This window comes from Nymphaea colorata, chromosome 11 (assembly GCF_008831285.2).
Source record: "Nymphaea colorata isolate Beijing-Zhang1983 chromosome 11, ASM883128v2, whole genome shotgun sequence".
Lineage (NCBI taxonomy): Eukaryota > Viridiplantae > Streptophyta > Magnoliopsida > Nymphaeales > Nymphaeaceae > Nymphaea > Nymphaea colorata.
In genome coordinates, this window is record NC_045148.1 from 19,285,843 (window position 1) to 19,424,270 (window position 138,428).

Below are 138,428 nucleotides of genomic sequence, written 5' to 3' on the forward strand. Positions count from 1 at the left end.
TAGCTTGATTTTGGGTCTAAGTATTTTAAACAGTAGCCTGGATTATAAACCGACTTTCTTCCCTAAATCTGGACATCGATCCTTTAGATCTCCTTTGAAAATTTGTTGAAAAAGCCAAACCAGATTATGCAATAAATCAGATGATATTGCTTTCTCCAAAGGGTAATCTAAACAACAAATTTCAACCCAAATCTCTTTCGTTCCTCTTGGCTATAGCGACCTCGATTGATTTTTCATAGCTTCTTAATAGAAGAGTATTTTATATTTCAAGGTCTGGTCGCTCATGGCTTTGATGAAGTCCCGGTAGTAGATTTGTTGAAGCATTCTCGCCAGCGACTAAACCAGCTACCATCAAAACTGAGTTAGCCATTAGTTTATAACTCGCAGATGCGTCAACTCAACCTATGGAATGTGGTCTCTTGTTTAGGGTCTTTACGCTAGCACTGTTGTGTCTTCCATTTCTTTTGGTGTCGGAATACATATGGTAGTTTCTTGCTACTCTTATCGATGACATTATGCTTACAAGTAGTAAATCCAAGTTTCAAATGAGTTAAATTCTTCGCTTTATTGAAGCCTTTGCTAGTAACGGCTCGGTTCATGAGCATTGAAGTGCGTTTAACTAGCTCATACAGGGTTCTTCCTCAACCGGCATTGTTGTGCATGCAAACTATTGAAAAGGCTCGAAATGCTTACTGCCAAGGCTGTCTCTACAACAATGGCTGCCAAATATTGCCTATAAGCTAAAGATGCAGACCTTTTAATTTATCGAAACTTGGACGGTGGCCTGCAATACCTCACAATGTCTAAGCCTGATTTGTCTTACAGTGTCAAATTTGTGAGCCAGTTCATTCAATCTCACACGCATTTTCAGATGCTCAAATGCATAGCTTGGTGTTCATGTCAGTTTACTTATCTGATCGATCATTCACCTGTCAATCGGATTGGGCCCTTCATGATTGGACAAGAAGTGTTCTTACATGCCCTTCAACTGCTGGATATGTACCTTCTTGTTCTTGGTGGCGCAATTATATCCTGTGGAGTGCAAAAAAGAAAAAAAAAGCCTCTTACCCATCACACGTGGTGGGCCGTATGCATTCCACATTGCCCTTTGGCAGCCACAGGGGCACGTGTTTTTATGGAGGGGCTCCACACATCGAGCTTCCTTCTTGGCCGAGCATTTTTCATGAATGATGGTGATGCTACATTTGCTTCTAGTGTTTTAGTTCTTGAAACTGAAACAAAATAAGCTAATGATCATTTTGGCAGAGTCCTGCTGTGTGCTTGGATCGACCTCGTATTTATTTATCAAATCATGTGGCCGTCCCTTCCTACATTCAGAGAAATGCAAGTAGTTTGTTTTCAGTTCTCGAAGGCGTTATGGTGGTAACGAATGGTCTCATACTCAGATGTCCAGGGTTCTAGAGCTGGTACATAGAGATAGAGCGGCTACCGGAGGCAAGAACATCTACCCTTATTTTTTTTTTGAGACGATAGGGTATTAACCTCCTCCACCTTTCTTACGGGCGAGGAGTTATTAACCTCCAACACAGGTAGGATATGATGCTTGCACATAAGAAGTACTCAAACCACCTATTGGTTTCGTACCTTACTATAACTGGTGGGTTCATCCATTTTACTACCCTTCTCGTAAGGAAAAAAAGAAGAAGAAAAGTTATAATCGTTTCATGCTTTAGGTAGCACATTTAACTCATCTCTCTTCTTTAATACAAGCAGGGCGGAAGGTGCTCGCTGCCCGGTAAAACCAGCTCCCCCTCTTCTCTAAGACCCAGCCTGCGTTCTTCTACCGGCCATGCATTGTCAAAACGCCTGGCATGGAAATGGGTGAAACGACGTAAAGTGCCCCCACCGAAGATGTACCCTCCCTCGATTTACAAGCCCGGGCGAGCTCAGAAATGGCATTTGAATTAGCTAAATACAGGTGGGGATGATCCCAGATCACATTCAGAATGAACAAAAACTCCGAACCCTCGTCTTCAATCTGATCCACTTGGGTTCAACTATGGACTCAGTAGACTTGAACTTCGAGTCTCGGCTTACTGCACCCTTTATTTTTCTCCGTAGTCCTGCATCCCGTGGGACTGAACCAAGGAGCCCTGAACATAGCCAGGTTGTCCTCAAGATACCATGTTGCTATTTGCCTGTGATTCATCCGTTGGCAACCGCAAAGCCTCTAGCCAAGCCAGGTACAACTGTAATTATACATGCTGAAAAGAAGCAGCATGCACATCTCAAGGTGGCAGGCAAAACATGTTAAGATAGTGGAATCCTCACACCTCAATCTTGAATACCTCAAAAAAATGAAATAGAGTGCTGGAACGTACGGACATTGGAATCTGAATAATTCTGAATTTTGAGCCCCGAAGGACAAACCAGCCACGAAAAGAGAGGAACGGACTTTCATTTCATATCAGTTGACAGTGCCAACAACGCAGACTCGAGAGAATTTGACAGCTTATCTCTTAACTTTGTATAGGAGTTCACAACAGAAGGCTTGTTCTCTTCAAACCTAAGCACTTCTTGGTTGCTTTCTAACTGACCTACCAAGAACTTTCTAAGACTTGCCTCTGCAACATTGATAAGACTTAAGGAAGAATGTGCAAGCATAAACTTCGAAACCAAAACTCCCGCAAGAAGATACTGATTTGCCTTTACAAGTTCTGCGATGAAATGCGGGAAGATAATCCTACTAAAAATATAGCATCTTTCTTTTATTTCTCCATTCCCACCTGCATGCTTAAGAATGTTCAGTTGATCCTCTAGATAACCACGTAAAAAATATCCAGCCAAGTAGCAGAGGTAAGAAGTCACGTTTCTGTACTGAGCATCAGACACCACAGCAGACATGATTCCTGCTGATAGAATGAGGGCCAAAAGTTCAGAATCCCCACTTGATGCTTCTCGGCTGCCTCCTTCCTTCAACTTAGCATCAACAATTGCTAAACACTCGAACCATAGTGTTTGGTAGGGAAGGAGGAGTACAAATTTCAGAGCCACAAAGCAATCAATACTGATTAGCAGTAGGCTCAAGCTTCTGGCTTCATCTTCATCCAGCAATGTGACTTTTGGATTGACCAGTGACTGATCGATACATTTCACCATCTCTGAAAATTGTGAAAGCCCTACCAGCTTTAGGAGCAGAATCCTCCAACAGGCATGGAGGGGGTGAACAGAGAAGGCATGGTCACACTTTTCTTCCTGCACCACTAAATCGTCTTGAAATGTTTCCCAACCATCATCCCACTCATCATTGTTCCAGTTGTGTCCTGTTCCATGCACATCATCATCTTTCCCGTCCTGTTCTTCAGTACGAAGCTGACCATCAAAAGAGAAAAGCCCTTCCCATTCTTTAAGAAGGCATTGAAGGGTATGCATGTGTGTCCCTGAGACGGCACTAGTAGCCAAGTAAGAAAAACAAGATACTGCAGACTGTATTGAATTGAGATCGTTTGGTGTAATTTCTATACCAGGCCAAGCAGCTGAAACCATCTCATTTGATTTGAGAGCAACCAAAGTATTTGTAAATTTCCTACACATCCCATGCTTATCTTCTCCATCATGCCCAACCGACTCACTAATCGCTGGAGATAAAGACTCTGCCCATCCTTCCCAAGGTAGAACAGTTGAGATCTCAGCAGTATGAGAGCCCTCCTTTTTCCCAGTGATGGATTGTAGAAGCTCCAACGCATACACCCGATACATGTTAGCCACTTGCACATTCTCAGAAAATGCATAAAGAACATCCCTTACCGCATATCTCACCTTCTTTATATTTCCCGAACAGTCCACCTGCTTGCTAAGTGAAGACATCAAAACTTGCAACTTTTGACTAACATCTGGAGAACTACTCATATTCGAAAGAAGAGACTCAGTCAGATTCACATAAAAGCAACATAGTTCACTGTCAGCATCATCTGCATTGCCTCCTGTATTGGTAGTCATCAGACTCTCGGTTGTAACTTCAATATATAAATCAGCAACAGCCCCAAAACCACAACCAGCAAAGACCATCGTTTTGCAGAAATCCAAAACATGAGTCTCATAAGCATCCAGCAGCCCATCTTCAACGTATAGAAAAATGGTTTCCCAGCCTTCCTTGGTTGATATTTTATTCTCAATCACCATGGCTAACAAAAATGTCAGGTATCTTGACAGACAGTCCCATTTAGAAAGAACAGGGCCCTTTTGAGGTTTCTCATGGAACATAATTTTGTGGATATCATTGGCCAATTTTATCCATAGATTTAAAAGCAAGACAAGACATTCTTGCCACGATGAATCATCTGTTGAAATAGGGGGACGCGAACAGGGCAGACTTAACATGTAGTACCTCCTAAACATGTCCAATGCATCCTTCTCCAGAATATCTTCAAAATATCTGCTACATCTTTCATAATTCTTCTCAAGTTCAAAAATTAGAACTCTAAAATCATCAGAGCTAACTCCATCCTTCACTTCCATTCCATTTTCTAGATCATTCAACAAACACAAAATAAGATGCTTATACACATCCTGCCTTGACAAGAATCCTGGTTCATCAAAATTGCAAACCAGCACATCAACCATCTGTGCCAAAGCTTCCACAGTAGATTCATCAATGTGACTACAAACTTCATTATGCAACTGCCCAACATTCAAACCATCCAATCCAGCAATATTTTTGAAGTTAAGGTCATTGATGAAGGACACTCTCTTGCATTGTTCCTTTAAAGCATTGTAGAATTCACAAAAGTTTGAAACATGTAAGTTTCCACCATGAATTCCAAGAGATGGTGAGTCCACTTCTCCTAACTGCGAGTAGCAATCAGATAGAATACCGTACAAGTAGGAAAGCCGTTGTTTCTTATGGCCATCAATCTCAGAATAAACATTTGAAGAAATCATGTGGACAACTTTTGATGGACATGCTAACAAATCTTTCTTGTAAGGTGAAATCTCAGCCTCAATGTCGTCCTCCGTCCATATTTCAGATACAAGGGAAGAGCTCAGATAATGGAGAAGCACCTGCAGCAAATGCACTTAAAAAAATGAAGCACAGTGGGACTCATGCTTTCCGTGTACATAAAGACACTCACATGGGTTCATGCATGTATGTGCAGATGCAGACAGATGCAGACAGAAGGACAAGTATACCTGATGCTTTGTAAAATGAAGTAATTTTTACTATTTTAGGGAATCTTTTACCATGGTGTTATAGGCGTCCCATTGCAACAGATCACATTCCATTAAGGTGGTTTCACTTCTGAAACACCTCATTAGTGCCAAGGAAGTTTAAAATTTCCTTCAAGCTCACCATGTTCCTATCATTTCACGCTGATTTCAGCAAGTCCCAGAAAGAATGAGGGAAGAAACTTTGAGCTGGCAAGTATTAACCAAGAATTTTTCATCTTCTGACCTTTTTCTTATGGAATTTTTGAATCATATCACGGGATATGTGAGTTTCTCCTCTTTCCTTCATGTCAACAATTTGTGATGAGGCCTAGAGCAGGGTGACTTCCTCCCCACTTGGATGAACAAACATGGCTATACTTTCTTATGATTACAGAATACTTAATTCATGGAAATAATTCCTTCATTAAAAAAATGACAGGAAACCACACACCTATCCACCAGATCTTGTCTGGACGCTTGCACTGTTTAATGATGGTTCAAAAAAATCCTAAAGATGCGAATCACAATTGTTCTTTTAGTGCATGGATAAACCATTGAGATCTGACCTCACTGTGGATGACCCTCCAATACATTCTCCCATTTAATCTGACTAACAAACACTTACTAACAAGCTTTGAAGTAAACACCGAAGTATAATTGGGTCACAGCAGTCAGAGTCAATTGTTAATTGTTAATTTCTGAACCCATGTTTTTTGCCACCTGCACAATAAATGGAGAGAGCAAGAGAGAGAGAGAGAGAGAGAGCGAGAGAGAGAGAGTACCTCAAACTGACTTATTCCATAAGCATCTGCAAGTTTTAAAGCATTTTGTAAGATGTGCCTCTTTTCATGCCTAACAGAATCGATGAAAGCAAATACAGTATCCCGCACATAGCCTTTGTCACCAGATAGAAAACGTGCAGTTTCAATTCCTGGTATTATTTCCTCAAGGGCTCTTGCTTGATCTGCCAAGTTTTTCTGCTCTTCCAATTTGGATTTCCATTCTCTCCAAAAGGCAGATTGAACACTATCAGCGTCTTCTATGACACCTAACAGCATACAGAAGAACTATTTTAGTTTATCAAGACATTCATGTGGACAAGAGCAAAATATTAGACTGCTCAGAGTTAAATGTTTAATCATAAAGGTCACTAACAAATTTCAGCAATCAAGTAGTGTCAATATATGCCTTCTGATAATAAAGATCTATTTTACTTTCAGCTTCCTATGACAGTCAACTTGATGAACCACATTAAAGAAGTATGAAAATACTATATTTATTCCAAATTTTCCATGTCCATCATGCATCAGAGAACCAGTGTTAGTCTGGACTATTGGCAGGATTTAATTCTGGGCTGCAAAGTAAGTAAAATATAATAAGAGATTACATGAGATGCAAAATCACTATATCTCTGACTACCTGAACCAGGTGATGCACGTGCACCTTGAAAAGTCTGCAAGAGAAGGTTCCTTCTTTCACTAGGGCTCCTGCATTGAGAATTGTGCAACAAGCCATAGCGCATTCCAAGGTCTGTGATACCAGATATTTCTTTATACTCTTTTCTATCACGCATTTGCTCCTCAATGATTTCCACACCGCGAAAAGCATCCCCAAGGTTCAACAAGTATAAGCATCCATTTCTGTCTGTCTCTTCATCAGAAGATGCTTTTATTATTGATTTTGCAAGAGAAGCAACCAGATCATCTCTAGGAGCAATATTATTGTTCACCAACCAGGAGATGATCACTTTTGCAGCTTGGAAAGTAACACTCTTATAGGGTTCTGCAGAAGAGTTTAGTAGAGGATGCTCCTTCTTAGCAAATGTTGTACTGCTGCTGATGAAGTCAAGTAACCATGGGAGCTGTAAAGCTGCAAAAGAACAAAATTTTCCATTTTCTTTAAGTAGATAATCCCAGCTAGCATTGCCATTTTCATGAACCTCTTTCCCAACATTACTAAGTAAACTTTTCAAGTCCCCATGAAGTTGTTCAAGACATTCTTTCTCAGAGAAAGAGCTGTTTAGTGCCATATTGATGGAGTAACCTTTAGCGTCCATTATATCTTGCATACTGCAGCTAGAAAGTGAGACTTGGGAGGAACCAGAAATGGATGCATTTGGAGGTCGGGTGCCAGTCTGCTGTACCAAGTTTTCACATTGACTCTGCAAATTCAAATCTTTCCAAGCTTGAAGTAACTCAAGGACTGATTCCTCATCACAATGGCTTAAAGCGAAACTTATTAACTCCTTTCGGGAACTTACATCCATCTTGTCAAGAGTGGGTCCTCTTCCAATTGCTGCACATAAATCCCAAATCGAACCATGTCCTTTTCTTGCCAAAACAAGACAAAGGTCGAAGGCCAGCTCAAGATCACCTGTAACAGCAGCTTCCCTTGCCACACTTTCCTCTACAGTAGCTATATCATCTGGAGAGTTAAGACCAAGAAGCTTTGCAACCTCCAGAATTTCATCTACATTAAGATATGCTGTAGATTGACTTCTGAGTACCATATTAATTATTTCCATAGGGCTTCTTATCTGCCTATACTGCACAGGCAGCACAGTCACGCCAAGATTTGGAAGTTTAACAGTAAGTGCATCAATCAGGTCTATTTCTGCTCTAACGGTTTTGCTGTTTGGAAAGAGATTTAAGCATTCCTTGGCCTTCCAGATCTGCAATGAAAGAATGTAATCTTTTGATGAGGTGGGGCATGACTCAAACAGCAACACTTCAAAAACCAGAAAAATAGAAAATTTGAAATAATATTCAAGTACATAAATTCTAGAAACTAGAAAGTGCAGCTTTTTGAGAGGATACAAGGAGCATAATATTTAAATTAAGAACTTTCATGTGATCTGCTGCGGATAGAACCTGCATATGAAATTAATGCAAAAAATACTGCCGTCCAAGTGTTGAGGGAATCTAGTGGATGCTACCATATATAACTAAGATCTATTTGGATCTCCTACCCAACTGCCTGTTCCATCCCCTTAATACTACTATTTTCTGACATACATCTCTGAATTTGTTAGAGATCTTTTCTAAAATCAATAACTTTTAGGTTTTTTGCTGTTGAAATTTACAGCCATGCACGGTCGTCATTACAGCTTAAATATTGAATGGGATGGCCAGGCGTTTGGTGCAGAGCCCTAAATTTAATTAAAAATCTTTAAGAATTACTCATTTCCAATTTCAATTTATCTTTGGCTTGGTTACCCACAAATATACATTTGTGGCTCTGAACAATTAAATGACATATTTAATTCCTCAAAAAAAAAAAAAGTAAAGATGACATGGCAGATTCATGCAGTCGCTGTTATCACCACGAAAACTCCAGTAACTTTAGGAGCTAACAAAACAGTTATAACCAGTTTTATAAACTAAATAACTACGATAGTGACAAATAATGCACAAAATGACGACAGTTTTTGCAATAAACTTGTTGGTACACCTACTTGAGGATAACTGTTAAGTTTGTACATATGGATCGGGTCACCCAGACCCGACCCATTTGATCCACATGCCCAACACATCATGGGCGGTGGCATACTTGTAAATCTTATTGTTATTTTGTGTATTTTATGATGTACCTAAATCGTGATTAATATATAATGATAACAAGAGGCAGACGTCATTTGTTTCTGCTCTCTTTCATCTCTCTCTTGCTTGGACGTGCAGCCCACTTCTCTCTTCCTCCTCTTGCATCTAAGTTCATTCGGTGGTTTCGTATTAGATATCAAAATTTTACATGGTATCAGAGCCAGGTTTTGCCATTGAGAATGTTCGGTAAGAATCTCTAATTTCTGCCCTAATCTTTGTTTCTTTCTGCCCTAATCCTCAAATCTCCATTTTCTGCCCTAATCCCCAAATTTCTGCCCTAACCCTAATCCCCAAATTTCTGCCCTAATCTTCCCTCATCCTATCGTTTACCTTAATCTGCCCTAACCCTACCATCTGCCCTAATCCTATTGTCTGCCCTACCGTCAGCCACCTAACCCTAATCTCAAAATTTCAAATTTTCTCCTATTTTCTGATTATTGCATTTATGGATCCCCACCGCAATTCCAGCATCTTGTCGTCCAATTTCCTCTCCCAACTTATCTCACAAAAGCTAAATCATACCAATTATTTGACATGGAAACGTCAAATAGTCTCGTTCATCAAGAGTCACCGTCTCTATGGACATCTTGATAGAAATCTAGCACCAATATCTGTAACCAGAAAACAGCACTCATGCAGGAAGATAGAGATAGAGAGAGAGAGAGAGAGGGAGAGAGAGAATGAAAACAAGAAGAAACTGAGGAGAAGAAGCCGTAGCCAAAATGGTTTGCACGGCCTCTATTTATAATCCCATTTCCAGAATTCTAAGAGTCTCCAATCGTAGAATCCTAGGAGATTTCACAAGCTCCAAGGACATTAATTACATCATAGAAACCTAAGAGACTTCACATATTACAAGGATATTAACTACAACATAGAATCCTAAGAGACTTCCCATATAACAAGGATATTAACTACAACATAGAATCCTAGGAGACTCTTCACATGTTACAAGGACATTAAATATCTTAACACATTCTACAAGGAGGTGGAATCCTAAGAGACTCCTCTTCAACGTGCTGGTGAAGGATTTATATTTTAACACATCTCAATGGCACCACACCTGCGCCACCTGAATGGATTATGTGAGAGGTGAAGAATGTTGCAGGGCAAGTTCAAGAGACTATTGCAGAAATCAATCCTAAATATGAGATGTGGATGGCTCATGATCAATCTCTCGTTGCTTATATCACCTCCACACTATCAGAGGAAGTTTTGGCGGGTGTTGATGATGATCTTTCAGCACTTGAGTTGTGGAATGTACTTGCTACCACATATTCTCAAATATCAGAAGCGAGATTTCTACAACTCAAGAGGCAATTTCAGGATATCAAGCGAGGTACACGTTCAGTCTTGGAATATATACATGAGATAAAAAATGTTAGCGATCGGCTTGCCATCATAGGGCATCCAGTCAGTGACAAGGACAAGGTACAACAGGCTTTGAGTGGATTGGGGCCAGATTTTGATGTTTTCTGCACTGCTTTAGAGGTATTGCCCGTTCTTCCCTCTTTTGAAGACTTGAAAGCAAAGTTGATTCAACATGAAGCAAGTCGTGTACAACGACATGAATTAGTTTATTCTGGCGGTCACAATGTATTGGTCACTGGGACCCATGCTATACAAGGAAGTCGTCCAAGGGTTTGGAACTCACAGACAGGGATGAGGAGAGGTATCCTTCCAACACCTAACACAAATGCACAGACAAATGTACCCCGAAGGATACCTACTTGTTTTTATTGCAATAAGAGAGGTCATGTGAAGTCAGAATGTTGCCATAACCCATAGAACAAGGGAAAACAGGTCCGGCGGGACAATAAGGCAGCAGAGTCATCTGTTTCGAACATGACTGCGGCATCGAACATTTCCCCTGATGTGCAACAGATTCTAATGACTGATAGAAATGTAACACCAATATCTGTAACCCGAAAACAGCACTCACGCAGGAAGAGAGAGAGAGAGAGAGAGAGAGAGAGAGAGAGAGAGAGAGAGAGAGAGAATGAAAACAAGAAGAAACTGAGGAGAAGAAGCCGTAGCCAAAATGGTTTGCACGGCCTCTATTTATAATCTCATTTTCAGAATTCTAAGAGTCTCCAATCGTAGAATCCTAGGAGATTTCACAAGCTCCAAGGACATTAATTACATCATAGAAACCTAAGAGACTTCACATATTACAAGGATATTAACTACAACATAGAATCCTAGGAGACTTCCCATATAACAAGGATATTAACTATAACATAGAATCCTAGGAGACTCTTCACATGTTACAAGGACATTAAATATTTTAACACATTCTACAAGGAGGTGGAATCCTAAGAGACTCCTCTTCAACGTGCTGGTGAAGGATTTATATTTTAACACCCTCCCTCAAGTTGTGCATGGTTTTGCACCATGTACAACTTGCCTTTTAGAAACCAGAATCGTTCCTTTGTTAATCCTTTTGTAAATAAGTCTGCAACTTGTTCATCTGTACGAACATAAATAGGCTGAATTTCCTTGTCTTCCACCTTTTGTCTAACAAAGTGTTGATCAATCTCAATGTGCTTTGTTCGACCATGTTGTACGGGATTAAAGGCAATGTTAATAGCGCTTTGATTATCGCACATTAACATTGATGTTTTAATCTTTTCTCCAATGTCTTCTAGCAAATGTCTAACCCATGTAACTTCAGCAGTACCTGCAGGTACTGCAGCCATGCATCTGTATTCAGCTTCAGTGCTGGATCTTGCTACTGCCTTTTGCTTTCGACAACTCCAAGACACAAGATTACGTCCAATGAAAATACAAAAACCAGAAATGGACTTTCTTTGATCGGGATCTCCAGCCCAATCTGCATCTGTGAATGTCATAAGTTGATGTCCAGTAGTTATATTTTCACTCTTACCATAAACTAAGCCATCTCCTGCTGTCCCTTTAAGATATCTTAATATTCTTTTGACAGCATCCATGTGAGTATCTCTAGGTGCATGCATAAATTGGGATACTTGATTCACAGCATATATAATATCTGGTCTAGTAAATGTAAGATATTGAAGTGCCCCAACAATACTTCGATATTGCGTAGGATCTTCATATAACTCCCCATCTTGAGCACTTAGTCTTTGATTTAGAACACTAGGAGTTCCAACAGGCTTACAATCAGACATACCTGACTTTTTCAACAAATCCAACGTGTATTTCTGTTGTGTCAATGTGAGGCGATTATTGTGCCTATCAATCTCCACTCCAAGAAAGAATCGTAAATCACCAAGCTCTTTCATTTTGAAGTTTTGCATCATCAAAACTTTAGCTTCTTCTATGTGTTTTTCTGAATTGCCTGTGATAACAATATCATCAACATATATAAGAAGTAAAGTAAATATGTTTTCCTTTCGATAAATGAAAAGAGAGTGATCTAGAGGACATCTCCGAAAACCACATTCTTGAATCTTGCAAGAGAAACTGTCAAACCACGAACGTGAGGCCTGTTTAAGTCCATAAATAGATTTTCTTAGTTTGCAAACCCATGCATGAGAGTCTCCTTTCGTGTATCCTGGAGGTTGTTCCATATATACTTCCTCCCTTAAATCACCATGAAGAAAAGCATTCTTCACGTCCATTTGATGTAGTCTCCATCCATATTCAACTGCCAATGATATAATCACGCGAATTGTTCCCATTTTGATCACAGGGCTGAATGTCTCATCATAATCTTCTCCATATTGTTGTGTAAACCCTTTTGCTACTAACCTTGCTTTGTGTCTTTCTATGCTACCGTCAGGTTTGTATTTAATTTTGTATACCCATTTGGAGCCCACTACGTTCTTTTCGTGTGGCCTCGGAACGATCTCCCATGTTCCACATTCATGCAAGGCATCCATTTCTTCTTTCATAGCTTTTCTCCAATGATGTGATTTTGATGCTTGATCAAATGAAGTAGGTTCTTCCTCCTTGCCAACTTTTGCCATGAATAACTGAAAATCAAGTGATAAAGAATCATAGCTAACCCACCTGTGAATGGGATGACGAATGCGTTGGGATCTTCTAAGGTGGGGCATGTTGTCTTCTTCACTGTGAGCATCTCTGTCCCTTAGTCGTCGACTGTAGATAAGACCCGAATATCGATGTGCATCGTTGCTCTGTTCACTATTGTTTTCGTGATGACTTGATGACTGTGTTGGATCTTCTTGATTTTCACTTTGAGCCATATCCGACGGTTGTATTGCTCTCTCTGAATCTTCACTTTGAGGCACATCATTTTCTATAACAGGATCTGCATTGAATAACTGTGTACTGGTCCAGGGATCATAAGATTCAATGGTCATAGGCATTTCATTTGTATTATCAAAACTATGTTCATCAAAAATGACATTTCTTGAAGTTTTGATACGTTTAGTTGTTGGATCATAGCATCGAAAACCTTTATATTCATCAGCATATCCAACGAATCTACATTGAATAGCTTTGTCTTGAAACTTGTTCCTCAAGGCAGCATCAACGTGAACATAGCATACACAACCAAAAACCTTCAAGTTCTTGTAATCAGGTTGTTTGCCTAAGAGTGTAAAATATGGCGATTTAGACATCAAGAGTGTCATAGGCAAACAATTTATTATGTATACAGCAGTATGGAAGGCTTCAGTCCACAAGGAAATGGGCACATTAGTATCATGCATCATGCTCATGGCGCTTTCAACTATATGTCGATGTTTCCGCTCAACTACACCATTTTGTTGTGGTGTGTAAGGGCAGGAAATTTGTCTAGTTATCCCTTTTTCACGTAGAAATTCAATAAAATCAAGCGAAGAATATTCTCCCCCTCCATCACATTGAAAATGCACCACATTGGATGAAAATTTAGTTTGAATCATGGCATAGAAGTTTCGAAATATGTGAGGTACTTCTGATTTGTGTTTCATGAAGTAAATCCAGGTGAAACGTGAGTAAGAGTCAATGAATAAGACATAATATCTTGACCCAGACATGGAATCAATAGGGGCTGGCCCCCATACATCAGAAAAAATAGTTTCAAAAGGTTTGGAAGCCCTTTGATTTATATTATGGAAAGGTAAAACATGACTCTTACAAAGTCCACAACTTGAACATTTTTTGACACTTGAAGTAAGAGGTAAACTTGATCTTGGAATGAGACTATCTGTGACAAGTTTTTCAATGAAATGTCGACCACAGTGTCCTAGCCGACTATGCCACAAATCAGACTCCAAAAATTGGTTAGGGCCCCTTACTTTTGATTGAAAATGGCAAGAACTTGGCACTGATGATGCATTATGAGAAAGAGAAAATGTCTTCAATCCTATATCAAAAGTGGATGAATCCTTGGGTAGACATTCCTTGAGGACGTACATATTCCCTTGACGCTCCCCTCTAGCGAACATTTTCTTCGTTTGGAGGTCCTTGACATAGACAGAAGAAGGTGTGAATTCAACAGAAGAGCTTGTATCATCAATGAGTTTAGAAATGGATATGATGTTCTTTTTGATATTGGGAGCAAGAACAACATTAGACAGTGATAGAGACGAGGATGACAATGGAATATGTGCATTTCCAATATGTGTAATAGGATGAGATTTTCCATCACCTGTTATAATGCAACTTCTACCGTAATGAGGGGATAAGTTAGTCAATTTACCTGCATTTCCTGTCACATGGGTAGCTGCACCTGAATCCAAGAACCATTCTCCCTGCTCATTTTGCTTTATAGTCATCTTTGAGAATGCGGCCATCAATAGCTGTTGCATATCTTCAGCGGTGGATTTAGAACTTTGTCCTCCTTGTTTATAATCATGTCTTACCCCTTTGTTTTTATTTTGAGGATTAAACCAACATTGTGCCTTCATGTGTCCTTTCTTGTTGCACTGAAAACAAATTGGTATTTTTCTTGAAGTATCCAAAGGAGACATACCTTGGTTATGTGGTGTTGGTAGAATGCCACGACCACCATGGTTGGAGTTCCCATGACTCTTACCAAACTTTACATTCATAGCCAACACATTTTGGGAGTTCCCTTGATCAGTCCTTTCAATGACTCTTTTCATATTCATTTCATGTTGGAGAAGTTTACCTTGTAGTTCGTTGAAGGAAGGCAGAACAGGAAGGACCTCAAGAGCTGTAATAAAAGCATGATAATCATGCCCAAGTCCATTCAAGGTTTGCTGCACCTTTTCCTTATCAGAAATGTTATTCCCTGAGGCAGCAAGTTGGTCTGCGACGGCCTTAATACGCCCCAAATAATCCATGATAGACGTTGAACCTTTGCTCAAATTCTGAAATTCTTTCTTTAAGTACATAATTCGAGCTTCTGATATTTGGGAAAAGGTATCAGCAAGGGTTTCCCATAATTCTTCTGCAGTACAATCATCAGAAACTGAAAGTAACACTTGTTGAGATAAAGTGGACAAAATATACGCAACCAGACTTTGATCACGTCTCATCCACATAGCATGTTCAGGATTGTTGTCTTCATGAACATCAATAACTTCTCCTGCCTCATTTTTTATTTCCTGTAAGACGGATATTGGTGGAGCCTTTGTTGAACCATCGAGATGTCCAAAGAGGCCTTGACTTCTTATGAAAGGCATGATTTGCCTTTTCCAGATCAGATAATTCTCATGGTTGAGTTTTTCGGTAATAAGGTGAGGAAGAAAACTTGAGGACATGCCAGAATGCGAAAGGTTTTCCATGACAGCAGAAAGGAATGGTATATAGGTAGAAGATGAGAGGGAAAGAAGACACGATATAACAAGATGTGTCCTTGGTAAGCAAGAAGAAAAAGGAACAAGAATTGCGCAAGAGAAAAGTAAATTCAGGATAGAGACAAGATGAGAAAAGAGTTCTAACCAGATCAGACCTGTTTGGGCATTTCGTTTGGTAGAGATAACGTAACCTGGCGCTCTGATACCATGATAGAAATGTAACACCAATATCTGTAACCCGAAAACAGCACTCACGCAGGAAGAGAGAGAGAGAGAGAGAGAGAGAGAGAGAGAGAATGAAAACAAGAAGAAACTGAGGAGAAGAAGCCGTAGCCAAAATGGTTTGCACGGCCTCTATTTATAATCTCATTTTCAGAATTCTAAGAGTCTCCAATCGTAGAATCCTAGGAGATTTCACAAGCTCCAAGGACATTAATTACATCATAGAAACCTAAGAGACTTCACATATTACAAGGATATTAACTACAACATAGAATCCTAGGAGACTTCCCATATAACAAGGATATTAACTATAACATAGAATCCTAGGAGACTCTTCACATGTTACAAGGACATTAAATATTTTAACACATTCTACAAGGAGGTGGAATCCTAAGAGACTCCTCTTCAACGTGCTGGTGAAGGATTTATATTTTAACAATGACAACGTTGTCTAAAATCAATCTCAAGAAAAATGAGGAAGGACAATGGTATGTGGATTCTGGTGTTGCAGCTCATGTAACTGGTGACGCAAGTAAGCTTTCTAGTGTTCTCCCTTATTTAGCTAAAGGCTCAGTTGTCACAGGAGATGGTTCCCATAAAAAAATATCACATATTGGAAATGCATACTTATCCATGGCTCATTCCTCAATACCTTTAAAGAATGTTCTTGTTGTTCCAAATGCCAAGAAAAATATCATTTCTGTGTCAAAGCTTATTGATGATACTCATTCCTCTGTTGAGTTTACTCCTTCTGTTTATGTTAAGGATGCTCGAACCAAGAAGACATTAGCTGAGGGTGTTCGCAAAGGAGACATGTACGTCATTGAAGAAGCTCCAAGAGTGCCTACGTCTTGTGTTTCAGATTCATCATTCCCCAGTCATAGTGAAGTCAATATCACAGAGTATGATATGCCATCTCTTTGTAACGGTCGTTTAGCACATTTTAGTCGTTCTTTCATTCAAAGTCTTGTTGCAGACGGACTATTACAAAAGTCCTGTTTAAGTCCTGTCAGTGAGTCTAGCATGTGCTCAAGTTGTCATATTTGTAAGAGCCATGCTCTTCCTTTTCAATCAATAAATAAGCGAGCTTCGAAATTATTTGACACCATTCATTCTAATGATTGGGGGCCTGCTCCTATTTCTTCCTCTTTCGAGAGTAAATATTATGTTGTTTTCATTGATTCTTATTCTCGTTACACTTGGATCCACTTCATGAAAAGCAAATCAGAAGTTTTTCGCTTGTTCACCCAATTCCACGCCTGGGTCCAAAACAAATACTCTAGTAATATCGTGCATTTCCAATGTGATGATGGTGGTGAGTTCATTTCAAATGAATTTACTGAGTACTTACTAAATCATGGGATCACTAGACAGATTTCTTGTCCTCACACACCACAACAGAATGGTATTGCTGAAAGAAAACATAGGCACATAGTTGAAAGTGCTCTTAGTATGATGCATAACACTGATGTGCCCATGACTTTATGGACTAAAGCCTTCCATACTGCTGTTCATGTTATTAATCGACTGCCACTATCCATGCTTGAAGGAAAATTTCCATTCTTTATTTTACATCAAGAACAACCACATTATGATGAGCTACGTGTTTTTGGATGCATCTGTTATGTTTGTTAGAAATATAATGTAAGTATACATACATGTTTTGATATCTACTATCATATATTTTAAACTCCTAGCATTGATGTATGATTTGTATATATAAATATATGTGTGTATACATAAGGCTTCTTGTATTTATTTTTTCATATTTTTTCTTTATTTTTTGTGTCTTTTTTCTAAACTTTTTCCTTTTGTATTTTGATAAGTAGCTGTTGGGAGTTCCCAACGGCTAGTTTTCTAGCCGTTGGGAGCTCCAACAGCCACTTCCTCTCCCTCATTTCTTCTTTGTTTCTTGTATAAATAGGGCACTTGGGACCCTTGTTATTTTATGGCTTTTTAGCCTCTTCTTGTATACTTTGTCAAGATTAATACATTCTTCTTGTCCTCAAGTTTGAGGTTCTTTTTGTGTGTTACTTATTGAAGTTATTGGAAGCTTCAAGAGTGTTTCTCTTGAAGCATTTGTCTTGACAAGTTTGGGCCTGATTCACATGGTATCAGAGCCACGTTTTTGGCTCTTCATCTTGGTGTCTTTCAAGTTTGAAGATTCAACTCTTACTCTTCCTTTGGAGCTGTGAAGCACACCATGTGTTCGATATTTTGCTGGCCTCTTTTGGTGATATTTGTGACGGAATCTAGCTCCCTTGGTGGTGAAGATTGTGGCTGTTTTTGGCACGTCAAAAGATTCTATTTGTGTGGCTGTTTTTCCTTCATCCTAGCGATACCTCAACGCCTCCTTTACAAGGTACACATTATGGATGAAAGAACTTCTACTCCTCTTCCTAAACTCACTTCATCAAATTATGTTTCTTGGGCAAAAACTATGGAACATTTCATTAGAAGTAAAAGCTTAAGGGGTCTTGTGATAGGACTAAAAGTGAACCCCAATTAATCCTAACCAAAACCATAGATGGTAAAGCCCAAGAACTAAATGGAGTTGAAAAAAATAAGGTTATGAATGAATAAGAGAGAAAATGGGAAGAGTGGAACATAGGACACCACAAGATTATTACTTGGATTATTGCTTGTGTCGATACTCCTACCATGGGTTAAATAGCAAAACATAATTTTGCTCATGAAGCTTGGGAATTCCTCAAGAAAACCCACACTATGAAGGATGTAGCTTTCATGTGCAATCTTCAAATAAAGATTGCAAGTCCCCAACAAGGGGACAAGTCCATTAAGGAATACGTTGGAGAAATGGAGCAACTATGGGACGAACTTGCTCTATTTAAACCCGAATGGTATGATCCAAGAGACATTGGAGTAAGGGAAAAACAAATCCAAAGGGAAAAATTTTATAAATTCATTCTTGGTCTTAGACCGGAATATGATGGAGTCAAAACTTCCTTGCTCCATAGACATAAAGTGCCACCTATGAATGAAGCCATAGCGGAGCTTCAAATGGAAGAAAATAGACTCAATTTTTCTAAAGAAAAGAGTGAAAGTGTTCTTGCTACCTCAAGACCCGGTGCTCATATGAGAACTTATAGGCCTCCTCACTTTAATCGAAATTACGAGGATAAAGACAACAAGAAAATTATATGTTTTCATTGTCAAGAAGAATGACATACTAAACCTAGATGTCCTAAATTGAGGAAATTTGATAGAAAAAGAAGTATGGTTGGGACAATGTATGAAGAAAGCAATCGATTTGACTTAGACAAGCTTGTAAGTGCTCTCCAACCAAAGCTTATTGATGCTCTTCAACCACTTTTCAAAGGAGGAGGGGCTTCTCCAACTTCCGGAGCAACGGTGGCATCTACATCATCAAGTAAGTACTCTTGGATACTTGATTCCGGAGCTTCATTTCATATGACCCCTTGTAGTTCACTACTTACCGAATGCACTAAGGAAGAATCGTGCCCTTTTGTCAAAACCGCCGATGGAACTCCTCTTGAAATCAAATGTGTTGGGAATATTGATCAAAATTTTAATTCAAAAGTTTTCAAAATACCAAAAGTTAGATTTATCCTCAAACTTAACTTAAATCTCTTGTCGGTTTCTCCAATAACCAATCATGGATGTGATATTGTCTTCTCACAAAATAAAATTTTGATACAGGACCATCTTTCCAAGAAGACGATTGAGGAAGGTTGTAGGAAAAATGATCTCTACTATGTGGATTATTTAGATCTTTCCACTACTTGCAATGTAGTCAAGAAAAGTGACATTCAAATTTGACATCAAAGACTTGGACATTCAAATGTAAGAAAAATGTCTTGTATCCCTTTTTTGGAGGAGAAATGTAAAGAAATGATCTCTTGTGATGATTGTATTAAAGTCAAAATTAAGACTTTACCTTTTGGAAATAGAAATTTTGTTGCAAAAGCACCCTTTGAATTAGTGCATTCCGATGTATGGGGACCCGCTCCTATTATGTCTAAAGGTGGTTCACTTTATTATGTCATTTTTGTGGATGATTACTCTCGATATGCTTGGGTTTACTTTCTTAAACACAAATCGGATGTATTTATGAATTTCAAAAACTTTTACAACATGATCAAAACACAATTTGATGCAAACTTAAAACTTTTAGAAGTGATTCCGGAGGAGAATTCATATCCAACGAATTTGAAGAATTCCTAAAGGAAAAGGGAATTATACACCAAAAATTTTGTCCCAAAAACCCCAACAAAATGGCATCGCCGAAAGAAAATATAGACATATTCTTGAAACAACAAGAGCTCTACTCATATCAAAAAATGTTCCAAAAAATTTTTGGGCTGAAGCAATTCTAACATCAATCTATTTGATTAATAGAATGCCCTCTAAAGTTTTAGAAAATATTTCCCCCTTTCAAAAACTTTTTAATTTGGAGCCAACTTATAAAAGATTTAAAGTTTTTGGTTGCAAATGTTACATTCTAAATAACAAAAATGACAAACTTTCATCTAAGGCTATTCAATGTGTCTTTATTGGTTATTCTGAAACTCAAAAAGGATATAGATGCTATGATATTGAAAAAGATAAGGTGTATGTTTCAAGAAATGTGATATTTTTAGAAGAAGAAAATGACTTTAATGAAAATAAACCCAAGCATGAAGATGATTATTCTTTCTTATGGATAAATGATGATGATGATAATGATAATGATGATGTTTTGCATCCTTCTTATGATAATACTTTAAATGAGGTTGATAGCACTTCTTTTGCTAGACCACTAAGAGAAGTTAGAGTCTATAGGAGAAGGTCTCAACAAAACACCCAAGAGCCTCAACATACACTTAGGAGATTTCATCCACCTCAAAAATTTGTCTCCTATGAGCCTTTTTCCCCAAAGCATAGGGCTTGCTTATTAGCTATTCACTCCTTTGATGAACTTTCATCCTATCTCGAAGCCAAAACTAACCCACATTGGATTGAAGCCATGAACAATGAACTTCAAGCCCTTGAAGACAATAAAACTTGGGACATTGTTTCTCTTCCCATCGGGAAAAAGACAATAGGATGTAGGTGAGTATATAAAGTCAAGACTAGAAGTGATGGGTCACTTGAAAGGTATAAAGCTAGACTTGTTGCAAAAGGATATGCTCAAGAATATGGCATAGACTACGATAAGACCTTTGCTCCTGTTGCTAGAATGACATCCATCAGAACCCTAATGGCGGTTGCTGCCATCAAGCAATGGATCATATATCAATTGGATGTCAAAAATGCTTTTTTAAATGGTTACTTAAATGAGGAGGTTTTCATGGACTCACCCCTGGGCTTGATTTATCTAGAGGCAAAGTCCTTTATCTTAGAAAGACATTGTATGGTTTGAAACAAGCTCCAAAAACTTGGTTTGATATGTTCAGCAATGTTATGTTTAAACAAGGTTTTAAATCATGTTTTTCTGACACTGCTATGTTTGTTAATCTCACAAATGAAGTTTGTCAATAACATTATAAAGATCAGGAATCACTGATGACAAGGTAGTGGACACTCCTGAAGCTTTAGGAGTAAAGATGAAGGTTGATGATGGGGAAATTCTAGAAAATCCCACCCCCTTTCGTCAATTGGTGGGAGCTCTCACTATTTATCCAACACAAGATCTGACATATCACATGTTGTACATGTCATAAGTCAGTTTTCAACAAAGACCCACTTCTGTACACATGGGAGCTGCATTGAGGATTGTTCGATATGTCAAAACACATTATCACTAAGGGACTTTTCCTATCCTCCTCATCAAACTTGAATATGATTGTCTATACTGATGCTGATTGGGGTGGAGATCCTAATAATAGGCATTCCACCACCGGTTTTTGTGTTTTTCTAAGTGACTCTCTCATTTCGTGGAGATGCAAAAAACAACATAAAGTCTCTCTATCTTCAACCGAAGCAGAGTATCGTGCCATGGCTGCCACCACTATGGAGATTGTATGGTTGAAAAGCTTATTGAAGGACATTGGAATTGATCTCAATGAAGCCACCAAGCTCTGGTGCGACAATAAAAGTGCCATCTACATTGCTAGCAATCATACTTTTCATGAAAGGACAAAACATATTGAAATGGATTGTCACCATGTGAGAGGAATTTCTTAGTCGAACAATTGATCTATCTTTTGTCCCTTCTGAATATCAACTTGGAGATTTCTTCACCAAAGCACTTGTTTCCACAAGATTCCAGTTTCTTCTTGGCAAACTTTCGGTGATTACACCGTAAGTTTGAGTGAGGGTGTTAGAAATATAATGCAAGTATACATACATGTTTTGATATCTACTATCATATATTTTAAACTCCTAGCAGTTTGATGTATGATTTGTATATATAAATATATGTGTGTATACATAAGACTTCTTGTATTTATTTTTGCTTATTTTTTGTGCCTTTTTTCTGAACTTTTTCCTTTTTTATTTTGATAAGGAAGTAGATGTTGGGAGTTCCCAACGGCTAGATTTCTAGCCGTTGGGAGCTCCAACAGCCACTTCCTCTCCCTCATTTCTTCTTTGTTTCTTGTATAAATAGGGCACTTGGGACCCTTGTTATTTTATGGCCTTTTAGCCTCTTCTTGTATACTTTGTCAAGATTAATACATTCTTCTTGTCCTCAAGTTTGAGGTTCTTTTTGTGTGTTACTTATTGAAGTTATTGGAAGCTTCAAGAGTGTTTCTCTTGAAGCATTTATCTTGACAAGTTTGGGCCTGATTCACAATGTTTATGTTGATGTTTCTTTGAGAAATAAGTTTCAAGATCGAGTTGTCATGTGTACATTTGTGGGTTATGCAGAAAATTATAAAGGCTATCGCTGTTACAATCCAAAAACTGGACGTGTGCATATTTCACGACATGTTGTTTTTGATGAGCTCAGGTTCGAGGATATAAAGGAGCCACATGCAACACTTAATGTTAGAAATGATGTATATGACTCGTGGTTGAATGCTGAAATATTAGACCAAAGAACTGATACACACCAGGCACAAAGTGACAGAACTATTGATGAGCCCGGGACAGCCACAAACACTCAGATGGACAACATACCTTCATCTACTCAGACCAACAACATGAGCATGACTTCACTTAATCGGGTTTCAAGAATGGTGTATAATCGACGATCAGTTCCAGTTGATCCAGAAACTGCCACTATTTGTCCACGTAGATCAGAACGTGTGCGGCACCCTATTGATAGATGGGTAAGTTATGATAATTTCTCTTTGGATTTTCAGCTCTTCATGACAGAATTGAACAAAAAGGTGGAGCCGAAATGCTATGAGCAAGCGTGCAAAAGCAAACATTGAATCGAGGCCATGAATGAAGAAATGACTACCTTAAATGAATGTCAAACATGGGAGATTGTTCCTCATCCATATGGTAAAAATGTAGTGGGCTCAAAATGAGTTTACAAACTCAAGTATAAACCTGATGGAAGCATTGATAGATATAAGGCTCGACTCGTGGCTAGAGGCTTCACTCAGCAGTACGGGGAAGATTATGATGAGACTTTCAGTCCAGTCATTAAGATGGGAACGATCCGGGTTATCATCTTTCTTGTTGTCTCATATGGTTGGAATTTATATCAGTTGGATGTTAAAAATGCTTTTCTTCATGGCTTTCTAAAGGAAGAAGTTTATATGGAGCAACCTCTAGGATATGTTTCCAATGATCCAACCAAATGGGTGTGCAAATTACAAAAATCACTGTATGAGCTTAAGCAAGCATCTCGTTCATGGTTCGATAGATTTTCCCTCCATATACAACAGGCTGGTTTCCTCAGGAGTTCACTTGATCATTCCTTATTCATCTATCATTCAGGTGAAGTTACCACTTGGCTACTTATATATGTAGATGACATAGTTCTTACTGGAAACTCTTCATGTCATGTATCTCATGTTAAGGAGGTATTGCAACAAGAATTCAAGATGAAGGATCTCGACGAACTACGGTATTTCTTGGGTGTTGAGCTTGATAGAAAAGGTGGCACATTAACCCTTACACAACATAAATACACTCTTGATATTTTTGGATAGGGCATGTATGACAAGTTGCAAGCCTATAAATACACATAGTGTTCTCAACACAAAATTAAATGCATCAGATGGAAGTGATGCATACCCAAATCCTATTTTCTATCGAAGTATAGTTGGCATGTTGCAATATCTCACTTTTACACGCCCAGACATAGTATATGTTGTGAATCAAGTCTCTTAGTTTATGCATGCACCCACAGAAGGGCATATGAATGCTACCAAACGTATTTTGCGTTATCTTAAGGCTACTCTTGGGGATGGACTCATCTACACAAGACAGTCAACTGTTTTGCATGGCCACAACATTTCCACTTATACTGATGCATATTGGGCAGGTGATCCAGACGATAGACGATCAGTTTCTAGTTATTGTCTCTTCCTTGATTCCAATCTTATTTGTTGGAGTAGCAGGAAACAGCGTGCAGTTGCCAGATCTAGCACTGAGGCAGAATATAGGGCAATGGCTGCAGGCACCGCTGAAGCTTCTTGGTTACGTCATCTGCTTGGGGAACTTTCTCTTCTCATTGCTCAGTCATCTCTATTTTGTGACAACCAAAGCGCGATCAAGATTGCCTTCAATCATGTTCTACATAATCGCACTAAGCATATAGAGATTGATCAACACTTCATTCGTCAAAAGGTTGCAGAAGATGAGATTGTTCCCACTTATATATCTACGTCTAAGCAAGTGGGTGATCTTTTTACGAAAGGACTCACAGGGCACCATTTCTGGGAATTGAAAAACAAGTTGCGCATGATCAAACCCCATGCACAACTTGAGGGGGGTTGTTAAGTTTGTACATATGGATCGGGTCACCCAAACCCGACCCATTTGATCCACACGCCCAACACATCATGGGCGGTGACATACTTGTAAATCTTATTGTTATTTTGTGTATTTTATGATGTACCCTAAATCGTGATTAGTATATAATGATAACAAGAGGCAGACGTCATTTGTTCCTGCTCTCTTTCATCTCTCTCTTGCTTGGACGTGCAGCCCACTTCTCTCTTCCTCCTCTTGCATCTAAGTTCATTCAGTGGTTTGGTATTAGATATCAAAAATTTACAATAACTCCATTGCTAAATACCTTTACACGTTTGATCTCTAGGAGCTAACATTACATTTTTTAGATTGTCTATCAGTTCCAACAAAAACACACTTTATAAGAACAATATGAACCATTAATGTACAATCAGGAAATGATCAAGATACAATATAATCTCCAGTTCACACGGCAGTATTTCTTAGGCAGTTGTAGAAATGATGATGCCAATAACAAGAATGAGAACATGAAAACTACGCGATAGATTCACACTTACTTCAGAGCAATCAAGAGTTGAAGCCGAGAAGAAGTACTCTCTAGCTGCTTGAATTACTAGATACTCTGCCTTCTCATAGGCCAAGGAAATGGTGCCTATACCTTTAAGGTAGTTTCTTGCAAGAGAAAATTTCCCAGCTTTAAGCAGACCTCTACAGAATTCCAGTAGCATGTATTCTGATTCTAGAAAAGGAAAAGCCTTTTCCTGAAGGCAAAGCATATCTCGCCACATATTTGCCCACTCATTATCTGACCTCATGGGCTGCCTACGTCCAAATTTTGATAGAATGAGACGAAGAAGCTGCTTTACACCCTTCTCGTCTGAATGGGCTCCATGGAAGAAGCACAATGGTTTGGGAACCTGCAAGAAACATTAGCTTCATGACCAATGTGAATTACGAAAATTTCAAGCAAAAGCAAGCAAAAATGTCTAAGCAAGGTGAAACCGCAGTTGCCAGAATTGAAAAGTGGATTCTGCTGGTTGAAATGTCCATTCTTGCTAGGTTTGATGGCAAAAAAGGTGAGTACAAACTCTTGACAATAATCGGTTGAATTAGGAATTTCATATTAAAAAGTAGTTCTATCAATTTAAGGCTTTAAGAGTTTTTACAGCCACACAAAAATTTTTCATCGGCTAAAAGATCAATGCGATTATGTCACTAAAGTTCAAAATTTAAACATTAATAAAATAGGTGCCTGCTCCATGATATAAAATAGGTTTCCGATGACAAAAGAACATGCGGATTACAAAATAATACTACATTGTTTTTTACTTCGATAAAGAAGTCTGGGACACACAATGGTTCCTACAGCATCTCGTTGGCATGCTCTTGGTTATACTGAATATGCAACGCAAGCTCCATATTCCATTTTTAGGGTTACCATATAATATAGGCAAATCAAAACCTTGTCAGCATTGATGTCCCTACAGTTTCGCCTTTGACCACCAGAGCAAAGATTTAAGACATTGCATGGGAGAACCAACATGGCACAGCTTCAAGGGGTAATAGGTACAAACACTGTCATGGATCAGTAGCCAACGCATGTGTACAAGCAAAATACCATAGCAATGGGACAAAAGACATAAAAGACAACTAGTCAAGCATTACAGTCAGCAATTATTAGTACTTCAACAAGTTCAACAAAATTTGCACCTCAAAACAAAGAGCCAGGCAGCCTAATAATCAATGACTATTCAAGATTTTTATTCTTAAGCTATTCATCTGCACAAAAAAGGGCACAACAACAACCTGGTAATAAGCCAACAGTCGCCCTGATTCAATATGTCCTTCAGCTTGTTTAACTCTTTCCTCCAAGTTTCCAATAGATGCACTGGCAATGCCCTCTTTCAAGTGAATGGGGATAGAACGCATGTCTAAAGGTTTATCATTCGTTCTTGTAGATCCAAAGCCTTGTACCCCCTGTCCCAAACCAAAATCCCTATCCACAGGAAGAGTTTTATATCTTAGGCTCATCAATGGGACTTTCGACAAGATAGAAGCCATTACATTCCACCTATCGGTCAATGTGCATAAATATAAGCACTCAAGGATTACTTCAGTAGCTTCTGTCTCATCTTTGAAGAAATCATTGCTCTGGAAATCTTTACAAGCCTCATCAATTACTACCAAAAATATCTCCAAGTTATTTTTTAATGCAATCTCTTTTAGCCAAGTGACTAGCAGTGACTCCTGCTTAGTGTCGACAGAAGTTTGAGTTGCGTCTGCTTGATTACTTGAAGCATTTTTCTTGATGTGCGCCTGTCTTTGCATGAATGGAATTGATTTAGTTCTCAAAGTTTCCATGACAGTATCCTCTTTAACTCCCTTCATCATCATCTTAAACTTTTCATAGTCAGATAACTGTTTCCAGGAAACAAGACTCATACTTGTGTTCTCCTCATTACTATGCTCACCAGAATAAACAAAATCATAGAAGCACAATGCATCCTCATAGAACTGCTGCAGCTCCACAAGACCTTTACGACGACCAGTGTCCACCAGAGAAAGGCAGTTCTCAAGCTGACCACTTAAGCTGTCCATCTCCATGGCTCTCTCCATGTACCAACGACAGATTTCACTAACTGATGGCCAAATAATCCCACTAAGTTGTTTCAAGATATATTCAGTTTTGACATGCATACCACTTTCATGGCTCTTTAGGTCACTCTTGCTTTGGATAAAACATACCATCTGATCTACTTCTACCCAATCTTTTTCCCTAAGGGCAATGTTGCTTGGAGGAGACCTGTCAGGGAGGAGTTGACTGAATGTTTGGACTGGAATAGTTTCAGGAATAGCTGCTAAAATTTCCAAAACAAAAGGAGATATGGAATATAAATGGCGCTTAAAAAGTAAATTCAGCGCTCCAATTTTTCCATTTTCAGCGAGCCCAACAGCAACTCTGTTGAGTGGTAAAACCCGAAATTTTCCATAGTCATGCATAGAAAACCTGCATTTAATTAAAAGAGGCAGATAAGATATAAAAGCTCTGGAAATAAAAAAAAAAGGATAGAACATGCCAAACAGCTACCGTCTTTTGATACCCAAAGTCTAAAGCTCAAATTAATATGTTTGTGGCTTTGTGCATGTCACGTGCATGTGCATGCAGGCGTACTCAAGTTATAATGACCATCATTTTTAAGATTGTCGATGACCAAGAGAGATTCTCTTCATATGAATTTGCTACTATGCTGGCACCCTTATGATTCGTGTATGCATTAAAATTATTTATATATTAAAAAATAAGCTATTGTTATTGGTTCAAATAATGTAAGAAGTCAGTTACAAACTTATAAGGCATCACTTAACCACACCACCTTTCCAGTTTCTCTTAAGGAGATAGGCACATGCAATACCAGCACAAGCACCTACTCGAGTGAATTTGGATCTGCAGACAAGCATGCGATATAGAAACTTTACTCTGTTCACCTATGCTACAAACAAGCCAAACGCAATATAGAGGAAACTTTCTAAGATCCTGTCCTAGCTCTCTCAAGAATAGACAAGGTCACCATAACTGGGCTAGAAAAAGGAAGCACTTCAGTTAGTAAACCCTACATGGCATCCTATTTTAAAGAGTACAACATTAGAAATACTAAAATATCTTTTTAAGAGAAAACACCATGATAGCAATTAAAAGATGCCACATCATTTGGCATAGCATTGCACCATGTGTGTGAGGATGAGTGTGAAGAGGCCTTACCTGCCCATGTTTATCCCAAGAAATGTGTCCAATCTGTCTCTAGATTGCAACAGTTGAAGCCTCATCATCCTATAGCTCCATGTTTCAGAATCTTTGCTATTCTCTGTGTCGATAAACCTATATTTATCAGTCATATGGAGCCCATATGAAATTAAAGCTCTAGTAGCTTCTTCAGTAGGTGCCAATGCATTTAGACACTCTGAGAGCACAAAGTTTGCATCCTTTACATTGTACAAATAGCTATTAATTTCATCCATTCCACGATTTGAACACAACCACTGTGATTTGAAAATCTCATCTTTATCCATTGCATGCCGTTCAGCAAATTGGAAGGCTGCTCCATATTGTTGGCCATTTATCAATATTCTGTACATCTCCAACACAGAACGCTCAGAGAATGATAGTAGTTTCCACATCATCCCATGAGTTTCTTCTTTATTGTGCAAGTCATAAGTCATCTGTCCACAATCCTTCATATCTAAATTGCATTCAAGCAGAAATATGAGCCCATTATAGCATGTAGGCCTTCCTAAGACAGATGAAGAAAAAGCCAGATCAGTCTTTAGAAGTCGTACTCCAAGGCTGACATCGACCATAGTGACACTACTGTTCCTCTTTGCAATAACAAGAGCACTGTCGGACCACCATGCAATATCTGCAATATCACTAATACATTTTTTTCCTCCAGGAGAAGTACTAAAGCCCATTTCTTTATAGAGTTCTTCACTGAATGCAGTAGCTGAAAGAGAATGTTTTTGACTATCCACACTAAAAGTTTCCAAATTTCCGATCAGATCAAGAACAGCAACATATGTGCCCTCTGGTGATATTACAACTTTTGGGGTTGTGAGAGGCCCTTCATGATCCCCCATAATTTGAAGGACCCCTTCATACTGAATGGAGAATAGCAGCTGCAGTTCTGAATCCTTGGATACATGCCAGAGAGAAAGGGAACATTCTACACAAGAAGAGGATTTGACCCATTAGCATGACTGCTCTAGCAAATAAGGTAAGTACGAACTATGAAGTGACTGATCAAAGAGTAACTATCTCTCCATGACAACAGATACCTTTCCTTGAAAGCAACAGGGAAATCAAAAGAATTAAGAACTAAGAAATAACTATATATTAGTAATACCTGCATTTCCTCTACGAAAACCAGTAATGCCAGTGGGACCAACTAGGATTAGGAAAGATAGGCTCTGATGAAAGTCCAGGCATGATGCGCCCCTTGGGTACTGCTTCTTCAATATAACTTCATTTTTGGATATGGATAAGCATGGTACACTTTCAAGAAGCTCCTGGTTGATCTCAACACGGTAAATCAAACCATCTGATGTGAGGATGTTAAGTGCACACCTGCAGGACAAAACTTATCTCAAACAAACCCTCTTATCTCAATGAGAACAAAGTTCTTAACAATCTGGAACTCATTTGCTTTGAACTAGAACTTAGAAAGGGTACTTACTTGAAGGAATTCTTAACATCTCCATTATCAAAAATAAAAACGCCAACAACGGATGCTGACTTTTTGGTCTGTATCTTTGTTATTTCCAACCCAGATGGTTTAACAATATAAATGGTATTCTTATCATCAACTAATCCAAGAAGGGCACATGAATCCGACCATGCCCCATGGCTGAAAATGCTTAGCTTGTCGAATCCTGTACCAGTAGATGACATGTAACATCGAAAATATTAAGCTGAATGTAATAATCCAAAATATTAATTGCATGCACTAAAGAAAAGAAAATTAATATGCATGCTATTCCTTCACTCAAGTCATCCACTATCAATGAGAAAACACGAACACGTTAATAACCAAAACCTGGAGACTGAACATGCAAAAACAAAAGTGAAACTATAAACTAGCATTCCACAGTACAACCGAAAATTAGTTGCATTAACAAATAAAAGCAACACCAATCTATTGGGAAGAAACTAACCAACACTCAGGATTCATTGCTCTCTCTTAAAAAATCTTGTGCAACTTCAATAATTCATTTAAACAAGAGCTTAGAAAGATTGCACACTTTAGAATATTCACTCGATTTATCCTCTTGAGTGAAATTATAACCAGATGAATTAGAAGCAGAATTGCAAATTCCTTTAGAAAGAAAAACATTAAATAACCAGCAAAAAATTTCATGCAACAGCTAAACAAAAGGGAAAACATAATCACTTAAAACTTAAAAGCATGTAACACATATATTGATTTTGGGAGGTACAATCCTTAGCATTAAATGGGACCAGAAAAGTGTAAAAGGATCTAAAAAGGTCAGATATGATTTTGAATTTTTTTTTTGTTTATCCATTGTACCATATCCAGTCCAAAACCTGATGTCCTGTGCACTTAATTTGACGGAACCCAATCTATGCGCACCCCTTACAAAATGGTATCAAGATTAACTAAGAAACCATGAAGGTTATGCATAGAATAAAGAGAAAGCAAATATAGTGTAACTTTTAAAAGCAAAATGAGAAGGAAATACCCTTCCCACTTTGCATGAGCTAAAGCAAGTAAAGAAGCTGCGTTTCTTCCAAATGGATAGCATATTTTATCTTCTCTTTACACATTCAACCAAATTGGGAAAACAATACGCCAGATATCATGATGGTTTTAAGATTTCCAATATCCAATGCATGACTTGTATGAGTTGCTAAGCATATTATAATGTCCGTATACAGATGGTAAGCAGAGTCATACCAGAATAAAACCCACATGGCACCATGTATTTGTCATCCCTATGAAATACCCTTATTTGGTGCCTGGCAGCCACAGCAACATATTCACTCTTTGGAGAGATAAAAAGTGACATTTCCTTCAATGATTTTGGGAGAGCGCGGTTGCCCCATTTCTCTTGAAGCTTCTTCAGACCTTCAAAATAGAAAACGTCAGTGGTGTACTGTGTTACTTAAATACTGATATAGCTGAGATGGACCGGTGCTTTTAAAAGAAAGGTGTAACGCCCGTTGTGTTCAAACTAGCCAATCATGCGATCTAGTTCCTGAACTCGTAAATAACTTGCCGTGTACAACATTTTTAAATCTTCTGAGCATCTGCCATTAAAGAAGTTGGACATCTTATTACAATTTGACAGATGCAACACTCCAGAAACTTACAAAAAAAAAAAAAATTGCACTTTTCGTTACTACAAGCTCCTCTTCTGCAATCCTATGATCAAATGGAAAGAACTGGAAAAAGAAAAATGTTTCGTATATAGGCTGCGAAACGCAGCCAACAAGGAAGCTCAAACATGTTAAGCAGGACAGAAGGAAAAAATAAAATAAACAATAAAACCCGCGCTTGATCATTCAGCTCACCATGAAACTGAAATGTAGCACGAAAACAATAACACAGAAGAATAACGCGATAAAAGTAAATAATTAAACATAGAGAATTGATCATAAACAGAAACAATGTATAGGTTCCTGAACGAGGAAAGACAATCAAACTACCACTAAAAGACCACATAGGAAATACAATAGAAGCAATATGAAAGTAGTATTTGAACAGGCAACATCGAACAAAAACTAAAATTTTTGAATCGGAAGTTGCGAATCATTACCTCGGGAGGAAAGAAATGACGAAATTCCCCACCCACCTCCTTCACTCTGCCAAATCCCAATAACAAAAGGAATGACGAAAGCATAAGTGAAATCCGGGAAACAACTCCGAAAGGAAGAACCGAAAAGTTCGAAACGAGAAGCTGCTAGAAGAAAGCGGAACTTACCGTTCCAGGAGAGGAATCCGCGGCGCAGATCCCCGTCGCATGGTAGCACGTCTCGTAAAGGATCTCCGGCACGCCTTCCATGGTGGAACTGGAGTCCCTGGAGACCTTAGTCGGCGAGTCCGGGAACAAGGAAATTGGATCGAAGAGGTCGGAATTTCATTTCCCAGACATCTGCCTTTCCTCTGTTTGGCGGAGCAATAATCGGAAATCGCAGGTGTTCGCCGACTACGTTATGAACCAGTTAAGCAAAAACGGAAGACGACACCTTAAACCACGGTGGTGACTTTGAGAATAAGCCTCCAGTAGTCTCTTGCAGGTTTCGTGATTGAGTCGGTTTTCCGAGTCGATAAAAATGGAACGGAGTTTCGTGATTGACTCGGTTGATCCAATTAATCCACAATATTTTCTTGGGGGTTATCGAATAACAAGAAAATGATCGCTTTTTATATAAATTGTTCAAAAAGTTTTTTTGTTTTCATATGAGCAAGCACCAACGCCGCCACACGGCGATTTGAACTCGTGATCTCATGACTAGATAAGGAATATGTATTAAGTTAGTCATTTATTGACTTTAATAATATTTTTCAATAAAACATCAAAATTTGATAGTAAAAACATTTTTTTTTTACAAAAGTAACTTGAATTAAAACATGATTTTAGTTGGAATTAGTGCTTATAAACACATTATGCTGTTCACATTTTGTTTGCAATAAACACAAAATTAAGAGGTCTGGTTTTTGTATCTTATGTAAGTAATATGGTATTTACCAATTACTCATGTATTATGCATATTTTTATTTCAGTGGCTTTCTTCAACTACAATTTTTCACATTTGTGCTCCCAACCAAAATTAATTTGTTGCTGCACCACTATGATGGGTGCACAAACAAACGGCTCTATTACATAATCCAAAGATTTTTTTTAATTAATCATATTTTTTTTAAAAAAAAAGACCCATTGGCCAGATGAACTCTTATGAAAAATTTTTAGCACCGGCCTCCAAGAAGGCATTTTACAACAAGAACCTTCAAAATTGGGTTAAATTCATGAAATACAACGATGCCATGTTTTATGATCACTCAGCCAGAATTTTGGAATTGATTTATAGAACATTGTATTAATATTGTTTGCATAGTTATTGCCAGGGGCGGACGGAAGGAGGCCATGCCTCCTCTCACATTTAAAAAAAAAATAAAATTTTACATACAAATTTTAGTTTAGCCTATATGAAATTTTTTTAAAAAATAATGTTTCGGCCCTATTAATTCGGCCCCTGGAGCAAAAAATTTCTATCTCCACCTCAAAAGAACAGTGGCTTTAAAGGGTGGGTCCGATTGGCACATGGTCATCTTATTAAGTGGGGGGACACTACTTCTCCTCTCATGCGCTGATAATAAAAATGTTACGTCACCAACAAGAATATAAGAATAGTGAAGCATCATGATGCAATACTACATATCTATCTTTATATTTCGTTGAGAGTCAATCTGCAATATTATTATTAAATTGCATGGCTATGGTTTGGGACCTGATGCTAGGAAAAAAAAATATATGAAATACTTTAGAAAATTATGTATACGCCTCCAGAATTTAGTTAAAATTACTAGCTTACATCAATATTCTTTTATGTTATGCATTTGAAGAAGGTACAACTAGAAATTTAAAATAGACTACATAAAGTGGTGAGTAGGTGGTCAGAGGGGAAGGTGAAGGTTGTTAAATTGAAAACTCTGGTTCAGGTCTTAGTTCCGCCACTCTCGCTTGTAGTTTCCTGTGGTCTTATAATTAGCTTGTTAGAGGGAATATTTGTTCCTACCACTGGTTGAGAGCCGAAGCCCCATCATTTCCCTCATATCTGTAGAGTACCAAACCTGCTTTGGTTGTTTGTTCCAACTTTCATATTGTTGCCTCCTTTTTTTGCAGCATATGGAGTTTACATTTTATTCCTGTCATAAATTTGTTCTTCTTTTATTTTTTTTTTCATTTTGATTTCTTGAGTTACATTTTTTTTATTTTTTAAACAGCTTGCCATAAAAATGTGACCTAGATGATCACATATTTAGTTAGATTATGAAAGTATTGGAGCACGACATGAAGTTGGCTAAGTTTCTTTGCTTACTTGAACTTCATGCATGCACCAAGTCTCATATTTTTTCAGCACAAAATGTTTAATTTTTTTTTTTTTCATTCATTGAGAAGGCAATTGCCGGCTCATGCAAAATTGTTGGTGTCTCCCATTCGAACATAATTAAGTCTGCAAATAGGTTGAATTTGGTAGTATGTTTTGTCATTTTCAGCTGCACCTAATTCATTTCATCTCCAACTACCGATATGCCTTTAGTCGAAAACATGAGTATCCTTAATAATTGTTCATTGTATAGTAAACCCAAGATACATACAATTCCATACCAACCATTCCTTTTTGCTATAACATGCATGTGAAGTGGTTCTCCCTTGCTTGTTCTTAGGGTAGAATCCAAAAGAAGGTCACAAAGCAACCAAACCCTCATAATCAACCCTAAACTCTAGTAGATTCCGTCGCTAAAAGAAACATTGGTTGGTTGGTTTATTCCGAATATGAGATCCTTTGAGATCATTTGGGATGTCAGATATGAGGATTTGAGAGATCTCAGTTCCTCTATTTCACATTGCAGTGAAATTTTTTGTTAATTTCCTTCGTGAATTGCAAGCTAAAGCATAGCGAGAGTATCACTCCAAAAAAGTTGGCCTGAACCCTAAGGAGATGAGAAGAAGAGAGAGAGAAGCTTCGGCCTTCACTTAGGAGGGGTGGTAAGATTTCCTCCGGTTCACCTGAGTTGTACAGAGAAGGAACTTCAGGCGAGCTTATGAGGCTATCAAATGCAGCGATAAAACCCTGAAATCAACAGTAAGGAGATGAGAAGAAGAGAGAGAAAAGCTTCGGCCTTCACTTAGGAGGGGTGGTAAGATTTCCTCCGGCTCACCTGAGTTGTACAGAGAAGGAACTTCAGGCGAGCTTATGAGGCTATCAAATGCAGCGATAAAACCCTGAAATCAACAGTAAGGAGATGAGAAGAAGAGAGAGAAAAGCTTCGGCCTTCACTTAGGAGGGGTGGTAAGATTTCCTCCGGCTCACCTGAGTTGTACAGAGAAGGAACTTCAGGCGAGCTTATGAGGCTATCAAATGCAGCGATAAAACCCTGAAATCAACAGTAAGGAGATGAGAAGAAGAGAGAGAAAAGCTTCGGCCTTCACTTAGGAGGGGTGGTAAGATTTCCTCCGGCTCACCTGAGTTGTACAGAGAAGGAACTTCAGGCGAGCTTATGAGGCTATCAAATGCAGCGATAAAACCCTGAAATCAACAGTAAGGAGATGAGAAGAAAAGAGAGAAAAGCTTCGGCCTTCACTTAGGAGGGGTAGTAAGATTTCCTCCGGCTCACCTGAGTTGTCCAGAGAAGGAACTTCAGGCGAGCTTATGAGACTACCAAATGCAGCGATAAAGCCCTGAAATCAACAGTAAAGGGCCACCATGTTTATGATATTTGCATTGAAAGCGAAACCCATGTTGCAGTATTTGTCCATTGGCGTAGTAAACTGTTTAGACACAAGGAGTAGGTCGAAAGAAAGGAATCCTTCTGTATGATGATGTAAGTCCATGATGAACTACTACCAAGTCTACCATTAAAGAAAAGCGTATACAGAAACCATCTCAAGGAATACATTGAAAGGCAACTAAACATGATGCCCAATTATTGTTCTAACTTGCCAAAATTCTAAGCATGTTGGTTGGAGAATTATGGTCGATACGACGCTTAAAGTGCAGCTTTTTCTAATATTGTTTTGTCCAATAATATTTCAGTTTTATGTTCATTAAGAGAGCAACTTTAGTGTACTGTTTCCCTTCTGAGTATGGAAATTGGAGGGCAGCCTAGACGGGATCGATGTTTTGGCATTAATTGTAAGTGCTTGCCAAATGTTTGCTTTTAATTTATAGGTTGCAGAATCAGATGACTTACACAAACTTGTAAGTTGTAACGTCAATCTCTCTAGTGTTGTGCATATTTGATTGAGCCCCACAAAGTGGAGAAACGTCAACAATTCGACCCTCTCTCTCTCTCTCTCTATATATATATATATATATATATATATATATATATATATAGATATATATATATATATAGATATAATTTTTGATAGAGCCCCACAAAGTGGAGAAACGTCAAGAATGAGGCCTCTCTCTCACGTGTATGCATGCATGTTTCCACTAAGAAGAAGATGCAATCCTGCGTCAGATTTTAAGGCATTGTTTTACTTTGGCCACCGGTTGATAAATCGTCACAAGTTTAGGAATCACAGCTGCGATTTGGTTCTGCTTCTTGTTCTTTATCACCTGGCTGCTGTTATTAAGGAAATATCTGTCTTTACTTGTGTATTCTAATGAAGATGCTGAAAGTTTATTACTGCCCTTAAGAGAAAAGTTGGTCCAATGCTCATCTATGGATTGCCAAATGAGATATGATTATGAATTCTAATATCTATAATTATCTTCATGGAGTGATTCACAGACAGCCCTTAACATGCCGTTGAAAATTTCGTTCCATAAAGTGACCGACCTACCATCTTTACAAAAAATAACATATAATAATAACAACAATATAAAATTCTTGCGCTTGGTAGGTCGATTATCGTTTAGTCTTTTTCTTTTGCATATTTCCTCAAATTTATTATCCATCTTAAATGCTAGTTTCCAACTCCTCCAACTCCACAATATAATACCAATCTCACTAACCGATTGCTTTGAGAATATTGTTCTTCTTCTCCTCTGCGATAAAGATATGTTATTGCCAGAACAGTCGGTGTGACGGGAAGTGTGGAGACATTTTTCTTTCCTCATGGAAGAGGAGGAGGAAGAGGGAAAAGAAGACTCCACTTCCTCTGAGGGAAGGGAAGGGTCTCAAGAATCTGGATGGACCGGCTATTTTGAGTATTTCTTAAAGCAAGGGAGAGGGGTAGAGGTCACCTCTTCCTCTGTTTATGAAGGCCAGCCGCTTTCGACTACCGTGTCGGATGCTGCATCTGCTGCAGCACAGAATCTGCTGTGCAATGTTCAGGTATCAGCACCATCGAAGGCATGCAAGAGGCTGGAATTCAAGAGGAGGAAGGCAAAGTATGTGTTGGATGAAGACATAGAGGACACTGCTAGTTCTCCCTTGAGCAGCCCAAAAGTCTGTTTTCTGTTCTAGTGTTTCTTCATTCCTAATTGGCTTTTCTTCTTCTTGTCTTTTTGGGTTGCTTTCATCCTTTGAATTCATGGGATGATCCATGGTTTAATGGTATAGGTTAGTGGGATGAACTTGGATGTTGGTTCCTGCAAGAAAGAAGAGAACTGTGCCGCTGCTGTGGTGATCTCTCTCTCACTCTCTCTGTCTTTTCTAGCAGATCCGATTGTCATAATCTTAGAACGTCTTCTTTGCGTTTCATCCAATTAATAATAATCCTACTTATGGTACAGGCAGAGAATTCTTCAATCAACCGTTCCCCATTGCAACCAGAGGGCAGAGACCAGATGTTGCAGATTCCTGCAGAAACTGAACATACAGAATTGAAGAAGAGAGGCCTGTGCCTTGTACCACTATCAATGCTAGCTGACTACAATGGCTAATTGCCATATATATACATATATATAAATAATTGACTGCATCAACTATGTTCTTCCTTCCCCCTCTCTCTATATATACTTGTATGCAACATGAACTCATTGTACAGATCAACTTTTACTGCTAGCCCCATGCTTCCATGTTTGAACATATTATGCCACAGAGGGCCTTCAGTCTTGTCATGAATGTAAACGTCGGATATCCAACATAACCTTTTTTGCTTTAAAGTACCAGAAAATGATTCTCAAGGCGGGAGAGAGTTCAGCCCATCGCCTTCCCAAAAATGTAAAATTAGGACTGTGGAAGTAATCGATAGTTAATTTCCTTATATTTTAGTTTGCACCATGGTGTTTCTTCTTCAGTAATCAAGTCTCTTCCTGCCATAGTTCTTGAAAGGAATTATACGGGAATGAATTTCACAAAGAAGTTTTCCCTTTACCTTTTCGCATCATGTGACTGCAATCTTTGTCATTAAGGGAAGCGTCTGCTTTGGGCAGCCGTGAGAATCATTGTCACATGTTTGGGAGAGAATGATTCTTATGGGCTCCACTTTCACACGTCATGGCAGGCGTGGGAAAGTGGGGCTGAATCAAGAAACATGTTTGCCATTACCTTGCAGAATTCGATCGCCATGGAAATTAATGATGTCAGTGGAAGCTCAATATCAGCAGAAAACAAGGTTTTAAGAAGATGCTATTTCCTACGTGACGTCCATTTCCTTAAAGGGGTTAGAGCGCCTTGAATGCTGGGGGGCCAAACACTGTTGAAGAAAGGTTAAAAAATCAGGGGAAATTTTCCTATGAAAATGAGAGAAGAACCAAACAGAACTACTGTAAACTAAAAATATATTGAAATCAGAAAAGAAGGGTTGAAATTGCAGAAACAATATCAACCGAACATACATTAAACAGGAGAGGGCAAATGGCAAAAGAAGATTGAACTTTTCCTCCTTTTTTGTGGGTGTGGCTAAGAAAAAGTGTGCAGTTATTTAGTGAACAGAGATTCCAATGGATGGAGATTCAAATCAGATGTACCTTTTACCCTATCCAATTTATTGGATGTTCATATGGTTTTCAATTCAGATTGGAATACAAATCAAGAAAAGTTTATACCACATCTCAATATGACTTTTAAATTCATCAATCTGAATCCAATCTAGATCCAACTTTAGATTCATTTTGTGACTTTTAAATTCATCAATCTGAATCCAACTTTAGATTAAAAAATGAATTCGATCTGCATTATGATATCCTAAAAACCAACTTCCAAATGTATGAGACATTGATATAGGAAAATTTAATTCTGGGTACCAAATGTTCACCATGTGGAATGACGGTGAATACAATTCCACAGCAAACAATCTGGGTGGAGACAGGTGAGAGTACTGTGTGGGCAATTGCCCACATATATGAAGCAACAAAAAAAAAATGCTTACTTTCATATTGATACTCGAAGATAATTTTTCTAATTTAAACATTGGTACCATTTAAAATTTTATAACTAATATGTCTCAACAAGAATTTTTCTAGCTCTACATTTAGAAATTCATGCTTCACTTTCACTAGGACAATCACCACAAGATGGATGTTATCGATTTAGTAGCTTTGTTTTTTATGCAGTTAAATTTAAATGTGAAAAAATATAATTCAAAGAGTTTTACTAGCCAAAACTGGCTCTTCATTGACTCCCAATAAAATGGTACTTGACTCGCATGACACATCCATCTTATAGACATAACTCAATTTAGTTTGCCTAATTTTTTAGTGTCACGTTGCACCCGACCTTGACTTTAGACACCCAAAAAAAATTAAAACTGAAAAGGCTCCGAACTCTGATGTTAGCATAAAGGAAATTTTTTCGAAGCCTAGTTATTTGTTATGAATTTAAAGAGGACACCATGGCTTTGACAATTTTCTTAATAGGCATCACATTTTTCACGAAAACTATTATCAAATAAAGGCTAAAAATGCATGCACTTTTGTATGATCTAAGGAACAAGAAGATTAAATCAAAATTAAGTAGTGAGAACGCAATTTAGTGATATAGGGTAATATTAAAAAAAATCATACGTAGATAATGTTTTACTTTTTTTTTTTAAGTTAATGAAAGTTTACTTTAACTCATTATTTGACAGTTTTTATGAAAAATGTTGCGGCCTTTATTAAGAAAATTGTAAAAGATGCATTTCTTTTTAATTATAGGAAAAGATAATCCTTATAAAAATAAACATTCTCCTAACATAAAACACTCATTCATTTTATTTTTCTAAAATTTATGAATATTAGTACAATGTAAATTACCTATATAACTTAGAAGTACCATTTTGGAACTTTTAACCGCACTGATTTGCCTCACTTGAAGGCGCGGTCTCTAATTGGTAATGCAGGAAGGACATTGAACCCAGGCCGCACCGCCAACCCACACATCTTGGCAGGTCAGGCTCAGTTAGAGACTCAGGCATGACCGGATTAGCTTGCTCAATCAATCTGTCCGACCATCTTGTATCATGAACCAAAAAACCTAAGTTCGGAGCCAGAAATTTTCATGAGGCGGACCAAATTAAGGTTTCTAAATTTTGACTAGGGTTGAAATATCATTTTTCAAAATTTTTATATAAAACAAATGTAATTTTTTAAATTTATACGTAAATTTTTTTTTAAAAACAAAATTTGAGATGGGGCCAGGGCCCATGCGAGCCCTACCTTGCCTCTACTGCTGCATAAACCCGATGGCCAACCCTGCTTATATAACTGACTCTAAGTTAGATGTCTTGATCGGAGCATAAATTTTCTATGCATTCATATTCATGAATTATAAAACAAAAATAATATCGCCACATGTTTTATATCAATATTTGGGGCTAATTTCTGACCCCTTTTTTCTTCTCTTTTTCTATTGGGTATTCAAGTCAAGGTTACACCAAATATTGTACTTTGACATATGGTAGACCACTGTCACATGCTCATCTCCAGATGTTTAGCCCGGTATTGAAGATTGTGAGGAATCTTTAAGAGTTTATAAAAGAGGTCATGAAAAAAATGATTGTCTAGGAGTCAGTCTGGTTGTTACAGATGATGCCTTTCATTTTCTCCATCATCTGAAATATATTCTTAAATCAAGAAGACAATTAAAAAGATAATCAAATATAGTTTGAAACCTCTATAATGAAAAATGTTAAGGTAAAGAAGGAGACATTTCTTTGGGGCAAGCGGGAGGGGGTCCCACTACTCAAGTGAGAGGCCAGAACCCAAGTTTAGAACTGCTTCAGGATCATGATGAATTTACGGTTACACCCTTAGAAGGGGACTTTTCTTAACAATAGGGGTGGGTATCGGGCCGGGCCGGCCCGAGTCTCGTTCTAGGCCCAGCCCATTTAAATTAAAAAAATATACTTTTTAATTATAAAATAACATTTTTTAATATAAAATGTATTTATTAAGAATAAAAAAATATTATTAAAACAAAAATTTAAAAATATATATATATTTTTTTAACTTACCGGGCCAACCCGGCCCGACGCCCAGCCTTACTTAACAATGGCTTTTGGTTATGCAATTAATACTTCCAAGTAGGCGTGAACACTAGCCTGAGTTCAGTCAGCTTGAACTCGGCTCGATTAATGAAACCTTGAACTCGACTCGGCTCGACTCGGTAGTTACGTATTGTGCTTGAGCTCGACTCAGTTAAGGCTTGACAAATTCGTTTGAATAGAATTGGCATTCTTGGTTGCATGTTGAGCTTGAGCTCAACTCGATTAAGGCTGTACAAACTCGTTTGAATAGAATTGACATTCATCGTTGCGTGTTGAGTTCGAGCTCGACTCGATTAGGCTCGACAAACTCGTAAATTTGTTTGAATATATTGACTTGATTAATGCTTAATAAACTCGATTAAGGTTCGAGATCAACTTGACCGTTACATGTTGAGCTCGAACTCAACTTGATTATTTGAACGAGTCGACTCATGAACTCGAGTTTGACTCGTTAAGCAAATGGCTCAGCTTGAACTCGTTCACGAGCCGAGCTTTAACAAGTCGAGTAGCTTCACTCGTGGTTCGCCCTTACTTAGAAGGACCAAATTAGTTAATCACTAATTAATTAAATGGGCCTGAAAGAAGGAGATGGGAAGGTCTTTGCCGCAATCGAAGGAGCAAATATCTGATGATCCAATTGTACGTACATGGCAGGATATGGTGAGAATCCTTAGAATCTGGCTAAATAAATAGATCAGAAAGAGCAATGGAGCCTAGGAGGAACTCTCGATATGCAATGAAATATTTAGGGGGAGTTTGATAATCCAGAATCATGGAATTTTAGAATCAAAATGTTAATTTTTTAAACAATTGGAATGATTAAACAAACATGGTATTTTGTTTCCCTGGATTTTTTATTCTATTCCCGTTTGAGGAAAAATTTGAGTTCCTTTTCCTTTTTTTTTTTCAGAAAATTCAATCCCTGGAGGAGGATTCTCCAAGGACTTCAAGCTGCTATATTTCAGTTTTATTTTCTTTTAGATTTTCTGTTTTTTCCCGAGCTATAGCACTCTTTTTAGATTTCTTTGTTAACTTGAGTCTCTTGTGATTCCGTGAATGAAGTTGTGATACTCCTAACTCTTGTCATCTTCTCCTAGATTGCCATTAAAATAGCAGTCCTTCCCTTCAATGTGTTTTAGAGTCTTCGCATTTGATCTCTTATTTTTTGGATTTCTAACGATCTTAAATAACCTTAATTTACTTGATATTATGGCGGTCCATAAAAGACCTGATTTTTTAAATTATCAACTTGTAAAGCGGTTCGCCTCTCATATTGATATCTTTGCTAAAAGTTTCAATGAATGCCTTAAAAAAACCTATACTGTGTATATATTTATTCTCTTTTAGTTTAAACCAATGCTATTTAAGATTTCATAAGCTGTGAGGAAAGATCCTCAAGTTTTTCCGCTAGTTTGGATCAATATTGCTCACAATAAGCTTACTTGTTGGTAACCTTGCTACAATCTTTTTCTTATCAAACACCTATGTAACATTATATAAGAAGCAATGTTGTGCTCGAGATCTCAATAATGTCACATCCTATTTTCTCATGAGTAAGAATCAAATATATTTTGAAAATATCATTTTCCTATTTTAAACTCCAAATTAATTTAAGAGAACGTCATTGTTCTCCTCTGTCTAAAGTTTGTATAGTCCTTTGCTTTGTTATGCATTTTGTTTACTTATGTTGAGTCTTTGGTTTAGAGTATTCAGATGCGACGGAGCTCCCTCCAATCCGATTCCAAGTGTATGTAATGAGATTTCTTGTTTTGAGTGGTCGGCAAGAATCTTATAAGTGGGTTCAGATAACCCTATATAAGCAAGTTGAGACCCGTGACAGTCATAAAAGTAGTCTTAAATCATCTCACTTAAATGAAGCCAATATCAAATCAATTGGGTTCATAATTAAACCCATGGTTCAATGGACTGGCTTATTGTCTGAAAACATATTTAAAATTTTCTAAATTCTTATCACCTTTTTATTTCTTTTTCTGTTTATCTTTTTCCTAAAACTAATTAATATACCAATGCTTTTTGTCAATTTATAGTTGATTGTTGCAATACTCGTTAAGACAAAGGAAAGAAGGTGAGATCTTAGACAGACATATATTTTTCAAAATTTAAGGAACGTTTGGTTAGTTTGTAGTATTATGATAAGATCTTGGGTAAGTTGTTAGGTTCTACCACGTTATATTCTTGATTTATGAAAAAAAAATAAAAATTTTATATTTGAATTATACCATAAATTTATAAAAGTTTAGATCTTGAAATTTAAGGATCTTAAGTCAAAAATTCTTATTTTTTTTATTTGAAATTTATGAACTTAAGACATAAGAAAAAATTTAATTTTATGATGACGTACATAATTTGTTGAAACAATATATTTAAAGTGGACCCTATCTTAAGCGACCCTCCAATCTAAAACTTTAGGGGTGTTTGATGCAATGAAAATCAAGAATTGGAGACATTTTGGTGGAAATAAGTTTTTTGGAAAAAAGAAATTGGAAAAAAGTTTATACTTCCCATTTGGATGTGTGTTTGATGACTGTTATTTCTCAGTTTGATTAAAAAGAAATATGTTTCTGGTTAAAATGAATAAGAAAGGAAGAATGGTGATCATGTTTCTGGTTAAGATGAAGAAGGACGGAAGAAGGGTGATCGGTGAATTGTCGCAAAACTTTCTTTCTCCCCTCACTGGCTAAGCTGTGAAGGGGTTGCTGCCTCTATCAAATTGCCCCGTCATAGGTGAGATCTCTCTCCCTCTTTCTCAAGATTGAGCGCCGCCGGCTCTTCTCTCTACCCATCCGGCAGCCCTCGCCCCTCTTTCTTTCTTATCGGCGGATACATTATTTATCGGTTTTTGTCGCGCGATAGGATACTGTACTGATATGGGTTTATATATTTGTAATGTTTTTAAATTTTAAAAATTTATGGGTTTATATATTTGTAATGTTTTTAAATTTTAAAAATTTATTTAAAAAATTCAAATTAATTTTTAATTCAGTAGATTTAAAAAAGAGGGAGGTCAGGACTGAGAATTATCTAATTTAAGGCTCATGAACTCGTTCGTGCATCTCGGTGATCTACGGCTATGACCGTCCATTCGTCATCCGGATCGGATCCCGATAGTTTTTTCGGGTCCCCAACTCTTGAAGCCCATTTTGCCACGGCCCCCAAACGGCATAAATAACCGAAAAGTGAGAAGGAGAACGTAAATTGGGAGAACAGGAGGTAAGAGAAAACGTAAATGCTGCTCTCCGTGCAACAGCCGGAGCAGCTTGAGCACCTCTCTCTGAACTAGATTCCGTGAAGCGTTCGCGGAAAAGAAAGAGGAGCAAGGAGACGAATAGCGAAGATCGCTGACAGTCCTTCACCATGATCTCCGCCGGCAAGCTCAAATCCGTCGACTTCTATAGGCACAGATCTCTCTCCCCCTCTTCTTCTCCAGTAGGATCGTTTCGCTCATTTCTTCATGTCGATTTTCCTTTCTAGAGAGACTGTAGAGACTATTGTGCCTCAGATCTGGCGGATCTTTCATCTGCTTCTTCCATTTGTAAAGTGTAGAGTCGGCGAGGTTTTCTGGTTTTGGAAAGGTGGCGACTTTTGTGTTCGTTATCCTTTTCCTGGTGCTGATGCGGGTATTCACATTGCTGCGCGGTTCGCGGATACTGAATTGGGCTTTAAAAGCCAAAATTTGATATCATTGTGAATGCTCATGACATAGAGAGCAAAGGAAATGATTCCGCGAGCAAGGTTGAGGTTTTAGTTTTACTGTAACTATGTTCGGCGGATTTACAGATTCTCCATGATTAGATGGATGAGTAGATTCTTAATGTCCATAGGTTAGATGGTATTTGAGGAATTGGTTGAGTCCGTGCTCAGTCCACTTCTTTATACAACTTCCTTTCTGCTAGTGGTAATTGTCAACGCAACTGCCGCGATTGGGTGATCAGCATGTCCATTCTGTGGAACCATGATATATTTTCCACAGACAACAAGGAATGGGCGAATCCTTGGGTGTTAAGAGTTGTTCCTGGAAGCTGGTTATGCTGACTGTATAGGAGAAGCTGCTGTCTGGAAAAAATTAAGACCGAAGAGGGGGAAACTGCAGCAATGAGCATTTCGCTTTCTGATTGTCCAGGTTCTTTCACAATAAAATTGAACAGTAATAGGATTCTAAAACTGGAGTTTTGACAGTAATAGCAAAACCATTTCGTTCTGTGTGCTATTTTCTGTTGATCCATATATTAATCCAAATAAACAATCAGGTTCAAAAAATGGAAGCACGGTAGGACGTGATGCCTTGAAAAGCACATTGGCTGAATGACCTCGAGGAGGGTGAAAATGAAACTGTTCGGTTTGTAGTTTTAAGAGTGGTTGGAGGGACTGGGTAAAGGCCAAAGCTATGGCACGTTTGGTGTATTTTGTGTGATAATAAAAAAAAAAATTCTCAAATCGATTATATATCTCCTGTTGGATACTATGTGCTTGTTAGGTATTCAAAATTCATATGTTTTGAGAAAGTTAGAAATCCATTATTATGTATGTGCATTTCATTGTTTCGCAATCCACTTGCCTGATGTATGTTCCATCAGCGTTTAGACTGATTTCTGCTGTTACCGCATGCCAGCATATTGTGCTTCTTTCCCCTTTGTTGTTGTTAAGTAGTTTCTTTAGAGATGCAATCAAATCATCTCTCTAAAAAATATTTATTATTTACAATTTGTTCCTTCTTGTATCTTGCTTGAATTGTAATATATTGAACCCAGTAACTAATTCTAATTATTTGGAGTTTCAATGTTGAACTACAGGAAAATTCCGAGAGACTTAACAGAGGCATCATTGTCAGGTGCAGGATTGTCCATCATTGCAGCACTTTCCATGGTTTTTTTGTTTGGAATGGTACGGGTAAACTCTAGCTGTTATTGTACTCTTAGGTTTACTGTTTGTCATGTACTTTTGTTTATTTTTGATAACTTGAATTTTTTGTCCTGATAAATTGTTTTTCACTTTCTTTATTCAAGAAGAGTGAAAAATCATGTCATGCTATGGGTGTTTCAGTTATTGAAGTTCACAAGCATTCTGTGTCTATGGGCTTCATTGGCACAATCATTGGTTCTTTTGTCTCCAAAATGTCTTGATCATCTATCTGGTTATTCATATCTTGATTTTTCAGGAACTAAGCAACTATATGGCAGTACGCACGACCACAACTGTTGTTGTTGATAGGAGCATGGACGGGGATTTCTTACGCATTGAGTTCAACATGAGGTATTGATGACTTCCATACCCTCTTTTGGAGTACCAAATTTGTGTTCCTTATTTTCTGTCTGATAAACGAAATGAAAACAAGAGCTAATTCTTGTTAGTTTAAATATTTTTCTTCTTCTGTTTGCAGCTTTCCTGCTTTATCTTGTGAATTTGCCTCTGTTGATGTAAGCGACGTGTTGGGCACAGTAAGTTCCTGGATCATTTGAACTATATACCAGTGCAAATTATACCTGGGAAATGTGTACGCCTATTTATGCTGCATAATCATATCTAGCATGGACGAGCCTGTGCAAATCTGAGTTTTGCAAAGAGGCTGTTATCTGCTGAATTCTTTGTAAAATGTGACAGGGTCTTTCCACTGGTTCTGTGCATGAAGTTAAGTTTGTGCTGGTTTTTCTGTGTTCCAGATTCATGTTTCAATTAGTCCCATGAGTTATTTTCTTATTTTCTTAAATGTTTTCCTAATGTTGAATGGTGAAATGAGAACATAATTTGTGGTATACTTTGATGATCAGCAGAAACCGTTATATCGTCTGAGAAGTTCCAAGTTGTCTGTGGATCTCTATTGGCATGATAGTGTTAAACTCCTTTAGTATTCACTGAACAACAAGGATGGCGTCCCAATTGGCTGTGGTCTTGTCACAGTAATTTAATACCTTTGTAAAATGGACAAAGATAAGGCGTACTGGAGAAGAGGAATGAGTTCCAGAAGTTCAACATAAAGTTGATTTGCCTATGAAATTCCTAACAGAGTAACTATATTTTGGTGCACTTATATGAAACTTCTTACTTGGATGCCATGAAGAGGCGAAGTTAAAGCAAGGAGTTTTAGGATAAGTAAAGGTTTGTGTTTGGATATCAGGTTGAAAATAGAGAAAAAAAATATCCTGTGTAGACCCGAAAATGGATGAAAATAGTTGTGTTGCAGCTGAACATCCCCACATCTTGAAATATTGGCACAGCCACTCCCTTACCTGCATCTAGGTCATGCCAACTCTAGTGTGACATTTGTTTCGGCGGGCTCCTGTGAAGCAGGTGTTGACCAGATAAATTCTATGTAGTTAAAAGTGCTCGGTGGGCCTAGGCAGCGGACATCACAAGAAAGCTGAGTTGGGTCCTAGGCGGTGGCTAGGTGAATAGAGGAGAGGAATACGAAAGGGAAAACGATGAAGAAACAGAGGGAAAGGGTCCAACTCCAAGTACTTGAAACTCCTCCACATCAATGAATATAAAATTTTATAGTTGAAATGAAAAAAAAAAAAAGGAATTCTGCTTGGGCCATCTTGGTGCCTTGGCCTAGGCGGGTGCCAGGTGCCTAGGTGTGCTTTTTGCCTTTGAATTTGAAAAATCAAATATTATGTGCTGATCTCATGTTTCACTGATTCAGTTGTTTTTGTAGAAAATTGTTTGGATCTTTGCTTATGAAGGTAGTGTCAGTGGTCTGTCTCACTTTGGAACAGTTGAACTATTTTGAGACAAGCAGTTTAAAACTTTAAAGATAGAGTATTAGGAGTCGTCATCAACTAGCTGAGAGCAGTCACCTTATTCAGGACTCCAAAGAGGTTGGAGAAAATAGCTTAGAAAATTTAGGTAATGAAAAAAGCAAATACTAGAGGCATTTGAAGCCCACCAAATATCCCAATATTTTGGAACTGTTACAAAAAGATATGTGTAAATGAGTATAAGAAAGCCCATCTATGTGGCTGGTTGAAACCTGAAAGCAAATTTTAACTACAGAGGTTTTGAGGTGTGTCAGATTTTGAGAATAGATGTTAGTAGGGAGTGTTCTTGTGATTCAATTTGTCTGTGAAATGTTTTTGTTTTATCCAGACTGAACAATTCTAACATCATTGCATCAGAAGAATGCATGACTTGTGCTGCACTTTACTTTCATTATAATACATGACCAGTTCTTGCTTTTTGTTTCTTCTGTTTTAAGGAACACAAAGTGTTTGTCATCAATTTTATGTATTTGACTTGTTAGTTATAGACAATCTCCAACAATGGTATCACTTTGCAGAACAGGTTAAACATCACAAAGACTGTCCGAAAATTTACAATTGACCGTAACCTAAAGGCAACAGGCTCTGAGTTTCATTCTGGTCCTATCCCTGATATCCTGAACCATGGTGATGATGTTGAGGAAGACTTTGGTGAAGGGGCACCTTCTGTGAACTCAGTTGCCTTTGACAAATTTGTGCACCAGTAAGTTGAAGCTGGATCTTGAACTTTCTTTCACTTTCGTAGATGAATATTATCCCTTGGTTATGACCGTAACAGTGGCATAGTGGGATTGGATGCATACATGTGCATCAGTAAGTTGAAGCTGGACCTTGAACTTTCTTTTGCTTTTGTACATGAATTTTATCCCTTGGTTGTGACTGTAATAGTGGCATAGTGGGATGGGATTGGATGCGTGCATGTGCATTCTAAATTTTAATTCCAAATTGCATATTTCGATTGGTCTTGATTTTTACAATTGATTAAGATATGATTTTGTCTCAGGTACCCAATTTTGGTCATTAACTTTTTCGCCCCATGGTGTTACTGGAGCAGCCGCTTGGTAAACATTCCATTTCTTTCATTATTGTTGTCACTTCATTCAATGGTTTGGCACCTTTTGCTTAGATAAAAGTTTAGTCATTCTTGTTCGGTTGAACAGCAAACAATGCCTGGCCTGGGGCCAGGTAACCTGCAGCAGCCAATGGCTGAACTCATAATTTCTGCCAAGCTTGACCCTAATTTGTAGACCCAAATGAGTCTGTCTCATTATCACAAACATATGATAATATGGGGCATGAGCAAAACATAGAAAACAAGAAAGTGTCAAAATTTCACTTATTTTGAAAATATCCTCAAAAGTATTTCTTATGATGTTAGCATGATATTGTCCTTAAAAAGATTTTTTTTTTAAATTCTGTAAACATTTGAAGAACTATATGGAATCTTTATAATTGTCTCTTGAAAGAAAACTAGTAGAAAATTCATATTATTTCATAAATTTTTATTATTTTCTGATATAATTTTCAATTTCTTAAATTTCTCTGAGAAAAACACATTTTCCAATGAATACCCAAGAAAAAATCTTGCTAAAAAAACTTGAAATTAATATTTGTGACAATGGTTTGGCTGAATGGAGCTTGGACCAGACCTGGTAAAAGAAAAAGAGGCACATTGGGTTGTCCCAGCCCAGTGTAGGTCTTCCTCTTGTAAAAGAATTGTTCTCAAGTTGACATATATTTGATATCTTTTTTAAGCCTCTTCTGTTATATAATCATGAGGCTTGATATTTCCTCTGTTTGATATGGTCTGATGCTGCTTGCTCATTTGCAGAAACCATCATGGGAGAAAGCAGCTAAAATAATGAGAGAGAAGTATGCTCCTCTCATGCTTCATCATGTGCCACCTTTCTTTTCTCTGTCCAATAAAAAGGAAAGGGAAAAATGGTGCTTTTTATTCCCTTCTTGGTAGCTTCTCTCCAAAATCTGATGAATACCTTTCTTCAGGTATGACCCTGAAGCAGATGGAAGGATACTCTTGGCCAAGGTTGATTGCACAATGGAGGTGGATTTGTGTAGAAGGTATTGCTTTCAGTAACTTTGTGCAGACCTTGATATGAACCAGTTAGTCCTTTCAGATACTGTAGATAAAGAAGTTTGATATGATTGAAATTTTTTATAGTCTCGAGTGCTTTTGCATGCTGCAAGTTTTGCTTGCTTTACACCATTAGAGATAACAATAGTGATAACCTCTATGTTTACTATCAAGGAACATATTTTTTCTGTTTCATTAGAAAGGACTAGGCAAATGTGCTCCACCATGACCTGATGGAGCATGCCAATCGAATTCCTTTGATACTTGCTGGTTGCTGATTGTATGATTCATCAATTGCTTTGCCAAGGCTACATTGAGAGCCAAGGATCTCAAGTCATTGGATGTGAGTTGCTCTAGGTCTATCCTTCTCTTTGATAAAGAAAAGATCTGGGGCACTTTTGAGGATCTTATGTCCTTGATTATGTGAAAATGTATGACAATCAGAGGTTTGGAACTTTGGATCTTGAAGCCAATTCTTGCTCCTAAAAGCTGAGATTAGTCTTTCTGAATTGCTAAATGTTTATCATTGCTTACCTATCTATCATAAATGTCTGATACTGAATGTCACTAAGAAGTACAATCAAGGTGGTGGGAACTTATCCTGTTCAGAAGAAGAAAAGGAAACCATGTGAGATTTTCATAAGAACTTAATTAGGCAGCCATGATTTCTGAAGATCTCTTGTAAAAAATATTAAGGCAGGTTCTACATCACCTAATTCCAGATAAGGATGTGTTATGAATGGTTAGTGTATGCCTGGTGTTTGTCATTAACATTTCTGTTAACAGGCATGCTTGAGATCGTGAATGAGCTTGCTGATATATTAATCTAAACTTGAAGCAGCTTTAGAGGAATTCTGAAATTCGACATGCTCATATCTAGGTTAGTTAGAAAACCTAACATGATTAAATTATACATTTGAAACTAATTTTTCTTCTTCATCAATGTTAATGAGGATGTTGGGGTTACTGATGCTTCCTGTATCATTGTCAAATAAGAACTTTTTTTCTTCAAAATGATCTTAATGCTTGTAAGGTTATCTATCTATCTATCTATATATATATATATATATATATATATATATATATATATATATATATATATATATATCAGTTGCTGGTCAATTTGATTTTTGTATGACTTGCAATATTCAACTGTCAACTGTCAAGCTTTGTTTTTACGCGGGTCATTGTTTTTTATTTCTGTTTTCATGCAGTGAAGATCTATTGATTACTAGAAAGACATAAAACGAATGACCTATTTAATCCCTTGATGTTCTTTATTTAGGAAATATAATGTTGTCTATTTTAGCCAATGTATGGGAATATATATGTTTATTGAAATAGATTAAGAAGATATAGGTGTTTAAGTGTGAATACTGAAAACTTCGGTGGTTTCTATGACTGGGTGATTTATTTGTATCTTGTTGGAATTTACTCCATGGAATCTGAAAAAAATGTTGTGTTGAATTATCGTTATCAGTGTTGTTGTCGGATTTGACAAATATTTTGGAATTGCTATTCTTTTTTTTTGGAAGCTGGCTTGATAGATTCAAAAGTCTTCTTTTTACTGTTTTATTTTCTTCAAACCAGGCATCATATACAGGGCTATCCATCCATCAGGATCTTCCGTAAAGGAACTGATGTCAAGTACGTAAGTTCTTCCATCGATGTGCTACCTTTAAATTTATAGTAGTGAACAAATAATTTTTTTCTTCTATACTGTAAGATTTGTCTTCAGTAAGTGATATGATATGCAGTTGCATTGCTGCTTTGTTAAGTGTTTTCCTTAGCAACAAAGGGAATAAGATTTCATCACCTAGTACAATAGTTCTGTAAGAGTTTTATCTGAGTTTTTTTGCTTTTCAGGTGTCATACATTTTCTGATCAAATTATGATTTTTTTTTCTAAATAGTGTTTTTTCCTTATTTTCATGGATTTTGACAATAATTTTCTAACAAAAGTTAAGATGACTTTTTACTGAAACTCTGGTTGGTTAGAGTAAGAATTGCATGTGTCCTTAAGAAAAGGTGATAATTTATAGGCCTCTAGAAATAAAAGTTTCAACTGTCTTTAGTTTTGGTAGTCTGAAAATTTAACTGTTTTAAATTGTGATGGTTTACTCAAGCCATAGCCAGTAAGTTGCCTTTTGATTTTCATGGAGGAAAGAGAGAAAGAGTGCATGTTTTCACATTTTTGTGATATCCTAAGGGCATGTTTGCATGAGGAAAAATTTTTACTTAGGGGTGAAGGTCAACCCTGCATGTCACAGCAATCAAACACTATGAAGTTGTCCAGGGGCAATTTCATGAACCCTACAATTTATCTTCAAAACTCTTTTTGTTTCCTTCTCTTTTTAAGCATACACCTTGGTAACATGGTTACCAGGGTGCACATGTCTGGTTCGCTGCCCTAAAAGGTAGCCAACAACAAATTCCCAAAAGGCAAGCCACTACATCAGAAAAGGGTTGCATGCTCATGAACTTACCAAATTTGCATTTACGGCCTCTTCATCTACTTTAACAAGGTCTAGACCATGTATTTGTATACGTGCATTTATGTCACGTAGATTTTACTCTAGATATCTTCATCTCTGATTTATCGAATGTCTGCAAGTGGATTTAGGATATCAATAATCGAAAGAGATAGCTTTTAATATTTGTCTAAATGGTAAAAAATAACGGCAACCAAAGGTGTAGTTTTTAATATTTCATAAATGATAGGTTTGTTTGAAGTTTTTAGTTGCAAGTATTTCAAATGTGGATAAGATTCATTTGAACTATGGCTTCTGACACAGGGAAGATCATGGACATCATGAACATGAGTCATACTATGGCGATCGTGACACAGATAGTCTTGTCCAGGTATAGATCCAATTTGGTGGTTCCTGTACAGTTATATGAGCAGAATGTTAACCTACTGTGTTATCTGAATACTCAATCTGTTTGAAGGTTCCATGAAGTTTTACTGGATTTAATGTGTACAGGCAATGGAAGCCTTGGTTGCCCCAATTCCAAAGGAATCTAACAAACTTGCATTGGAGGATAAGTCCAATGGGACCATAAATGCAGTAAAGCGCCCTGCACCTTCAGCTGCAGGCTGCAGAATTGAGGGTTTTGTGCGTGTTAAGAAGGTATAGTTTGTTTTCTCAATTGAGTAGTTAAATGTTTTCAAGATTTAGAAATTGTTTCTGTAAAGCATTTCTAAAGTTATGATGATATGGCCAAAAAGAAACAGAGTTTGTTTTCTGCAAAGCCTTTCTAAAGATATGATGATCGCTCTGAACTTTATATGTGTCTTCTGTTAACCTCAAGAAATGCAACTTGACATAATCGCCTGAAAACTGAATAGACAAAAATTACAAAATTGTCCAAGTATACCTGCTGCAAGATCATCAGAGTTGTACTGCATTCTTACATCCACTGTTATATGATTTATAATACCTTCTGTCCTATTTGCCAAATTTACAGATTGGTCTAGCTCATCATTGTTTTATTATGTCTATCCACAAGTTACAGAAATTTCCTTGCAGGACCATTATTTTCAAGGTTTATGAAATAAAACTGTGAAATTCCTTGATGGAAAAAAGAGAGTGAGTGAGTGGGAGACAGGGCTGTTGGATGTTTGTACCACCAGAAAGTGTTGAATGTAATACGTGCTACATTGATTCTCAGATGCATGCACTTGTGCATCATGTACCCTGTTCAGTTACTATCAGCGATTTCAACGTATGATTATGTGATTCTGTATTCATCCAGAATCGATCGATCTTTGATGGCTTAAAGTTAAAACTCTTAGAATATTTTTCTTTTCCTTTTTCTGGATGGTTACTCCGTGCAGGTTCCAGGCAACCTTGTCATATCAGCTCATTCAGGAGCACACTCATTTGACGCATCCCTTATGAATATGTCTCATGTTGTCAACCATTTCTCATTTGGAAAGAGACTTTCTGCAAGAATGCTGCATGAAGTGAAGCGCCTTACACCATATCTTGGTGGAAGTACTGACCGTTTAACAGGAACAGCTTATATAACCAGACAAGGAGATGAAAATGCTAATGTTACTGTGAGTATCTGAATCCTTTAATTGATCCCTGTGTCAGTTAGTATCAGAATGTAAACTCATCTTTAGTTTTTCATACATGGAAAGTTGGAAACAAATTGACAGTTCTTGGTACTTCTCGGCATATGTGTCCCCTCAGATTGTAAGGCGTTCTTTGTGGAAAGTCCTGGTAAAAGGATGATTTAGATGGTTACATGTTTGCTTTTACAGATTGAACACTACCTTCAGATAGTTAAGACTGAAGTTGTATCAAGAAAGGCTAGTCAGGAATTTAAATTGCTTGAGGAGTATGAATACACTGCACACAGCAGTTTGGTGCATAGTCACCACATTCCTGTTGCTAAGTTCCACTTTGAGCTCTCTCCGATGCAGGTGCTTCTCTCACTATTTGTTCTCTTGGTCCACTTTTAACATTTCCAATACTCCATAAACTGTTGGTTTGTTCAGGTATTGGTGACAGAAGTGACTAGATCTTTTTCTCACTTCATAACAAATGTCTGTGCCATCATTGGTGGTGTTTTCACGGTTAGTTCTGCATTACCTTTTATGATTCTTTTTGAGTTAATGCCTGTGGTTTTCAGGAGAGAAAATTACTTTACTTCGTTCACCAATAACTACACTGAAAGTCCATTGATTAGTTAAATTACCTCTTTTCTCTGTTTGTGGTCAAGCTTAATTTGCATCTACCCTTTTTTTTGTCTGATCTAGTTTTGCCAATGTCATTTCAGGTTGCTGGAATATTGGATTCCATCCTTCACAACACAATGCGATTGATGAAGAAAGTAGAACTAGGCAAACACATGTGATAGGAAACTGTGTTGCTCAAGGAGGTGCCAATTTTGCTCAATTACACCTTCCGCATAGGCCTCTGAAATTTTTAGGTGCTCTATATTGTTCATTCTTTCCCTTCTGTAACCTGAGAATGTAATAGTGATAGGTCACTTTGGCGCCGTCAGAAAGTTAATTTTGTTTCAGTTTCATTATTGATTTAGGATTGTAGAAAAGATGTCTAAACCACCATTGTTGTACTTTGCAAATAATAGCAAATGGTGAAACCGCGCTAGCTTGGTCCATGCAAATTAATCAATTTTTTTCTGAAGTACGTTTGATTGCTTCGCTAGCAGATTTGAAGTCGGGCTTGAAAGGTGGCCCCGTCGAATGTCACATGTTTTATGAAATCGAACCGAAGCATTGAGGAGATAGCATGAAGCAAATGCCGCATCTCCAATATAATCAACTACCGTATGGGCCCTTTTAAATTGTGTCAGATGAAAGGGCCTCTTTGGTCGATATAAGCCTGGCTGTCAGCTTGTTCTAGTAAAACTGAGTTTAAGCAAGTTGATGATAAGGACATGGTACCGCTTCCTGTGTTAAATTTGTCAGAGCTTACATAAAAATCTTGCCGTGAAAAAATAGATCTTTCTTTTGGAGCTTATTATCTCTGAACTCATCGGGATTCAATCGGGAGACCCGAAGCCTTTGCTCGCAGCCAGGGCCCGGCTTGATAAGCTAAAGAGTCGGGCCTGACCGTTAAAATTCACGGCCCAAGGCCTGCTTTGCCTTGTATGATGGTCGTCAGAAGGAAAAAAAAAATGCAGACGTTGGTGAAACCCATTGAGGATTTCCACTTTGCAAACATGCCAAGAAAAGAAATTTGTACATGTTGGCACGGTTCTTGAGAGAGGGTGTCTCGTTGAGGAAGATTCTGCATTCTGACTGACGGAGGAAAAAATGAACAAAACAAGAAAAAAATGGAGAGCAAGAGTTTAAAGGTGCGCTTTGAGCCAGTCAAATAGTTGGATAGCTGGCCCAGGCTCTGCTGATCACGGGCCTGGCATTTGACTGGTCTTGTTCAAAGATTCTATATGAATTTCTAGACTAAACCGAGATAGTTAACTTTCAGAAAACTCTAATGATAGAGGGAGATATCTATGCATCCTTTTTCTGAGAGTGGGAGAAGAGATAAAACTGATTATTGATCTAAATCAGAGTTTGAAACTCATGTAATTAACTTAACCTCTTCAGGTTATTTGATTTGGCTAATCCAAGAAGGGATAGATTTCCGATAGATCTCATTCAGCTAGATACGGTAAATTAAGAAAGATGTAACGCCAAAAAAGAGTTGTCTGTTGAGCCGTATGAGGCAGGAAACTCTCAAGTACGGTTTTAAGGGAAGGAATTGACCTACCTATTCCGACCGGGGAGAAGAGGCCATTCGATAGGGAGATTCAGAAATTGCGGAGAACAAGCTGCTGAGTATTGGAAACAAGCCATAGCGCTTACTCCAGGTAATTATATTGAAGCACAAAATTGGTTGAAGATCACAGGCGGTTCAAATAAGAACACTTTCTTTTTGAATTGAATTCACTTAAATTGTTTGTTGGATCCATCAAATAGATTGTTGCTCCCGGGGGAATCGATAGAGGAATTTTATTATATCCCTTCTAAGAACGTTCTGTCCATCGGGTACCTGGTTTGATGGACATCCATAATTTATATTACTCTCTAGCTTTCACATTACAAGCTTCAAAATTACTGCCCAGCTCATGATTGATCGGATATACTAGGGTTTTTGGGCTGTACTAGGGTTCAAAGTGGGGAGAGTGTACTTTCAACTCGGTAATGTGCTCCACCTTATTAACGCAGGAGCATAATGCTTACAAGAATTGAATTGATAGTTGAACTTTCACAAGCCCACCAGCTATGCTGTGTGCCCTTTGGAGCATGATAGACCATAGGTACCAGAAAATCCTTCTTCCCTTTTCAAAAGTAGCTTCTTACTTTGTTTTCCTTTCTCTGCTTCATGTTGCTTCTCTGAATCAAATCTTTTGCTATATAAAGATTTTCTGAACATTTGCTTCTCTACTTTGTTTCACGTATCATTTTCATTTACTATGAGTTGGGCTGACTCAGCTCAGTTCTTTATAACCTATAATAAATGGCATGGATTTGAGAAACTTGAATTTTGCTGTTTGAGGCACAAGAGGTACTACCTTATCAAGGCTCTCCGATTCTGGCCCGTGAAAGGGTGAAACTCCTATAGAACTCATAGCCAGATGAACCGAAGGATTGCTGTACCTAGAAAGGGGGTCCTGTCTGGTAGCTGGCTTGTCACTGCACTTGGCAGTAATCTGCTAAAGTGTCTGGCTCTAAATAGTTCACGGGGTTGAAGGTGCCTTCAGATTGAGTTTTACACTGTTCAGGATGAAATTATAGGTATTAGAGTGGATCTTCGTTTTCTGCAGAAGGAAAACATAAAGAAGAAAACTTGGATTGTTTGTGAGAAGTTTCCATGTTTCGGAAAAACTGTCCGCGAAAAGAAGTGGGCCAAATTAATAAAACAATAGACGTTCTTACATTTTATTGAACAATTTAAGTACAATCAATCAGTCAATCTGTATGGTATATTACATCAGCAATCCCGCTAGAAGGAGGATAGACATTCAAAAAGGAAAAAGATCAAACCAGATATAAATGGCACAAGATCAAAGAATAATACAGACACAAAGGCTCAACCATCATCCATCACAAACAAGCAAAAACTGACAATAAGAATGAAAGGATTCCAGGACTCCTATCACAGCCACTCCCACTCTCACATAACACTAAGAACAAGAGGGCCCAAAAAGACTGGGAGAATTGCCGCCAGTTTGCTGCTTTTTTTGATAGAAGAGACGCCATTGCCAGAAGGAGGCACTTCCACAGTTGGCGGCGAAGCTGGAGGGCTGCTAGCTTCAGGGGCAGGAGCAGCAACACCTGAAGGAGCAGGAGGTGACTCAACAGGAGGTGAAGTAGCAGGAGGCGATGCAGCAGGAGGCGAGACTGGTGGTTGAGTGGAGGGTTTCTTGGTTCTGTCAGCCATCACTATGACCACGAGCTTCTCATTGTTCTTGCAGTTGTCCTCGACTCCGCTGATGAAGTAGTAAGGGCCCGACTGGTTGAAGGTGAACGTGGTGCGACCATCAGTGAAGGAGGCGATTGCTGCTGCTGTGTTGCAGTTGCTGTAGTCATCCTTGCTTACTTGAAGCACAGAGTCGCTGCCTGCTTTGTAGACAAACACTGCACGCAGACCAAAAATATGAGTTTCTCAAGTAATCTCTAGCTTTGAGTTCCACAGCGACCAACAACAGTAGTCCTTCATCCATTGCTATCTTTTTAGATGGTTGAATCCAGTTGCTATGGTCACATTGAACCAGATGCCCAACAACGCTCTGATATATAACAAACTCAACTTCTAATTCAGATGTCAATTCTGATATTAACAGTTATATAAAGTTAAATAAAAGACCTAGTAGCTAATCATGCCATCTCTGTATCTGAAGAATATTCTACCTTCCTCACCCTGAGAAAGGGAGAAAATTATCTGATAACTCTGCTACATGGTACTGTTCCACTTTCATTTCTGTTTATCCTTATTTAACCAAGATGAATATAGGAAATCCAGAGATAAGCAGAGTTAAATGAAATAGTCAAATCTAAAGCAAATGGAAGCAGCGACTCACGCAGAGAATCGCCTATCTGGAATCTGTTCTTCTCCGCCCACTGGTTGTAGGGCTGCGTCGAGGGATCCTTGGGGACAGTCCATCCTTCTGAGCCCCCAACCTGGAATACCGTCGCAGTCGCTTCATTCAAGCGGACCAACAATAAACCGAGAAGGAAAGCTGCATGTCTTGCTCTCTTAAATGTCAGAGACATTATTCTGATCTATGAACAGAACGAGGAATTCGGTGACAAGGATGGGCAAAAGGGCCAAGAGTTGAGGGGAAAGTTGGAAGCTTGAGGAGGAGGACTGATGTCTAGAAGCTGAGTGAACGACTTTGCAGGTGAGCGTTCTTATAGCATTTTCAATTTGGTGAAGTGTGACACAACTATTCTATATTCCTTGTTCTATCCTTCAAGAAGGTGAGGATACCTTGCCAAAAATACGGGAACTTTTTTTGAGTGTGGCGTTGGTGCTTTAGCATCTGCTTTTTCAATACATCCTCCCGAATAACTTGCTTTTCAACTAAAAGCATATGCATACCTTCCTTCTTGGGTTTGTTGAATTCTTTATTTATATAACTTTTTCCTTTCAGTTGTATGTGTATAAGGAGACGAATTGAATTTTGAAAGTTGGGGATGCAAATAGTTGAAGGTATTTTCTGTTATTGACTTGAATTCAGTGTGCTGAGTGGAAGAACAAAAATATGAACACGATTGCAATCAGGTTGTGATTCGATTTACATTTTATTGAATTGATGAAATCTGATAAAAAAAAATCCAGTTTCAGTGGATCCTAATCCAAATTCATGTAAAACTAGAACTGGAGTTTGAGTTCCTGCATGTCCAAATATGAAACCAAATCCAAGTCTGATTAGGTAATACCAAATTATTTTGATATGTGGTAATTAGTTACATTCATAAGTTTTAAGTTCCCTAGAAGACCAAATTCATTTTGCATTTTGGGTTTATACTAGGGGTAGGGCTGCACAATTATAGTGGAGCAACTCAAGATCTGGCAGAGCTCGACTTGTTTGTTAAATGAGTTAGTTTTAGTCGATGCTTAAGATCGGTGATGTGCAAGTTGAAGTAGCGGTATCACTCCGAGACACCCAAAGCAGCCTTAGACCCTGAAAGACCCTGAAAGAGACTTCAACCTTCACTCGGAGGGTAGGATTAGCTTGCGCTCACCCGAAATTAGTCGGGCTGAAATTGTATGTGCTCAACCCATGAGAGCTCGATTTCCTTGTTAGGAGCATGCATCAAACATATATTACGTACTTATCACAGACAAATGCCCTTGCTCTAATCGACAAAAAACCAACATCTTAACTTGTTTTCGAGAAAATGGGATAACTCAAATCACTTACATTACAGAGAAAGATTAGACCATTTAAATTCTTGCTAAAAGTTATTAATTTTGAAAAAAAAGATCAACATGCCAACTTGTTTATGATCATTAATTTAGTGTAAAACTTACTTTAGTACAAGTGGTTTTCGTGAAGATTATCGAATATTTTACTGGCAAAATTTTAGTGTTACAAGGTCGCTGTTTAATTTGCAATAATTGAAAATGCCCGTCTTAGCTTAATTTCTTTTTGAACTTGGGCTTAGCTCCACTTGCCGCGGAAACAAGCCATGCTTGAAGCTAGAAGCTTTGTTTCAGTTGCAGAAAGTTTAGCTCACGTCAATCCCACTGTTCTTCCGTTTTTCTTCATTTTCCTTATTTCTATCTCAAGAACAAGATTTTCTTGGCAGTTAATCCTTAAAACTGAATGTCCAAAAACGGAAGCATGTTTACATCTTTTCTAGAGGATCAAAAGCCAAAGTAAATCTACGCCAATTTATTTGACTACAAAGGAAAAGTGAAAAAGAAAAAGCTAATGGATCCAAATGTTTCCTGACACAAAAACTTTGGACAGGTCGCTAAGATCCGATTAGCACTAAAGCTGGATACATGTAACGGGATCTCCCAGTGGGGCACGGACCCGGACTCAGTATGCGGGTTAGGTTGCTAAATCCGAATCCAAATCTAAAACTTGATGTGCTTTAGACTTGAATCCCTGATGAGTTCTTTCAGAAAAGGCGAACCAGGCATGAATTTTCCGTCGCCGGGCAAGAGTAAAAAATAAAATTTTGAAAATCTGACGGTGGGGAGGAAAGTTTGAAATTTAATTAATAGTAAGTTTTTTTTTTTTTTTTTTACTTTCCTTTTCGCTTATAATCTTTGGTTTATGTTTACTTGTAACATAGTATTCTCTCACTAGCCTCAGTGCATGTTGGAGAGGAGATTCTATGTTTGGAATAGTCGGCATTTGAATCATTGTAACATATCTTATGTGAGTAAAGTTGAGCTTTCTTCCAAACCTCTTTGCTTACATTGCTCTTGTCATGAATGAGATCTATGCCCATTGCAAAAGCATCACTCCATTTCCTTGTGCTCGTTGATTTCCACACGCATTCTTTATTTTTAAGTTATCTAGACACCCTTTTGCTCCTTTAGGCTTATGGCGGACAAGCAACCACCCGGCTGCATGGGCCGAAGAAAGTAAGATGGTGACGAGAGGAGTGTCACATTAAAAAGAAAACAAAGTAAGCAAAATGAACCTTTGGTTGGAATTGCAACGATGAAGGGTTGTGTATAACCTTAGGCGGTGAAGCATAACTGGTTGGACATGAAGGTACGTAGAAGGTGCATCATTTGTTTCATTGTTGTTGGTGCGACTTTCTTAGACCGTAAATAGTGGGATCACGACGCTCTTATATAATGAATGTTTCATTTCCTACCCAAGTCCGGACCCAACCTACGACCCTGGTGTTTAGAAGGCCTTCGAGTCTTACGAATGGTAGGTTGTTAAACTCCTGAAAGGATTGTGCATAAAGGGCCGTTCCTTTCTTAAAGCACGTTTGATATCATTTCATTATAACATTTTCATGTTGTATGACATTTGAAAAGTCATTGAAATAATCGAATCCTTCTAGTGCCGACCTTTTTTGTTTTAGCCTTCACTGATCAAAGTCCTGTCCAACATGAAGACCAATGAACTGTTTAGGAATAGACTCAGTCATACTGAAGAATTCCCACTATTCCCTACGCTTATAAAACTGCTCTGGCGCTCGCTAGAAACTCATCTGTGCGTTCTTTTATGCAAAATAACATGGTTAGATTCATCATAGTCAATTCCCTTAAAAGAAAATTTTGTGCCTAAAAGATTTGTGGATGTCCTTTTCTAATAGTTACAGGAAATCTTTAATGTGAAGTCCATTGTCACGGAAAACAGGTTTTATTTAAAAAAAAAAGCATGGAAAAAAGTCAGCCAAAAAAGAGAAACTTGTTTTTTAGAAAAAAAATGAAAATGAAAAAAAAAAGTGAAAAACGCGTATTATTCACGTTTTATTCGTTTTTTCATGTATTTTACATTTTTAATTACTGGTTTTTTATTTTCACATTTTGTTGTTAGTTAATAGCTTTTTTGAAAAAACTTACCGAGATTTTCAACTTTACCATATTATATTTTGGAGACCAACCTTGCCATTTTATACTAAAGACAAAATTTGTGACAATAATTTGAACCCAAGAATGTGGTGCGACAAACCTATTCAATTCAAATTGTGCAGTTTGATTAAAACAATATCAGAATGAGCTCTGAGGTGTGAGAAAGATGAGCATAAGGGATGAGGCGACCTTTGCGACAAGTCCAGCAAGAGCCTTTGGCACCTTCACAGGTTGGTTTAACTTTTAAAACCAAGTCAAGGCCCCAAGATACACACTTCAGAGTAATTTATTTGATCAGATTCCAATATACATAAATATATGATCAGATTTAATTTTAAATAAATATTCTATGTTCCACGTTTTTCTAATTTAAAAATCGACCATATTTGGTTCAAAATTCTGATTCCGATTTACATATTGATATAAATGTAAAAATCAAATTATGACTGGATTTAGATTATGAAAACGAATTTTAGATTCGGATTCAAATATAACTTTTTCCTTTTTGTTTATATTCGAATCCGAATGTATAAATATTATAAAAAATATCGATAAGAGTATATCCTATTCAAATCGAATGACTTACAAAAACAGCACCATGAGATAACTGGAACCAAGAAAATGATATATTTGAATTTGATTCAAGGCCTTAAGTTGGCAGTTTTTACATTTCATTTCTTACCAAACCTTACAAAAAGACATAATGACGAAACTCAGGGAGCACAGGTGATAGAATTTGAGATTGATTCAAGGTCTTAATTTGGCAGTTCTTGCATCTTGTGCTCTTAGTACCTGCTAATGGAGCAGTGACAGTGAGGATCGAGCAAAGTGATAGGAAGATCCAGGCAGATGAATGCCCAATTAAGGGCACAGCACAGCAAGAACGATGAGCAGGCCACCTCACCGTCAATGCAAAGGCTTAGTTTAGTCCTACAAACGAACCGCGTGGCCGTTACGTGCTGTTGGCTATAATTCAAATTCTGCTCGTTAAGAGACGCCTTCTCTCTCTCATGGCCTACCAAGAACACCCAGAACTTCGAACAAATTCTTCTTGTCAAGATCTCCAAATGGGAGTCTGTGTTTCTGTGTATCGGATGGTCCAGCGGAACTAACGGCTGGTAACTCTCTTCCTGTCACTAGCCAAACGCTCCCTTTCTTTCCTCTGAGTTGGGCTTTCCAACCCATTCTCTCCTGTCAACTTCTCTTCTGGATCTCTTCAAGCACTTGTTTGTCCCTTATTGTAGAATTGCTCTTTCTCTCTCTCTCTCTTTGTGTCTGTTTCTCATAGTTCCCGTCCTGTGTAATTTCTTCGTCCATTCTTCCCCAAAATCTATGTTGGGAAAATGCACACTCCCAACTGGACAGAACGAACAGTTTCTGGACTCGAGATGGTGACAAACCAAGTTTCGTTCTCTAAGTTTCTCTTTCATTTTGTAGAAAACCAGTTTTATTTTCTGTAGCACAGCCACCTTGATCTATGATGAATTGTTGCTGAGGAGATAGGCCTCGGTTGGTCTTCTAAACAAATAAGGAGGGATCGAGGTTTGGAGTTTGTGAAGCCATGAGAGGGGGAGAACGCATGAACTGCTTCCCATGTTTGAGCCTGAGACATGGCCATAGAAAATCATCGAAGAAAGGGCGACGAAATCAAGTGGTTTCAGTTGCCACGTTAGTGAAGAATACTCATACCAGATATGGTGAGTCAATTTGCTTCCGAATGCTACCTTCCTTATGCATTTACTTACTTTCGTGTGTATATAGACTTATTTCCTAATACCATACTAGACGGTCTGCTATAAACATTTAGAAAAAAATCCGAAACATGTAGATGCTTTTATGCTTGCTAACCCACTGTACTCCTGCCTTGTATGAAACCAAGTTGACAAAATTTCTTGAATTTTATGGTCTTTTGTGCAATATGAGCCGTTGGTTTTTCCGTTGCAGTCAGAACATCAAAAATATGGTAAACTCCAGCTCTCATGGCTTCACCAATCCCAAGCCACATAAAAGGCGCTTATATACTTTTCAGTAAATAGAGTGTAGAATGGCTTCCATGGTAAAAAACATGATGACCACATCTTTTAAAGTTATCTAGGGGCAACTCATTTGCAATGGTCGTGTATCTTTTGCCAAATGAGAGCGATGTGGATATGAAAATTGACAGTCACACTTTTACATATTCTTGCCCTCTTGTCAGCTGGTTCTGAACTTCATAGTTTCGGTCTGGGTCTCATGGATTCATTGTCTCTGTGTTCTAAAGCCAAATAAAGAGATAAGCCTGAGGAAAATTCGATGTAGACATAATTTTTCGTCTTATAGTTAAGTTACTCGACTCATGAGGTGAAGAAATAGTTATATGCAGCCTTGGATGGTGCATAATTTCAAAAGTTGTAAACAATCCAGGCGGTGCTGCAGAGAAGGGTCTCACAGACGAGGTACTCAGAATCGGAAATGAACAAGTTGCTGCAACTACGTTCACATTCCGTGAGTTAGCAGCAGCAACTAAAAACTTCAGGTCTGACTGTCTTCTTGGTGAAGGCGGATTTGGAAGAGTCTACAAGGGTTATCTTCAGACCACTGGTCAAGTAAGTTCTCTCTCTCTTTGTCTTTCACTTGCTCGCTAGCTAAGATGTGAACCTCCGTCTCATCACTGCGGTTAGTTCAGCCACATTTCAGTGTAATCAGTTAGGTTGCCTTTGGTAAATTTCCAGTCGAAAACTGCAGTCTCATAATGGATATTCTTTGTTTTACAGGATGTGGCTGTGAAGCAACTCGATAGGAATGGATTGCAAGGAAACAGAGAATTCCTCGTTGAAGTTCTGATGCTTAGCATGCTTCACCATCCAAATCTTGTCAAACTTATAGGATATTGTTCAGATGGAAATCAAAGGCTTCTGGTATATGAATACATGCCATTTCGATCTTTGGAGGATCATCTTTTCAGTAAGCACCAAGTCTTCTGTTCCTTTTGGGCCTTGCTTTGCTGAGAGGGCCTCTTAAAACTTCACTTAGCCAGATCATGTTGTCACCCAAGTCCGGAGATTATTTCTTAGGCTGCCTTCACATACTATCTTCCTTTTATATATTTCAAGTGGCCTTCAACACAAGATGAGTGGCACAATTTTATAACTGTATAATTAGGAAACTCAAATTCGTAATGCAGATGTTCCACCAGATAAGGAGCCTCTAGACTGGAACATACGGATGAGAATAGCAGAGGGCGCTGCCAAGGGTTTGGAGTATTTGCATGACCAGGCCAATCCTCCAGTAATCTATCGTGACTTTAAAGCAGCGAATATTTTACTGGATGAAAATTATCATCCAAAACTCTCTGACTTTGGATTAGCTAAACTTGGTCCAATTGGTGAGAATAGTCATGTCTCAACAAGGGTGATGGGAACATATGGCTACTGTGCGCCAGAGTATGCAAGGACTGGGCAGTTGACAAACAAATCTGATGTTTACAGCTTCGGTGTTGTGCTTCTTGAGATAATCACAGGACGGAGAGCCATTGACAATTCAAGACCACCAAAGGAGCAGAATCTTGTTACTTGGGTATGTTTCCCTCTTCCAATCACTGTGTTCCACGATGTTGCAGGTGGCAAGGATTTGGCTTTATTTTTCTTTCTTCTCCCCTTCTTCATATCATGACTTCAACTAATGAATGTGAAGGCCCAACCATATTTTAAAGAGAGGAAAATGTATGCTCAAATTGTTGATCCCCTGCTACAAGGAAGATTTCCAATCAAGGGTCTCCATCAAGCTGTTGCTGTTGCTGCCATGTGTCTCCAAGAGGAAGCCAGTGCTCGTCCTCTGATCAGTGATGTGGTTACTGCTCTCTATTACATAGCACAACAGGAGTATGTTCCTGAGGCAAGTGAAACTAGTGAGCACTATTCTTCTCGTTTTGAGAACCCCAGGATTGCTGATGCCAATGAAGAATCTTGATCAGGCTCAAGCACCACTGGGGATGAGCAATGCAGAAGCTATAAATGGAACAATGGAAGCTATCTTTTACCGCTCTAACTTAAAGAAGCTTGTATTTGATGACTGCCTAAGGCATCAATTTAATTTCAAAAGAAATGCAGCTTCTGCCTACGTGCAGAACTTGTATAGTATCCGTACAAATTTTAGTATGTTGGAATCGATATATGTTTTCCTATCAATATCTATAGCTTTATAGTACTGCAGCTTGCGTTTGTCATTTCTTTCCATATCTATGAGGTATGGGCTATGGAGTCATAGTATCTTGTAGCTCACATTTCGTAACCAAGTCACCTGGTTAAATTTCTGCAAGGCACAGAGCCACATAATATATTGAATAACAAAAAGTTGTTGGATTAGATGATTAAGCATTGTTGGATTAAATTGTGCTGCCTGAAAAATAAGTCTTGCAACTTAAGTATGCCTTGTTGTTGGATGTTCTTCATAACTAGGCAAGTCACAAAAGTTGCACGCTTTTAAATGCATGCTATAATGCTATAGTAAGCCTGAACCCATATAGAAAATAGAGAAAAGTGAAATAAGAACAATGGCTTGACAGGATAGGCTATTTATTTTTCTAAACATACACAAGTGAATTGAAGCATGGGTAAATTTCTGTTAGATTATAAGTTCTTAGCCTTGTGTTGTTAACCGAAGTTGATTTCCAGGCACAGGCCTGGGGTCAAGGTGCTGGCTAATAGCGACATGGTTTTACACCACCACGAATGCGATTTTCATATCCTGGACAGTCATGTTGTAAATGCAAAAATTGCGCTTCATCTCTCTCATTCTCTCTCTCACACATGCACATGCGTGCGACACGCGTGTAATCAGCGGCACAGTGAACCTTCATATTTCATATGTTACGGCAAGTTTTCCTAAACCTCTTGGCATAATGAATGCAAGTAAATATTTTCATTATTGGAAGTAGTGAAAATTACTTGTCCTCAGGTTACAACAAAGAAAAGGAAAGCTTATTTATTGCACACTGGAAAGAAACATGGATTCTTCAAGTTCCTACATCCTTGAATGGACAATAACACCAGCACTGCCTTCAGTCATCTCCAAATCTCTTTCCCTTGGTGCTTCCTTGAACTGTTCTTCAGTAACTCCTGCAGATGTACCAAGTGTAAGTACAGACCAATCAAAGATCGAACTGTCAGAACAAACATACTTGAGGGGAAAAAAACAGAAGCGGCAAAATGGTGACCGTACCTTTCGCCATGGCGGCGGTAGAAGAAATGCCACCCTGCACTGTCTTTAGCACAGAATCATAATAATTTGCACCTGACCATTTCTGATGCTGGAGCACGTCAACCCCATTTGCTCTCTCCTGCCTCTGTATCTTCTCCACATAGGCTAGCATCCCTCTCTTTGCAAAGTCACTTGCAAAGGTATGAGTCACCAATGCATCTGCATGAAATCCTGCCAATGTGATGAATTGCCAGCAGAAGCCCAGTCTAGCAATCTCTGGAATGAAGTCTTTCATTTCTTCATCACTCATTCCTGATGCATCCCAGTTAAAAGATGGTGACAAGTTATAGGCTAGCATGGTCTCGGGGTAACGAGATTTCACACCTTGTGCAAATTCAGTACACTCTTGGACATTAGGACTTGATGTCTCCATCCATATTAGGTCTGCATGGGAAGCAAAAGCCCATGCTCTTGTTGTGGCGGCAAATACAGAACCTTTAAATCTATAGAACCCTTCTCTAGTTCTAGGCAAATCCCAATCCCAAAATGTATTTGCCATACCAAGCCTCTCTGCTATTTCTCTAGCTTCATAATTGGACAAGCACCTAGAATAATCTGATAGCCTTATCCACTCATTTGTTTTCCTTATCTTTTCTGTCTCTGGTAAATTCAACTGACTGATTGCATCCTTGACACAGTCGGAGAAGGTTTTCAGTTCCGCCGTTGTTAACCACTCATCCTCTACGGCTTGCATCTCTTCCCCGGACTTACCTTCATCTGCAGCTCTTGCTAACACGTCTCTCAGGCTTTTCCTCCTAAAATTGGGATTTGTGGCTCCCAATATGAATTGATGGTCTCTAGTGTCTATATTGGTCTGGATTAAGTTAGCAGCCACTGCATCAGTTCTAGCTATCAGAACGGTCTCTACACCCATAATATCAAACTGTAGCCTCGCAGCTACAAGCCTATTAATGTGCTCGCTAGTTGGAACCAGAACTTTTCCGGCCATATGACCACATTTTTTGGTTGCAGAAGATTGATCCTCAATGTGGACGCCGGCAGCTCCACGTTCAACAAACAGCTTGCAGAGTTTCATAGTTGCAGTTATCCCTCCAAATCCTGTATCACCATCTGCAATTATGGGTTTCAAATAATCTATGAATGGTGTTTTCTGTCTCTCTTCCCTGCTCATGTTCAACCTAGCTTCCCTCTGTTTCCTGTCATGAAATTGCTGGGCAAAGAAGAGATGTTCTACTTTGTTAGGGACTGTATCGTATGGGTAGTCAGCCAAATCAGGCCCTGGTTCGTTGCTTGTAGTATGGGTGGAAGAGCATTGCCACCCTGAGACGTAAACCGTGTCTAAATACTTGGCCATCATGGTTACTTGGACTGGGTCCAGTGCACCGAAAGTTCTTGAAGCAGTTCTGTTTTCATGGTGGGTCTTGAGGATCCTCCACAGCTTCTTTGCTAGGTCGTTTGATGGGTAGCTCTGTTTCAGGCTGCCTCTAAGAGACACCACCTGCTTTGAGCTATATGGACGGCGAGTTAGCCGGAACCTTTCTGAGTTCCACCATTTCTCAACTTCCGCAACCTCCGTTTCAAATCTCCATTCCTCCTCTGCCATCTGTTGAATATATAATTTTGTCAGCAAATTGCATCCAAGTAACCACAATTAGTACAACTCTTCAAAAATGTATTATTTCCGTTGATATTACTTTCCTTTGAGCCCTATATCGTGCAGTCTTTGGTGGTCGAATGATCATAACTTTGTCACGGATTTGGTTGTCCAGTTTCAAATGGTGGGGTTTTTGGGTAAAATTGTTGTAAAATTAGATAGAAATAAAATAAATGATATACTCAAAGGACAATATAATCAATTAACTAGATAAATGATTAACATGATGTTTTAGTAATAATAGAAATGTCTTGTTGTCCGTGTGGTCATACATATATAAGACGGTACAACAGGCATTAGCGATTCGAGGATTGACATAAGAAGAAGCATTCAAGGTTCCAAATAAAGATAGAAATGAAGGTAAATTAACTTAAGACAAAAATGGTAAAAAAATATGCTAAATTCATTTTAACATTATTTTAAAAAATAAATACCTTTTCCAAGTGTTTTTCATTTTAATCATTTTTAACCTAAATGTAGGTTTTTTGTTCCAAAAAAAAAAAACTCAATATCAGTGACAACAAAACATTAAAACCTTCTTTATGAAAATACATATTCAGTTGAACTAATGCTTCCTTTGGATGCAAAGAAAGGAAGAGAATGGGAGAAAAAAAAGGCAGTCATTCATGTATTTGGTTGACTAATCAAGAGAAAGGAAAGAAAAAGAAACACAAAAAACTTGTTCAAATGCAAGGGAGAGAAAATGGAAGGAGGGGGAGGGAAAAGAAAGGAAAGATAAAATGTAAATTCAATCCCTCCAGAGGTTGTAATGGAAACAAAAGGCATGTGACATCTTTTCTTTCTATTGTTTTTTTTCCTCTCCCTTCTCCCTCCATTTTCTTTCCTATCATTTCTTTTCCATCCACTCATTTTCCCTACTTTCTCTCCATCCAGACAGGGCAGTAGCAATAAAGAGCTAGAAAGCGAGTGTGTGTATGTTGCATGCACTATTTGTGATGTACACATGCTTCTGCGTGCTTGGTTAAAAGGAAGGAAAGCACATAACGGACAAAATTCTCATAAGTTTTGTTCTTTTTCTTCCTAATAAGTAGCTTATAAATATACAAAACAAGAAGAGAAGATGACCAAAGAAGGAGCAGAGAACGCAGGCGCCATGGAATTGAGCAAATTGAAAGAGTACTCCTTTCCCGCTGAATCGGACCTGCGGGCTCTCTGTCGATAATATAAAAGGGACAAATCGAACACGTTCGTTTTCTTCTGAAAACTTCACCTTTAAATAGACAATCTCCGTGTGGTGTCCTAACAATCTTCTGACAAGGTCGCCTTTACCGTATCTGTAACCAACGTCTTGTCCTTTTCCAATGGCAAAAGAAGGTTTGAAGGGGCCTCCAGGGGCTTCCCATAAATGGTTGGCAGTTAGTCGGATGAAAGTCCTATCAGGAGTCAGATTCCTATGTGCATTATGATTCTGCAATGTAAATGGTAGCAAACCTCTAGTTAACGAGTGTACTGTATATCCATTGAGGTCTTGAAGCAGTCATACACAGAAGGAAATGATCCTGTTGTTTAAGGAAAACCCCGGTTTAAACACATCATTTTGGCTTGAAAGGACGGGTTATTGATACTGAAGGTCACTTGGAATTGAATGCCATTATTCAGGAACGAGAAAGCTCAATCTAGGAGATCTGATTCACGCTGAGGTCTTGACATCCTTTACTATCCACCATTCAACACGCTTGCCTTGTGGTTGCTTCAGGACAAAGATCTGCCCAGAAAAGTTTCTTTCTTTCTTGGAAAAAAAAGGGGAAGGTGCATGGCTACTTCTACTGGACCATACCTTCCCAATTTTTTTGGATCGCAATCCTAACTAGAAGATATGGTTTTCTATGCCGAGACCACACATAATATTGTAGAGATACGCACGCCACCTCCCAAGTATTGCATCAAGCTTTCTCTTCTCTTTCTTTCTTCTGAAAAACCATTAATATCAAAGTTAAATGATTGCCCCGAAGGATTTGATTGCGATAGTCGCTGGCCGAGTATATTACAGATAAACACAGAGAACGTGTAGAGTGGGTTTCATCAGGTTTAGAGCCCACCAATTACAGGGTCTTTCATGAAAAGGAAAAAAGTACTCAAAAACATACTGAGGAATTGCGGAACCAATGTGGTGCTCATATCATCATCAGGAACAATACTGTTTAAACCTTAAATGGACGTTTGATAGCATCAGATTTAAGATCTTCATGATTTGAGAACTGTAGATTTAAGATCAGATCCTCACTCCTCCTATCTTAAATCCTACCTTTTCTCAATGCAAAAAAATAAAGTAAAGATCTTAAGTGTAGATCTTAGGTTAACCTAGGATCCATAGTTTGATAAACCACATATTTTACCATAAATCATTTGCCACATCAACAGAAGCATGCCACGTGGTTATATGGATTTCATATCCAGAGTGATCAAACGCATAAAAAAGGGTAGGTAATTTCATGTCTGAGGTGGACCTTCTAACAAAAGTTCACGTCATTTGCTGCCAAAAGCTCATGTCTAACAGGTCCTATGCTTTGCGATATAAAAACTTCTGATGCAACCTAAAAAATTACTCTAATATTTTTGCCTTAGTCAGAGAAGACGGATACCCTTTTCAATTTGAAGGTTTTAAACTGCACCTAGCCAGCAGCAGTCTGCTGAATAGAAGATTGGGAAAATGGGGTAGCTGGTTTATTAATTCTATCTTGTTAGATCTTTTGAGCTTGGGGAGTATTTAGATCCATATTTTGAGGCAGCTCCTTTATATTGTTTGACATTGGCGCAATCAGTGAAGCCTTTGATCCACAAAGGGTGAAGAGGGGCTTACTGGCGAAAGTGTCTGGCTTTTCTGCAAGCTGGTCAGACTACGTGGATAAGTGCTCCATCAACCTAGCTGTTGGGATTGGTTCAAGTTGAAAGAGACAGAATTTGATACCCAAGTTGCATCTTGTGCTAATTTAGCTGAAAAATCAAACGAAAGAAAAATGCGTGCACGTAGTTCCCCAAACAGTGCGGAGCTGAGGAAGGCTACTTCGAGCACCACCAGGTTAGATTTTCTTTTGATTTAAAAGGAGACGAATCTCCAAAGTAAGTTGATTGTTCTGTCGTATGAATAGCATCAGAAAGAACAATTGGTGGCTCAAGTCCATGACTTTTAGTCCATTCTATTTCTTGTCAAGCTACTGCCGTTAATACACGAATACATGTAAAACATTGCAGAGTATACGTGAGGGCAGAAGAACCATAGTCATGTGCACCTGTAGCTCAGGGTGAATGGCATGGTCTGATTTCGATTATATGGAAGATGGAGAAAAAAATGAGATTCAAATGAGAAAAAAGCAGTTTCCAAGTTTGAAGTGAAACCGTTCTGTGCGATCCTCTCACTTCCCACATAGTTGGCTCCTTGACATGAAGGGTCGCACAGATGAACCATGACCCGAACATGAACTGGCTCCTCTTCAAAAGATTTATATGATTTTTTATTTCAAAAGCACTTCTGAAGTTTTTCTATTTTCATTATATAAAATGTAACATAGCATCTCTAAAACCATCATTTGAGAAGACCAGACGGCTCGTGATGATCCTCACATTTTTCCTTGCATGTAGAATACTCATAGAGCAGTATCCTGGCCTACAGTTAAATTCCTGGAGAAATTTTAAGCAAGAGAAAAGGAGAAAAGGATTGAGGTTTTATCAATTATCAACCACGCTGTAATAGTATTTTCGAGAAAAAAGGAAAATGATAATCACGGAGCAGACAATGATAATTAGATCTTCATCTTTCCCAGGCACATCCATTTGCTTTATCTCTGAAAAATTACTTTCCCTATTTTCATCAGTATATAAAGATGAAAACAAGAAAAGATGGTACCAATGTTTATGCCCCTAGAAATAGAAACGGTAGCTATTCCACTCGCACATGTAACTATAACGAAGTTCAAACTTCAAAAGCATCCGCAACAAAAGATGGCCGTGGAAACTTCTGGTTCTTCCTATTGGATATGCCAAAGAGAAACATCAGACCAATTGAAACACTACCTAAATGAGCTATGGCAGCATGAATAGCCACGAAGACCCATTTCGAAATTTTCCTTTTCAGTTCAATTGCAGCAGCAACCTGAATTAAGCAAAATCGATGGGCATATTCTCACATGGCTCATAGACATAAAATCTCATGGGAACACAAGTGAGTGTGTTTTCTGTCAACAGCAGCGTGGGCAACAGTATATACAAGAAAACCAGCTTGTTTGTTCGATAGGAATAGGCTGTTGGGGAGGATCTGGTTCCACCTTCACAGAGCCACTCTTTTCTTCCGCTGTTAATCTGCAAATTTAAAATAAAAGAGTGAGATCACTGCCATCAATATGATCAGGCCAGGGTCGGCTTGAGCTTTTATTACTTGAGATGAAGATGAACAATGAGCATTCAACAGATCGCAAATCCGAAGGCTCCATCCTGCTCATAGTCCATTTTTATTTTTAAGAAAGGGAAGACACATCCAACTCGCGACACTTCCCACAAAGAGCGAGAGAGAGAGAGAGAGAGAGAGAGAGAGAGAGAGAGAGAGAGAGAGAGAGAGAGAGCATACATGGGAAAGGTGAAAGATTTTGCGCTTGCACTGCTACAGTAAGAAGGTCTAGGACTTGGTGACTGGGGAGCAGCAGAAGACACAGGTAAATTTTCTTCTTCACCACCATGATCAGCAACATGCATTTCTCCTGCAATAGTCACTTGCTTCTGCGTTTTCCCTCCATCACGTGTAGTATCATTTGCATCAACATTAACTGGCTTTGGCTCCTCCAACCCCATCATCCCCGCATTATTTGAACCCGGCGTTGTCGGAATTGAACAGTTCTGCAGAGCATTCAAGGTGAACATGTCAAGCTCACCAGACTTCTCTAGCAGAAATACATGGTCCCTCGAGAAACTTGAACCCCCTATACTGAATAGCGACTCATTGGATGCCATGCTCCATTCCATGGGTGCATGAGATTTTGTCCTTGCGAAAACAGAGGATGGGATTCGATACATGTCACCATCGTCCGCCTGCGCCATCGCCTGGACCGGCGGCGGTTCCATTGGTAGACCATCAAGAACGCCATCTTTTATTGATTTCTTCTGCTCATCGCCCATGGGTTCCGGTGTTAATCCGGGCTGCGCTCCCAAGTCATCTCTTCTCCCCTCACTGGATTTTTCAAGTGGTGATGTCAAGGCTTTTTCTGATTGATCGTGCTCGGGAGGCGACGTATGTGAAGGCTTCTGGCTTACGGCATTTTCCGATTTACTTGCCTCCAATTGGAATTCATTTTCAGATCCACTACTCGAAGAAGAGGGGGACGAAGAAGAATCTGTGGCCTTTCCCATGGAGCCCTTAGACCGACTCCTCAGTTTCTTGTCTGAGCTCAAGACATCTTCCTCATTTGCGGTGGGTGCAATGGGCTTGTTCACGCTCCGACCAACATCACCATTAATGGTTTCCATCGTTGACAACACTCCGGTTAGAAAATTTCCTTCCTAAACAAGGTTTTAAGCTTCACGAAGGTGTCTTGTTTAAGCTTCACGAAGTTGAGAGTTTGATTCGTTAGTGATACCACAATTTGTCATATCCATTGGTAGATGGGAGGAACCCTAGATCGAAAAACAACCATCAGGAAAACTCGAAAGAAATGAACAAACCGGCTAACTCAGAATTCATAGTTTTCTAAAAAATATGTATCTACGTCAAGCATTTGCATGCAGAGGAAGAGACAGAGAGAGCAACAGGTATTCGTCAACGTTTCACAAGGAAGTGCTATGATTTCTAAAAGAAGCAGCTTAATTGCTAATCCATCTACTAAAAGCAATTGAGAAACGGAAGAATATTTTCTTTTCAGAAGCCATTCTCTGATATTGATTTTCTGGTTCCTTCGATCACAAGAAACAAAAAAAAAAAATTGCACACGAAATTTGCAGAAAACGCATTCTGAAAATTGGTCCATCAGACATTGGCATAAGTATTCGAACATCATACCCAAAAAAAGACAAACGAAATCAGCAAAATGGAAGCTCCCGTCTCCAGATCTTCATCTTGATCGGAAAGCAAGACCAACAAAATCATCTGTTTTTTTTTTCTTGTTTGGTTAAGAAACATAAACAAAAAGATCAGAAACATTCCACTTACCTCCCGTACAGCAACATCAACAAGCCGGAACTCATCTCAACGACCAAAAATCATGCACAGGAAAATTGAAACCACTCTCAGCAAGAAGCTCGTAGAAACGGATATGCCGCGAAGATTTACGAGCAGGAAAAGACCGGACGACATGAATGGGGGGAAGAATATAATTGAAGGCAACGGTTTTCACCCGAACATCGTAAAGCGAAGCTGCGGAAGACGACGTTTCGGGCAGGTGGAGCGGCCTAACGGTCATTTCGGATCCATCCTCGGCCGTTCGTCCACAAAAAAACATTTCCCGGGAAATTTGCGATTTCTTTTCTCCTCCGTCGGAGGGGAACGAGAACGATGTTACCACTTGCCACCGCCCCCGTTTTCGCGGGAGTCGGCAAATGGACGAAAATGCCCCTGAATTCGGTACGTCGTGTCTATCATGATAAAATCCGGACCCGGACTCAAACCCACCTGTTCGATCTATTTCTCTTCCTTCTTGCTCCAAATTCAGATCCAATTCCTCTATCAAAATTAATGACGTCCTTCTTATATAAAGGAACGCATCTGTACGCCCCAAATTATGAATAGCTCCATTAACTCAAACCTGTGACCTAGCAATAAAATCTAAACCATAGAGATCCGTGGGTCATGTAAAGATAGAATGTCGATCACAACATTTGGTTTTCAGATTCTAGGAATGAATTGTGCCGAGTTCATTCTTAAGAAAATTGGCACAACCGTTAAAAAGGTTGGTAGGTGGTTAGTTTTTGTTTTGAATTGTTATGTTGTCGATTCTTTGTATTAAAAAAAAAACATCGACATGCGAACTGAAACATAATATAATATGGGTGTTATTTGAAGACATCCAAAACAACCCTAAATCCTCAAATAAAAAAAAAATCAAATTAACGAGATTTCATCACGCTCACCCAAATTTGGCCGAGCTCTCAAGAAATTGGATCTGATACTTTCACCAGATCCGCGTTTGCATGAGCCTTGGGTTGGCATGCATGTTCTTTTATAAAGAAGGCGTTGACGTTGTTTGCATGGTGCTTCCCAACAAACCACGCCCCACACGTTAAGAACTCCCTTCTTTTGTTATCTATATTTGTTGGAAGATGACATCCAATTCACACGAAATCGGCGTACAATGACTCGATGTGGTAGTCGATTCAAGAGTTCTACAAGCTCGTTCTTGAATATTTTCAAAAAAATGTTACAGCGTTTTTATTGTTTAATTAATTCTCATACATTTTTTCATTATTTTTTTTATTCCAAAACTAGTTTTTGGCCCATTTGAACCAGCAGATTTTGGCAAATTGGTCGATTCGCCAAATCAGCAGCATGCCCAATGGATTTGGTTCTCTAAGTAATGTTAAAGACATTTTCAAAATAGGAGCTCGAGTTTGAGCTGGACAATGACAGATTTTGTTGGAGCTCGAGATTGATTTGTTTAAGCTCGTGAACAAAAACCTAGCCGTTGTTCGAGCTAAGCAGCTCGAGACTGACAATACTTTAGCTTGACCCGAGTTACATATTATAGGCTTGTGTGGGCAGTTGCCCACACCAGAATCAAAATTTCTCTTTATTTTTACATAATTGCCTTACATTTATATACTATTTACTTATTCTATGCCCTTTAAAGCAATGACATTTTTTTAAAATAGTGCCCTTAAAAGAACCAGTTCCACCCTTCTAAGACCCACCTCGAGCTTAGCTCAAACTCTGAACTTGAGATTGGCTTTACTCACCTGAAATTGAGCTCTAATGAGGGAGCTAAAAATTTTATTCGAGGGATACTAATTCAGAAATCTTGAATCCTTCAAACAGATGATGAAACGATTGAGTAGCACTAATCAAATGAACGTTGGGGCACCAATACAGCAATGAGCAAATGGTTGGAGAAAATGGACGCACAAATAACTATTTTTTTGTGTGGAGCTGTGTGGTCATATGCCCACACAAGCATCTTGGAAGCGGTTTGAGAAGATTTAAGCTGAATGAATACACATAAAGAGGTCAGGCTGGTGTTTGGTCTCTTAGAACTTAAAATGACTAGACTCTCATACTAATTAAGCTTCCATGGCCTGCTCTCCGCCTCATTAAAGAAAAAAAAAAAAAAAGGAAAAGGACTACAAAATCATCTATGGTTGTGAAAATAATCACAAAATTTGGATAAGTAACCTTGCAGAAATTAATTACTTCGTAGGTCACATTTGATTTGATTTTTATTTTGATAAACTTATCAGGGTTGTATAAAAAGATTTTTTTTTTTTCAGGGTTACCTTTTGCCTAGAATTTAAAGCATGAGACCGCCTTTTTTGTAAATTTTAAAAAGCGATATACTTTTCTTTAAAACTCTTAAATGAGGGTTTGAAGTAAGCTTATATTAACCTGGAAAATGAAACATGTTTTGAGTCAACATTGTCCTCAATTAGATTGCATTTTTCACTCTTGTTCACTTCTATCAATTTTTAATATGCTAATAATATAAGTCATTAAAGTGTGATAACGGAAAATTTATTGTAGCTGACAGATTCTGGTTTCAGATCAACGTACTGAAAAATCTGTGACTCGTTATCACTGAATTGAAAAGAAAAGAAAACTTGGAAAAGAAAGTCTGTAAGAATTTTTGCTTCCATTAACCTGTTGTATTGACAAGCAGGACGTGACAGTTCGTTTTCTCTATCTTCCTGCTTCAAACTTTTTGTTGAATTCAAAATGGCCCACTTACGAACAACTAGCAGCTGAAGTCAATGCACTTTCCATGTTGGTGCTTCTTCCTGTTTTTTTTTTCCATTCATTGCTCAGCACAATCTTGCAGTGAGAAAACGCGTTTGATATAGATTTCCATAATACGTCATCGACTCCGGAAGCAACGTGCTCTCAACAATCTCAAATATCTTTCTTCTAAACCAACTAATTAAACAAATCATCAAACTGAAAAATCTCCATATTCTTTCTGAGATTATGATTGGTCATTGGAATATAATCAAATTAAAGATTAGACGTGATTCACTTGACATTAGATGTGCTAGAAGAACGAGTTTATAAACAAAAGCAGGAGGAGTTTAAAAATGGAAATTAAAAAGTACTAACTCTTTCGGTTTAACAGAGAAACAAACCACTCTCAAATTGAGAGATGAAGCTGCAGTGGTTTGAATTTTGCTGTATTTATGGTCGCTTTTCTCGCCGTGTACAACTTTCGAGTGGAAGCGCATTTGAACCTTGAGAACTTTCTCTTTAGCAGCAGCGGTTCAACACTGTAAGAGGCTACAGTGAGATTTGAACTTAGGACCAGCTGCCTACGATGTCTAAACACCAACAGGAAAAAGTAAGAAATTGAATTGCAACTGAGCACCAAGGACGAAGGATGTTTTTTTTTTTTTTTTTCTCTCTCCGTCTCTCTTTGGTCTCTTGGGTAGTAGTTTGAAAGATTACATTGATTTTAAACACCCTTCACAGCATTACCTTCAACTTCTACATGAAGTGACACGTGAAAATTAATACTATATATATTAAAAAAAGTAAAAAGTAAATATATATATATATATATATATATATATATATATATATATGTTAATTCAATTAGGATAGACTGATGCCTAATAGAGTGCTGGCTATAGCAGACATTGTGTAATAAATGCACACTCCATATGCAATCAATGCCGACTGTCCGCTAGATTCACATTTCCATACAAAAGGGCAAGCAAATCCAAAGCTGCATAATTAATCAATGCTAGTCGGTTTACTAAATCAAATAGATCAAGTTCGGATTCCTTCAGAGCCAAAAGCCCAACGGTTGGCAAACACAATCTTCAATAGATTCCGGTTGGGAAATAGGCGATTGCCGAGCCACTCAGCCAAGTCCAATGGAAAAGTTTCAGGTTGTCTGAATTTAGGAAATGACTCGTTTTCGTAAGGAAAAAGAGAGATTTCCTGTGAAACAAACGGGGAGCAAGGAAATTTTGTTGGCCTTCGAGGACGCTACTGCCTTTGACAAAGAGAGAAAGTGAGAGGTATCGTGCATCGATGAAAACGTTGCCGGCATTGCTGCGTGAATAGATGACAGCACCGCACAACTCTCTCTCTCTCTCTCTCTCTCTCCCGCTCGCTCTCTCTCTCCCCCCGCGATGATCTGTCCTCTCTTGTCTTCTATAGGTGAAGTGGAAACTTCTCTGATATAGAAAAGGATCAATTCAAAAGCCCGAGCTCAGTTTCCCAATAACCCCTACCACCAATATCGAGAAAGCGAGAGAGGGAGGGGGAGGGACAGCACCGTCTTCCCTGATGTTTGGTCGTGGTGGTTCTTTCGAAGCTCAGTCAACACCTAATGTGAGCATCGATTTCCTCACGCTCTGATTTTCTTTCAGATTCTCTCCTCACCTGTTCCCTCCGCTGCTCCGTATCGCTTATCCTTTTTCTTTTTCCCCATTTTTTCTGTAAAATGCACAGCCATCTACGTCTCGATCCTCTAGGTGGTGTGCTTTTTCTTTTGTTTGCCTGTTTTTTTTCTCTTGCCTTCTTCTAATATCGCCTTCTATAATAATCTTTTCCTTTTTTATGCACAGCAGTAACGCCTCAATATGTTCAACCACATTCTCTGAAGATGATACGAATGGGAAGTCTTTAGATTGATTTCCGTCGTTGTGTGGATCTTACGGAAGGTATTCCTCACATTGTGTTTCATTTTACGTTACAAAACGCATTTTAGTTGACTTCTTTTTTCTTTCCCCTCTTTTCTTGATGATCAGCATTGTGGTGGTGGAAGAGACCGTTATCCATGGCGACCAAGATGAAAGGGTTCTTCAAGGGGATTAAATATATACAGCAAATTTTTGGTATGCTTGTTCACCGCCAAAGAGTGATAGATTTTTTATGTCATGCTCAATCATTTACTGTTAGCTTCATGGCTCATCTCCTTATTCGCTTTTCCCTTCTGCTCCTTTTCTTTTTTGGGTTTTGCAGTTTACAAAGATCATGAAATGGAAATAGGGTATCCTACAGACGTAAGACATGTGGCTCATGTAGGCTGGGATGGTTCATCCATGAGTACTCCGAGCTGGGTAAGTACAAGAGAAAGGCCATTTTCTTCTGCTGCCAAGTCTTGTCATTGTAGAAAAGCCGCAGTGCTGAGTTGATGCAAAACTTGATGAATGGGGTCCTAATACTTGTCATATTCTTTCATATACGAAAAGGAAATGAAAACCATCCGGGGGGAAAAAGATTCTTTTCTTCAAACTACAGGAGCAGAAGAGGTGAAGGATGATACAGTTATGCAAGTTAGTTAATATGCCATCAGCACTCCAGGATATGGTTTCTTTCTCATATTCTTTTGGCCAAGTGAAGCAAAAATTAGAACAAGTTGGCATGAGTTCTATGCCTAGTATAACTTGAAAAATTAGAAGTTCTGCAGCAAATTTCTGCAGTCAGTGAACTTGGTAGATAGAAACATGGATCAATATTCCTCCCGACGTGGAAGTTCTGATACGTTCAATCGTCTAGATTAAATCCATAATTTCTGCATTTGTGCGGATCCAATCAATCTTATACGTTTCAGAAGTCCGTTGACGGACTCGAAACCGCAGCGGCTGGGAATTACTCTGGCTAACACTGTAGCTAACAACTCTTGCCTGTGCCGGGACTAGTTTTTGTGCAGTCTAATTTCTACAAGCAAACCCGCTTCCCTTCTCTAAAAGTTGGCTTCCTCGCTCTCTCTGCACGTAACGCCTCTCGTCAAATTTAGAAGCGGGTGTGCTTCTATATCTAAAGTTCGTTTGATACATAGACATGTTTTCTATATTATGCAGATGAATGAATATAAGACAGCTCCTGAATTCTCATCAACATCACTGGCCAACTTTGGAAAATCGGGGGAGATGGCTTCCTGGACATCAGATGGCAAGTTCATTGTTTCTCTGTTTTCTCTTTTCATCCTTGTCTCGACCTTAGAGTTGATCATGGTTTCAGAATTAGCATAATAAGAGATATAAGAGCAGGATGTCTAAATCAGTTTGAATGTGCTAGTCATCTATGATTTATTATTTCCAATGTTCATCATTCTCATTCTTTCTTTGTTAATATTAAGCAACTGGGGACCTATTCTGAAGCATAAGTGATTAGCACTCGTTACTGAATCCAAATAGTTCAAACGTGTCTTCTTATTCAATCCTCTCTTTGAAAGTTGTTCTTGTGAAAGAACAGAATACAGAGAAATGGTCTTGATTATCTGTGCTTGTTGTACATATTGGTTTTTATGTATTATCCTTATAAGCTACTTGGACTTGGAGGATGTTTTACAACTACTAGGCTATTGTTGTACTGTAGTTGTTGTCTGGAGGATTGAGGGTACAAGGAGAACACAATTTATAAAGAGAGCCATCTATCATTGTAAACAGACAATAGTCTTTTTGGTTCTTCATGCTACTTTTTTTGGCATAACTTGAAAACTATGTGGTTTTATAGATCATAGTTTTATAATAAGCCACTGAAATGAAGAGCTTCCGCAGTTTCAATGTGAATCCAACAGATGTTAAAAATAGATGGAACACTGTGATTGGTGTTTCATTTACGAACCAATTTGTCTACATGATATATCTTTTAAATAGCAAAGCTAATTGGCAAATATATATAAATATATATATATATATGGACATTTCTATTGCTTTTCATAAATCTTAGTCGATACTTGGAGATAGCATCTTACATACTTTATGCGAAAGCAATTGTAGAAGTTTGATTCTCTTTAACGCGGATGAATGGTATCTTTTGGCTAACTAATTTTGCTTCTTTTCTTTATTGGGAACTTAGATTTTCAGCCTGCTGAGCCATTTCAACAGGGCCCTGATGTCTTTGTTGGTACACCCACAACTGAAAGCCCCCGAAAGCGCAAAAAATCAAAGAGTTGTTCTGCAGCAAAGTCATCGAGGCCTCCAAAACAGAAGGCATCAGCAGAGAAGCTGATGCAGAAACATGTTGAGCCTAAAGGGAGCTTGTGCTAGATCTACATTCTCTATTGCTTGTGGTGTACAAGTCTGTCGTATAGAAAAAGGAACACACATTAGTTTACAGAGGAAGTACATTGTTGGCCCTTTGACTGAGTTCCCTTTAGAAGCAGCATGCTTGTCTTCTAAGCAATGGTGGTGGTGGCTAAAGGAGAGAAAATTGAGGGATTTGGTTGAACTGCGTGTGTAATTCATACTTAGCTTCACTTGTGGAGTTGTTCTTGTCTTTCTCCGTGACCCATAAGAGAAGTTATAAATCTTTGGGTTTGCCTTGTGATTGTGTGTCTACTCTCCGATTCTTTTATTCCATTTATGAATAATTGTTCTAAAAGTTGTGAAGAATTTGTGTTTCCATCTGCTGACATTATCGAGATGCTAACAAGTTGTGTTGTCATTCACGTCCCATGGACTTCACTTGAAATCTCGTACTGTAAAAATTAGAGGTAGCCATTCAGGTTAGGATCGCAGTCTATGATCACAACTATATGTTTCATATATTTTGTGATCACAAAACATACAGTTTATGATCAGAAAGCAGGCTTTCAAATTTCTTTTTATTTTCCATTAATGGAACCCAAAACCCGCGGTGCCTTGTCATTGCCTCCCCAACATCGCAACAACAGCCCATTAAGCTCTACGAACTACGACAGCAGCTTGCTTTACAAGATATCAGTATCACAATCAAGTTTCAACTCGTTATCTGCCGGAGCAACTTAGCCTACCGAACCATCAGTAATTCTTAACCGTTATGTACAGAACAGTACTTGCGGTAACGAGGACAAGCCATTTTACCGGCTAAGCGGTGAGAGACTTTTGGTTCGTCAGAGATAGAAGGGAGATAGATTACGAATAGATGGTCCAGTCCGATCATTCGCGGTGACAATGGTGGCTTCGGCGAAACTTGGATCAAACCGGACATTGAATTCCTGGCACAACACCATGTTTAGCCGACGGATATAATTTTCGACAAAAGATTGCAAGAAGGCCTAATAAACGCTGGCCTCAGATAGGATGGCAGTTGATCTAACATGGTCGCGTTGATCTAACATGGTCGCATTTAAAGTTCGACAAAAAAAAGGACGCATTCTTAACAACCGCACCAAGCCATCTCAGCTCGGGTTTTTAAATACCAGAGTCGTTTCAATGTGCTTTCTTTCTTGAAATCATATTGTCTGCCGCATCAAGCTCATCTAACAGGCACGGTTGCTGTAAAATGTCAATGAACCTATGTTGAAGAATTCTTCACAACCGCATCGAGCTCGTCTACTAGGTTCAGGCTTTCAAGTACCAAACACACCATTAACATTATAAAATCATGAGAAATTTTCCCAAAAAAGCTCGTCTAGTGGAATAAGGTGTACCAAAGCACATCAGCTCAATCGAGGCAGGGACTGATAAGCCAGTTCCTTTTTTGAATCCCTCCGGCATCATCTTCCTTATGCTGCACATGAAAGACCACTAATGTGCAAGTTAAAGCAGGGAGAGTATAGTACCCAAAGCACCATAAACAGAGCTACGCCTTAAAATGACAAAAGATTGGATAAGAGCTTGGGCTCTTCTCTGAAAAGTAACGATGAAATATTACTCCTAATCACCCAAAGAGTACCAAAGCACATCATCAACAGACATCATATTTTTCCAAACAGGTGAAGTCCTCCCTCCCAAACTTCTACATTTTTTTTTTCAACTGAACCTTAATAATACGAACCGCTTTGGGAAACCATAGCTCTTGTTACAAGTAAAGACGAAAATTCCAATTCATATGCCCAACTGGGTGTTCAAGCTAAAAGATAACCCATTAAATTCTAAATATCATTTGTCTCCTCGCCAACAAAAAAAATGATAAATAGACTAGTTAGGCATGATTACCACGAAAACAGAAAACAAAACTCTGAGTCTGGGTCAAATGAAAGACAGAAGAACAAGTAGATGGGACACGAAAACAGAATGTTCACTTGGCCGATGCAGTGTTATGTCTGAGAAACAACAGACCACCCATGTCCTAACTAAGTACTTGAACAATGCTTTCCCCTGGAACATGGCCCTCCTTAAGATACCATAGCATTTGCAGTAGCTGCTTCACTGGAAAAGAAGAAAGAGGACGTTAATCTCTTTTCAATATGCCCAACAGCAAAAGAATCAAATCTTATGCCATAATAACTTAGTTTCACAAGATAAAGCCGACATAAACAACCACAAGGAAACCAATGTAATTCTGATAAAATAAAATAAGAATTGAATAGTGAATACTCTTTACAGCAAATATAGAAACACGGCTCATTGCCGGAAGTTTGCTAGGTATGGGACAGGAGTTCTGCTGTCTTGCTGTTTTTCAACTTTGGAAATAGGTAGAAAACTAGGAAAACATTTTTAAATGCCACAGTACCTTCAGGAAAGAAGACGGCAACAGACATCCATATACATTTCCAATTGTTTTCCAATTATATTATATTAAACTTACAACAACTAAGATGTAAACAGGAAGCACACATCCTTGTGGAAGCCCCATATGCAGGTTGTGCACATGTACAAATGACAAGACATAAAAAGCCATTCACATACACGTGCAGATCATAAGGGGTAAACCAAAACTTGCAACTGAAAATAAGATTGCCATCTCTGACACGTCAATTGCCAACAACTGAAAATAAGATTGCCATCTCTGACACGTCAATTGCCAAACTTCCAAGACATGCTTTCATCTTTTTCTCCCAAAACTAACAGGTATCCTCATTATTATTCATAGTACTAGAACTGACACTAATGCTGCCACAACGAGCAATTTCATCACCATCATCATCTCCTTCTTTTAGTGTGTCACTATGCTTGCCTTGCTACATCGATAAGCTCAAGACTGGTGTATCATACAAGTTCCCTTATTCCCATCACTAAATTTTGTGTAGTATTTGTGAAAAATAAGATCCAAAATGGCCTGTCTGTCTGGATAACATGTGAAAAGCAGGTTTTGAGCCTGTCTAAATAGTAAACCATATTTAGAAAAAACAAGTTTTCCATGTCAAAAGAAGGGCAATTGTAAAAACCAGTTTAATACCATGTCACTCAAATGGAGCCCAAGAAGGAACTCAGTCCGTGTAATCTTCACTATTAATCATCCACCCAAACTTTCATTTAACAAAGTGATTACATTAGTAGCCCACTCATTAAAAAAAACTAGATTGTTACTGCATACGTTTTACTCACATTATAATAACCTGTACTTTCTCCCTTTATGTGCATCCTACATCTAAATACGTTCGATTTTCTCCCCAACCACCACAAATCAGCAAGGTAAGTCAACATACAATTATCCGTCTTCCTACATATTTCAAAAACATTATCTAAGGGAATCATGGCATAAAATCATTGGCTTTGCTTGACATAAGACATTATCCAACTGGTAATTATGATAATTTATTTGAAAGTTATTGTTGGTGTAAGGTTTCACCAAAAGCAACAAAACAATTATCTGTCAAGTATCCACCAAACAAACAGCAGATACTACGTATAAGCACAGAAAATCTATACGTGCGTTAACTTGCAAGGTTATAGAAACCCGTAATTAAAATGGAACAGCCTAAAAACGAGGAAGAATCTACAACAGTTAACTAAAGAAGTAAAAGAAAGAGAACCACACCGTAGAAGTAAAAGAAGCAAAGGAATACATAATCTAACAGATCCCTAATGCCTTATACTTAACGTGAAGCACATAGCAAGCAGAGAATAATGCCTACATTTACATGAGAAAGCCAAAGACATGAATTAAAAAGTAGCACTTGCAAAAGAAGTAGCAACGTGATCAGAGAATTAGACTCACTATTTCCAGACAGGTGCAAGTTTCTTTGTTCTCTTGTAGTAGCGAGCCAACCGATGAATCCTGCTCTCAACCAAGATCAACCTGAACTTGGAATCCTTATCCTTACGGTTCCTCTCCAGGTGCTTTCTAATAGCAACAGCCTTCTTGATGAGATGGTACAAGTCCTCAGGGATTTCAGGTGCAAGGCCTGTATTGTTGTTACACAAGCATATGGGTGCTTTTGAAACCTCGAAAATACAAAGCGAATACAGTACAAACGCGAGAGAATAGGAATGCAAGCCATACCATGAGCCTTCAGAATCCTGAGGATCTTACTCCCAGTCACACTCTTGACCTGTGCAATACCATGGGAGTCACGAAGAATGACACCAATCTGAGATGGAGTCAAGCCCTTCTTAGCAAATTTGCAGATGTTCTCCTCAACCTGAACAAGAAAGAAATTAAACCCATATTTCAAACAAAACATTCACACACACAGAAAAACGCAAAGAGAGAGAGAGAGAGAGAGAGAGAGAGAGAGAGAGAGGAAATCTTACATCTTGAGACGAGATCTTGAGCCAGCTCGGCGGTGTCCTCTTGTATGGCAGGGCAGAAGAAGAGATACCCTTTCTATTGAGAGAAGAGGAGGAACAATATGAATCGCCACCAACAGACACAAAACTGGAGAGAGAAAAAGAGAGGTGGTGCTTACCCGCGGCTGTGCATACGACCCATGGTGGCGGAGAATTACAGAGCGACGGCGGCAGGGTCGACTTGCTCCGACGGGCGGCTCCTCGCTCCCTCTCTCTTCCTCTCTCGTCTCGCTCGGGCTCCGCCCCAAGCAGCAAAAACCCTAAGTAGGTTGTGAACGGGTCGGATGTCATCCCGAGTTCAGCACAAATCTGACCCGAATTAGGCAAAGGGAAGTGGAGATAAGAAACCAAATCATTTGGATTAGGTACGGCGCATGCCTCTGGTTTCCTCGGGTCGGATATTGAGCTTATAATAAAAAACACCTCGGCTAGATCCGGTTAGTTGTTTGACTGGACCCAGGATGGGACCATCGGAACTAAGATTGGAAACTGGTGCAGCTTGAACCAGTGAGCTCGCACCAATGCTAGTAACTGGATTCCAACAGGTTAAATTGAACATAAACAGGTAATAACATCATAAAAGTTAGCATCTTATTTAATATTATAAATAATTTTAGAGGACTTTCAAAGGGAGTTGTTAAGGTAATAACATCATAAAAGTTTAGTTTCATATTTAATATGAAACTAAACTTATTTTGGAGGACTTTTAAAGGAAGTTGTTAAGTAATTGGTTGTCTTGGTTCCTATGAAGATGTTAAAGATCAAGTTGAGATCTGCCAACCGAGTTATTATGATGGTATCAAAGTCGGTTCAACATTCAAAGGTATGATTTCACATGTATGAATGTGCGTGCTTTAAGAGAAGTAAATTATAACATTCCAAAAATATGGTTTTATGCCAACATTGTAAACAACCTTGGTAAATGATTGACTGTTCTGGTTCCTAAACTTTCTAAACTTTTTTAAACTAAAACTGAAATCACTGAAATCGTTAAAGAAGTGGGTTGTGTTTATCGTAACTTATGTATGTGGAATGCCAAAAAGAGGCCGCCCTATACCAACAAGTAGGTTTCATTTGATCTGGATGACTATTACTTCAAATTTTTCTGGCGAGCCGGCTGATACCTTATCTATAAAATAAGCACCTATTCATTTCTATTGCTTTCAGCACGTTACTGCATGTTCTTACATGAGGATGAAAACTGCCGTTGCTTCAGTTGTGTTCCTGCTTAGCTTGGCTTTCTCATGGATTGTTCCGTGATATTGTTAGCCAAGTGGAAACTGTTCTTATCATGAAAAGCACAAGGCAATACAGGTTCCGCGCAATGCCAAAGTCATAACCACTAATCAAGCTTACTTCAAGATCAGGAAACTTCAAACTTCCTCTTCCAAAGAGAAGTTGCATTTAAGACTCCTAGTGACCTGCCTGTTTGTGGATTTGGTATTATTGAATAAGAAACTTGATCATAGTTCAAATGAATTCTTATCTTTGAGTGACCCTTCTGTTTGACCTCCTGCTTTTGTATCTTACATACTTGTAAAAGACCAACAGCGTAGAGCTACGGGAAATCATTCTTTTCATATTATTCATCAAACCAAGTATGACTTCTTGATCCACCATGCAACATACCATGTATAAGAACCATAAGCTTTTCAAGACAAGAGAGACATCATGAAACAAAAACATGGCATAGATTAACATGGGTAACCTAACTGCTGGTGCCGGATCTTTCGATTTCAAGAAAAAAAAAAGGGCATAACTATTGCTCCTCCTCTCGTTTGCAAAATTTTGACATGTAAAGTCACTTCTTTTCTGTTCTAAACTATACCCAGTTGATTAAGGAATAAAGCAAAAGGAAGGGACAGTATATGGTTATTTTTCGTCCTTGTGCATTCCCAGACTTTTAGCTTAAAAGGAATTGCATCAAGAGATTGCAGAGCAGAACATAAACTTTAACTATTGAAAGATAGGGAACCAGAGCTTGGGTATATCCTTTCTTATTAACCCGTTGACTTATGGATGCAGTTCCAACGAGAACCTCTGCAAATTGAGCGAACAGCTTATTCAAAACAAGCTGGAAAAGACACATTAAGAGCGACACTGAGTCCTGAAATAAGCAAACATGATTACTAGAACTTTGATTTACAAACCACGGTAAATGCCAAGAAAAGAACGGAGCTTATTGAATATGCCAATTGCAAACATAGAAACTGTCCACCTTCTACAAATTCAACCTATGGAACACCCTTCAGGGTATTTTGTGTGTACTGTAATTGTCATCAACTGTCCAATTAAGACCGAAACTACTTCAACTAAACGAAACCAACCACACAAAAAAGGCCATTACAAACTGTGTGTACTGTCATCTTACTGTAAAAAAGATCAATCATTTCGTTCGTTACCTTCAACTAAAAATACACCAACTTAGCCACAAAGACGTGCTTTCTGTAACAGTTGGGAGCCTGACATGCACAATGACACTAACAGCCAGATAATTATACATATAGAAATCTAGCAGTAAATGCTGCAGACCAAACCAGCATTCTGCTTTGTGGGAACACCAGAGAATTGGGAATAAAACTCCAAGCTCTGATGATGGGAGGCCGGAAGAGTCAGCAGGGAAAGATGTCGAGGATGAACCCCGGAAGAGAACAACGTTACATCACAAAATAGTTGATCGGCCGGACAGAAACTAGATTCCCAGCACGTTACCCAATGGAAATCAAGGGTAAGACCGAAAAGGGAGAACGAAGGAAGATAAAACAATTTATCTCTCCTGTGAGTACGCGAATGAGTTCAACCAGTGCTCCTTGAGACTAATTGTTTCACCACATTTTTTTCCCTCTCTCTCATCTTTTCCTCCCTCTTTTCTCTTGTCCCTAGCTTGATTTAGTTTACCTCTGACTTTAGTCTATGCTTTCCCTTTTCCAAAACAAGAAAGACAGCTTCGACAGGCCGATATCTTTGTGAAACCAAGCTACATTGACAAATTCAGTCCCTTGACTCAACCATTTAAAATTATTCTTCGAGATTAACTTAATAGATAAGATAACTACAATTAAAAGGAGGAAGAAGATAGCGACTTAAAGGAGTTTCATAAGGAAAACATTTTAATACCATATTGTTGATTAAGTGACCTCAATCTGGTTTTTAGTTCGCATCTGAACCAACAATCGCATTGAAGTGTTGTGCGTTGTATAAGAGTTGGACAACCCCGCTCTGTTTTAAAGGCTTTCTTTGACCGTCGCTTGACAATATAATCGCTCAAGTCGACTAAGTCGGTGTCATTAGGTCCTCCTTTACCATGCGCCTGGAGCGTCCCGAGTCGGTTGCCGGTTGGCCGCAGATGGAGCTGGAGAGCAACGAAGGCGAGAAGATCAAAATAGAAAGTGGGCAGAAGGTCGAAGTAGGGAGGAAAGCCAATCCCACCTTGTTTTCCGATGATTTAACGATTTCGAGGACTCAAATCTCTCTTGAGCTGCGATCTCCTCCGTCCGGAAGCAAAAATGAGGGACGCATAGATGAAGAAACCGTGGTGTCTTTCCACGTTCTGGGCAGGAATCCAGTTTGCGTTATCAGAGGTGATGGCGGGAAAGGGGGCAGCCCCAGCCCAGCTCCAAGCCCCGCTTTCTTTAGGAAACCAGAAAGTGGGTACCTAAGAATCGGGGACAAGATATCTTTTTCAGTGAAGAATCCGAAGTTTTTCCTCTTAAAGGGAGGCGTCTACGAGGGGGAAGAAATGGGAATAGCAGAAGCCGTCGAGAGGAGGAAAAGGACGACAGAAGAGAGGAAGAAGAGGGAGGGAGATGATGATATACGAGATATGCTTAACGAAGACGAAAAGGAAGCGTCTGGGGAGAATAATGAAGATTTGAAGTTGGAATCGTTTGATGCGTCTTCCATCGATCCCGTAAAAGGTCGGTTTCCTCAATTAACTGTTTGTTTTATTATTGTTCGCAGTTTATGTACGAGACGGGCTTGATTCTTGTGTCGACTGAACTTCGTCAACACAAATCTTTTGTTGGGCAGAATTTGGTTTCCTTGTGATTGGCCATGAATTTGATGGTTACAAGAGTAAGTTAAAGGATATTAGAAAGTGGAATTGGTATGTGGACGACGCCGGCGACAGCAGCGAGGATGGTGAGGACTTCGAAGGAGAAGTGTCCAAGAGACGAACAGCTGGTATGAGGAAGAAGAAGCGAGGAGATGACAATGATGATGAAGATTGGGCCGGCGAGAGCAACGACAAAAAGGAGTTGATTTCAACGCTGCGAAATGGTAAGCGACCGAGAACGCGAAGTATAGGCTCCCAGGATCCTGCTAAAGGATCGACATCAAGTGGAAAAAAGAAGCATTTCGAATTTGAAAAGAGATCTGAACATGAAGATGAAGGCGATGAATCCCTTGGAGGCTTTATCGTTAACGATGACGAATTAGAGGAGGAAGAAGAAGAAAAGGAGGAAGAGGAAGAGGAGGAAGATTATGATGAGGACGAAGAAGAGGAAGACTGACGCGACGGCCGAGCAGTAAGAATGACGAACTTGAATTAACAAAAGGAGTTGTCAGGACAATCGAGTAACTTTGTATGAGATTATGATCAATTAACGGATAAGTATTAGGAAAGAAAATGTGCATGTAGTCTCTAATTTGTTTTTGCTGCGTTACCAACTCGTTCTTGCTCATGGTTCCTTGAGTTGAGTTGCACAACTGAGAGGAAAAGATCTATCCTAAGTGCCCATCTAAAGTTTATCCCACGGATATTAGCACTCGATATCATGAAACGTGTTACCTAACCAGTTTCTAAGTTCGTCCTGTAATTACCGAAGAGTTTTTTCAGGAGGATGATTGGTTTTGAATTTGGCAACATTTACCAAAGAGTATTTTCAGGACGATGATTGGTTTTGAATTTGGCAACATCTACCATGGCCTTCTAGCCTTCCAAGCAACGTATGACTTCAGAATTTTCAGGAAAGGGAGCTGTAACGCCCGGCAGGCTGATACGGCATTTATCAATCTGCATTGGCGACAAGTGCAAGGATCGGCAAGGGTCGCACCAGCAAAAGGATACATTATCTTCCACATCGTTTTTCATAACACTGTTTCTGAGGCGCAAATCCATTGCTTTTTAGGCCGTTCTCGAACTAACACGGAAGGGGCTTTGATCATGCAGTAGGCTAATCGAAATCTGGAAAACAAAATTACGGAAAAAAACGATCTCGTAGACAGGACCAGCACCTAGGCGTAGAGTGTACGTTTCTCCTTCTGGCTGGGAGATTATTAGACATCGAAACCCTTAGCGCCCGCAGCACAGACACACTGGTACATGGAATAAAATATCTTGAAGCTTCATCACCGATGGGTGAGGTTTCCACCATATCCCCGTTCGACTGAGCGCGAATGAGCAATCCGCTTTAACATAAATTCTATGGGACATGCCTCTAAAATCATTCGCTCCAAAGAAACCAAAAGCAGTGAAAACGCAAGGCAAATATGGCACAGTAAATTACACTAGAACAAAGACTTTATTTAGCAGTAGTTTCAGTGCATAAACAGAGACCATGAGAACAGACTATACTCGGAAACTAAACATGAAGACTGCTTGCCGCATGGCAATCATCAATCACACCATACGGAAGCAACAAAAGACACGACGCATAGTGGAAACTAAAAACACCGGGTTTCCAATGATAGCAGACCAGCTGCATCAGACAAAACAAGAGACAATTCACAGACCACCACGGAGGCGAAGGACAAGGTGAAGGGTGGACTCCTTTTGAATGTTGTAATCAGCCAGTGTGCGACCATCCTCAAGCTGCTTGCCAGCGAAGATGAGACGCTGCTGGTCTGGTGGAATCCCCTCTTTGTCCTGGATCTTTGCTTTAACGTTATCAATCGTGTCCGAGCTTTCTACCTCGAGGGTGATGGTCTTCCCAGTTAGGGTCTTGACAAAGATCTGCATCCCACCCCTGAGACGCAACACCAAGTGAAGAGTCGACTCCTTTTGGATGTTGTAGTCCGCGAGGGTGCGCCCATCCTCCAGCTGCTTCCCAGCAAAAATAAGACGCTGCTGGTCGGGTGGAATACCCTCCTTATCCTGAATCTTCGCTTTCACGTTGTCGATCGTGTCAGAGCTCTCCACCTCCAGGGTGATAGTTTTCCCGGTTAGGGTCTTGACAAATATCTGCATACCTCCCCTGAGACGAAGCACGAGGTGGAGGGTGGACTCCTTCTGGATGTTGTAATCGGCCAGGGTGCGGCCATCCTCAAGCTGCTTTCCAGCGAAGATGAGTCGCTGCTGGTCTGGGGGGATGCCCTCCTTGTCCTGAATCTTAGCTTTCACGTTATCGATGGTATCCGAGCTCTCGACCTCAAGGGTGATAGTCTTCCCCGTCAGGGTCTTGACGAAGATTTGCATGCCTCCCCTCAGGCGGAGCACGAGGTGAAGGGTGGACTCCTTCTGGATGTTGTAATCGGCCAGGGTGCGGCCATCCTCAAGCTGCTTTCCAGCGAAGATGAGTCGCTGCTGGTCTGGGGGGATGCCCTCCTTGTCCTGGATCTTGGCCTTTACGTTATCAATGGTGTCAGAACTCTCGACCTCAAGGGTAATAGTCTTCCCAGTGAGGGTTTTGACGAAGATCTGCATGCCCCCCCTCAGACGGAGGACGAGGTGGAGGGTGGACTCCTTTTGGATGTTGTAGTCGGCCAGAGTGCGGCCATCTTCCAGCTGCTTTCCGGCAAAAATAAGCCTCTGCTGGTCTGGGGGGATGCCTTCCTTGTCCTGGATCTTGGCCTTGACGTTATCAATAGTGTCGGAGCTCTCGACCTCAAGGGTAATAGTTTTCCCAGTGAGGGTCTTAACGAAGATCTGCATACCTCCCCTCAGACGGAGGACGAGGTGGAGGGTGGACTCCTTCTGGATGTTGTAGTCGGCCAGGGTGCGGCCATCCTCGAGTTGCTTTCCGGCAAAGATCAGCCTCTGCTGGTCTGGAGGGATGCCCTCCTTGTCCTGGATCTTGGCCTTGACGTTGTCGATGGTGTCGGAGCTCTCGACCTCAAGGGTGATGGTCTTCCCCGTGAGGGTCTTGACGAAGATCTGCATCCCACCCCTGAGACGGAGGACAAGGTGGAGGGTTGACTCCTTCTGGATATTGTAGTCGGCCAGGGTACGGCCATCCTCGAGCTGTTTTCCAGCGAAGATCAGCCTCTGCTGGTCTGGGGGGATGCCTTCCTTATCTTGGATCTTGGCCTTGACGTTGTCGATGGTATCGGAACTCTCGACCTCGAGAGTTATGGTCTTCCCAGTGAGTGTCTTGACGAAGATCTGCATCTGTTGTCAAAGAGTTAAAGAAAAAAATCAGGCCCTGAACAGGCGCAAGAGGGAGGAAAAGGGAGAGATGAAGCAAGAGCAGAAGCGAGAGCAAAATCGACCGTCAAACTCGAAAAGAAAACCATCTTAAAGCAAATACATGTAAAACAACCAATTCTATACCCAAGACGGTGATCTATAGAAAAAAAAAAAGAGAATCCACCAAAGAAACCCTAATCTACCAAAAACAGGGACAAGATCAATGATATTCAAGATCTAACATCAATATATGACAGAACTATCAAATATCCTACTAGATCGACATCTACAGAGAGAACACGGACGCAATAAAAAGCCGCATCCTAGATCTACTTTTGAAGATTACGAAAGGACGTACAAAGAAAACGAACAAATCGAGAAAACAATAATTTCGCAAATAAAAAAGAGGCAACCAAAAGATGTTTCAGGATCAGTTGCTCTCTACCCCAAAAAGATCAAAAGATATGCCCAATCTCACCCCAAAGCAAAGCAGCGAGAGAGACCACGATACGAACCTTGAAGAAGAGGAGGAGGAAATCACAGAGAGCCGAAGGAGAATCACGAAGAACCGCAAGAGAATAGAAAAGAACAGAATCGTTCAGACGATGGAGGAAAGGAGACGCCCCAAGGCCGCATTTTATGAGCGCGAGAAGGGCACGCCCTTACGTCTTCCACCCACCCACCGCGGGGCCACCTCTGCAAGCCATCCAATCATCGCGCGACACGTCATACAAATGAGCTGGCGGGCACCGCCTCACACGCAATTTCCATCGGCGTCGCTTTCGTTCACCGCCGTCGAAAATTCCACGCCAATTTCAGCCAACCAAACGCGAACGACACCTCCGCTCCTCTGCTACCGAACCGGTCCTTTGCCGGGTTCGAATCCTCAAAATTGAGACCCGGATATTCATTTTGGATTTCCCAATCTAAGCGGATAAACCATAAAGTTGTTTACCTTACCGCTTTATCGGAATGAATCCAGTACCACCAGATTCATTCATATCCAGATTCATAGGATTGAACAAGACGTGGACCGGCACCCCGATCTGATCCAGCTCATCGGATCCATCCAGAATCGGGTTCTAGAGTGACCACCAAGATGGGAATATCGAATTACTGAAAGATATCGTTTTTAAAGTCATCGCCTCATCGATTCTTTGTTTTTACTGAAATCTGAAACCTGACGTATTATGTCGCAATACGGGTCTAGGAGTCTGGAGATGAATCCAAGAGTCTCATTATTTCTCACCCGTCATTCCTCTCTCTATGCTTCCAGGAAGGCGGTTTTGGCTTCTGCCCATTCTTCGTTTTGCGTCACTCTCGGTCCTTCCAGAAAATCGAAGAAGGTGTCGGCAATTTTGAACAAGAAAAATGTGTCGACGTGTTTCTTATTAAGCCTCTCTGGACCTTTCCTTTAATTTTTATTCAAGAGAACTTTCGTGGACATACCTTCCATTTTCTTTTTTCTCTTTGGTGGCAGAGGAAATGGACGGATCAACGACGACGACGCGCATGGGGACCAGCTTTTGCGGGGAGGTTGAGCTGCTTCTCAAACTTCTTTCTTACGTAAATCCAATGAATAAAGTAATAACCTTCGAGACACCAAACTTCTTTCCTACGTAAATTCAATGAATAAAGAAATAAACTTCAAGACACCGAGTAAGTTCAATGAATAAAGAAATAAACTTCATGACACAGAAGCAGCCTGATATTTTGGAGGATGAGGAGAAGAGTAAGACAATAGGATGAATCTCAGGTTAAGAACACCTTCTTCTCCAACTTAAACTATAGATTTTGTGGGCTACATCGACAATTTCTCAACCTGTTTGGCAGATGGATTGAAGCCTGTGAAAATGGAGCATCGCTTTTACCTTGTAGTCATATGCAAAAGAGGGGCAGGTCTTAACCAGATTATAGTAAAATGGACGTAGAAAGCAAAAGACGTGAAAGGTGTCAAGTTGAAAACGTTACAGTCCCCACCCAGTAACTATATTGCTTCAGCTTTTCTAAAGGTACTTTTTTCAAAGACCCCGCATTCTTTTTCAAAGAAAGCTTCAACTAACCATACGTTCGAATAAATAAAATTATACCAGTTTCAATTTCATTTAGTTTTGCCGCAAACATAACACTGCCAGTTGATAATAATGCTTTTCAACTGATTCGCATTAGATACTAAACTCACCTAACTAAACAAATTAAATATCGGAAGACCACAACTCTAGACAAATTTTCCTGCATTTTCCTCACGTCAGCACTCATAATATCATTGATTAAAGAAATTCCCGACAAGTTTATTAACCATAAACCGCAATTTTGACAGATAAATTCCTAATTAGAATAGAGCTGCACGTGACGAGGCCAGCGTTGTCCGTAGACATCCTTCAGGTGATACTGCCTGTCCCATGACCAAGGAACATCTGAGGAACAACAATCACGAGTTCAGCCTGTAAAATTTGGTAAGCAGCGGAACAAAACCACGGATTATAGGTCAAAAGAAGCGCTAGCAAACCTTCATCATTGTATGGCACAGGTGGAAGTTGATACGGCACCGGCAAGCGTATAATTTCAGATGAAGAATTCACATTCTTGCTTTCTTCCCAGCAAAGAGTGACAAGTTCTGTTCGCAGTTTGCTTTGTGACACCCCTTCCCCCGTCTGCAGATTACATAAGGCAATTTGGTTTGCAATAGGAAATTGAGGAGTTTAAACAACTTTTCAGATACAGAAGATTTAAAAAAGAAAAAGAAATCAAACTGCAGCTTCAAATTTAAATACTCAAAGCCTAACCTGCATTACCCTGCCACTGTCCGTGCAAGAAAATGAAGAACGAGATTTGGAGATGAGAGATGGCAAGAACAACACTCCAAGCTGACCACATACACCAGGAAACATTACTAAACACTCTCAAACCGCTATTCTTAAGAGAAAGCTCACCACAAGTCCTCATCTTTTGTTCAATGCATCACGAAGGGCAACTTAAAGTCCACATTTTCTTAAACGCATCAGGAAAGGGCAAGTTATCACAAGGCTGCATGCGTATTTTACTTCATGTTGATATAACAGAATATTCCAAACTTCCTGGAAGAAGGAAACTAGTTGTTTATCTCCAATTAAATACTTATTTCCTACTCATGTATCTTTTTCTTTTAATCATGTAATCAACATACTTCTTAAGTGAACTTAGTTTTCTTATTGGATGATTCTAATTGTAAAGTCTTGGAGCTGTTCAAAAAGTTTCCTTGACAATATTCATGCTATATTGCTTTAAAATTGATATGTGTGTGTGCATGAGCGAGAGAGAGAGCACCTTGTGTGGCATGCTCCTGTGTCCTTATTTTTGTAATCTTATCATTACTATGTAGTACTAAGCAGAGAGGAAGCACGCCTGTAGCATGCCCCCATGTCCGTATTTTTGTGACCGTAGCATTACCTTGTGGTACTTGGCCCATCCACCTCATGGCCCATTTTTCGCATTGATGTTGATGTGAAATAAAATAAGATCCTTTTGGCTGACGCTTCCCTGTTGCTGGAAGGGAATGATATTGGACACAAGGGTCGGAAAATCATGCTCGCCTAAATAGTCATCTCTCAAGTGAGGAGAATCAATAGGTACCAAGCTCTGTAACAGCTGGAAAGACAACAAATGGCTCTAACATAAAGGTGTTGATGAAAGAATTAATAGATTTCCTGTTACTCTTACATGACTAAAAAATCGGTAATTAAGGCAACTAAGCATGAACAAAATTGTTGAAGGAAAAAAAGGCACTCAAATATGCTAAAGGTCAATAACTCAATGTCACTAAACGTTGAGACAACATGAAAATTATTTGGGCAGGCATCAGATAGTTTATAAAATTATAACAAACATGCAATAAACTTGGGCGCAAACGGGATGAGTAAATCACTCAATCTGCCTTCATCTATTCATAGTTATTATTTGTAATATTTGAAGAAGAAAGCATGAGAAGGAAGGATAAACGTTAATGCCAAAGAAGCAGATGTAAAACTTTTAGGTTAGTGTCTGTTTTGGAATCTGCCTCACAACAATGCATCATAAGTTGGGACATGCCTCTGCCTTTTGCAATTTACCTCATATGAGCGTATCATAAGTTGGGATCCATTCTTTTGCAGTGCACCCCATGCAGCTTTGCTGAGATTTGCCGAAGTAAGGAGAAACCAACTGCAGAAAAGTAGTGTAACTGCAAATCATTCTACATAATATTGGTTCACTATGCCTAGGAAAAGGAGGAAAAAGTATCTTAATTACAGCAATAAAGAAAGTAGGGATAAGTCCATACGCTAGCCTTTGTCCATTATATCGAGTGTATGACTTGATATGAGGCATTGCACGACTGAGCAGGAAATACAAAAATTAGATACTGGAAAATTTTACTTAGTTCAGTACAAAACAATAATCAACAGTAAACGAAAATATCTCTATCGTAAATAATTGATGTGATCATTTAAGCTGCTTAGTTTACCTCTTAAACAGCTGAAGGCTTCAGCAGCTTCCTAGAAGAGTGTGCACATGTGGGGTGTGTGTGTGTGTGTGCATGTGCTTGCGAGCGAGAGAGAGAGAGAGAGAGAGAGGCGCATACTGATCTCACATTTGTTAGATTAGTCAATTACTCAGAGTATCACTGTCTATTAACTGTTTGATTCCCAGAAAGCAAACACCATAAAATGGATGCAGATGAACCACCAACAAGCGGCTGTCATTAATCCAGGTCGAGAAGAAATTAATCTGGACTGGAACCAGTTCAGGCAAAGGAGGTCCAAATCCTACCATACCCATTTCAAGTGAACCAATTCAATCCACCTCGTACCTCAACCTAGATTACTGATCTACATAGAAAATGCGTCTCTGAAAATAGACATGAAATCAGAACCAAGCAGCAGATACTGCTGACATTGGACATTGTTCCCATAAAAGTAGTTCAAAATGTGAAACAATTCATTATGGTTGAAGAATCAAAAACTTAATTAAGCTCAATAACCTTTAAACTAAAAGTTAATGCATAGATTCTATACAGCTACAGAAAGTGCACTTCAAACTTAAAAGAGTTGCATACCAACGACCAGTATGAATGGCCTTCCATTTACACCAATACTTCTTCAAAAATGCTCTCTCTATATTCTTTTGAGGGCTTGGAAGAGCATTACCAGCAGCATAACCCTATTCAGTTGGGGAAACATGTAAGCACAAATCACAGTCCTGTACAGAGAGAGCAAAAGACAGCGAAACAAAAACAAAACTGAAAAATAAAAGCACAAATAACTAAATCTCATACGGAAAAAAAACCAGAGAGGATCCAATAAGAAAAATAGTGAACAATAGAACTACGACTATGAAATCACAGGCATGACAGACTATGTTTATAACAAACCACCATCTCAAGGGGCCCTAAAATTTCACCATACATTGGTCAAGAAACATATACTTTAAAATGAAAACATCTTAGGACTTCCATATGCGATGCTTCACTAGGACGTTGTCAGGTAGAATAACAACAGTACAAAATGAGTCACAAAGACCCATTAGCATGTTATGACAATCAACAGAAGTTTTCTGTTACATCACTGGATAACCAATTTTAAACTTAAATATACTATTATCTCAGACAAAAAATCAAAGGGACTGTTCATTTAATTTCTTTAGGAGAGGCATAGGAAGAGATCAATGAATGAACAGGAAGGCATGAACTTAAAAGGAAAATAACACATTTTATTAGAAAAAGGATGAATAGCATTACCATAAGAGAAAAACAACGCCTTAGGAGATAATAAACAATGACTGAAAAGCACCACATATTTCCAGTGCCTAGAAAATATATTATTATCTCAGACAAAAAATCAAAGGGACTGTTCATTTAATTTCTTTAGGAGAGGCATAGGAGGAGATCAATGAATGAACAGGAAGGCATGAACTTAAAAGGAAAATAACACATTTTATTAGAAAAAGGATGAATAGCATTACCATAAGAGAAAAACAACGCCTTAGGAGATAATAAACAATGACTGAAAAGAACCACATATTTCCAGTGCCTAGAACATTAGATATATATATATATAAAACTGCCTACACCATGCAGTCACTTGCTGGTTCCTAAGGAATTCTTGGAACTATGCTTGCGCATAAGAAGCTCAGGCAGCCTAGATAGCAAAAAGGAGAGTTTTTAACGACCTATATCATCAAAGGTGCACATAGGCCCCAACACTTGGCTGGTTTCGTAGGCCAGATGTTCCTAAACAGCCCATCACATTGGAAATACCTGGCTCACTTCTGGACCCAACAACTTAGACTTTTCCCCTCAACAATTTAGATCTTTTCCTCCTACTTCTGTTTTCATGCATTTTTTTCTCATTTTTTTTATGTTACATGTGATTTTGCACTATGACTACTATTTTTTTTCTCCTCCTTGAGTGCTGATCTTAAGCATTCAATAAGGATAGAGATAAATTCAGAAATCAGGAGTCGTTAGGATTAGTAAAAGTTAAGATCTACCTTTCCTACACACACACACACAAACACATATATATATGATCGCAGTTACAGTTTATACACTATTATACTTTGAATACTTCCATATAGTTTTAGGATCCTTAGTGTCGTGTTATACACGGACTCATCTTCCTAACATTTTTTCTTTATTGGAATCATAAATAAAGAAAGTCTATGATAAACAATGTTGACGTGGAATCAACGATGATGCCGAGGGATTTATGTTTTCCCTCCTTTGTTTGGATTAGCAATTTTAGGTATTACTTCAGGCTTTTAGGTTCTAGAAATTAGAAAATTTAATTAGATTTTCATGTTCAAAAATGTTTTGTGTGTTAACATTGCCACGCATATTAATTAGCTTATTGTTACAAATTGATAATCAAATGCTTTTCCTTGAGAAATATTTCACTTTTATCATTAATTTTAACAATCAATACTACATTTATTTATTTCTTTGGAGGAACCACTTAATGTGACTAGTTGCATTTTGGACAACATAGCTATTTACTGCATTGCTAGGACAAACCAAACAAAAGGCCTAGTCTTAGACTCGGAAAGGAAAGAACATGCTTCAACTCAGACTTTACCTCAAGAGAGCATCGAACATCTTCAACATTGGGCCAGATTATTTGCACATTTCCTAACCCTAAGGACGAACCATTTTCAGATAAACCTGAAGACATTGATGCCGATAACTCATCCATCCACTTCTGATCAAGGGAGCCAAGAGAAGAAAACTGCAAAAAATATATTACCTAAATTTAAATCAAAATTGTTAAACTTGGAATTTTCAAACTTTGCCCACTGCCAACCATAAAGCTGTGCATGTAGGCCAAATACTTGAACATCGCTCAAAGAGAGAGGAACAGGAATGCTATGAGAACATTTGCGATGGAAAACAACATGAGTAGCATTTTCAGGATAAAAGAAAATTCGGAAATTATGTCATTGACATACACCATTCTAGATCTAGTTCATTTTCTCTTAAGAATTATGTAGTGAACTTCATAAAAACAACCATGACCCAGTATCTTCAGCTGCATCTGTGCAATACAGCTTTAAAATAGTGTGGATTTGGATTGCCTTCATAATTTTTGCAATCATAAGCTTCGTTTTTTTATCGTCTACATTTAAAATTTCAATGTACTTTTCTTGTTTCCTGTCCCTTGCTGTTGTAAAACTTTGTCTTCAGTTCACAACATTTACCAAAAGAAAGAAAGAATCCAAACCATTTTTAGGTCATTTTATCTGCTTTTGTTCTTTGAGGAAGATTAATTTTACTAAGAAAGCCTTGTAATCTCAAGCATTTATTGTGGTGATAGATGACTACAGCCTGGTGTGTGATGTTCAAAGTTTCATGCTACAGCAAAGCGATCAAACTGATATTACTCTTAGTTGTTAAGGCATGGACTAGTCCACGCCTGGGAGTGAGTGCACACCCATCGCCTAAGTCATGGCCTAGGTGCACCTAGACTGGACTAGGTGCTAGCACGCCTAGTCCATGGGAAGGTGAAAAGTCACCTTCCCTTCAAATTAAGTCCTGCAATTTTATTATACACTGTTATACCGTATATAGTATATACTTATATTATATGCAGTTACATTATATAATTTCTGTTCTTTAAGTACAGTTTACTACTATACGTTAATTACATATTCTCGATCAACTCATCAAGTGGAAGTTCCAGCCATACGTTAAGTACATATTCTATAACACCATGAACTTCTGTATATATCTTATGTGCTTTAAAACATATTTTGTGGAACTTATGCCAGCCCTCTTACCCATGTTAAAACCTAGGTTTATGGTAAAAAGACCACCATTTTCTCTTGTTTAGTGCATGTCTAGTAATCAGAGAAATATGTGCAGACCTCACTTTAACATAGTCTAATGTTAGAGCTGCAAATAAACAATATGAACTATGTAGATGATAGTGCACATATGAAGCATAAAAGTTAAATGCAATTCTTGATTATGGCAACTAATTTTAGCTAGATATGACTTGATTACAGAAGAGCTCTCAAAGAATTGAAGTGGTAGTAACAGAATAAAAGTCTGCTAGATATTGGACGCCTTTTTAGGCCACTAGGCAGCGCCTAGATGCCTTGACAACTAGGATATTACTTCACTCACTGTCTACTGTGCAAGTATCTATGAGCCATAAACACCCAACTTTCAACAACAACAACAAAGAAAACAAACCCCACAATCTCGAACATAATTGTATGACTGCCTTGTCCTACTCCCTGCATGCCAGCATGCTACGCATGCAAAATATCAGCAATTTTAGCAACAACTATACTCCTAACCTCAAAAGTCAAAACTATTGACACCGGTCTAGCCAGGTGCCAGCAAAAGAGATCATCAGAGAATATTCAATTTTTTCTTCCTAAAAAACCCATTTGTGATGTCTTCTTTCCTTTTCCCTCTATCATGTTGGAAAGCAGAAAAACTAGATCAAAATGTGATTATGTGATGCACACATTCTTTGGACCTATAAAGTATGCTCAGACCATTCATTCCATATCAATATTATTCTAAAATGCACATGAATTTAGAAAAATAAGAAGAATTCTGACATGTTTTCAGGATTCATGCCCTAGGACAGCAAATTCTCAAGACTAGACCAACTAGGATGAGAAAAGGACCTAAAGGATTTTAACTGTACTTTACAAGTCATTAGGTTGATATCCTTATGCACAAGCCGTTTCCACCTTGAGTTAGTATGCACTATGCAGCTACAATTTAGTTAAAAAACAATTGGATGGTGCAAGGAAGACCAAGACACTTCAGAAATAAGTCATAGATACTAGAGAAGAGAACATGTTTGCCTGGTATACTATAGGGGACTTCTGGAATTCTTTGTCAAATAGGGACTCCTGCAAAACAGATCGAAGCTTCATATGGCCCCACTTTTTCAAGCTTCCACCAGAATGATATCCAGGAACGGATGCAATAAGTCTGACCTGAAATCAGAATACTGCTGGTAAGTGCAAAACTACAAAACTTGTAAGACATGACATGAGTAAGCACATTTCCTGTTCACCATACAAAAACAACAAATTCCGTTTTACTTTCTCTGTTGCATAGACTAATATAAAATTGAGCAAAATATCTAGAACAAGCACATTAGTTGCTAATAAATAAAAGTTGGTGTGCAGACTGCAGACTAACATTTTCATACTTTAGTAGGTTAATCATAAAACTTAAGAGCAGGTGCAATGATCTGCCAAACATGAAACTATTCAAGCCTAACAACGTTACTATAGGAAGTCAACCTTATGACCAACTTTAGAGTCCCAACGGACAAGCACTCCCACTTAGGCCTTGTGGCCCTTGAGGCTTGAAGTCACAATTTAAACTCTCTCAATTTTTCAACAACCACAGAAATTGGATGAACAGACTAGAATTGTCAGAAATTTGAGAAAATCCTTCTCAAGTGATTACAACAATGGCCAATGTGATGCAGAAAAAATGGATAGATTTAAGGTAATGCAGAAATAGCCACAAATCGTTCTTGGGTTTTTCTCGTGAGGTTTTTCTCAGTTATTTTTCGGCAAAACTATTTTCTTCCTAGAAAATCTCAGAGATTTAAAAAATAAAAAATTCAAAATATTAGGTAGAAATAAAAAACATGAAAAACTAGTCAGAAATAATAAAAGATAATTAGTTAAAATGATAAAGTAATAGGCATCATACTGCATCTAGGAGATCACATCAAATACCTAAAACAAGAGGAAATGAAACAATCTTTCTTCCAAGAAGTAGGTGAGTCACCTTCTTGTTTGTTCCAAGCTCGGCTAGCAGTAGCCCGGAAAGCGAAGCCTTCAATTCTTGCTTTTCCACTGGTGGCGGGATTGCACATTCCCCCCGACCTTGAGAGAACAGGGAAGTCTGTGTGGGTGGGAAGGCTTGCTATTGGCATATTAACTTATGTGAAATGAAGCTTGAGCCAACCAAATGACAGGCTTTTCCAAATCGGTCGAATTGAGAATTTCTGTAAAGGTGTAAAGAGCGAGCATTTGGAGGGTAGCTAGTGGAAGGTAGGTGAAACAACAGTAGAAAGAAAAATGAGAAAAAAAAATCAAAAAAATCACACAAAATCGTGATAAAATGTAATAAATTGATTTTTTTTTTTCAAAATATCGTGTATTTTTTTTTCATTTTCTCCTTAATATCCCAATATTTTCAAAAATATAGCAATATCTGTATCTATGTGCAGAACCAACAAAAAGGAATAATTCAACACCAGCTATTGATCCACGTAGAAATTACAGAAGGCCATAGAGAATGTGCTTGAGTATTCAAAGCTTGTAAACATTTTCATAGCCAAGGAGTTCTACCACAACCTCATATAGCATGGTCACTTCAACTCACAGGTCTATGCAACAACGATAATAAAGTACACTGGATGAAATTATTATACAAATGAAAAGAACATTCCATGACTCACGCTTCTTCGCATGCAATCACAGTTTCCAAACAAGGCTTAAAAAATTTCAAACTTGAAAATATATTCACCAGTATGAGTATGCTAGATGAATACCAAACCCTCAAGCCTGCACCCAATCTACACCTAATCAGTAGTTATGGACGTCAAAGACATCGCTCCTATGATCCATCAGAAAATTTTCTTTATGCTTTTGTCAATCAATGTTAGAAGGGCATGACTGACAAGAAGCTCTAAATGGAGCTTAACGTTGACTCAAGAAAAGATCAGCAAAAGTATTCCATGATGGATAATAAGAAAGCATGAACTGATAAAACTACATGTAAACATGAACGAATTTCCAAGTTTCCTGAGCATCGAAAATCTAATTACTATGAGTCATTGATACTTATTTCTTATTCACGTAATCTTGTCAATACACCATCATACAAATAAAGGCTTAATAGTTTCTCCCATCAAGGGCAACACTTACTCCTCTCTAACCATTGCGAGAAAACAGTAACAACAGATAAAGATATACCGATGCACTGCTAAAATCAAACTTTCTGAAGAAGGATGAATTGATCGTTGCACTGCCAGCAACTGGAATCGAGACATTTAGTCCAGGCCACTGCAGTTATTCCAAAGCAAATCAACTTGTATACCTTCCATCAATAAAATGCAAGTCAGACTTCAAGGAGGGCAACAAATAGTATTCCAAAGCTAAACTCCTAATAAAACTGAAGAGGGAGAAACTGAAAATCAAATCCATGTGAGTGACATTGGCCTTTCCCAGAAACTGAATCAAATATTAACAAATTCTGTTATGACATATTGATAAGGTCAACCATGTGCAATATGTATGTATCCACTACAACCAAATAACTGGCTGTAGTTTCACTAGATAGGGTAAGGAGAAAATGGATAGTACCTTCAATTTCTCAAGGTAATCAACTAAATCCTCTTCAAAAGGAGAGGTCTTTGAGTGATCTTGACGTTGTTTCCATGGGAAGTCTTGCATCCATAATCCTTGAGTCTTATTGTTCCAGTCAACATAGATTAGATTGGCTGTATGTATTACAACCCTCACCCCTTGAGGATAAACAAGAAGCATCGCCTTTGAGTGGTGTGTCCCATAAGCAATAGGAAGTAGGGGTTTGTGCAAAGTCCAATTTATGAGCTTATTTTTCTACAAATGTGAACAGTAAGAAATAAATTTAGATTTTTTTTATTGGACAATAACAAAAAGAAGATATTCAAAAAAAAATTATTAGATACCTTCATGTGATCCAGGATACCATCATTCTCTCCGTGAATCAAAAGCACATGAGGAATTTTTCTCAGTAGTGGGCAGGCTGCAAGAAATTAGGCAAAAAAAAAGAAAAAAGAAAACCTTTTAACAATTAAGAAAAAACAGAGATATGTCTGCAGAAATACAATTAGCTAAACTAACAAAATGGCTAGAATAAGATTTCCCGGCATAAAATCAATTGGATGGATGAATAAATGCTGATAGTTACGAGTCTTATGGCACATCATGGTTTCAGAATCTTTAACTAAACAGTAATAGATGAAACATGGTCACATCTGTCTAAGAGGACGTCACAGCTGGACGAAGATTGCTACAGCTCACAAGATAAGAAAAGAACAACAAAATGGAAAAATCTGTGTAGTACAGAATCATCCTGATCATTCACCCAATATATGGTGAACAACGAGGGAAAAGGTCCATTTTCGGGGAAGTGAAGGAACAAAGTGACCAGAGAGATAGATATTTAAATAATGACATGAAGGAAATATTTTCAACAGTTTGCATGTTATTTTCAAGCCAATCAATATCTTAAGACTTGCAGAACATGCAAGCGAACTTTTCTGATTCAATGCCTATAAAACCCGATTCAAACTGATCCAAGTGCTGGTCTAGCAGATCACAACCAGTTGTATAGTGGGCTTTAATTCGAAGCCTAAAAGGCTAAGAGCTAGTCCAACTCGTAATGAAATGGCAAACAGGTATACAAGCCTCTGAAAAATTTTGAAAATATTCAATATAGGAATTGTTCCTCACGTACTTGGCTTGTTATAATTGACCCCCCTTTAGACACATGCATCTGTGTGGGACCCCAGGATCAAGCGTCGAACTTGGCTTTGATACAACTGAAACAAATCAATCCAAACTAATCTAAGTGTTTTTGTCCTACTCCTTTAGCTGGCAGACAAGGCACAATGATACATAATCCCCTGAAAATTCCTAAAAGTCATTGATATAGGACTATTCTCAAGTCCAACATTATACATAAATCAGTTGGTTCCGGATGTTATTTTGAAAAATTTCTAATCATATTTTTCCTACCACCGTAATTATTTTTTCATAGACTTTTTTAAAGAAGTACATCATGAATCTGCAACAAGCAAAAGCAAGTAATAATGCAAACACAACTTCAAATCAGTTGACTTGGGTTTCGACTAAGGAAGCAACAACAAACTTACCAGAAAACAACCAATCAATATCCACCATATAATTTGAGAGGATTGCAACAAGAACTTCCCCCTAACATTAAGAAAACAAACACCTTTTGTTATGCAAATATAATAGACAACCTAAAGTAAGTATTGCCATTAGATCTCAGTTTGTCGAATTCAAAAAAAACACTTGCTTGCCAGAACCACTAATCATTGTCTGTCCTTCCCTGTATTGTTTAATATATGCCTGCCAGAATCTTCACTGTATCATCAAGGCATTCAGCACCCAAAAACTGAACCTATGTCACATAGGTACGGGTATGGGTACTGGTATGGCGTTTTCGCCAATCTTGGTACGGCGATAATTATATATTTTTAATTCTAAAAAACAAAATTGATATCATCACATCATTAAGAGAATGTTCCTTTCATAGTTCCTACATATAATCTCATAAAAAAAACATAAACAGACCAAGACAATGTTTTTTTTTTGTGGTTTGGATCGGTTCCGACACGGAACCGATCCAAACGTACCCAGTCCCGGTACGAGTACGCCGGTATCGGTATGTGGGCTCCCCCACGTACCACTGTGTCTTAAGACTGACCCCATCAATGGAAGTACTTTCTCTTTCATGCATACTTCTGTACACTTGAGAGATTATAAATATCCTATGCAGATAAACTATCTCAAGGAGGACCATTCTTCAAAGGAAAGAAAATCACAAAATGATCTTTTTTGTCCATCTCATGGTTTACCCCTATCAGCTTGAGACTCTGCATATTGGTGTACATGAGCACCAACTATGGCTCAACTATGCAACTTTACGAGTTAAGTAAACATCCCAAGAATTATCAAAATATGAATGGAGAACGTTTTTCAGAACCAGTAAATGCACTCAAGGCAAAACGTTAGCTTTTCTTTTTGAATTTACAAGAATTTGCAATAATTTCACCTAAAAGGATGTCTTTGAATTTGTGTTATTGGGTGAAACATATGTCCCATTATGGGAAGATTAGATCCATATTAAGGTTTCTTGGAAATATTTGAAGGTTTATAAGGGGATTCGCTAAATAATTAGTTGACACAGTTCCTAGCCTTTTTGAAGCAAGAGTCAAAGCTGCTATGGAGCACATTAGGATCCACCAAACTAGGAGCTTGAGCTCGGCGAGAAAATGAATTAGGTTGCTATAGTTGGTATGAGAGCAAGTTTTAACACTTGGACCTAGTTATCACATGTGCAGACGCTTGTGCCTTAAGAGGAATAAGTTGTAACTGTTAAAATCCAGCACATTCTCACGATGTTCAAAGTCCTTGTAATATGTGAAGTCTCTTAGGATTCTATGTTCTTGTAGAATGTGTTGAGGTAGTTAATGTCATTGTAATATGTGAAGAGTCTCTTAGGATTCTACGTTCTTGTAGAATGTGTTGAGGTATTTAATGTCATTGTACTATGTGAAGAGTCTCCTATGATTCTACGATTGGAGACTCTTCGAATTCTGAAATTGAAATTATAAATAGGGCCTGGGCAGACCATCCTGGTCATGGCTTCTTCTCCTCAGCTTCTTCTTGTTTTCATTCTCTCTCTCTCTATCTTCTTGCGTGAGTGCTGTTTTCTGGTTTCAGATATTGGTGCTAGATTTCTATCATGGTATCAGAGCGCCAGGTTACGTTATCTCTACCTAACAAAATGCCCAAACAGGTCTAATCTAGTTAGAACTCTTTTCTCATCTTGTCTTGATCCTGAATTTACTTTTCTCTTGCGCAATTCTTGTTCCTTTTTCTTCTTGCTTACCTAAGGACACATCTTATCATATCGTGTCTTCTTTCCCTCATATTCTACCTGTATACCCTTCTTTTCTGCTGTCATGGAAAACCTTTCGCATTCTGGTATGTCTCAAATTTTCTTCCTCACCTTATTACCGAAAAACTCAACCATGAGAATTATCTAACCTGGAAAAGGCAGATCATGCCTTTTATAAAGTCAAGGCCTCTTTGGACATCTCGATGATTCAACAAGGGCTCCACCAATATTTGTTCTGTAGGAAATAAAGAATGAGGCAGGAGAGGTCATTGCTGTTCAAGAAATTAGCAACCCTAAACATGTTGTGTGGATGGGACGTGACCAGAGTCTTGTTACATATATTTTATCTACGCTATCTCAACAAGTGTTACTTTCAGTTTCTGATGACTGTACTGCAGAAGAATTATGAGAAACCCTTGCTGATATCTTTTCCCAAATATCAGAAGCTCGGATTATGTACTTAAAGAAAGAATTTCAGAATTTGAACAAAGGTTCAACATCTATCATGGATTATTTGGGGCGCATTAAAGTTGTCGTAGACCAACTTGCTGCCTCAGGGAATAACATTTCTGATAAGGAGAAAGTGCAGCAAACTTTAAGTGGACTTGGGCATGATTATCATGCTTTTATTACAGCTCTTGAGGTGCTCCCTGTTCTGCCTTCCTTCAACGAATTACAAGGTAAACTTCTCCAACACGAAATGAATATAAAAGAGTCATTGAAAGGACTGATCAAGGGATCTCCCAAAATGTGTTGGCCATGAATGTAAAATTTGGTCAGAACCATGGGAACTCTAATCAAGGTGGTCACGACATTCTACTGACACCAAATAATCAAGGTATGCCTCAATTGAATACTTCAAGAAGCATACCAGTTTGTTTTCAATGTAACAAGAAAGGGCACATGAAGGCACAATGCTGGTTTAATCCTCAAAACAAAAACAAAGGGGTAAGACATGATTACAAACAAGGAGGACAAAATCCTAAATCCACCGGCGAAGATATGCAACAGCCATTGATGGCCGCATTCTCAAAGATGACTATAAAACAAAATGAGCAGGGAGAATGGTTCTTGGATTTAGGTGTAGCTACTCATGTGACAGGGAATGCAGGTAAATTGATTAACTTATCCCCTCATTATGGTAGAAACTACATTATAACAGGTGACGGAAAATCTCATCCCATTACACATATTGGAAATGCACATATTCTATTGTCATCTTCCTCTCTATCATTGTCTAATGTTGTTCTTACTCCCAATATAAAAAAGAACATCATATCCATTTCTAAACTCATTGATGATACAAACTCTCCTGTTGAATTCACACCTTCTTCTGTCTATGTCAAGGACCTCCAAACGAAGAAAATGTTCGCTAAAGGGGAGCGTCAAGGGAATATGTATGTCCTCAAGGAATGTCTACCTAAGGATTCGTCCACCTTTGGTATATGATTGAAGACATTTTCTAAGTTCTTGCCATTTCCAATCAAAAGTAAGGGGCTCTAACCAATTTTTGGAGCATGATCTATGGCATAATCGGTTGGGGCACTGTGGCCGACATTTTATTGAAAAACTTGTCACAAATAGTCTCATTCCAAGATTAAGTTTACCTCTTACTCTAAGTGTCAAAAAATGTTCAAGTTGTGAACTTTGTAAGAGTCATGTTTTACCTTTCCATAATATAAATCAAAGGGCTTCCAAACCTTTTGAAATTATTTTTTCTTATGTTTGGGGGCCAGCGCCTATTGATTCAATGTCTGGTTCACGATATTATGTCTTATTCATTGACTCTTACTCACGTTTCACGTGGATTTACTTCATGAAATATAAATCAGAAGTACTCCACATATTTTGAAACTTCTATGCCATGATTCAAACCAAATTTTCATACAATGTGGTGCATTTTCAATGTGATGGTGGGGAAGAATATTCCTCACTTGATTTTATTGAATTTCTATGTGAAAAAGGGATAACTAGACAAATCTCCTGCCCTTATACACCACAACAAAATGGTGTAGTTGAGCGAAAACATCGACATATAGTTGAAAGCACCATGAGCATGATGCATGATACTAATGTGCCCATTTCCTTATGGACTAAAGCCTTCCATACAACTGTATACATAATAAAAGAAATTGAAGGTTTTTTGCTGTGTATGCTATGTTCACATTGATGCTGCCTTGAGGAACAAGTTTCAAGACAAAGCTATTCAATGTATATTCGTTGGATATGCTGATGAATATAAAGGTTTTCGATGCTATAACCCAACAACTAAACGCATCAAGACTTCAAGAAATGTTATTTTGATGAACATAGTTTTGATGACACTAATGAAATGCCTATGACTCTTGAACCTTGTGATCCCTCGACCAGTACACAGTTATTCAATGCAGATCCTGTTTCAGAAAATGATGTGTCTCAAGGTGAAGATCAAGAGAGATTAATACAGTCGTCGAATGTGGCCCAAAGTGAAAATCAAGAGAGTCCAACACAATCATCAAGCCATCACGAAAGCAATAATGAAGAACAGAGCAACAATTCATATCGGTTTTTGGGTCTCACCTACAGTTGACGACTAAGGGACAAAGATGCTCACAATGAAGAAGACAACATGCCCCACCTTAGAAGATCCCAACGCATTCGCCATCCTATTCACAGGTGGGTTAGCTATAATTCTTTATCACTTGACTTTCAGTTATTCATGGCAAAAGTTCGCAAGGAAGAAGAACCTACTTCATTTGATCAAGCATCTAAATCACATTATTGGAGAAAGGCTATGAGAGAAGAAATGGATGCCTTGCAAGAATGTGGAACATGGGAGATCGTTCCAATACCACACGGAAAGAACATAGTGGGCTCCAAGTGGGTATGCAAAATCAAATACAAACCTGACGACAACATAGAAAGACACAAAGCAAGGTTAGTAGCAAAAGGGTTTACTCAACAGTTTGGGCATGATTATGATGAGACGTTCAGTCCCGTAATCAAAATGGAACCATTCGCATAATTATATCCCTTGCTGTTAAATATGGGTGAAAGCTAAATCAATTAGACGTTAAGAATGCCTTCCTTCATGGTGACTTGAAGGAAGAAGTTTTCATGGAGCAACCTCTTGGCTTTGTTGAAAAGGACTCTAGCGAATGGGTTTGCAAACTAAAAAAATCTCTGTATGGACTTAAGCAAACATCGCGGTCATGGTTTGATAGTTTTTCAAACAAAATTAGGGAATACGAATTTCGAAACAGTCCTCTCGACCATTCCCTTTTCATTTTCAAGAAAGAAAATGTTATTACCCTCCTCCTTATATATGTTGACGACATCATCATTACAGGGAGCTTAGAAAAACACTTTGATGAGATAAAGGGTTTGTTAATGAGAAACTTTAAGATGAAAGACCTTGGAAGCCTGCGATATTTTCTTGGGGTTGAAATTGATAGGCAAGGAGATCATCTTACCTTGACACAACAAAAATATACTCTTGACCTATTGGACAGAACATGCATGAAAGATTGTAAGCCTGCTGAAACACTGAGTGTTCTGAACCAAAGAATGAGTATAAATGATGGGGAAACATATGAAGACCCCACCAAATATCGCAGCATTGTTGGTGCCTTGCAATATTTAACATTTACCAGACCTGATATTACCTATACGGTAAATCAAGTGTCTCAATTTATGCATGCACCAAGGGACATACATATGAATGCAGTTAAAAGGATACTAAGGTATCTCAAGGGAACTGTTGGAGATGGATTAGTGTATTGTAAAAGTGGAAATGAAGCTGCTGATCATGAATTAATCACATATACTGATGCTGATTGGGCTGGAGATCCAGACGAAAGAAGATCTATCTCTGGTTTTTGCATCTTTAAAGGCAAAAATTTGGTATCTTGGAGTAGTAGAAAACAAAGAGCAGTTGCAAGATCAAGCACAGAAGCTGCAGGGACGGCAGAAGTGACTTGGATTCGACACTTGCTAGAAGATATAGGAGAAAAAATAAAAAGTTCAGTACTAATGTGTGACAATCAAAGCGCCATCAACATTGCTTTCAATCCTATACAACATGGCCAAACAAAACACATTGAGATGACCAGCATTTTATCAGGCAGAAGGTGGAGAATAAGGAGATAGAACCAGTCTTTGTTGGAACTAATGAACAAGCTGCTGACATATTTACTAAAGGATTAACAAAGTATTGTTTCTGGTTTTTGAAGAGCAAGCTGTTCATGGTTCAAAACCATGCACAGCTTGAGGGAGGGTGTTAAAATCCAGCACATTCTCACGATGTTCAAAGTCATTGTAATATGTGAAGTCTCTTAGGATTTTACGTTCTTGTAGAATGTGTTGAGGTAGTTAATGTCATTGTAATATGTGAAGAGTCTCTTAGGATTCTACGTTCTTGTAGAATGTGTTGAGGTATTTAATGTCATTGTACTATATGAAGAGTCTCCTAGGATTCTACGATTAGAGACTCTTCGAATTCTGAAATTGAAATTATAAATAGGGCCTAGGCAGACCATCCTGATCACGGCTTCTTCTTGTTTTCATTCTCTCTCTCTCTATCTTCCTGCGTGAGTGCTGTTTTCTGGTTTCAGATATTGGTGCTAGATTTCTATCAGTAACGTCTTGCCATAAGGAAGTTTAGTCCCATAATGAAGATTTATGGAAATCTTCAAGGGTTTATAAAAGCGTTGATTAAATGATTAACTATCTTAATCCCTAACCTTTTTGAAGCAAGAACCAAAGCTGCTAGGGGACACGTCATAATCTGCCGAGTTGTTACAAGTTACAACCAATGTCACATTTTTTCCTATCACATTAGTGATCAGTTCATATTTGATCATATACTGTTCAGTTCATCCTAATATGCAAAAGGCATATCTAACTTCCCTTATAAGAATGGTAAAGTTAATCTATTGGCGACAAACTCAGCTTCATTTGACTGCAAAGCTGAACCTCCTACATTAGTCAGGAAATGTCAGTATGCAGGTTGAAACTTAATCATCATACTAACTTTTGTTGTTGTTATCATGATTTCTTTCTATCAAGTACTTATGCCTGAATTCCAGTTTTACTACCTATTTAGATATATATGTGTACTGGCTAAGTACATATACTATGTGCAAGTGTATGCTGTCAGTGTAATCGGTACCTCCTAGACTGAAACACCTTAAAAATCATACTTTGATGTTTTTGACATAAGCTGAACACAAAAATGTGTTCAGCGTTGCTTCCTTGTTATGAGCAATACTTTTGTTTTGTCAGAATGAATTTGAAAAAAAAAAAATGATTCATAATGTCTTTGTGCTCTATGACCTTTTGCTTCTTCAATAGATAAAGAGCACATATAAGCATGAAAATTGGCTATGTAACATATGTTTTCTACTAAATCAATTATAAGAACATACCTATAAAACCATCTATATGGTTGCTATCTGGATCTGTTTTGGAGAAACACACACACAGATATATATACGTACGTATGGCACCCACCATGCCACTACTCACTCTTCTTTAAAGGGTCATGTGTTGAAGCTACTACCATGATGTAGCCATGCTCTCTTTGCTTGCAATCAAGATAGAACAGTAAAATGGCCATATGTTTTATCAGCAGATGGCTTTTATACATCTCTGGGTCATAAATGTACTAGATGCATTAGTGAACTTCATATATGCCCATCTAATTGTAATTACGCCACCACAGTGACAATCAGTTAACATGAATCTAGATATTTCATCCTTTCAACTAAACTTTATAGAGTGAGTTGCAACAAGATTTCTAATCTCCATAGCTAGCAAAAAAATTCAGAGACAACGGAACAAGGAAAAGAGTACCTTGATAATGTCATCTAAAGCAACCGTGGAGGTGTTAGCCCATGTGGGCAAACCTTGGACTCTCAAAAGCCGGAAAGTAGAAGGCAGCATATTGTCAGAAACACGAAAATGAGCAATTGCTTCAGCACTTTTAGATTTTCCACACCCAGGGTTCCTCTCAATAGAAGGGGATTTGTCAGATTTTACTTTAACATTTGCAAGGATCTTATTGTTGGAACTATAACTTGCTTCATTTACCTGAATGAGGTTCCAAAACATGTTAAAATAGAATTACCATTAAAACTACAAAGCAAACAGCATTATATAAAAGCCTAGGACTAAAATACTTAAGAATAGACCGTATGCATGCCTACAGTATCAAACTTCACCCATGTCATTATGACATAAAAAGTTTTAAATGAATAAACATGGAGTCCAAAATTCTTGGTAAAACACAAACCTTCCATAAATAATAAAACTATTATATATCACCTCACTACTCCTTGTGAATGTAATAGACAACTAACAAAATGTTTGACAAATATTAAGTTTTTAAGCCTCTAAACAGAAAAATTTTCAAGGAGCTTCTATGACCAAAATCATGTTCTAGATAGACTACTGAAAGAGAAACATCTTAGAGATTCACTTAGCTTTATGTGTGACTAATTCTAAAGTATAAAATTTCTTTTGTATATGTGTTTTGGCCCTTTAATCTAAGAAATTTCACACCTTGGTTGGCATACTCACTTAGAAAGCAGCAAGGGCAAATGCAGTTTAAGATTATTGGAAAGAAGATTCATGCAAATATGCTGATGTAGTATGACAGTAAGCTAAACAAGCAAGCATAAACATGAGAGACTTAGATCGACTACTGAAAGAGAAACATCTTAGAGATTCACTTATCTTTATGTGTGACTAATTCTAAAGTATCAAATTTTCTTGTGTATATGTGTTTTTTGCCCTTTAATCTAAGAAATTTCACACCTTGGTTGGCATACTCACTTAGAAAGCAGCAAGGACAAATGCAGTTTAAGATTATTGGAAAGAACATTCATGCAAATCTGCTAATGTAGTATGACAGCTAAGCTAAACAAGCAAGCATAAACATGAGAGACTTAGTTGAATTGAAAACCCAGAAAACATTACAAACTACAAAGTATGTCAGGCAATGTGCGAGATGGACAAACAGCGACCTGCAGTGCTCCAGCAAGACTTTCTTTTTCAAGAATTTGTCTCCTCCTTTTAACAGCTAATATATTCTCCACACTTTGTTTGTCTACCTCATTTGAAGAGTTCCTCAATGCGACAGATTGCATCTCAGAATTCATGGTGGTATATCTGAAAAAGTGATGACCAGGTATCAACTCTAGAATATCACCAGGAGCAATCATGGCCTTGTCATGTGAATGCAGCTTCTTTCTTTGTTCTCTAGATTTGATTACAACTGGGTTTGGTCCTTCCTAGACAAATTCAAGGAATAAATAAAATTTAAAGTTATTGAGCAGCACAAACAATTGGAGGAAATACATACTCAAATATAATCATGTGTATTTCAGGATGAAGATCTCTTACCACTACTACTTCGACTGAACCATCAACAAGAGCATTCAAACTGACATGGTTCCTGCTAACTCTTTTATCGGATACAGAGACTACGCTGCGGCCAACAACATTGTTTCCTTGAAAAACAGGAACTTTTGTAACATTACTATCTTCCTCCATGTTCTTTGTAAGAGGAAGAAGATATCCAACCATTACCTGAAAACATTTAGGCAAGAGATTATAAGGTCGACCATTTTTTCGGATAAATACAAAATGAACCGCATGAATACATACACAAACATGCACAAAATGAACATGCACTTGTGTGTGTTTGCGTGATCGGTGGGTCGGCGCGCTACCGTGCTTTGCTCGTATAAGCGTGGGTCCGTGGGTGGCGCGCAGGTTCCCGTGATTGGATAGGGGACGAGGTACACTTGAAATTGGAAGCACGTGCAAGTTCCATGCAAATGGAAGACGAAGATATGCAAGAATCATATATAGTTTGTGCATTATATACGACACACACATTGCTCATCAAGCAAAAAGTAGGGCAAATAGTCCACCCAGAAAGAACAATTCTACATCAAAATTATTGAAGAGTAGCAGCGATCCTGTGTGCAAAATGAAACGACTAAAATCGAAACAGGGATTGCACACATGTTTTGCTTTTCACCAGAGCGACATGTGACACAAAAACTTAAAAGCTCAACCCGAAATACTCTAACATGATAGGTTCAGAACTATCAGTAGAGGAGAAGGCCTACCCGAGATTCCGTCATGGTGTTCAAGCTCTGCTGTCACATCCAGCGACAATCACCGAACCAGGAGAACTAAGTGCACAACGCCAACACACGCCGACCGAGAAGCAGGATCAGGAGAAGCAACTGATCAAGAAATACAGAACGGAAGTGATTCACAGACACAGAAACCCTAAGTTAGGAGCTCGAAGCCCGGCAGACGGGTTGGGAAGGAGAAGAGCATCTCGAAGGGACAGAATGGCTAATATTGGAATCAGGGAGAGCAGTTCGAGGCTTTCGACTTCGTAGTTCGTACACAGCCGACGAGTGCGGCCCGGCCATGTAGACGTGTCGAGCGTGATAGGTATCGGATTTCAGTAGGCCAAGCTCCGGAAATCTGATATTCGAATACGTCCGGATCTCATCCGCTGATCCGTTTCCGGAAACAGTAATGCCGGTTCTGATCTCTGCCCAAGTAAGCCTCGGTATCGGGTGGACCTGGCTCGGCCCCGCTCTACACTCGAAACCTGGTCTCGGGTTTCGACCTGACAATTTAGACCCGAGCGAGTCTAGCTCAACTTCGACCTTCAACCTGATTAAATTAAAAATATATTTTAATATAAAATTATATATATTATATAATTCATCATAATAAAATATTAACATAATAAATTAAATATTTAAAAAATTATCAAGTCCACCCGAACTTATCAGCAGACCGAGCCCCTTTTTTTAGACCCGAAGCCGAGTTGAACCGAATACCAAGCAGCAACCCGGCCCAATGCCCAAGCTTAATGGTCAGGAATCCTGAAGAACAAGAATACTGAAGAACAAGTAACTTTTTACCTATGCATTCATATAAATCGGTTACCCGTTGCTTGAAGTGTATGAATTTTTGAATTGGGTTCGAATTTGAAGAATACAAATTGCAGATGTATCAAACCAGGAATCTAGATTGAAAATAAAGTTGTCCCCAAGGGGACGTTTTCTCTTTATGACAAACAATTTTTCAAGAACATGGTTGAGTTTCCTGCCTACTATCCAATGTACTCAACATCTCAGTTGTGAAAGAGTTGAAGCATTCCCAATTGCAAAATTCAAATTAAAAAGGCTATTTGAAAAAAAAAAATTAGAAAACAAAATAGTTGACTGAGACATGCCTTCACAAACTAATGCCTCCGTATATCATCTCTTTCCATTTCAATGCAAATCAAGCGAGAAAGGAACTTGTGCAGCTTCACGTGACATGATCTTCTTTTCATTTTGGATGGATTGGGTCATACCCATCATAGGCGGATCTCCATACCACAACTCACGAGAACTTATCGAAACCACAACATTTAGGGAGTGTTTGATAGCTTTGGATTTGATATCTAAGGTGATTTGAAACCATTGGGAATATCAGATCTCCAGATTTAAGGTCGGACACTTCCGACCTTAAATCTGGGGTTGTGTTTCACTGCGGATGAGATTCATGGTGATTTGAGATCTTAAATCCATAGATTTAAGATTGGACACTCCCCCACCCCTTCAATCCGACCTTCCCATGGTTTTTAACATGTAGGTGAATATCAAATCCATGCTATTGAAATCCTCACTTTAAGGATCCCCAAAACACACTTTTTTATGCAGCCTCATATCTAAAGGCTATCAAACACAACTTGAGGTTTTTTGCGATAAGTTGAGAATCTGAAATTCTATTTGTACATGATAGTAAAATCCAGTGTTTCTTTATATTGTGTGACTTACATAAAAGGGATCTTAGATCCGCCTCCGATTTGAGATATGAGGCAATCAAACACGAAGTTTCGTTGTAGTAAGTAGTAAATGTTCTCCATGAAAGGACCTCATGGTTGGCCTTAAATCTTCATCGTAACTAAGTTTAGGGTTCAACTATTGCCTCGAGACTCTATGGATCACTAATAGAATGAGTAAAAGACGCAAAAAGGTATTCTTTTATGTTTGCACTTTGTTGCATATGTACACACATATAGGGAAAGTGAGAGTGGATTGTAACTCGTCTATCATGCCTACTCTCTTTTGCTCAACTTCTAAATAAAAATAGGTAGGTATGAAATGTACACATTTCGAATGCATAATTAATGGTTTTCCTTATCTATAGGTGTACAAATAATGTAACATTATTTTCCGGTCTTAGTACTTGTATTATGAAAACTATAACATAAATTTTCGAGTCATATAAATTGACATACTATGGGCCATTATTTTTTTTCAAGAGACTGAGATACTTTTGCTAGAATTAATTCGTGATCTAAACCTTTCGTTCTAGTAACACGTGTATGTAACTCATACGCATATTTTAAGTTAGAGGAACATAAGAGATACATCATTTATGAAAGATAAACTATTTCTATAAATGCTCATAAGTGATCAAACAGGTCAGAAGATTAAGGTGCTCAAGAGAAACAAACAGCAAGACCTGATGAACCTCGATCTCAATGATTCTGCGGCAAATAGCAAGGAGATCTCAAAACGATGCTGCTGGAGAATATCATGATCATAAAAAATTTACTTCTTTCTGTAAATTAAGCTGTAACTAAGTTACCATTGTAAATTCCTAACCTCATGTATGTATACTGCACCAAAGCAGATGAATATAGATGTACAGAAAAGAAAGACTTTCATGGACGTACGTCTTAACAACTGAACCACGTTATATCTGAGTGCATGCATTGTGTCTGCTGTACTCAGCATTTCTGTTTCTTAAAACTTTCAGCAATGATACACATACATGCAGTTGATCAAATGATATTTTGTGGATATGTTTCTATACTACCATAGATGCCTGGTAATGAATTTACAAAAGCATTTGATCAAATAATTAAACCTTTGAAGGAAACAAGCTACTCTTGTCATGCTTGTTAGGCTCGAAACTCAGACTCGATCGGCTCTTAGTGGATCTTCACAAATTGCGATCTGAAGGTACATTCTCTGAATGATCTTGAACAAGCCTTTGCTAGCTGGGCTTGTTCATTTACTTACCTGCAGCCCTACACATTATGTTAAGAAGGCATTCAAAAACTTTTTAAAGAGTGTTTTTTTTGTCACCTATGCTTCACGCATTTTCAAAAGATTGCCTTTTAAGAATCTGCAACTTAAATCTCACTGATCGAAGATGCTTCTAACTCATTTTTCTTTTTGCAATGTCCCCATTCTTGAAGCCTCCTGAGGCATATTCTTTCTTCCTTTATGCTCCTCCCCTTATGTTTATGTTGCTGATTGGCTTTTATTTTAAGAGTTCATAGATTCCAAATCTGTCAGCATATACAGCGGGCCTAAGTATGAGTAGTCATTGAATGCTTGAGCTCCAAGGCCTTTCTCGGCCTTTTGGCTAAGATGAAGTTAAGTATAGTGTATGTTCTTACTGTCCTCATGATTAGGCTCAAGAATTTGAACTCATTCTTGTTAGCAATTATGGAAAGGAGATCATCACAGATAGAGAAGATCAGTTACATAACAGCCAACGTCCTAATCTTTTGGTTAGCAATAAAGATGGCAACGATGTTGTTGCAACTATCACAGCGATAAGGGAAGATTCTGAAAACAAGGAAACCAAATCTTGGCAGGACAAGGAAGAAATCTTTTGTAACAAAGGCAGTAGCAAACTGCCTTATAGCTTAGATCCTTAACGCTATATATACCCTTCACGCCATCTGTACTAATCAATAAGAAAAGGAACTCTCTTGGCGTGTTTTCTCACCGTGGACGTAGGCTTTCTTAAGCTGAACCACGTTATATTTTGTGTTTGCTCTGCTCCTACTCTGTTTTTCTATATGGTATCAGAGCCAACGATGGCATCTATTTCATCTTCCTCCACGCTGGTACAGATTTCTTATCCTTATCCTTATTCTATCAACGTCTCCAACTTTGTTTCTCTTAAGCTGCGACCAGAGAACTTTCTTTTATGGAAGACACAGATTCTCGCTCTTATTGAAAGCCAAGATCTTCAAGGCTTTCTCACTGGAGACGTTGTTGCTCCTGCTGAATTCGTCATTGATGCAGCTGATCCTTTAGGCCAGAAAAGGACTGTTAATCCCCAGTTCACAGCTTGGAAGAAATCAGATCGCCTCGTCAAGGGATGGATAATCAGTACCTTGACTGAAAGTGCTCTTGGTCGAGTTGTTGGTCAAGAGACATCAAGGGACATTTGGAGCTCTCTTATGGATGCCTACTCTCGCAAGTCGAGAGAGAGAGAGTTTCACCTAACTCATTTGCTTACGTCTCTCAAAAAGGGTGATGATTCTGTTGATGAATACATCAACAAATCCAAAGCAATCTGTGATGATCTTGCTGCCATTGGGAAACCTGTTGATGATGGGGCGCGAGTTTATTGGCTGCTCCAAGGACTTGGTGATGGATATGAAGCCTTTGTCGCTGCCATGATTCGACCTCCTGCTCCATCCTATGAAGAAGTTGTTCCACTCCTTCAAAGTTTTGACACTCGCCTCAAAAGTCCCACGCCTCCTCTTATGGCTATGGTGAATCAACGTCAACCTAACCATAGTCATGGTCGCGGGCGCGGTCGCGGTCGCAACTACAATCATAATAGAGGACGCAATTACAATCAGTTTCAAATCAACGATTCCCACTTTCCCAAATCTGATGATAAGAAAAACAAAAGTGCTGTTGTTTGTCAAATATGCGGAAAAAAATATCATTCCGCTATTAAGTGCTTTGAACGTTTCAATCATGGTTATCAAGCAGAAGATGCTCAACAAGCCATGACTGCTCTATCTCTTGATGATGGAAACAACGCTGAATGGTTAGCTGACTCGGGAGCCTCCAGCCACATGACTGGCGATGCGGGTAAGATTTCTAACAAATCTATTTATCATGGTTCTGATCGTGTGATTATTGGAAATGGTAAATCTCTGCCCATAACTCATACTGGTCAAGGAAATTTGGTCGTTCATGGTTCTTATATTCCTCTCTCTAAAGTGTTATACGTTCCTCAATTGAAGAAAAATTTGTTGTCCGTAAGTCAAATAACTACAGATTTACCTTATACCTTTGAGTTTTCCTCTTCATCTTGCTGCTTAAAGGACAGGAGAACGGGCAAGACAGTGGCGCAAGGCAGTAAGAAAGATGGAGTTTACGTCATTGGAGATTCTAATGGCACCGTTAAAGATTCTAGTCATTTCCATGAAGCTTTCTTTTCATCCAGATTTAGGCGTGTTTCTGCTGATTTTTGGCACTCCAGGCTTGGTCATCCGCATTTTGGCGTCATCAAGTACCTTCATCAAAATAATTTAATTGACGTCAGTTCTTCAGTTCCTCAATCTACCATCTGTCACAGTTGTCAGTTAGGAAAAGCATGTAAACTTCCTTTTCTTGAAAGAGATAATAGTGCTATGGAAGTTTTTGGAAAAATTCATTCTGACTTATGGGGACCGGCACCTATTGCGTCGCATCTTGGGTATCGCTATTATGTTATTTTCATTGACGAGTGGTCACGATTTACATGGTTGTATCCATTAAAATGCAAGTCTGAATTTTTTTATTGTTTTGATCACTTTCGTACATTTGTCGAAACTCAGTTCAATACAAGAATAAAAATTTTTCAATCAGACATGGGAGGAGAATACACTAGTTCAAAATTTACTCAACTTTTGGGCAGTCTTGGCATCAAACAACAATTTTCCTGTGCTCATACGAAACAGCAAAACGGCATGGCCGAAAGAAAACATCGAAATATTACTGAGTTAGGCTTGACTATGCTTTTTCATTCTGGAGTTCCTAAACGTTTTTGGTTCGAAGCATTCAGCAGTGCAGTTTTTCTCATAAATCGTCTGCCTTCATCCTCCTTGAATATGGATTCGCCATACCTGAAATTTTTTGGTCGGCAACCTAAATATGATTTCCTGCGCATTTTTGGTTGTCGTTGCTTTCCATACTTAAGGGATTATGCAAAGGATAAACTTGAGCCCAGATCCCTTCCGTGTATCTTTCTTGGCTATAGTATACATCATAAAGGATACCGCTGCATGTATCCAGGGACAGGGAAGATTTTTGTTTCTCGTCATGTTTGCTTTGATGAACAGTATTTTCCATATAAGAATCCTGCAAAATTATATGATGGACATGGACTAACTCCGGATTTAATTTCTTTTGATGAATGGACTGAGTTGCATGATTCACACAGTCAAAAATCAGTGGCACATTCCCCATCCACCGTAGTTGATGATCAGCCTACTATTTATGAACAAAATGCTGGCCACTCTCAAGACATTCTCATACAGTCTTGTGCTGGAACGCCTCTTGACACTGCCCAAGAACAGCCAGCAGTCAATCATATAAGTTCAGATAGGTCTACTCATATGGATCAACATGAGGACGTCAATAATGTGCCACTGGAGACAGACCACCTTGCATGCCCTGAAGCAAATGTTCCAACTCAGACTTCTATGGATTCTATCGCTAGTCCTGTGAGAACCATGACCACCAGATCTATGGTGGGGACATATAAACCTAATCCAAGGTATGCTAATCTTCATATCTTATATGAGAACATTCCCAAAGAACCCACTAATGTCAATCAAGCTTTGCATCACGCTGGATGGAAGAAAGCTATGGACGATGAGATGAAGGCTCTCATTGAAAATAGAACTTGGGTTTTAGTTCCTTATGACCACACGATGAACTTGGTTGGATCCAAATGGGTGTTTAAAACCAAGTTAAAATCCGACGGGACCCTAGACAAACTGAAGGCCAGACTTGTTGCTCGGGGATTCTCTCAAAAAGAGGGTATAGATTTTCATGAGACTTTTTCTCCGGTTGTGCGACAAACCACGGTTCGAATGGTTATCACTGTTGCTCTTGTTAAAGGATGGGCTCTTAGACAGCTGGATATTAAAAATGCTTTCTTGCATGGGATGATTCGTGAAGACGTGTACATGCGGCAACCCCCTGGATACATAGATGAATCCAAACCTGATCATGTCTGCAAATTACAGCGAGCCTTATATGGTTTGAAGCAGGCGTCACGAGCATGGTATGCCAGGTTAAGTACTTTTCTCCTTGATTATGGGTTTTCTATCAGTTTTGCCGATCCCTCCATGTTCACCTTGCATCAAGGACCTGTTACTCTCATACTTTTAATATATGTTGATGATATGATTCTAACGGGAAGCTGCTCTTTAGCCTTGCAAAAATTCGTTGATACTTTCTGCAGTGAGTTTCCTGTTAAGGATCTTGGTCGCCTAACTTATTTTTTAGGCGTTGAAGTTGCTTGGACAAATCAGGGCCTCATACTTTGTCAAACAAAGTATGCAAAGGATATTTTGGAAAAGGCTAAGATGGAAGACTCTAAGCCTTGTAATACTCCTATGAGTACAAAAATACATAAACTATAAGCAGAAGATAAGACTTTTGATGATGTTACCTTCTACAGGCAAGTTGTTGGTTCACTTCAGTATCTTTGTCTTACTCGTCCGGACATCTCGTTTGCCGTCAATTACATCAGCCAATTTATGCATGCCCCGTTACACTCTCACTTTCAAATGGTTAAACGTATTTTGCGTTATGTGAAAGGAACTCTACATTTTGGGCTTCAAATTTTGAAGCAAAGTACCTTGGATATATATGCCTTTTCAGATTCAGATTGGGCAGGTTGCTCCCATACCAGACGCTCAACCACCGGTTTCTGTATATACCTTGGTGCTAATTGCATTACTTGGAGTGCCAAGAAACAAAATACTGTTTCTCGATCCAGTGCTGAGGCTGAGTACCGAGCCATGGCGTCGACAGCAGCAGAGCTTACATGGGTTCAGTTCCTAATGAAAGACATAGGGATTCGAATAGATAAGGTTCCCTTGCTATATTGTGATAATAAAAGTTCCCTCTTTATGGCAGCAAACCCTGTAGCTCATGGAAGAAGCAAGCACATTCAAATTGATTTTCACTATGTTCGAGAACGTGTTGCTCAAAAACAGCTTGCAACAAAATTTATCTGTTCCAAAAATCAGATTGCGGACGTCTTTACCAAAAGTCTAGCCAAGCAAGTCTTCAACAACTTACGAAACAAACTCGGCCTTGTTCCACGGCCTAGTTTGAAGGGGAGTGTTAGCAATTATGGAAAGGAGATCATCACAGATAGAGAAGATCAGTTACATAACAGCCAACGTCCTAATCTTTTGGTTAGCAATAAAGATGGCAACGATGTTGTTGCAACTATCACAGCGATAAGGGAAGATTCTGAAAACAAGGAAACCAAATCTTGGCAGGACAAGGAAGAAATCTTTTGTAACAAAGGCAGTAGCAAACTGCCTTATAGCTTAGATCCTTAACGCTATATATACCCTTCACGCCATCTGTACTAATCAATAAGAAAAGGAACTCTCTTGGCGTGTTTTCTCACCGTGGACGTAGGCTTTCTTAAGCTGAACCACGTTATATTTTGTGTTTGCTCTGCTCCTACTCTGTTTTTCTATAATTCTTCCCACAAGGGTTTGGTACATTTCGCTAGGTGAGGGAAAGCAAGCATGTTAAAGGAGGTCTATAGTTCGACCAACTCTTAAGGTGCAATTCTTGCTGGGAAGTAGCTAAACAATTAAAGAATGAGTTTTCCAATGGGAGAGGAAAAATATCCAATAGTTTTACGAAATGAGGACAATCAATATATAGTTAATGGCATCATACACTTCATGAGTTGGAGTTTGACTTGTCTAGATTCTTAATTTGCGTCAAAAGAAAAGAAAACGCATGAACTCATACTTTCTATTCAAGTACGACTAGTGACATAAGGAGGTGATTATGAGACCAATCCTCGCATATGAAATCTTTGTTTATATTCCAGACAAACATGAAAGAATGTACAGCAAAAGATCGAGGTGGCCTTTAATTTCCATTCAGGAGGCCACCTTTTTAGTATAATTCCAAGAACTGGCCTCACATTCTTTATTCTCCACATATCAGCCTGCCTCAAAATTGTTCGCAAGTACCAACAATGAGCCTTGAAATTAAATACTGTCATGTTAGAATGAGTGAAAATTTTCGACATTCATGTCTTTCTAAGTTGAGAAGTACTGTTCACTTTTATACGAAAAAAAAAAACTTTATTATCTTTTTTTAAAAAAAACTTGGTATTTTCTATAAGTGAGTCAGAATTTTTAATTGAATCCTTAAAAGTCATTTGACTAAAAGTCATTTGACAGCAGAAACACTGAATGTTCCACGAATCTGTTTCAAAGATTCATGGAGCATTAGAATTACATGTGTTCCAATGAAGCTACTCAAAGCTTTAGGTTAGATTCATGAAACACTTAGAGTGTTCATAATGCCAATCAAACAATACCCTAACAAAAGAAAGAAGAAGAAAAATCTTACATGTCCATATAAATCCAGAGAGGTACCTAAGCAGGCATGTCTCCAACCATCCTAATAACCAGGTATGTTCTATCCTACTGGGAAATAATATCTATTTTCAATACTCATAATAACATTGACAATGGAAATTAAGTCGTAGCACTTAATCAAATTCATGGAATAAATAAATGAACGATGAGGATGATGATGCTAACAACATTAGGAGTCAGCCTGTGAAAAGTGTCAAGCTGAATGTTATATATGAGCTAGTCAGGTTCAAGCCTTGCTTGTACTTTGAACTTAAACTCCTGTAGTGTTGTCTTCAATAAGACTTGGTGGCGGTAGCTCAACCTCAGCTCAACATTTTGCAACTAAAAACAAGTGAAAAAAACAAAATAGTGAGCAATGAAAATTCATGGGCTTGAATATGTTATTTAAAAGTCTTCTCATGGTCCAATGTTGACAACAAGACAGAAACAAATTAAGAGATGCTTCAAATATTCAAATGGAAGTATGGGCGCTTTATTTTGTGGGTCCAAGAAGGAAATCTATTAACAGCTCTACCAAGTGGACTCTGTCAATATCTATTTAGTGGGGACATATAAGACAAACCGATCGATCTCCTGACCATATCCATATATACCTTCATACAGATAAGCCCAAACAATGGCAGGTTGATCGATCAACACACTTTTTTGAACTAGCCCATTGTTCAATATTTTGAAGAGCCAGAAGGCTTCCGGATCTGAGCCAGTACTGGAGACTCCTCCATAGACATGATCTAGGGAGATTTAGAGATAAGCTAAAACGTATCAAAGAACATAGTGACATAGAAATGCTGCCCGTCCTTGGCATCTACATGACCCACTTCTTAGAGGGGAAAGCATTCATGTGATGAACACTTTATAATTGACCAATTCTTGTTCGGCATTTCTCTCTCATGGAATGGGGAGGTTTCGGCCTTCACTCAAGCGGTAGGATTAGCCTCCTGCTCACTGCTCACCTGAATTCAGAAAAAAAAAAAAAACTTTTATTAGTACAGGGTTGGTAATATTATTGGATGACCTCTCTCTCTCTCTCTTGCTAATTGATGGTGAGAAATTTAATCCTCCAAGGAGCAGTGATCTTAGAATCTCAATTAGCTACTTTTATATACATGGACACACTCATGTTAACTTCTTCTTTGTCGTGGAAGATAATGAGGCTTCGGCTTTCATTTGAACAGTGGGATTATAGGGAGTTGGTAGCGTTAATGGATGATCTCTCTCTGACACACATACTCTCTTGCTAATTAATGGTGAAAAATTAATCTTTCAAGGAGCAGAGATCTTAGAATCTCAATTAGCTACTCTTTTGAGAGGCAAAACTCATCTGAATCTCACTGCTAATCCAGAGAAAAGCATGCATGACTACGTGAAAATTGAGGATACAGAGTGATAGTGTTGAGGTAACTTCATCCGGTTTTCTTCTCGACTCCATCTTATTAACTGCCCACCTGCTCTCCAACTTACTTGGCACAGGCAACGAGGTGTGAGTTAATATATAATTGATTCGGATCAGAAAGCCACCTCATCGATTTGGCCCTTTCTCTTTAGTTTGTAAGTTTGCCCTGCAACTGTAGCACTTGAGACTCGTGAGAATGATTCCAACATGCTCCTCATCGATCCTTTGCCATGCACATGGGCTTGTTGACAAAGGCAGATTCTCTGTTCCCCTAATTTGGCGATTGAAAGGGATGTTGCAACTCAATATAAGATGGAGCTAAGGGCGCTGCATGGGATTGGATATGGCTTCCTGACATCAAGGCAGGCAACTTGGCAACTAAATGAAGTGCACAGAATCATCCAAAAATTGAACCTGACGCGTTGGATAGATGCTACTGGACAACCTGCAGCAGATGGCCTTTTTAATCATACCAGGGGAAGGTCGGGCTGATTTCATTACCAAATTGGCCACTTGCCATGTTGGCTGCCCCCGCTCCTTCGTGAAAGCCGGCTGCAACACCATACAGCATTGGCGCCGGCTAACACCGAGGCCATGGATCCCCCTTAGCTCTCGCCAGTCGGCCTGCCGGCGACGAATCACCCGCCGCTGCGATATTTCCCGTCGGCAAAAAAGCGTCATCCCTTTGCCATTTCATGCACCGGAAAAATGACACTTTGAGATATTCGAATACATGAACAGTTTCTATCGCTACTCCAACGAGGGTTTAGGACTTTGTTTTCCTTAAAATTCCTTCTCTATGTTTGTCTGACTTTTTAGAAAATGATATTTAGAGCTGCACCATATGTGAATGGCCATATATAGGAGGAAAAAATTGATCATATATATATATATATATATCACAGGCTGACATGATCCATGCTCTTGAGCAGTTCGTCGGCACCTTATATATGGCGTTCCCTATCAAAATAACATGCAGTGGTTAGTTAATTCATGAACTCACGCGCACTAATTAAGTTGGCCACGGGGAAGAAAGCACTAACAAGCTGCAAGCGAAAGTTTTGATCTCATGGGCTCGATCAAGTTTTCTATCTCGAGAACCTATTCCGGAGAAATTATGTTCGGGAAATTAATTCGGAACTTAAGCATTCATGAATGTGTGTGCTTGCGGGTGTGTATTAGACATTTGCATGCGCATGCAATCCAGTGCATGAAATTTTAAAATAAGTGATGTTTTGGCCAAATTTGGTGGATATATAGACTTATGCATACTAAATAAGATTCTTGAGCAAAAATGATGTACACAAAACCAGAAAAGCGTTCTCACACACATTGGATTCCTGTCTTATTTCAAAAGCTGAACTCCATTGATGCCTATATCTAGATCAAGTATATACGGTTTAGATTTAATATAAAATATGGAAAAAGATAATATAAACAAATTAAAGCGGCTCCTCCAAGGTACATGAACAATGTGTTTGCAACGGTAGGGCATGAAGACAACTTGTATATGACGACAGTGTGTGCTATCCTTGCGGCTAACCCATTAGAACCGGTTGGGGCAGCTTGGCTTCAACTTGCTATACTCTATCTAAACCTTAAGGCTTCCCTTCCATGATAATGGCAAGCGTGCAGACCCACATGATTTATTTTATTTGAATTAAATTTATTATATGTTGGTGCCCCTCAAATATAAGACTTTTTTTAATGTTAGTGCCCTTCTACCACAAATTTCTGGCGATGGAAGCACATGGATAGCAACATAAATCCATCATACACCATCATCAAGATTAATATTTGGCAGAACCACCACATTTTGCATATCAAGACACATATATGTGTACAAATACTTGGCCTTGATATGGATAAAGTGTGCATGTGAGCCACAATTATTTTTTCATGCATGAACATAATGAAGAAACCGTGAGTGGTGTTGGATGGACGAGTCATATCAAGTATATCATTGGTAGATCTCTTTGGGACCCGAAAAATATCGGCTGCAATGTGACAAAAAGGAGATAATTAAGAATCTGACCATATGGTTCGTTTCCAAGAGGGAAATAAAAGTTTCCCAACTTGCCGAATGTTGGAAAACAAAATTTGATTGCATCTTATTTTTCTGAATGTGACAACACTCTCTTATATATATATATATATATATATATATATATATTTTAAATTTTTTCAAATAAAGTATTTAAACGAAGTAAAAACCTCATAATATGTTTGTAAAAACTATTTTGATATAGAACTTGCTCTAGTTTAAGTTGTTTTTTAAAAAAAATGAGGACTTTTTCGTGATCAAAATTTGGTATATATGAGCTGTTCCGTTTTAGTTATTTTACAAACACTATCAAATTCAAAAAATGACTAACTTAATATATATTTCCCATCATGATTATATCTATAAGGTTAGATGATTAAAAAAAAAAAACACCTTAATCGCCACTTATAAGTAGTCTGGTTTTTGTCCCTGATGGACATACCAATTACTCAAGTATATATACACACACACACGAAACAAAAAATGTTATGCAATTATTCATTACAACCATGCTCAAAAAATGAGGTGAATGAAAATCTAGTTAGCGCATTTTTATTAATCTGTTACCTATGTAGGATGGCATTTTTATTTGGGCTCAAAGATTGAAACGAAAAACTGCGGGCAATGATTTCCGAAACCAGATTGCTTGCAGTATTTTGGTTATCCAGTTATTCGCATTGCATTATGAAAATAAAAGATGCTCCCTATCTAATGCTTACAGTATAAATCGGCATGACTTTAAAGGAGCCTCCCCGGCCCTAGCTTGCCTATCGTCAAAAAAAAAAGGTGAAGAAAAAGAAAGGTTGATGGCATCGCTGTTTCACATCTCTTTCTCGCACCTTTTCATTTTCTTTATTAGCAAACTAGGGTTGGGCAGATCTCCACTAGGAATGCCCTAGGTCCACGGACCTCAACTACGTAAGTGTTGAACTCTTGACCTTCTTTTAACGTAGTCTATCTCCCATCCAACTAGGTGCACAAAGGCAGATTCCCTCCTTCTTCTTCTTTCTTTTTTTTGACTGAACGCACATTGTACCATGGCTACTTCTTTGACACTAAAGTTTTCACATCAGACATGGACGTTTGAATACATCCAAAATTTCCAGGCATGAGGCTGCAGGATCCAAGACTTTTGTGCCCCAATGGTCCTTTTCCACATCCAATTATTTGGTGTGCAGTAGGCAGATATGAGTCATGTTCTCCATACCCACTTTATTTGATTGAAAAAGGATGATTCAGGAAGTCTTCATGCTTCGAGTTGGTTATGTGCAAACCGCCGGTACACAAAAAAAATTGTGCACGGAAGTATGTAATCATCTGAATACCTGGCTAATAAAAAAGGAAGCTTTTTTATAAAAACAAAAAAAAAAGTAAAAAAAATGAAAAGTCCAAGAAAACATTTCTTTTTGAAAAACTCTAAAATCCCCAACTTCTCTTTTTTTTTTTTTTGGGTGCATATATGTTGAATATACACCATTCTGCTGCATGCAACTGGCCTTCATGCTATATTTATGTATAATTTGAACCCAATGACTGCCATTGATAAAGGAGCCATGATTCTTAGCACCAGCATAATTTTGCTTTGCTTGGACCTTGTAGTAAAGGCCAATGGTTTGAGCAAGGGAGAGAAAGTTGGGTGCGCTGTGCACATGATAAGCAGTAAAGAGGGAAGAACATTTTAGTAATTTGTTAAAAAGAAATGTCCGCTATAATTTTTTTACTTTCCTTTCATTTCCATTTTTGTCTTTACAAAAAGTTTTTATTTTCAATGTTAACTAAAGGTATTTTAGTTATTATCCATGCTGACACACCAAAAATTCGTTCACCAGTATGGCGCATAAAATTAGGTTCCAAAACAAGAACACAGAAGAAACACTGTAGCTGATTGGAATGCATTAACAGTCATATAATGGCTTGGAGTAGTGACTTTTTTGGTGTCTGGGCAATGGATCGCATCGATAGAGTCAATAATAAAAGGTCTGCTCATTTTTGAAAGATCAATCTGTTCTCTATAGACCTGGAATATCCGAGGCCCCTATGTAGTCCTTTTCTGTATATGGTCAGGGTCCACGAATCATTATAATTTAGTACGACAGTAAAGCGTATATGGCCATCTATTTCATACTCTAATAGTGTCCTCCACAACATGAAATGATAGTAACCATCCATGTAGGGATGATGGCTAAGGCACCAGGAAGTAGGACATGAATGAAAGGAGAAGGACGTACTACAATGTATCGGCTAAACATTGACCGATCGCTTTCCCTGCTTCTTGAATAATCGGGATCTTTCTTTTTCTACATAGTGAAAATTAGTTCTAGACTGTTCAGACATCGATGCGCTCACACGGGCTTTCTTCCACTGCTCAATTCAATCTTTGCTGCTTCTTTGCAGCCTCTAGTTTCTATGGAAAGGTCCAAGATAAGGACCAAGACTCATGATGAGCTCCAACCAAAACTAAAGATAGAACAGTAAATTAAATAACTATATATTTTCTGTCACAACTTTTTCCTTGGTGAAGTTCTAGTGAAAGTACTTCAGGAGCTCCCAACTGTAGTGTCCTTATATTCTCAGCATGCACACTAGTTTTCTTCTCTTATTTCAAAGATCGATGCATATCAATGATCAGCCAACCTACCCACCAGTGCATCAAGGGCAAAATCACATGCAGGAATAGTTCAGAGAATCGAACACATTTTACATCATTTGTTAAACACAATTAAGCTGGAGATCACACAAAATAAAACCAGAGTATTAGATATCAGGTAACAGCCAGACTTTCATATTCCATGGTAACTATTAAATGAGTGTTTTGATAGTTTTATGTGTATGTTTGAAAAACCAAATCTGTTCACCTTGATAAGAAATCTAACCAGACAAATTAATTAAGAAAAGGAAATGTCCCACGTCAAGAATATTCATGATCAGCTCTCATCCTCTTTATCTAGCAATGAAAAGGCCCACTTTGTCCCCTTAAGCAGTTAAGTAACATGCATTTTCATGAGCACCCAAATCACATGATCGATGTAGTAATCCTCATATATATATATACATGTTGGACGGCTTAAGGTAAAGTCAGATGTAACATAGAGTTTCTGTGATGCATTTATAAATGAATGTTAGACTCAACAAAATGGTCTGCCTAAGTTAGGGATGTCAATATGTCCAATTTGAATCGGATATCTGACCAAACTGTTTAGAAAAAAATGAATATGAAAAAAATTTAATATCTAATTGAGAAATTAGATCAGATTCAGATCTAAGAAATGACATCTAATTGGATTTGGAATTAGATTCAGATATACATAAATATCCGATCAGATTCAAATTCAATTCAGATGTAATATTAAATAAATATCCTATATTCAATGCTCTTACATTTTGAAAACCAGTCAGATTCGGTTTAAAATTCTGATTCAGATTCTGACTTGAGTGCAAAAATTGGATTTGAATCAGATTTGGATTGTGAAATCAGATTTCTGATTTGGATTTGGATATGACTTTCCTTTATATTCAAATCCAAATTTGAATCTGATTATATGAATATGCAAAAAACAGATACAGTTAAGAGTATATCCAATTTGAATGCAATCCATTGACACCCCTAACCTACGCACAAAAGCTTGAACAAGAAAAATCTAGAGTTTGATTCTTAACAATCAGACGGAAAGGTTTTTTCATGCAATGATTTAAACTTCGTAAATGATTTTGGAGCTTAATTAATATGCCCAATAGGTGCTTACAGGAATAGGTATTTGTTATTTTAACCCGTCGAGAAGATATTTCTAGATTTAGAACCACAAACTTAGGAGAAACTTATGTGTCTAGCTACCAATTACATGACGGAGAATTCGATATTGAAGAGAGCAAGCAGAAGGGGAAGCAAGTTTCTAATTGAAACGCTCTAAGCTTTAGTAATTCTTTGATAAAATTTCCTTTCCATTCTTTCTTCCCTTTTTATCTTTGAATTGTATTTTTGCTGTATCGTATATGTGCTTTGGATTTTTGAAAGTAGAACCATTCTGCGACAGTCTTCTCAGAGTTAGATGCACTTGCTCTTCTTGTCGCACAACTTGACCCAGCAATAATTGATTCACCAGAACAAGTTGAGTTAAACTTGCAAGTCAGAAGACTCAGAGCACGTGCCTTACAGAAGGCTTTTTCTTTCCCTTGAAGCTTCTAAATCAAAGGTAAGTGATTGTAAAAGCATCCATCTCTCTCTATAGATTACTTCTTTCTAATGCCATCTTCAAAAGGTGCCTTCTGATGACTATCTAACTAATAAACTCGATACATGAAAATCCAACATGTACTTCACGAAGCTTTAAATGACTCTTCTCTTTTTGACGAGCTTGAATCAAGGCAACTCAAGTTGCAAGGGAGACCACATTTAGTACCTTCCATATTTACCCTTTTTCTTTCATTGAAACACTTGAAAAATGAAAAAAGAAAAAGGAAAACTCAATACATAAATATAAATAAATAAATGCCTACACACACACGCGTACATATATATGTACACAAACACACACACACACAAAGTTATTTGAAAATGGTAGTAAACTTTTTGAGTTGGCTGCTTCATTTGAGTTGGGGATGTATGGCATAAGTTCACCAGGCATTAAGTGACTATGTTTGGTGGTATTCATATATATTTTGGACACCGTGATAAATACATACATATATGCATGTGCAAATTAACTGGGCTTGTGTAAAATCTGCTAGATCACATGAAACGATTGAAGCCCGAACTAATTTAGAACTCCTCCTCTCATTCAAATTGAATGTCTTAAGACCAAGCGCCAACCAAGCAAATCATTAATTTGATTTTGAAGATGAGTTATGTCATTAAAAGACTTGGGCTCGATCTGTTCTGCAGACAGTGGCTGTTATTATAATCGCTGATGGTGAAAAAAAAAATCTAAGGATGAGGATATAATATACTAGCTAGTGATATATGCGCTGATTGCAAGAATATCATAGGAAAATGAAACACACGCAAAGAAAATGTGGTTGGACCATTTTGCATCCATGTTTGTACATAGGTTCCCTTTTCTCTATGCAATAAGAGACAAGACGTTCCTTTAAATGTTAGTTTTCCTAATTTTTCTCACTTGATGCTACCTTTGGAAGATAAATCTAAATTAAGTTATTAATTTCCCTTTAATGTAACAGGTATAATCTTGAGAATATCCACTTTCGAGTTTTCCTTATTCCTTATTTTTAGTAGAAAGACCTAATTTTCATGACTTGTTCTGTTTCCAAGGATGAACTGGATATGTGCAGCTATAATAATAGTTTATTCTTGAAGAACTTATTTTGTGATTATCAGGATAAGGAATTACCACCATATCTTTATCCCTAGTAGCTGCCCTCAACCTAAATGCTGTGAAGATATGGAGATTGTTATGAATAAGCTCTAAACAGGTAATAGATAGAGGCATATCAAGATATGGTAGTTGATATATATGTAGTAGAGATGTAGAACACTTGCGTCTGTATTTTGACTGACAATATGATCACATGCAAGATGTACGCCAGTGGTCTCAACATGCTGGCCTACTAATCAGGGGCGGAGCGAGGATTGTTTTAGGGGTGGGCTAAACGGTCCAACAAACTTATCGGGTAGGGCCAAACTAAATTTGAAACCAAAAAATACATTATGTAACTAAAAATTTTCAATTTTGTTAATATATATATATATTTTTCACTTAGCTTGGGTGGGGCCACGGCATAGGCGGCCCCCACTCCCTCTGCCCCTGCTACTAATGGAACATGTATGGGATTGATATTTTCCAAAATATGAGGGGCGCCATGGCCCCTGCAAACGTGGGCTCCGCCACTGTCACTAGGATATGAGAGAGTTGCAAGGAAAATAGAAAGGCCCCCAATAAACTTTTAGTTATCTAAGATATTGATTCAATCAACATCAGCATACGTACTATTAATGGTGAAGTCTAGGATGATAAAGAAGATCGTGCTGCAGTACTCAGAGCAGCACGATCTTCTTCATCATCCCTAGACTTCACCATTAATAGTACGTTGTGTATGTGTGTGTATGTCACCACATAGTAACCAATGGCTAGTGGTGGGTGACTGCATACCTGACAATTTTTGCCAACTAAAAGAGATAAGTCGTCTGGGTGTATGAATATTAGTTGGAGTATCCTAACAACTTGAAGAATACTGTTAGATCATAAAGATGGCTATCTTTTGATCAGTTAACTTCATCATGACTATGCCGTAAATCACATACATTCACATTTGGCGTAGTAATAAATACTAAATATATATGCAAAGATCAAATAAGGAAGCATAATATAGAGGTCCATGCGTAGATGACACTGGAGCATTATTTTTCCTTTGTTGATCACACCTAACAAAAGCTGGATGACTTAGGAAATGCCAGATGACCACATTCATTGATGGGTATTTCTTGTTTCTTCAAATCAACTTGGTAAAACCCATTTCTATTTGTGCCCAACAAAATTGCTTTCTTTTTCTCCAGTCCTTCACATACCATTGATCAAGATAAAATTCAAAATATGCACCGTCACAGCTTGCTGAATGGAAAGGATATGTCTAGATATAAAGGGAACATGAACAATATAATTTATAACTTAGTCAAAGTTTTGCAAGTATTATGATCACCTTGAAATTTTGAAAACTGATCGATTGCTTACTCTCTTGATTTGGGCCTTTGATTGTAAGGTTATCCCCAGACTTTTCCAAGTTAGGACAATCATTATCTTACATTTAAGATGAGTGGTTGATATAGCTATTATTCAATCTCTCTGGAATATGGCATTGATTGTGTAGGGTTGTTTTTCCCTTCTTTGTACATATTTCTCCATTAATCCTTTTATTTTTTAGTAATAATGGCCAGGGAGACCACTCTCCCAGCAGTGATTGCTTCGAAAGCACAAACTAAGTAAATCCAGAAGATTAATACACTCATCTTTCTACTTGTTAAGATGTCCTAAGTGCAACATGGTCATTCGTGAAAAATTCAAATAATTAGTATACATGATCACCAGATCATCATCGTCTAATGGCTTTGAAGCCATTGTTAATTGGTGGGCAAGCCCCTTCAATTTACTAAAATATTCTGATATACTGTCAAATATTTTCTTCAAAATTTAAAATTGCCATCTCAGTTGTTGCATGTAGATCGAGAGCTTGTTGCACATGCGCCCTCTTAAGAGAAGCCTAAACAACATGAAATGTGTAAATCTCTATTTTGAAAACAAAAGTTGGACAGATGCAGTGACATTCCTTTTAAACTATTGGAGGCAGAACGCCTTTTAACCGTGGAATTAGACACCATTTGACATGTTTGGACACATCGAAAATGAGAGTGTGGGTTTTCGAAAACGGCAACCTGGTCTTATCTTGCCCACACAAACATATAAATGTCTTTTTTTTCAATAATTCATTAAGGTACTACTTTTTACAAAACCAAATTATAACAAAGTTTTTTTTTTTTTTTGGTACCATTGTTCAAACGCTACCTTGGATTTCTTTTAAGATGATTGGCATCTGCTCATCTGGTCGGTAACCGGCCAAATTGACTATGGGAAGCCGACCCCTACATATAGTCAGTGGTGAAAGCACCTAGCTAGCTACGGCGTTAAAGCAAAGGTGGCAGGGCCAAATCACCCCATTGGCATGGGTGTGGTTGCAGCTTTTACACGGTCGAGGCACGTTCTAATTGTGGGTAGTGGGTCCTCTAAGTTACTGGGCAACTACGCGGGTATATCTTGTCACCAAAAATCAAACAAGAACCCAAATTCAAAAGCAGAACCCAAGAACAGGATATAGATGGCATTATATACATCTATACTCTAATGGGATGTGCGGGTCTCTCTCTTTCCATGTCTTGACAATTCGAGGAAAAAAAAAAGGGTGCAAATTCAGACTTGCAGAGAGTGCCATTATTGTACATGACGAGAAATGACGTTATGAAAATTATAAAGAAGAAGTGAATAATGTAAGGGATCTTGCAGCAAATCGAGTGCTGTTACCGTGTCAATATATGGGAAGCAAGTGGTACTTTGAAAAAGTGTCAGGCTTCTTTGAAGATATCGGGAACAGTGTTTTCATTGTTTGATTATGTGTACTATCATTGCAGATACAATTCATGTCAGAGGTCAAGAACGCCAGTGACCATCTGCTGGAATCCTGCAGAGACGATGAGACCCACAATTCACCAACTTGCGTGGACATTATGACCCAATTTGCAGGTCTTGTGCTAACCATCAGTCATCCTGATGATGACTTCCTTTTTATCTCTGTAGGGGTCCAATATATACATATATATATGTAGATGTGGACCAACTTCTGACTTATAAGTCTTAAAACGGGGAAAAAATCAATGCATTCACGAGGTTTGTTGGTGGCCAACAGGACTCAGGAACAGTTTTCTTCTTGCCGACTTAGCTCTTGTAGTCAATTACAATTCTCCCTCTCTCTCTTTCTCTCACTCTCCGAAAGCGACAAGAGGAACACAATTAAAGGAGAAAA

General features: G+C 38.5%; 12 protein-coding genes across 18 annotated transcripts; 5 read left to right on the forward strand and 7 right to left on the reverse strand.

Moving 5' to 3' along the window:
• Positions 1-1,606: 1,606 nt before the first annotated feature.
• On the reverse strand, positions 1,607-32,236 carry LOC116264741 (MAG2-interacting protein 2). The gene is made up of 11 exons (XM_031645114.2): positions 32,015-32,236; positions 31,850-31,895; positions 30,988-31,158; positions 29,749-29,944; positions 29,419-29,639; positions 28,281-29,238; positions 26,327-27,527; positions 25,078-25,437; positions 6,589-7,840; positions 5,952-6,217; positions 1,607-5,022 (listed from the first exon to the last, which is right to left on the reverse strand). The coding sequence occupies exons 1-11, from the start codon at positions 32,093-32,095 to the stop codon at positions 2,419-2,421; spliced, it is 7,356 nt and encodes a 2,451-aa protein (XP_031500974.1). The 5' UTR covers positions 32,096-32,236; the 3' UTR covers positions 1,607-2,418.
• A 4,520-nt stretch (positions 32,237-36,756) lies between these two features.
• On the forward strand, positions 36,757-37,978 carry LOC116264684 (vascular-related unknown protein 4-like). 2 transcript variants are annotated; one of them, XM_031645030.2, is made up of 3 exons: positions 36,757-37,218; positions 37,333-37,392; positions 37,506-37,978. In XM_031645030.2, the coding sequence occupies exons 1-3, from the start codon at positions 36,886-36,888 to the stop codon at positions 37,653-37,655; spliced, it is 543 nt and encodes a 180-aa protein (XP_031500890.1). In that variant the 5' UTR covers positions 36,757-36,885; the 3' UTR covers positions 37,656-37,978. The 2 variants fall into 2 exon arrangements, with proteins under 2 accessions (XP_031500890.1, XP_031500889.1); XM_031645029.2 differs by having other exon boundaries at positions 36,762-37,218; positions 37,333-37,395.
• Positions 37,979-44,399: 6,421 nt separating this feature from the next.
• On the forward strand, positions 44,400-55,193 carry LOC116264871 (protein disulfide isomerase-like 5-4). Its single transcript, XM_031645309.2, has 15 exons — positions 44,400-44,598; positions 45,994-46,084; positions 46,359-46,453; positions 46,581-46,638; positions 48,474-48,658; positions 48,959-49,016; positions 49,787-49,827; positions 49,960-50,034; positions 51,638-51,694; positions 52,842-52,908; positions 53,031-53,177; positions 53,885-54,109; positions 54,317-54,478; positions 54,554-54,631; positions 54,835-55,193. Exons 1-15 carry the CDS (start codon positions 44,558-44,560, stop codon positions 54,910-54,912), a joined length of 1,458 nt encoding a protein of 485 aa, XP_031501169.1. The 5' UTR covers positions 44,400-44,557; the 3' UTR covers positions 54,913-55,193.
• Positions 55,194-57,438: 2,245 nt separating this feature from the next.
• On the reverse strand, positions 57,439-58,931 carry LOC116264192 (early nodulin-like protein 1). Its single transcript, XM_031644275.2, has 2 exons — positions 58,609-58,931; positions 57,439-58,165 (listed from the first exon to the last, which is right to left on the reverse strand). Exons 1-2 carry the CDS (start codon positions 58,799-58,801, stop codon positions 57,702-57,704), a joined length of 657 nt encoding a protein of 218 aa, XP_031500135.1. The 5' UTR covers positions 58,802-58,931; the 3' UTR covers positions 57,439-57,701.
• Positions 58,932-63,048: 4,117 nt separating this feature from the next.
• On the forward strand, positions 63,049-66,199 carry LOC116263633 (probable serine/threonine-protein kinase PBL7). The gene is made up of 5 exons (XM_031643366.2): positions 63,049-63,778; positions 64,485-64,666; positions 64,835-65,024; positions 65,245-65,636; positions 65,754-66,199. The coding sequence occupies exons 1-5, from the start codon at positions 63,643-63,645 to the stop codon at positions 66,027-66,029; spliced, it is 1,176 nt and encodes a 391-aa protein (XP_031499226.1). The 5' UTR covers positions 63,049-63,642; the 3' UTR covers positions 66,030-66,199.
• An 858-nt stretch (positions 66,200-67,057) lies between these two features.
• LOC116264190 (isocitrate lyase) lies at positions 67,058-70,117 on the reverse strand. Its single transcript, XM_031644272.2, has 3 exons — positions 70,021-70,117; positions 67,281-68,883; positions 67,058-67,177 (listed from the first exon to the last, which is right to left on the reverse strand). The coding sequence occupies exons 1-3, from the start codon at positions 70,048-70,050 to the stop codon at positions 67,083-67,085; spliced, it is 1,728 nt and encodes a 575-aa protein (XP_031500132.1). The 5' UTR covers positions 70,051-70,117; the 3' UTR covers positions 67,058-67,082.
• Positions 70,118-73,050: 2,933 nt separating this feature from the next.
• Positions 73,051-75,343, reverse strand: LOC116264191 (uncharacterized). Of its 2 annotated transcripts, none has more exons than XM_031644273.2 (3): positions 75,089-75,343; positions 73,517-74,556; positions 73,051-73,251 (listed from the first exon to the last, which is right to left on the reverse strand). In XM_031644273.2, the coding sequence occupies exons 2-3, from the start codon at positions 74,407-74,409 to the stop codon at positions 73,131-73,133; spliced, it is 1,014 nt and encodes a 337-aa protein (XP_031500133.1). In that variant the 5' UTR covers positions 74,410-74,556; positions 75,089-75,343; the 3' UTR covers positions 73,051-73,130. The 2 variants fall into 2 exon arrangements, with proteins under 2 accessions (XP_031500133.1, XP_031500134.1); XM_031644274.2 differs by lacking the exon at positions 75,089-75,343 and adding an exon at positions 74,939-75,072.
• A 3,735-nt stretch (positions 75,344-79,078) lies between these two features.
• LOC116264497 (CRIB domain-containing protein RIC10) lies at positions 79,079-82,355 on the forward strand. Of its 4 annotated transcripts, none has more exons than XM_031644764.2 (6): positions 79,079-79,411; positions 79,648-79,743; positions 79,831-79,917; positions 80,045-80,142; positions 80,887-80,977; positions 81,887-82,355. In XM_031644764.2, exons 3-6 carry the CDS (start codon positions 79,860-79,862, stop codon positions 82,075-82,077), a joined length of 438 nt encoding a protein of 145 aa, XP_031500624.1. In that variant the 5' UTR covers positions 79,079-79,411; positions 79,648-79,743; positions 79,831-79,859; the 3' UTR covers positions 82,078-82,355. The 4 variants fall into 4 exon arrangements, with proteins under 4 accessions (XP_031500624.1, XP_031500626.1, XP_031500627.1 ...); XM_031644766.2 differs by having other exon boundaries at positions 79,651-79,743; XM_031644767.2 differs by lacking the exon at positions 79,079-79,411 and adding an exon at positions 79,418-79,554.
• A 1,500-nt stretch (positions 82,356-83,855) lies between these two features.
• Positions 83,856-86,744, reverse strand: LOC116263844 (40S ribosomal protein S13-like). The gene is made up of 5 exons (XM_031643640.2): positions 86,586-86,744; positions 86,431-86,503; positions 86,180-86,318; positions 85,895-86,081; positions 83,856-84,162 (listed from the first exon to the last, which is right to left on the reverse strand). The coding sequence occupies exons 1-5, from the start codon at positions 86,606-86,608 to the stop codon at positions 84,129-84,131; spliced, it is 456 nt and encodes a 151-aa protein (XP_031499500.1). The 5' UTR covers positions 86,609-86,744; the 3' UTR covers positions 83,856-84,128.
• Positions 86,745-89,687: 2,943 nt separating this feature from the next.
• Positions 89,688-91,224, forward strand: LOC116264429 (uncharacterized). Its single transcript, XM_031644638.2, has 2 exons — positions 89,688-90,383; positions 90,496-91,224. Exons 1-2 carry the CDS (start codon positions 89,771-89,773, stop codon positions 90,975-90,977), a joined length of 1,095 nt encoding a protein of 364 aa, XP_031500498.1. The 5' UTR covers positions 89,688-89,770; the 3' UTR covers positions 90,978-91,224.
• A 745-nt stretch (positions 91,225-91,969) lies between these two features.
• Positions 91,970-94,480, reverse strand: LOC116264428 (polyubiquitin). 2 transcript variants are annotated; one of them, XM_050080481.1, is made up of 3 exons: positions 94,327-94,480; positions 93,290-93,793; positions 91,970-93,061 (listed from the first exon to the last, which is right to left on the reverse strand). In XM_050080481.1, the coding sequence occupies exons 2-3, from the start codon at positions 93,791-93,793 to the stop codon at positions 92,192-92,194; spliced, it is 1,374 nt and encodes a 457-aa protein (XP_049936438.1). In that variant the 5' UTR covers positions 94,327-94,480; the 3' UTR covers positions 91,970-92,191. The 2 variants fall into 2 exon arrangements, with proteins under 2 accessions (XP_049936438.1, XP_031500496.1); XM_031644636.2 differs by having other exon boundaries at positions 91,970-93,793.
• Positions 94,481-95,886: 1,406 nt separating this feature from the next.
• LOC116264427 (tyrosyl-DNA phosphodiesterase 1) lies at positions 95,887-117,418 on the reverse strand. Its single transcript, XM_031644634.2, has 16 exons — positions 117,122-117,418; positions 116,388-116,573; positions 116,009-116,275; positions 114,837-115,073; positions 107,230-107,290; positions 106,021-106,097; positions 105,674-105,931; positions 105,284-105,373; positions 103,145-103,279; positions 100,900-101,049; positions 98,883-98,986; positions 98,109-98,162; positions 97,900-97,990; positions 96,598-96,678; positions 96,321-96,465; positions 95,887-96,228 (listed from the first exon to the last, which is right to left on the reverse strand). Exons 1-16 carry the CDS (start codon positions 117,134-117,136, stop codon positions 96,140-96,142), a joined length of 2,040 nt encoding a protein of 679 aa, XP_031500494.1. The 5' UTR covers positions 117,137-117,418; the 3' UTR covers positions 95,887-96,139.
• Between the last annotated feature and the right edge of the window lie 21,010 nt (positions 117,419-138,428).

Excerpts from the sequence above, each read along its gene's own strand:
- LOC116264429 (XM_031644638.2), top strand. The coding sequence starts at position 89,771 with ATGCGCCTGGAGCGTCCCGAGTCGGTTGCCGGTTGGCCGCAGATGGAG. Across the intron at positions 90,384-90,495 it reads TTCCATCGATCCCGTAAAAG|AATTTGGTTTCCTTGTGATT; the intron begins GTCGGTTTCCTC and ends TTTGTTGGGCAG.
- LOC116263844 (XM_031643640.2), bottom strand. The coding sequence starts at position 86,608 with ATGGGTCGTATGCACAGCCGCGG. Across the intron at positions 86,319-86,430 it reads TCAAGATCTCGTCTCAAGAT|GTTGAGGAGAACATCTGCAA; the intron begins GTAAGATTTCCT and ends TTTCTTGTTCAG. Across the intron at positions 86,082-86,179 it reads CAGGATTCTGAAGGCTCATG|GCCTTGCACCTGAAATCCCT; the intron begins GTATGGCTTGCA and ends ACAACAATACAG.
- LOC116264190 (XM_031644272.2), bottom strand. The coding sequence starts at position 70,050 with ATGGCGCCTGCGTTCTCTGCTCCTTCTTTG. Across the intron at positions 68,884-70,020 it reads CGTTCTCTGCTCCTTCTTTG|ATGGCAGAGGAGGAATGGAG; the intron begins GTCATCTTCTCT and ends TATATTCAACAG. Across the intron at positions 67,178-67,280 it reads TACCGCCGCCATGGCGAAAG|GAGTTACTGAAGAACAGTTC; the intron begins GTACGGTCACCA and ends GTACATCTGCAG.
- LOC116264684 (XM_031645029.2), top strand. The coding sequence starts at position 36,886 with ATGGAAGAGGAGGAGGAAGAGGGAAAAGAAGACTCCACTTCCTCTGAG. Across the intron at positions 37,219-37,332 it reads CTCCCTTGAGCAGCCCAAAA|GTTAGTGGGATGAACTTGGA; the intron begins GTCTGTTTTCTG and ends TTAATGGTATAG. Across the intron at positions 37,396-37,505 it reads AGAACTGTGCCGCTGCTGTG|GCAGAGAATTCTTCAATCAA; the intron begins GTGATCTCTCTC and ends CTTATGGTACAG.
- LOC116264871 (XM_031645309.2), top strand. The coding sequence starts at position 44,558 with ATGATCTCCGCCGGCAAGCTCAAATCCGTCGACTTCTATAG. Across the intron at positions 46,639-48,473 it reads TAAGCGACGTGTTGGGCACA|AACAGGTTAAACATCACAAA; the intron begins GTAAGTTCCTGG and ends ATCACTTTGCAG. Across the intron at positions 49,828-49,959 it reads GCTAAAATAATGAGAGAGAA|GTATGACCCTGAAGCAGATG; the intron begins GTATGCTCCTCT and ends ACCTTTCTTCAG.
- LOC116264428 (XM_031644636.2), bottom strand. The coding sequence starts at position 93,793 with ATGCAGATCTTCGTCAAGACACTCACTGGGAAGACCATAACTCTCGAG.
- LOC116264191 (XM_031644273.2), bottom strand. The coding sequence starts at position 74,409 with ATGGAAACCATTAATGGTGATGTTGGTCGGAGCGTGAACAAGCCCATT. Across the intron at positions 73,252-73,516 it reads AAATCTTTCACCTTTCCCAT|ATTAACAGCGGAAGAAAAGA; the intron begins GTATGCTCTCTC and ends TTAAATTTGCAG.
- LOC116264741 (XM_031645114.2), bottom strand. The coding sequence starts at position 32,095 with ATGGAAGGCGTGCCGGAGATCCTTTACGAGACGTGCTACCATGCGACG. Across the intron at positions 29,640-29,748 it reads GATGTTAAGAATTCCTTCAA|GTGTGCACTTAACATCCTCA; the intron begins GTAAGTACCCTT and ends TTTGTCCTGCAG. Across the intron at positions 6,218-6,588 it reads ACGTGCATCACCTGGTTCAG|GTGTCATAGAAGACGCTGAT; the intron begins GTAGTCAGAGAT and ends GTATGCTGTTAG.
- LOC116263633 (XM_031643366.2), top strand. The coding sequence starts at position 63,643 with ATGAGAGGGGGAGAACGCATGAACTGCTTCCCATGTTTGAGCCTGAGA. Across the intron at positions 63,779-64,484 it reads GAATACTCATACCAGATATG|GCGGTGCTGCAGAGAAGGGT; the intron begins GTGAGTCAATTT and ends TAAACAATCCAG. Across the intron at positions 64,667-64,834 it reads ATCTTCAGACCACTGGTCAA|GATGTGGCTGTGAAGCAACT; the intron begins GTAAGTTCTCTC and ends TTTGTTTTACAG.
- LOC116264497 (XM_031644764.2), top strand. The coding sequence starts at position 79,860 with ATGGCGACCAAGATGAAAGGGTTCTTCAAGGGGATTAAATATATACAG. Across the intron at positions 80,143-80,886 it reads CCATGAGTACTCCGAGCTGG|ATGAATGAATATAAGACAGC; the intron begins GTAAGTACAAGA and ends TATATTATGCAG. Across the intron at positions 80,978-81,886 it reads GGCTTCCTGGACATCAGATG|ATTTTCAGCCTGCTGAGCCA; the intron begins GCAAGTTCATTG and ends TTGGGAACTTAG.
- LOC116264427 (XM_031644634.2), bottom strand. Across the intron at positions 106,098-107,229 it reads TATTGATTGGTTGTTTTCTG|CCTGCCCACTACTGAGAAAA; the intron begins GTAAGTTTGTTG and ends AATTTCTTGCAG. Across the intron at positions 101,050-103,144 it reads AGTCCCCTATAGTATACCAG|TTTTCTTCTCTTGGCTCCCT; the intron begins GCAAACATGTTC and ends TATTTTTTGCAG.
- LOC116264192 (XM_031644275.2), bottom strand. The coding sequence starts at position 58,801 with ATGTCTCTGACATTTAAGAGAGCAAGACATGCAGCTTTCCTTCTCGGT. Across the intron at positions 58,166-58,608 it reads CCAGATAGGCGATTCTCTGC|TGTTTGTCTACAAAGCAGGC; the intron begins GTGAGTCGCTGC and ends GTCTGCGTGCAG.